The following is a 144,179-nucleotide window of genomic DNA, read 5'->3' as shown; positions in this document are numbered from 1 at the left end:
ACAGGGCTTTAGAGGCCACCACCCTATTGCGTTTATTGTCGACTGTGAGCAAACGCGGCACCCATCTTGCAGAAATATTTTTCATGCCCAATTTGTCATGTAAAATAGAAATGACGCTACCTTTTGAGATCCCTGTAACCTCAATTATCTCACTCATCTTTAATCTTCGGTCACTTAACACCATATCGTGGATTTTATTGATCATTTCTGGTGTAGTCACCTCTACAGGACGTCCTGAGCGTGGTTCATCCTTTGTTGATGTACGACCACGTTTAAATTCATTTAACCAGTTATAAATAGTTGCAAGTGAAGGAGCAGATATGCCGTGAACTAAATCCAACTCATTTTTTATTTCCTTTGCTGTTAACCCTTTTATATTAAAATGTTTAATAACAGCTCTAAACTCAATTTTCTCCATTTTCCATTTTCCACAAGCAATTTTTTTTTTAAATGTACGAGAAACACACAACAACCCGACCAATCTGATTGAAACTTCGCAGCATACTGAATCGGTAGTGCCGCTGCATGAAAACAAACCGCTTACAGTACTAGTCACGCCACCTGTCGGCTTTTCTAAGGACTTATTGACCCACCCTCGTACCTAAATTTTCCTGACACCGGTTAGTTTTTAAGGAAATTATTATATTATAACACTTTGATTTAAAATACAAAATACAAAAGCCAAGCAATAAGTTATAAAGCACTTCAGAAAGAATTATAAAAACTACTAGCTAATTTTGTCATAATGAGATTGGACATAATAGCTTATTTGGTTGAGCTCGTATACTGTTGGGTGTCGTATTTTTTCAATAATATTTTTATAGTGGTTATATTATTTTTTTTTTCTGAAGTGTTTTCATATTATGTACTTATGTAAGTACATGTTTAAGTATTTGTTATTTTTTATAATATGTATTGTGCCTGAGGTGCTTCAAATTATTTACATTGCTTATTCGTTTGCGGGTAGAAGTATTTTAGTCACCAGACAATATAACTGCGGCACTTGAACTTTCAACCAACAACTGTATTTATAAAAATAATGTCAATGGAAAATTTGACGCTACATGCGGTATTCTGAAAAATTATTTATGACATGATTGTTTTTGTTTGTTCTATTTTTGTGATACAAACATCATGACGGCTTTGTGTCAGCTTACGTACTTTATATAATGAACATCCAAAATCAGTAGTATTTTTTTCGATATTTATTTTTGGCGCGTTATGAGTGGGTCTGTCATTGATGGGCACATACGATACATTTATCGCACCTGAGATAATCGATACTATTTCTGTTTTCCGTTTAATTATTTTATGAAAAAAATATATATTGCACATACAAATATCAAAGTAATTCATATGATTATATTGTTTGCTTAGTTTATATTATAGTTCCGCAAGAATTAATACTTTGATTCAGATTACTTTTATGTCAATGCGATTTTCATTTTGAAATCGAAATTAGTATTTAGAAAAATACACCAGATAGGATATAAAAGTATCAAGCTTATTAAAAGACTAACTAAACACTGTTTTTACATAAAAAAAATACTGAAGACTTTGGTGCCAACTGAATGACTTGGAGAGACTGGTAGTTTTTGGCAGCCTTCAGTGAAGGCAAAACAGAGGAAAGCTTACCGGAGCAGTCTTCACTCTACCCTGAGAGAAACAGGGTAGGTACTTATTTCTTTCCTAGAATCACAGAAAATAAGTATTATTAATGATGACAGACGTGCCACATAAAAATATTTGTCGCTTATTTTGTAGATACAAGTACGTATCTGTTTGATTGTTATATGATTAATTTGATGTTAGTTACAAGGATTTTATTATACTTTGGGTATTTTTTAAAACGTTTTTCTTAGCTCGTATTCTTATTTGTCGGGTGGTTCTTTGTCCAGAACAATTCTTGCAATCGATTTCTAACTAACTTTCTGACTAGCTAGACATTTGAAACTTTTAGAATATATCAGAACACGATGCCTATGCATTTTTTATTACTTTTAGCCATCTTTAAGTAGAATTAAATTCATTTTCAGTTAATTCTGTTTTGTATGAAAAGTCATTTCGACACCATTATTGGTTGCTAGTCCTAGCAACCAAATTAATAATATATACGTGCATGACTATGGAAATCAAAATGAAATTTCAGTATTATTTCTATCAAATATAAATTTTTTTGATCGTTTAAGCTGGTCAAGTCAAGTTTATATGATTCAACAGAAAATTTAATAACGTTATATATTAAAAGTTTTTTTTATCTTGTAATTTATTGGTAGGTTCTCAATTTATGATACTCGTATATGCTATTCTTTTATAATTTTCATACTTCTGCTGAATCAATTGCGTCATCTGCATCAAAGAAAATTGCCGTGGTTTATGCCTAATATTGAATGATATCCCAAAAATATAGTGTAATATAAAATATCTCTTATAATCAAGCTGGAGTTACTGGTGAGTAAATATGTTGGTTATAAGAAGGTACCTTAGCCCGTGGCCTGAGCCATGATCGTCCTGAAAATCGACCCAACCATGTTTTTCTGTCGAGATTTTCTTTCTTGTAGCCAAAATCACAGTTTAATGGCAATTTTATTGTCGCTCACCTTTTGCCCCAAGCTGTTAGCTAACGCTACAATGGCGATGACCATTCTCACGTTACATGCAAAGAATTCTTGATAAAATCACGATCAGATGGGAAATACAATGAATTATTTTTTGAAATGCATACGTAAAAACGTTTTGTTTGAATGACCCCGTGTTTGAAACTTCTGGCATGCCTCCCAAATGATGGATGGAAATATCGTCTGAAAAAATCTGAGGAAAAAATAAGCGAATAGCGATGATAAAATGAACGATAAAACACTGTTTGTTTTTAATAGATTACACAAAATATTAGCATAATATAGTTACTGTTTACATCCAATGATCAGAAGTATATTTTTTGTGTCAGAAGAATTCTTGAAAGAGGAAACATGGCACAGATAGGACGACAAGTAAGAACAAATTGACAGCGATTCATTAAAATGCAGTCCGCCCCAATCGGAAATGGAAAACCCACATCCTGAAGCGGAAATGTGACAAATATTTTGCGCTTCCCCTTTTGGCCCCTTTTTTCCTTTTTCTATTTACATATCGAGACAGTCGGAGCAGAAAGGCGTAAATTTGTCAAGCCGCTTTTAATATTACATGACTTATTATTATTTTACTGGTGCATATTTCATCAAAAACATTTATTTTCTTTTACCATATAGATATAAACATACTATTACTGCAACTAGTCTAAATAAAATAATAAACAAAAAGCATCATCATCATCATCAGCCTAGATTATTTATCCACTGCTGGATAAAAACCTGCATAACCTAATTCTATTTTACTTAGTCCTTTGCGTTGCAATGCCAGCCACTTCCATAGAACATAATTTGACAAAATACTGGTAAATGTAAATACCATTGCTTTCCTGCTATCTGTATTGTATATGCGTTCGGCCATGATATATTTGTACAAATTACATGACATTTCCGAAGGAAAACCAAAACTCTCCTGCGCTCATTACTAACGGATTAGAATGTTGGGCACTATGTATATCTTCAAGACGAGTGTTTTTAGAATAATCTTTGGGGCTATTCTGTTATGTTTTCGGCAACGGAAATCCTTACCAATGGACCACGATCCTTCACGTGGTGCAGTGTAAGGTGTATGTCAGTAACAAGACTCGATGGATTTTAATCTTCAGAGCTGTTTATTCGTCATGTCTCAATTAATAGTTACATGGTGTAAAAATAAAAAGGAAATAACTCAGGAGAGTTTGATCCGTAGTAAAACAACTCGGTAAGCAGAGCTGAGTTAAGTTTGAACAAATTGAATGGTCCGAGTTGAATGATATTAAAATCATTTACAATAGTATAAAAATTATGAAATAGTAAGTAAGTAATATTAGTGACGCTTAGTAAAGTTTATGTACAAAGGTTTAGACGTGTAGTGACATAGTTAGATAGGGTGGATAAATTGGGGTTGATCAATAATATAATATTGAGTAGGTACATTGTAATAGTCAAAATGACACCCATAGAATATTCTTAACAATGGTACATAATTAGTCAGTTAGGGTGTCGATGAATTAAACATAAAACAATTTATTGTCATTGAGGAGATATCATAAAGAGGGTAGTTACGCATACATAACAATTCAATAAAGTGGCATTTGGAGGTCAATATATAATGAAGAGCTGTACACACTTAATGAGGGCGAAAATATCACGTGGCATATTATGAAAATGTAGAGACTCGATCGGCCACATAGATGGAATACCGGAGGATATACCAGCTAGGCAGGCTATATACACAACTCCTGATAGAAATAGAAGACCTGGAGTGTGTTACAGAGTATTTAAGAATGATCGGTCAAAGCAACTGGAGAGTGTCGGCGCTGGATTGTTCAGGATGGAGGAAGTTTTTGTAGGAGGCCGGGTCTGCTGAGGGTTGTAATGCCATTAATAATGATGGCAATTCTGTAACTTATAGGCTTTTTACTGGAGAAGTTTCAGGTATAAATAGGCCAAGTTAGGAATCTTTAGCTACATTATCAAATTATTTAAAACAAAAGTAAAAGATTTAGATTATTTTATTTCATACTTAGACTTTGGTTGCCCGCTATGAAAACACATAAATCTCAATATCATTTACAATTTTTACTTCTCACTATTAACATAATGACAAAGGGTAAGAGTTTTTTTTATTATTTTCTGTGACTCGACTTTCATGCGTTTGAGTGTGAATTTAAAAAAAGGACAAAAAAACGTTTGATAGCAAGAGGTTCTGTACTTGCAAAGCAGTAAAATGGAAGGTTTTAAGACGGATCGTTTGCTGAATATTTTAGTAGCAAACAAAAGTAGCTAACACTAAGACGTCAAGTATTATTGGGTGTGAATAATGACACCGGCTTACGAAAAAGTTTTAAAATAAAAGTATTTTAATTTTAAAAGTTTATTAGTATGATTATACCCCACTCTACTCAACGAAAAATGTATTATTTACTATGTAATAATTCAAGACTGTCATAGAGAACTTTTCCTGGTTCTGAGGCCAAATTATTATTGTATCAGGATCAACAATGATTTAAGTGCCGTAGTTCCATGATGCTATACCTAAACGTATCAGAACGAAAAGATTTTAGTGCCACAATTCCTTGTCCTGAAGCGATGCTGCACGAGACTGATATAGCAACTATGCACCTTAGTGCTTAAAGAAAGAGTTTTCGAAAATAAAATGAATCTTACCGTGCTCTGCCGTCATTTATCTTTAATGATATGAAGTATCTTCTGTACCTGTGTACTGAAACTCTGCCGAAACTGAGAAGTCAGGAGTTGAAAATGATGAATCTAAGGAGGGTTCAGAATTATTCCGTCCTCCATATGACGCAGAAAATTTTTCGAATGCCTCAAAGTTGGCCTTGAAAATTGGCGTAGCTAATCGGCCCCGTGTGTGACGAACCCTGACAAACAGCTACGCTTGGAGATTTTTGTTCAAGTGGCAGTGCCAGAGGACGTGTTTAACATCTTGATGGTCGTGCCCGTATGTGCATTCCGGCCCATGTCTCATCAAACGAAAACCATGCAGCTTGGCTACGAAGCCTTGTTAGTATATTGATTGACGTTATATAAATAGCTGACTGCAATTATTATAATCTCCGTAATATCCATTTTTTCATTTACCAGGATCCGTCCTCACACGGGCCCAATTGGACATGGAGATCTGATAGCAACCGAGGCCAACTTTGCGGCATTCGAGAAATTTGCAGCATCGTATGTGGAGCGGGATAGTCCCGACTCCTCTGTAGACTTATCCATTTCAATTCGTGACACTCACTATGCGGGTACACAGGGCGCTTAATATCAGCGGACAGCAAAGCCAGTCCAAAAAACAAAAAAAAACTTTCTTAACTTTCGTCTTTAAGTACTACGGTGCATGGTTGCAGCATCAGTCCTTTACGGCTCCGTCTCGGGGCGGAATGAGCACTTAAAATCACTTCTTTCAGACACGTTTAAAGCGTCATGGAAAGCGGCCGTGCATATCCACGGCTGTGCATATATGACGGGTGGTGGTGGAAACTTTAACGTAGTCAGCCATATACAAATATCGCAAACTCAATATTATAAAATAGCTGACTCAATAATAATAAGTATTTCCTAAATATTTTTTTTCAATATAGTATTATTTTGATTGTCAGTACGTCGATAAATGGCGGATCACTATAATAATTGATTGGGAATGCCATTAGATTATAACTTCCCAGTCTACCTGAATTGTCAGTCTATGTATCGCTCTGCAGAACATTTCATCTACCGAGCCTCGGACCTCAGAACATCATAAGTATTTTAATATAACTCTTGTACCGACTGTTTGTTTACGCCGTAATAAAATCTCGCTCCTCCATTCATCAGAGCAACCACCAAATTTCTATTCTTCATCTACAACTTCTGATCTCCTCCTATAGCGGCCTTGTCCCTCTACAACGAGACCGCCAAAATAGTATCTTCGTGTCAAGGGACAAACAAATTTATAAAATAAGGTAGGCACTCGCAAATCTTTCGTTGTTAGAATAGGCTCAATCTTGATTTAAGGCTATACTTCAGCTGAGGCATGGTCTAATAAGATCGTGACTAGGTGATGCGTGTTCTGTGCAAATGACGCCTGCCAAACGAAATAAAATTTATCATACAAATTCAACATGCGTCCATTTAACGTTATGTTTATTGTTATAGTAGTAATAATAATAATATATTCATCGACATATTTTCTTTTTCAAGTACATGGGTAACGTTTTTTAGTCATCTTTACACGATTTAAGAATATATTCCTCCAACGCCATCACAAAATAAATTTACGTGCTACCACCTCGACTGCCGGTCTCCAAATGGTGACGAGTGCGAAATTTTGTCCCACCTAAAAGGGATGGATGGATGTTTATCACACTTGAATGGTCAAAGACATAGCTTATAATTAGTATCTTTAGAATTATCTTCAAATGTGTTAATTTTGCCCATTTTTTGAATAATAAAATTCCTAATTCTTGTCAAATTTGGGATCACAGAGATTATCAATATAATTTTTTATCGTTAATATTTCACTATAATAATGTCGATATAATTATTATACTGATGGTTTAATAAATGCGTTTAAAAATTAATAAATGTAAAAAATCTTAACACCACTGCACATTTATGTACTGAAATATGACTATATTCTAAAACATTAGAGCGAGAGGTTTAAAAGAATACTATTTTATGTAATAAAAATACTTTATACAGTCATCAAATGTTTAAAATAAATATAAAGGATAATAAGGCTTTAAAATTATATAAATATATTATCTACAACGTTTAAGGAATGTCCAGGATCATGCTTTGAAAATAAAATAAAAGCTCCATTTTGACCTACGCTGAGCATGTCCCCCCTTAAGGCTAAACAGGTTTTATTCAAATAGTGACTCATAGGAAAAAGACAATATTAAATAAAATTTATCGAATTACTCCTTCTTAATTTATGTATTAGAATATAGTTAAGTATAACACATTTAAAATTAATATTCCAAGAATGTTTATAACAATAATATAATTACTAATAAAATATTATAAGTAGATAAGTAAATACGCTTTAAAAAAATAATGCAAGGATTGACGTTATACTTAGATTACGGGACTCGAGCATTCATAATAATTGTAGACAATTTTCAAGATATTAATAATAGTATGTGATCCTTGTTTTTGAAATATCGTGATTTATCATTTAGTTAAACTGTTTAGAATAACATTGTTATGTCTATAAAATTATATGAATTTTCATAATTATGTGTATGACAAAAAGGCTATTTTAAATATTAAAAATATTTTTTTGATTTAAGTAATTACTGTATTTTTTATTAGACAATCTTATTTAGGTATGGTCCCAATATTTAAGCTTGATTTCATATAAATAAAAAGGATTTCAAGTTATACACATTTTTTTTTTTTTTATAAAAATCGATGTTTTTAAAATAAATATAAAAAATATTAAAATTATGAATTAGTCAAAAATCTGTATTAGGAAAAATTAACAACTTAATAAACTAAATTTTAATAATAAATGTGACCATAAAATAATATAATGCATTAATAACGTAACTGTGTATGTAAAATATTGTGTAAGCTTGTAATTGTAAGTTTACTTAAGTTAGACTTAAAATAAAAAATATTTTTCTTTTTAATGTTTTCTTATACATAATATTTATTAATTACTACAGTTGAAATAATAAATTATCAAAAAAATGTCTCAAATTGCAAGCTTCGTATTTTTCCGCTAGGTGACTCTGGTAGGTAGAAGCTTACCCCTTACCACCATTTTTTTAAAATTATTATATTATTTACTATCAACAGGTGGAGATAAAAAATTATTATTTTCTTACGTAAATAATATTGTATTTTATAAATCAGAAAAACTGTATGGGATTCTTATTCTAATAAATTATATTGAATCTGAATATATTTTGTAATAAATATTGATTTCGAAAAATATATTATACTAATTATTACGTTAATTGATTTATAGTGTGAGAAATTTCACTTTTTTATAATATGAATAAGTTAAAAAAAATCGTCACATTATTGACATATTGTTGGTTATTTATTTATGGCTAATGATCCTGACTACCTTGAAAATCAATCTGAGCGAGTGAAACTCTCTACTCCTATCAGTCCTCTGCCTACATTGGAGTATAAATAACGAAGGCTACCACCAGTAAACTTCTTTACTTGGTCGATCTAGCAGGCTGACGCTCTTTCTCTGCCTTTCCTTCCCCGAAGTCTACCCAAAACTACTAGCCTCTCTACAGGTCATCCGATCCGCGCAAAATTATATGTTCAAAAAAATGAATAATGTTTCTCAGATATATCAGCCGCTCCTTTAGCTGTTGTCTCTGGATAATTGACTGGTTCATCTTGTACTCTATTCAAGGGAAACAAAGCGTTTAACTTGAAAACCACATTTTTAAGGCATCAATTACCTTCCGCTTGCTTGCCTTCAGGGTCCATAACTCGACAGCGTACAATAATATGGGAAACAATAAGTTTCCACTAGGATAATTTTCGTGGCCAATCCTTCTATAATGATAATATTATGTGCCTTCTTATTAAATTATTTATGCTTCAAATCCGTCTTTTGCACTAAGATAGTATACAGAAATAGATATACACATAATATGTGATCATATTATGAATACAATAAATTATACTTTTTACTCTGCTGGTTGCAATAACTTTTCATTATTATATTTAAAATTTTTGTTATCAACATGTAACTGTTTGTTTCCTTAATAAATAAAATTAAAATAAAAATTTTAACACAAAATTAAGAATACAGTAATGTCAGATAATATCGTTCATTTATACAATGTTATATTTAAATTAATTATATATATTTTCAAAGATTTGCAAACACAGAAAACTAGCACTACTATAATAAAAACATAGGCAATAATTTCATAGAGCAATACATAGTATAATATTGTCTACAAGAGTAGTGTCATGTTATATTATATTTTTTTCACAAGCAATCTTGTTGTGAATATCTAAAATCTGGAGTAATTTTCACATTCAAGAGAATACAAATAAAAGTTGGCAAATAAAAGGGGAGAGACAAAATGGGGAGAGGGTAGTTTTTTGTATTTATCCGAATCAGCGATTTTGCGTCGCGAAAAATTACCATGAACCCCTATGGGGGGATGTAAATGATTTTTCCACAGTTTTATGGCGAGGAAATTTTCCAGAAAAGCGAGAGGTTTTTTTTGGATTATTTAAATAGAAACTCCCAGTAGTTTGTAACTTTTTTTGCAGCGCAAGAAAAAGTAATTTTTCATTTGCAATTCAGAGTTGAAATTTAGAAACGAGATTTCTTTGTTTCTGCAGATCAACTTTATTAATAATATTATAATGTACAGGGTCTATATTTTTCATATTGCCAAAGTCACTGCGTTCTAAAGTTTAACCTTCTACAGAAGTCTGAACCACAGAGGTAAAGTGCCGTTTCTGACATACTTTCATTTTAAAAGTTTTATTAATTTTATCAACAGAGATGTACTGATTGTATTAATAATATTATGAAAGCTAGTTCAGGTATACTTTTTAACGCTGGCTTTGTTTATCTGTTATTGCTCTTAATATACACACATAATACTATTGTATAATACAGTATCAGTTACTCAATAATTCTAAGAAGATAAATTTATTATTTATTATTACATTACAAAAAAGTGATTGGGTAACTTTTACATGTAAACAAATTTTTAGGATGCCAGTTTCACATGCCTGTAATATTGTACTTAATTTGATACAATATTGCAGCAATTTTGTATTTTAACAAGTCCACTATACATCAATAACACGACTGATTTTCTTTTTAATATTGTTATAACGTTACGCCATTTACTCGTATTTATACCTTATTTATTGATTAAATGGGAGTCTGAATAATCTGAAATAATAACAATTGTTTAGTTAAGATGGCAATTTTTATATAAATACTAGCTGACCCGGCAAACGTTGTTCTGCCATATAATTATTTCTAGTGAATATTTTGGTTGTAAAATAAAAAACAACAAATGTATCGTAAGTGTGTGGGGATGGGATCTACGACAGAAAGAGGAATAGAGCGCTGTAGACGATGACCGCCGATAAAAACAAAAAAACATCAACCATTCATTTTCTCAATTCAAAATGAGTAATGATGTTCATAATGAATGAATTATCTGTGACAGGATCTCGTTGTTTACTGTTTATGCAATATCCGTCTTGTCCCTTCCAGAAAAATAGCGGATATTGGAGAGCGTCGTATGAACGATGTGTGTCAGCGATGAACTCCAGATTATTGTTTCTTCTTCGAATCACGATTTCTCGCGTCGATGTGCGGTCGCCAACCATGATTCCAGCAATGTCGTCAACAACAGTCGCATTGAATCGACGTACGTGCTCTCCAGCTGGTGTTCTATCAGGATTGATGACAATAGCGTGATTGTCACTTTGCAATTCGTGCATGTGTGCTTTGAAAAATTTCAATAATTCATTGTGCTCATACAACAGGGCGTCCAGTTTGCCGACGATGCGCCTGGCATTAGGCGAATTGAGGCTATTGTAGCCGCAACGTGCATCCACATGATTGATGTCCTCACCGCCGCGCCCATGAAGTAGATTTGTAAAAATGTATGTGGTTCGTTTGGCATTGGCAGCAATGAGCCTACTTTGTGGTATACTTGGCCTTTGATTTTGAACGTAGAATGGAATTGTTGACCATTTGCCGCAGTATTGTGAACTATTTCTGTTGCTCCGGACGAAGTCATTTGGAAGCATGAATTGAATGTGCGAATGGACTTCAGGAACAGGTTTGAATCTGGAACCGTGCCGATGAGCAAGCCGTTCAAAGGTTCTGCTGGTATCTCAATTTCTGGTAGTTGCACTTTTCCTGATGCGCAACACATCCTGGCTGACTCATGTTTGAATTTGAGCGCATGACAATGGGGACATTCTTTGTCCATATCACCAATCGGCACTTTGGGATGAGCGGAATATTCAATATCTGGCTCGTACTCGAATGCGAGACGAAGGAACGAAGCGGATGTAAGTGTTCGATGTACTTGTTGGCGTTGTCGGTCATTTGCTCTGCGTGTGTTAACTACGAACCGGCGCGCTTGGCTTCGTTCCAATTGTCGTTGTTGGTTTCATTCAGCTCGTGCCTCTTGTGATTGAAATGCATGCAATTGCGACATGCTTACACGCACGTTTCTGTTATTTTGTTGGATTTGTTCGTCTGTTCTTTCTGCTCTACTATTTCGCATGTTTGTTGCTTTATTCGTTCGACGGCCCAAATGGCCCCCCTTGCGTCTTGCTGGCATTGTGTACTGTAATACACGCACATAAAAATAGATAAATAAAATAAATCGTACAAAATTTTGAACGCACTGCGTTGTGATATGCTGAATGAAATGTCAAAATGACGCTACGCTTCTCTTGAATTCTTCTCGGACGTAGCGCCATCTGTCATTTAACAACATAAATATTTCGTTTTGTTTTAAATACGAACGACGGTTAAATTTGTTCATACAAAAATAATAAAATCGCGATTAAAAAATGGGACGGTAAGGGTAGGAGGGCGAAAATTAGGGGTTATAGGTATTTTTTTATTTCAAATAATAAAAAAAATACAAAAAAAAATTGTCAAAAAAATAAAAGAAAATTTTTCTGGATAGAGATACCCTAATCACCTAGCGGTATGAAATATACTTGTTGGCCTATTCTTATACCTAAAAAATATACATAAAAAAATTATAAAAATCGGTTGATCCATTTCGGAGGAGTTCGACCACAAACATCGTGCACAAGTGTCTTTTTGTCAAAGGTTACATTTTATTTATTTAAATTTTATGAAATGCATTCGCAAACTCTATTATTCTATGGGTACCGATTTATGAAAATTTTGAATATTATTAATTTAAAATGATTGAATTTTATTCATTGCAAATGATTTAAATATATACCTAATTAACTATTTCTTTTATTCAATGAATAATTCACAAGATTTAAGAATGTATCATTCTAATTATTGAACATACATAATTTTGAAAAACATTTTCTGAGAGTATATTATAACCAATAGATAAAATCTTTTTTGAAAAAAGTAAGCCACCCCGACGGGGAATCGAACATTGTATCTCCCGGGTTTACGCCTTATCCGTCGCATTTACCAATATGCTGAAATGTGCATGTTGGGCATAACGCGTAAACATCACAAAATAAACCAATGGAGAAGAAAAAATGATAATGGGTTTGACATGTCGCTCAGCAAGTAAACAACCGCTGGACAAAAATGCTGACATACAGTGGTACCTAAGGAGCACTAAGCGACCACAGGGATTCTCTAAAAGACGCTGGATAGACAAGGAGCTCACATTATGCGTATTTGCCATACTCAGGATTTGAACCTGGTTCCCACATTATAAGCCGACACGTGCGTCACTCAGCCATCATAGGCTTGAATGTTTAATGCATTATAAATTTATTAAAGATAGTAGCAGTGGATTGGTGAGGTGATGTGAGGGAGTATGGATACGCGCCTCATCGGCCTTATTCTGTATGTCTATTTCATGAAGTCAAATTAGGGATCTATTACCTCATCTCCACCCACCATGTATATGCAGCAATCTGTGAAAGACCACCTTCTATGACGCTATAAACGTGTCAGAATGAAAAGATTTTAGTGCCACACTTTCTTGTCCTCTTGACTGATAATAGCAACCGTGCATCTTGGTGCTTAAAGAAAGAGTAGTTGTAGAAAATAATAAAAGCTCTCCCATAATATATTTTAATGACATGAACTGTCCTCTGTACACTGGTAAAATAGCGAGCTATTGGTTAACTCATCTTAATTATTATAATAAGTATACGTTTTTTCACAATATAATGTAAATTAAATATTATTTTCTAAACGGTTTTTGGAAGCGATGTGAAAAAAACACAGTTTCATTAAAACAAAAGTCGGTAAACATGCAAATGATTAAATGGAAGTGAGTTTTGTTATAAAGCCGGACGGAAAAAGTTTGAAAATTTCAAATAGCCTAAAGATGAGAGAAAACAACATTTTGTTTCCTGCCAGTACTGAAAATGTTTGTTTCTACAAGTGTGACAGTTTATTTCTGGGGCTTAAAAGTTAAGCATAATAAATATATATATCTATATAATAATATATTTGTATAAACTCCACTATGTGATATATGGGATCATGGTTTACTTTTCATCCAAGTTTGTATAATATAAAAAAAGACATGGTAAAAAATTTAAAAATTAAATATTTTGTAGGTGCCTGCTTAGTTCATATTCTATGGGCGATTGATTTTCCATGGCATTTTATTTTCAGCAATTTTCTCAATGCATGTCAGTGCATATTCCTCTTCTTGGTAGATTCGCAAAAGGGGATCGTTGATAGTTCCGCCGATAAGGTATACATATTATTATCAGTGGTGGAGAATCTATACTTGGCGATTATTTAAAGCTTACTTTCTTAAGAAAAACAATTTTAACTGCATGTTGAAATAGGTATTTATATAATCACTTGATTATATTATATTTTATATGAAAATATTCACGACAAACTCGAAAAACTTGTTGAACAATTTTTCACAAATATTTATCATTCTATTCCTAATTCATATTTTTATGTTATTTATTATATTCCAAAAATAGTTGACCTACAAGTTTAGTGTCCACCTATTAAAAATTAAACTTTGAAAAATGTTTGAAAATGTTAATAATGCGTGTTAAATGTGGGAGTTATTGGAAACCATGTTTCTTGGTCGTGTTATTTCCTGTGTTGGCGACGTTAACTAGGCTCTGAGATCACGTAATTTAACACCTTTAAACTTATTCCTTCCTTTGAAGTTGTTTTCAAAATTAAAATCTACACTGATATTATTATATTATATTCGACCATGTCCGATCCTAATAAGTTCTTACGGGCCTCCACAGAGTAGAGGTTTGTATTAATAGATATTGTTTTTACGAGAAATGGATGTCAGCCACTTGCTCAACCTATTAGGTGCATACTGTAACTCATAAAAAAATTGAAAAAAAATATGTGTACTTGCCATACACAGGATTCCAACGTTAGACCCATGACGTCATAGGTCGACGCTTAAGCCGCATGGCCATCGTAGGACTGTCGCTGATAAGCCAGAAACAATTCCTTATCAAAGTATAATATGCAGCGATTTGTCGACAAAATATTGCATGATTTATGCGCAAAAGACTTGGAAAACTTATCCACGAAAATGATCATCCGTTAACAAAGTCGAGGCTAATAATTTCCATGTATTAGTGTTGCGATAGAATTAAAAAAATCAAAAATGCAATTGTTACTTTACTTTAGTTTATCTCATTTAGTGCTAACATCGCGACTGGCGCGTTTGGAGTCATTGGCCATTAGATATAATTAACGTGTTATTTAAATGTGGTAATTAAAAGGTTATCAGTGATTTCGAACAGTCAGTTTTGATCGAAACACTCATTTTTATATTATATTCTATGCATATTATATTTGAATATACGCAAACATATATATATTGTAGATACAACCACTAGAATGTCAGTAATAATCTTGTGAAAGCTTTTTTGGTATTAAAACCTCAAACGTAAGTACATAATACAAAACCGGAATGTCGTTTCTTTGATTTGGAAGGGTCTTTTTTACTGTTTTCCATTGGGGCGGTTGAATAAAATGACGAGTTAAATTGGCTTCGTTTATTTTTCCACAGTTTGTTTACATAACATTTTAGAAAAGGTGAAAAATGTTTTTTGACATTACATGTAATATTAAGCCTAGTCCAGACTTACATACACCTGTCTACAAAATGTAGTTTAAAAAGTGTAAAAAGTGTAGTTTAGAATAAGCAAGTGTGGCAATATTACATTTGTATGTACTGTTTTATTGATAGTAGCGATTCGTGGTCCCAATTATAATAATATATTTAAGTAAAAGAGAACCTTATTTAGTTCTTCACATAAAGCCTTTTTTTATTATTGTTTATTAAGTATTATTCTAGACTATACTATGTATTCCAGAGTGATCACCATATTCAACTAAGAAAAAGACGACGAAGAATAATCTTATTCATAATAGATTCACTATAATATTATGTTGAAACTTTGATACTCTTTTCAAAAGTATTCTCAACCATATAGTAAAACTTACACAGTGCTTGTGAAAACTAACTGGGAGAATAGACAGGAGAAATTAACAAATTTAATACTGATTCACTTGAGACCAAAATATTAACTGAGGAATCAAAATATCGTATTCACTACTACTAAATTCTACCCCATGAATGTTAATTTACTTAATTAAAATTATCAAAAATAAACATTTAATTAAAATAGTTAATTAAAATTATAACTTATTGAAGACAGATTCAAAAAGAGAAAAAAGACTTGATAAGACTTTACTAAAACTACTACAACTTTTGATTATAAAATGCATATTTTTAATATTTATCAAAAGCTTGTATAAAAAAATAAATAAAGTGGTACATATTGACGTCACACGACGTCAAATTGACGCCGATTGTCGCAAATGGTTTAAAAGACATGGAATATACCTACATATTATGTATACAAATATATAATATATATCATTATATTATATTACATAATAATGTCAGCTTTCAATATATCATAGGTATTTACTTAATGTTGTTTTATTATCATTTTAATATCAATCTCCTACACACACACCCATAAAATAGTATTAAAATAATATCATTATTAAATCTATGTACGGTTACAAAACAAATTTTTAATTAATCGACGTTATATAATATGGAAAACGTTTTCTATCTACATCGGAAGATAAAAATTAATTTGTCATTTATATGTATTTAAATGTTCGCATACAAGTTACGAATAGTTCGCGTACAATGTTTAACTTTCACCAAACCGATCTGGTCTGGTCTGGACTAAGCATTTTATTATGTAATCTAATACACATTATTATTATGAGATGTATTGTCATGACACATTCTTTGCGTTTACAGGTGATCGCTTATCCCAATTTCAGTTAACAATAATTTAATTAAGTTTGATGTAATTGATTGCAGACCATGCTTTCTAGAACATATTATGTTTTATAAATTGAAAACAAAAAAAGCATTTAGTAGTCTAACTTTCGTAACTTAATCCTGCCCCTCACAATGACACAAGTAAGGCAAATATAAGTGGTCACGTGATGGTCACCATTGTGAAGAGGGTTTTGTGGCCCATAGCTGGCAAATTCTTCAACACTGTATTGGTGTTCGGCACTTTTCCATCTTATTTTGTTACTTTCTACAATTTTTGCCTCTTCGTGCTCGTCTCTCCCAGGGTCTAGGACGATTTGGCACTGGAAAACTGGACGCCACGGAATTCGAAAATAAAAAGACATAAGGTACTTACAGGTACTTAAAAAAATATTCAATAATAATATTTATATTTCAATGATTATATTATGATTTAATAGTTGGCGAGAATGTAAATATGCAGACGTAAACAATGATTTAATCATGCATATGTTTAAGTTCCAACGAAAAAAGAGTTTTTTATTTTATATAAAGCCTTAGGTATGGTAATTTTCAATCCGCAATAAAGAATACATTATGTTAAGAGTAAAAAAAATTCAAACTACTAAGTAGTAGATAGAAACTGATTAAAATACCTCGTCTATACCTGTCTACGACAATGCGGCGTCCAATTATCCGGAGGCTAGTCGTCTCATTCCCCTCTCCCACAAGTAGTAGTAATTACTTAAATACATATAATATAAATTCAGTCAAAGCACATTTCAGTGCATGGCGACCTCAGTCTTGGGAAACTGCTCATGAGTTATTTCCAGTCATAAAAAAAATATCTAGGGTCCCGTTATACACACAATTAAGACCGGGTGTGGTTTGGTGGAGCCGTTAACATAAATGTATTGGTGTTTCAACACGCATTGCCTTGCTTCGGCCATTGTAATGTGAGCATCACATCAACAATTATTATGAATGTGTTACATGGTTGCGTTATTGCCGTTTGGGCGTCCAACCCCCTGATTCACGCCCCTTTGCAGTGAAGTCCCGTGGGGGTAGGCAGATTGAGCGTCGCTTGGGGGCAGCAGTCACTCGAAGGGCGGCAAATCGAGTCATTTAGTATATACAGAAATAAATTTAATAATAACGAAAATATCTTTCCATTAAACATTCAGACCACTGGCTGTAACAAAATATATTAATTAACATAAAAGATTTAACGGGACTATTGTATTTTTTCAGTTTTTATTTGCGATGTCTAGTTTACTTCCGTTGCTCTTCAACGTCCTTGGTGACCAGAAACGACACGTGCACGGATAAAAATACTGTATAAAAATGTGGCGGCATTTTGGCGCTGTCCAGGTGCGGTATTTTATCTAGGGGCGTCACTGTCCCTTTATATAAGAAATATACAACATGATATTATTATATTATCCAAAGAATAAAAAGCATTATGCACACTGCCTTGTTAAAGTGCTAAAATTCGAATATTTATCTCTCAGCCTGATTATTTTAGTCATTATGAAATTGTATAATGCTCGAGTATTATGTATAGGTACCTAATGTTTGATCATTTTATAAAATGCCCTAAGTACAAAAAGAAAAAGCCCTACAATTTATTAACAAATTGAGATATACCTACATACCCATATTTTCTGTCTATAAATAAATTAAACCTTCGTTATGAAAATATACTTTGGTTATGTTTATATTATATTTCATATTAGAACAACAGATATTATTTTGTCTGTAAAACAATTCTCGCTAACGAAATCATTATTTTCTGTGTCAGACGACCTAACAAGCTCCCGGCCCGTGTCAAACAGTTGAATGCGAAGGTCATTACATAATATATCCACTACATAATTATTACGTATATCTGTCTCAATACACATATTTTGACCTTGCTATTGTAATAATATATTATATGACACAGACCAGTAATTTCGTCGGTAAAACGAAACCTAATAAGATAACAAAAACACATTTTCAAAAATTTCTAAGCCATACGAGCGTAAGTGACAATTTGCAAATTTATACAATTTTGATGAAATATAAATTAAACTTTATTTGAGATAAGTCATCGTCAATAATGAGGATATTTTTTACTCATTGCATCAGTAGGTATCAAAAGATAATAATATGATATAAAGTTTTTTGTATTTTTTATTTAAGCATTCCGAGTGAAATAACATAAATTATATACATATAACTGAATAGGGTTGGGATATGTTTAATGTGATAATCGCGCAAAGTTTGGAGCAATTTTAAAATTTATACAAATATGTGTTTAATTTCATTCAGTACACAAGTTGTTTGAATGTAGTGTTATAAATTGGAATAGGTATTAGAGAAAAAAACCACAGACAAATAAATTCATCTGCTGGATTTCAATTAATGTGCCTTACCAATGAAGTTACCTGCACCGTACTTAATCACATCAAAATAAACAAGATACTAAATATGCGTCTGAGTTGGATATTTTGTCAATATTGGTGACCATATTTTGTAATGTTAAATAATTAACGTTTTACTAACAGGTTACCATAACTTCTAGAAAGACGAAATTGTCAGGTTCTCTCTACTGATATTGCATAAATTGATATAAATTTTTAATTATTTCATTTATTTAACAAATTAGACATATACCATAAGAATGTATCATTCGTTGTAGAATAAAGTCATCATTCGTCATAATTCAGAAACATACCATTAATTGGAAAAATTATTGGTTGAAAAATTACATCCATCTAATTTGGCTTTAGAACGGCTTTATAGAACGGATACAGAACTCATAGAAATGACGGCCGCTGGATAATTAACGTCCAGCGGAATTACGTGACAACTAAGAATATGTAACCGAAAAGTGTAGAGCGTGTTTGTGGAAGCCTTAATCCAGCAGTGAATTGAACCAGGCTGATAAAGATGATGATAATGACAAGAAAGGTATTTAAAATAATATTTATTTAATAATATATTTATAAATATCTCGTGCTAATACATTATTTGGATGTAAAGATCTTATTTAAAACAATAAAATCCGGCAAATAAGTTATTTTGGTCCATATATTACTTACGCCCTTTTAGCTTAGTGAACTCGAATTATTCTTTACCAAGAAGCAGAGATAAACAAATAAAAATACCAAAAAGATTATTTACATACAAGCAAAAATATTGTAATTGCGTTACACCTTCAGCGCGTCACCAATATTTGCTTCGATTTTCATCACGAGTGATTCGACATATCCGTTTATAATCAAATCCCAGACAAAGGCCACGAAGACGTAACTCAATTACAGCAAATAATATATCTGTGAGGCGTTTTCGCCATTGTATACTCCAATTACGCAATCAAACGTTAAGCTCAAGTGGAACATGAAACAATGTTTTACCCAAGATCACAACGTTGCATGTCGCAATTAAGATACTGGGATTGCTATGTAAATATACAATGTACACCAAAGAAATTTAATCAAAAAAGACGTAGGTAATTATACAACATTTTTACGACAATAATACTTCATCTTTTTTTTAAATTGACTTTTATTATTTGTCTTATTCATCATCATCGGAAAGGATCGATCTACTGCTAAATACAGGCTTCCCCTAGCCCTTTCCACATCTCTTCGTCTCAAATTCTTTGACGCCGTACCTAGGTCCATCGCATTTTATGAGATCGTCTATCCAGTGTGTTTCAGGACGTAAAGTTGTGATTATATTTAGATGCATGTCGCGTACTGTCACTTTGTCACGGCGACAAATTTAGTCAATGGATTCGTAATTTTGCAGAATATTTTGAACGGTACGATCTCAGTAAATTTAATGATGGAGTAACCTAGTAACGAGTATCTGTAAATTAAATAATATTTTGAACGGAACCCAACCGCAGACCATAGAAAATACATAGTGCTAACTGCTAAAAACAAAAAACACGTGATTTTGACATGATTCGAAAATAGGTATGTAGAAAATGATAAAAAACGTTCAACGTCATGCAGGTGGCGATGCAGTACAGTGCAACGTGTGGTGACCTCATTGTTATTCTGGTGATGTCGGCAGATTTTACTTACTGACATTGTTCGTTTAAACTGTTTAAAGGTTCAAAATGTGCTGCGGGATGGGAGCATCAGTCTGATTACAACCACCAAGAAAAACTATACTTTTTTGCCGTAGTGGCAGCTTACTATGACGTCACGTGATAGTAGGCGACATGTACCATGATATATTTTGCGCTTTACTGTCATTTCGCGATAGCATTATTTTGTGCAGCGGTTGTCTATTTGCCGAGCGATATTTTGTCTGCTTAGCGACATCTGCCACAAGACGTATCTGCCTCTTTATCGATTGGTTTATTTTGTAGTTTTTAATGAATTTTAATATTTCACTAATATTACCGTAATTGGAATCAGCATGGGCTTGGTGGAGCCTGCAATATGCCAGCTTACAGTCATGTGGAGGTGAACGTTGTATTTTTAAATACCGTTTATCCACCAAATGCTAGGGGTAATAATAAATTAATATAAGTCTATAAATAATTATATCACCCTAATATAGCCCTCAAACAATTAAAAAATGTATAATTTTGAAAAACTTCAGGGACATACCTCGTTTTCTCGATTTGGCACATTGACCAGAAACATATTATTATGTATCTACATATTCAGGTTCAAGCCCCGCTTGTCACTAATATGTTTGTGTTTTTTATAAACATTATAATTTTAATGAGATTGCCACGCCAGATATTGGTTAAAATAATTAAGTTAATAGATATTATCTATTATCTTAATTGAGTATAAAGACGATCGCATTTTGATTTATGGAATTTAAAGTATTTCTGATAAAACATAGTTACTAAAATAATTCACATGAATTATAGACGGATAAATAGCTCAGAGAATAAAGCACTCATCTGAAAAGTAAAAAAATTGAGCTGGAGTGAACTATGTCTTTTATACCTATGGGTCTCACACATGCCCCCACAAGGGGAAGGCTGAGAGGGCTTTAGTCTGGGGGCCCGGCTTGGCAAGTCGACCAAATAAATGAGATAAACACATATTATCACAAATTTGCTCTAATATTAAAATAACTCGCCTTTGGCGTTATTTCCCTTCGATATTGTTGTTATTTAAAATGATGTGGTTTGACGATGCTATTTTTAATTGTGTATCGATACCCAATAACTCCATAATTCAAATGGATAGGTATATTATTAAAATATACAAAAAAAAACTGTAGAAATGTTAATATTACCGCGTACACCATTTGCAAAACGCCAATGTAGAGCATCACACTGCCTTTATCCTTAGTGATAGGTAGGGGGGACTGCCAAAGATCCTAGCTTAGAGCCCTGCTTCAGGATGTGGGGGCCATGGTCTCACTATTCCGAATGTTAAATGAGGAGGCAAAAAAAGCGAATGGATAAATATGCAGCAAAAAAAATCACAGGACCGAGAAGATTGGAGAGAAGTGAGCTTGGCAAAGATGATGATGATTATAACATAATATTACTAATGAGAAATTAATATAATGTACCTACCTACAAAAAACGTACCCGACCTAATCTATAATTTCACGGATAACACGTTTAGCATAAAACGTCCCATAACTAATCTGCATAGATTATCCGGGGCGAAAAGTTTTGATTAACCGGTCATGTGAAAGTTGGACTTAGACGCGAGCCTCTCGCTGGAGAGCCACAAGCGGGTGTTTTATTGCCCTACATAACTTTGGGTAATTAAAAGGTCTCTCGGATATACCGAAAGTCCGAGTGAAACTTTAATAAACAATGCACGAGTGACAATGGACTTAAAATATTTACTAAATTCATTATATTCGTAGTTATTGTCGTATAATATTTTCAATTTAATTGTTTTATTATATATGCCTACCAGTGGTTTTCAAACTTTCTAGTCTCACTGCGCTTTACAATTCGTATATACTGGCAAATATTAATTTTCAGGTTCACACCAACATCACTCGTAACTCTACGGTCTTCAAGATACCTCGTCGCAGGACAAATGTTGATTTATTTTTTATTAACTATATAATATTTGTGGACGTGTTAAATAGGTTAAATTTATAATTGTATATATTATCATGTTTCTTTAATATGTACATATACACATACTGTCTTTTCTACTTTCTTGTTATATCATTTGTTATTTTTTGTAATTAACATATTTTTATAATTTTGTATTTATTATGTATTATGGCGCATTGGCCAATCGCTGTAATGACGTAATACTCTTTTTCTAAATAAATAAATAAATAAATAAAATAACCTTGCGATTTAGATTTTATAATTAAATTATATACATAAACAACGGATACCTTTTAGATTAAGTACTGATCAGTATGTATACGGCGGAGTTACGGGATGCTGGTTTGACCTGGAAGCATGAAGACTGGCGAGCAACAGGGATCATTGGAGGCGCCGCGTGGTGTCCATATGCTTCAATTAAGGGGCGGATATTATCAAAGAAGAAAAAGAAGAAGACTGATTAGACTAGAACACGGCGGCCAAGCGGCTTAGGTTCAAATCACGAGTCTGGAAAATGCACATATTCTTTTTCAATTTGTATTTGAGTCAGAGTATAGACCTGATAGGTTGAGTAAGTGGCTAACATCATTGTTTCGTAAAAACTATTTATTAATATAAACCTCCACTCTGTGGAGGCCCATAATATAATATTATGATCTAAATAGAATCGGATATGGTAAAAAAAAACGAGATGTATTGTGTAATTTTATTAATTAACTATGTTCCTACAATATTGTGGAGGGTTTAGTAACATGAATTGTAATTGATCACATCGTTAAATCGATAGTTTATGATGTTTTTGAGCAACATCTGCTATTCGTCTATACAGATTTTTATAACCCTAGGTATTCTTCCCACGGACAAAGGTCAATCCCTTATCCGTGGGAACATATCGCAAGTATGATAAATCTCTATACAGTATTTTACCTATAAAATAACCATCTAGTCCTAGTGAATGTAAACAGGAGTCTTATGTCAGAAGCCATACTAATATAACTGAATCCAATAAAGTATTTTAATATGCTTAAGTCGTTAATAATGACTAATTTTGGCTAATTATAGAAGCCTGGTTAAACTGTGCTATTACATCTTACGCGATATCTCAATCGGATGACTTCGGTATGTAGAACATATTATGCATCGTATTATATTATATCGTGACCGTTCAGGCAAAAGTCACCAACCCAAAAAACTTCATTTTGAGATATGGCAATTTGAAAGTTTGGAGATGAAGAAAAAATTGGATTTTTAAGGTTTTATTTACACTACATAATTTTCTCATATCTTTTTAATAAATTCTTTAAGTTACTTTTATTTTTTGATGCTAATTAATACAACTGGAAGTTTTTGAAGGAGGCAAGGTGGTTAAAATGAGAATAAGTCACCATACATGGTTTAGTAACTTTTGCTTATATATTAATAACAAAGGATTTATTTTTTATAATGTGAATAATGTATATCCGCATATAATGACTTATGTTTGTTAAGATTTTATCCAAAGTCAATTAAGTGAAAAACGAATAATTTAAGCGACATTTAAATAACTAATGTAACGTGTTGACTTTTTCATCTTAAAGAACATAATTTTATTCAAAAAAACTGCCTTTTTGATAATTAGTGACTTCTGCCTGAACGGTGACGAATTATAAAGGTTATTTTCTGAAAGGTGCTCGGCAGTAGAGTGGTGTCAGGCAGTGAAACTACGTATCCGGAAATTTGTACGTAAACAGTTCACCGTTCAGTTGAACATTTCACCATGGAGTATATTTGTACGTATGCTGCAACATGTAACGACAGTACTATTTACAAACTATCAATGGATTTTGTAAGATACGTACAAATGTATTCCACGGTGAAATGTTCAACGAAGAACTCGTCATTTGATAAAATGTTATACGAACTCATGTTTCATGTACTGCGGCACACGAATAAGTGTCCCACGATGAACTGCATACGTACAACTTACATGTAAGCCGTGAAACTAATGCTTGTAGTGGGAAGGACCTCCAGTGGTTTGTGGATCTAATGATGTTTGTGATGATAATACAAAGTTTTGCTAAGAGGAAAGTAAAACTATATGAAATGAAACAATTGATGTTATAAAAATTTCATATTTATTTTAAATACATAATATTTATCGTATTTAATTAAATGATTAACATCGATTTCACAACAAATTTGTACACTATTTTCATAATCAAACATTTCAAGCAATATATTTTTCAATTTCAACATAATTAAAATAATTTGACTAACAATATCAAAACAAATACTTTCGCAATTTTAGGGACAAATAACAATGCGAAATGAAGCAAATATTTACATTAAGTATTTTATTTTCGAACGTAAAACGAAATTTCAGGAATTTTATTATACACACATATTTAATTGAAACATCCTAAAATAATTATTTCCTGGAAATTCAAAATAACTCATAATAAATAAAACGGTCTGCAAGTGAATCAAATTTAATCAAAAATTATAATAAAATATATTTTTTTTATAATACATTATTAAATTCATAAAACATGCGTTATTATATTTTTGGATTTTTATAAGTAATGAATGTTTTATAAAAACTACTTAAAATTTTCGTTTACAACTGCATAGTTTCTGAAAACATAAAAATAAGAATATGCCAAACATTTATAGCTGAATCATCAAATGGAGGCAAAATACTAAGTTTGTGTATGTATTGGTAATTTTTATTTGTCTTCGTAAACTATGATCATTAAACCGTAATTAATGCAACGTTCATTATTATCATAAATTGGTTTGACAGGTAATAAGCGGGCGATCTTGCAATTCGATTTCATATTAATAAATGTACTTTTCCCAAATAAAGTATCTCATTTTTTACGTGGTTAACCATAACGGGTGTAGAGATGTATCGGATGGTAGAGGGAAAACCAAGTGTCATGATAGTTTGTATCAAGGTTCTTTTTTTAAATTTGAATAGGCACTTGTCTCACATTTTTATCCCTAAAAATATGATAGTTTTTGTGGTATTTTCTTCAAATGATATAATGCTTCCTTCTTAACTGAATTTTCCGCAAAAATGAAAATTCTATAAAAAAATCATACTTGACTGCATTTTTTGACGTTCTGTGTTTTAATTACAAATGCGATCTACACGCTGCAGATCTCACAATATGACGAGAAACGCAAGATGAAGGACTGAGCAAAGTAACGCGACCTTCTAATAATTGCCCTATGACACTGGGGTGTGACAGGGCAAAGTAAGTACTTAAGTGTTAATTTTTTGAGATTTGAAATGTTTCCATATGTGTAAATAACTATTTGATGTTTAATTGAATTACAAAGTTTCAAGAATACGTTTTTATTTGTGAAAGAAGTTTATGTAAAGCCTAGTAGATGATCAACCAATACAACTGCAAAGAACTTTTATCATATCATCGGTGCCACTATAAATAAATCCACTTATATCTTACTATTTGGTATCAAATAATTTAGAAATAAAATCAGCTGTATTTTTGTACTTTATAAAGGTTTTTATTTTCATAATATATTTTTTTATGCTTTCAGAAGATGGTTTATTTTATTTTATGTCAGCGAAAGTAAAAGATCAAATTTATTATAAATGAAAGTGTTTTTTTTTTACTTTTCAATAAGGGTAGTTGCAAAATCACTTACCTCCAATCTATTTTATTGTAATATAATCACAAAGAAACTGGCTGTCATATTTAGGGTTGAAAATAAGATATTTTATTAGCATTGTAATATGTAAGTATATATCATCAAATGTATTGGTAAAAATAATATTAATGATATAAGTTTAAAAAAAATGATAGTTCATAAATAAAGCAATAAATTATTTATTAAACATGTATTTATATTAATTATCTAAACAATTGGAGATAGGTGACGTTGGAACTAATCATCATAATATAATATATACATATAGTATTATCATGTCTTCAAACATGTATAATATAAATTATGATATAAAAAATAATTAATAAATATATGTAAAAACTAATTACTTAGTTAAAATAATATTATAATAATATTTAGACATAAAATGGCATGAAAAATACAAGAAATGATTAGCTTAAACACCCAAGATACAACCAATATAATATAATAATTTTAAATTTATTTCATTATCTTTAATGGTAAATAATAAATGTTTTATACATAGGTGATTATGTGTAGATATAAATCACGCCCTTTTGATTGGACAAGCACTAAAATATAAAATCACAAACTTGTAATGTCATTAAGTAAGATTTTCACCACTGATTTAATAAAGTCTTATTTTTAATGTAAAAGTTTATCACATTATATTGTCTTTTGATTACATCGTATATGATTAAATTAATAATTGTCTATTACTTTAGTAAAAATGTAATATATATATATGTATATTTTTAACGGGACGTCTAACACTGTTTAATATATGGAATTCTCCATAGAAAGATGTCAACTCAGAGACGAAAGGAGATAAGCGAGTATGATGGATGAAATAGTGTATCTTCTTCTGTGACATAGGATATCTCTGCACTCGGCGCCACTCTGCATAGCTGCTGGGTTTTCTCCTGTAAAATAAGATAATGATAAAAGTAAAGAAATTACCACATAATAATTATATTATGTGAAAGACAATTAGTTATCATACTAATATTTTATACTACACGTACATATAGTGAGTTAACTAGCATGTCTAACAGCGGCGTCTTATTAATTATTATTCTTAGGCCCGTTTTAGACGGGACACCGGTGTCACGCTCGATATAATATAGAAGGCCTTTGTATTCGAATAAAGGGGTATTTGTATTATGTTTATGAACGCCCCAGAGCTAATGAGTCAACGCATAATTTCGCGTTTTAAATTAGAACATAAACTGGCTGGGGTAATAAAAACAATAGTATCAGCGGCTTGAGAATGTAGCGGCTGACGTAAAAGTGTACCGGACACGCGTTGACTCATTAGGTCTGGTGCGTTCATAAACATAATACAAAGGCCTCCTATATTATATCGAGCGCGACACCGGTGTCCCGTCTGAAACAGGCCTTACTTTCAAATTTTCAACGGACATTATGTGACATTCCAGAACTTAGTAAATAAAATTATTAATATTTGGTTATCATATTGCTTAAAACTTGAAAACTTTTTTTAATAATTGCTGGCATGCCAAAGGGAAAATTCCTCTTAGGGAAAATTATTAATTAGGTACATCATTATATACATGTATATACCCCCCAAAAAGCACGTGCCCGGAAACTTGTACGTATACAGTTCGCCGTATCACACTTCACCGTGAAATACTGTATCGGAAATATCGGGTTGTATATTAAAAACCGTCCAACCTCTTTGGGATGTAAGTATAGTATATTACTGACATAAAATTCATGTCTAAATAAAACATGGGTTTTGTTTACAGAAAGCCAGCGGCAAACAAGTTTTGAAAATAGCCGATATAAAGGATTATTTGTTAAGTTAGGTTAGGTTAGGTTATGTTAGGTTAAATTCATAAATTTTGCCAAAATCGGCTATGAAGATTGAATGAATGTTCATATTGAATCTAATAAAATTGGAGACCTTAAACGGCCATCTCTTTCTGATATAAAGCTTACGGCAAACTGTGCTACGGTGAAAATTTTACGTACAATTTACATGTAACCATCATATTATTATTACCAAAAAGATTTCGCTATAATCTATACTAATAATAAAATTAAAATATCAATCGGTGGCTTGGTAAAAAGTGTGCCTTTCGATCAACGTTTTGATTATTTTTATGATAGAAAGAGCTTACTATAATTACTCTTCTCTGTAATAAATTAGTAAACACTAAAACAATATTTAGGTGTGGCATTAATTTAATAGTAAGATGTTGATATGTTACGCCGAATGTGCAAAATTAAGTATTACATGAAATGGGAAAAATTTTGCCTAAATCATGAAAAATGCAAGCCAGTTGCCTTATTCATGAATTAAGCAAAATATCTGCTAAATGTGTGAATTCGGCAGTAATTTTTCTGCCTAGTTCATGCATTGGGCAAATTAGATAGTAGCGCTACGGTGGTGTTTTTTGCAACTAAACCAAATGTGTCAAATGCTTATGCATTGGTCAAAATAGATGGTCGCGCTCCGGTGGTGTTTTTTGCAACTAATCAAACTAACCAAATGTGTCAAATATCATTGATTATATAAAAATATACCAATCAATAACTAGAATGACGTTAATATCCATTTAATATGCGCAAAAAAAATCTAGAACTATAATATGATAATGGAAATATTTTATTAAAATGTATTTTCGCGATATGATTCGTGCTTGGGTATCAATCGTGCAATGGTCGATTGTATGTTTGTGATAGTTTGTTGATATTTACTAGCTAACTTCAAAATGGACATTCAGTTGAATTCAGAATTACAAAACCTAATCTAACCTAACCTAACCTAACCTAATAATAATAATATTATATTATGTCCAATTATAACTAATAAACCCATCCGTATTAAATTTACTTTTTTACTGTCGGCGTTTTCGGCGAATTCGGCGTAACAGATCTATGAAAAGGTTCTGATATTAATAGATATAATAATATCTTCTCAGTAGAATAACGGACTTGCAATAATAATACATGCACAATGCGCAGGTAAGTAAGAAGATAGCTGAGTGGAGTAATGATCTGATTGGATAAAGGAGCATCCTATTATATCCAAACGTTGCCAATCACATATCATCAATAAAAGAGTTTGTCGAGTCTAATAATAGTGATGTAAGTTGAGTTTAGATGTGCACGTAGGTTTAATGTAAATCTCATTGTTCCGAAACAAAATCAAATTAAATCAGCATATTTATTTATTCTGTACATCGGCTTAGTTTTTTAGAATAATTTTACGCCGTCAAAGTTTTGGTCTATTACTACTTTAAAATAAAATAAAAGTACATAGCTTATGACGTATATAATACCGTTAAATATATGGACGTATATGCTGGCAGGATATGCGTTATTGGGTACGCAAGAGTAGTTCCCAGCATGTGAAGCGGATGTCGAAGGGATGAAAAGATCAGATGATCTGGTCGAGGAGTCAGTGCTGACGTTAACGCCACGGTCTACGTCAAAGTTTATCATTCTGCTATTGTGATACCTGGACAGATAATAAAAGAACAGCAATATTAGATGGTATTAAGTCCTGTAACATAAATTGAATATACCTACAGGTATGGAGAATGTCATTATTTTACGAAAGAAGTGTCTTTATTTGATTCTGCTGCATAATCTGTAAAAAATGAATCACTCAAAAAAGTATAACAACAAAAAACACAAGTCTTTCTCTGGTCGACATTTAATATGAACAAGGTCATTTTAAATGTAAATAATTTATGTGATTAACTGATGTTACCCTGATTTAGTTTGAGATTTTCTTTGACGTTTGTGTATTTTTACTGTTCTATATTATATTACAAAAAAAAACTAAATAATGATTGTATGTTAGATTTCTTGTTCAGAGATAATCTCTTGTGACTAATAGATACCTTTTAAATCAAATATTACACACTATATTTACCAGAATACAAATGCTGGTGCTTCAGTAGTCTTAAGAATGATGCACTGCAATCTCAAAGACGATCCAGGTTTTATGTATTTATCGGCTGGACCGGTGATTTGAGCTCTCGCTTCTATGTAAACATAAATCAATAAATGTGTTAGTGTTGAAACATAAATATTATAGTAATTTTTTAACATAAAAATGCAAATAAAATTGCTACCGAGTAAAAATATAATTTGATTATTTAAGTTGTTTTTATATGAATTTTCAGTTGAATAGTTTATTTATTTATAATCTGTCTGTACTAGATGAAACAAAGGTAAACGATCAATTTTGTTCCAAAGGAGGACATAGTTATAGGCCTCCATATGGTTATTTTTGTAGACTGTTTCCAATAAATAGTGGTTAGCCATTCACTTAACCCCTAGGTGCTTGCTGGAGAACACACGCCGTTTTCCAGATGCAGGATTTGGTCCACATCTACAGCATCAAAGACGAACACTTCTCTAGCATGAAACTTAACACTATCTCAGTATATTATTATAGATAGTTCAAAACTTGAATAATTAAATATGACATATTATGTTTTTTTAATAATTTATAATATCTATACATTTATGAAAAATGTACAAATGTTTCACCATTATGATTAGTTTTTACATACGAATTTAATGATAGTTTCATCAATTTCTATCACAATCATAATAATATAATAGTGTTAACCATTGATTTATACAGGACATATTATATTTACATAATATAAAATCTCAATATGAAAGTAAACGCGTTAGAAAAAAATATTACCAAAAGCATTAATACAAAATCATTTTAAAATTCACACGTATTACAATATAGGTAGAGTTCAACACAATTAAAATGTATTTAAACATACCTATTTAATTTTAAAACACCTCATACTATTATAGGTAAAATATCTACTAGAAAAAAATGAAAAAATGATGACGACTGGTTGGACTCGAATCCACATCTCTGGATTCAAATTAATGTGCTCTACGAATTCGCAACAGTATACTCTGCATTTAATTATGAATACATTAACTAATAGTATTAACATATTATTATTAAAGCACTTAGCAATCGGGTTTTGTGGTTTAATTATCAATAATTACGTCAATTACTAACCGACGTCAGGATCTTTGCTGGTTTGTTATAATGTACTTCCACTAGCTAATAATATAATAAAAAATATTTATATTCAACGAATAATTCACAGGATTTGAGAATGTAACATTCTTTATTGAACACACGTTGAAAATACTATCTACCAACAAACATTTTAAAATATTGTGAGTTTTATTGACCGTGTCCGATTGTAATAAGATCATAGGCCTCCACGGAGTGGGTAGACGTTTGTACAGAATATTATTTATATAGAAATGTATGTTAGCCACTTGCTCAACCAATTAGGTCCATATGCTGGCTCCAAAAACACATTGTAAAACAATATAAGTATTCTTATTGTGCATTTGCCACATCCAGAAGTCGAACCTGGGACTCATGAACGCTCGGCCATCGTGGGAATTTTGTGAATTATTCGTACAATATATTTTTTTTTATTAAAATATATTTTATTGTGTTTAGTAATATTATAACTATGTACCTACGTTTATAGTATATACGTTAGGAGAATACAAATTTGCAAACAGTAAATACAATTAATTCATCTTTATAATTAACTATTTCTTTTATTCAAAGAATAATTCATAAGATTTAAGAATGTAGGTACTATTTTAATTATTGAACATACATAATTTTGAAAAACACTTTCTGAGAAAATATATTATAACCAATAGAAAAAATCTTTTTGAAAAAAGTAAGCCACCTCGGCAGGGAATCGAACCCTGCATCTCCCGGGTTTACACCCCGTCCGTCGCATTTACCTCTATGCTACGCAATGACATACTGATCGCGACAAATTTTAACTATTGGCCTTTTTAATACCTACTCATCAGCGTTCTTCTAAATTAAGCTACTTTGGCAATCGGTTTTTGTTTTTATTAAATCAAAGTCGATACCTATTACTTCAATTACTAACCGACGTCGTGGATTTCTCCAATATTTTTTATGATGTAACTTACTTGAACTTGCTAATAATTTATAATTAACTATTTCTTTTATTCAACGAATATTTCACAAGATTTAAGAATGTAACATTCTGATTATTGAACATACATAATTTTGAAAATAATAGTATAAGTAATAGGTATCTTAGATGCTACGTTCATTAACAATTCAATGATATAAATATAAAATGCATGATACACTTACCAACAACGTTGAGTTGTAAGAAAATACTAGTAGGAGGATGTGACGAGACCTGGCATTCATAAATACCTGCATCTCTTTTCTGGACGAATTTTATCTGAAGAGTCCAGTCCTGAGAAAAAAGTGTAATAAATTATATTACATAATATAATTATCTTGAATTCACTAGGTATAGCGCATATGAACAAAAATTGGTGTGTATACTTATGTACGCGCGTTAGAATTTATTACTTCTTTGGCGTAACAAAACAAAAACAAAACTTGTTATAAACTAGATTTTTTGACTAGCTCTTAATTATCTTGTTAAATTACACACTCGAGATAAAGGACCGCTTATTGGAACGCCGTTGGTTTATTTCTATACACTTTAACTCATATTACTAAATTATTTATCGTTGTTTTATTTTTAAAGTAACAACCTGCCACTATGACGTTTAATAGTTTGTTTACGTAAGAAATTGCAAATGGCCGACAATAATAATTTTGCTGCCTAGCAACGGAAGAATTCTACACTATAATATTATTATACTAGATAATCTTTACTATTGCAGTATCATTCTGTAGCGTAATGGTTGTGCGTTCGGTAGATAACCGAAAAATCGTTGGTTCGAATCCAATCGAGATTGTTTTTTGTGTGAAAAAATAAATTATATGTGACATGTCACACGCCAAAAACACACTCTGATCTGATTTTCTAAACGCGCCAAAAGAAATTAGTACTTCAAAAATATGTATAACAATGTCCAAAGTAGAGTGAGACAGAGAAATAACGTGTCAAATAATATTATATGAGCGTGTTCTAAATTTGAAAAATCTGAGGATTTGTTTATTTTAATCAGGTCATGAAAGAAAACAAAAGATACTCTTATAATAATTTGACAGTTTGTTGTTTTCAGTGTGGTAATTGTATCGAATAACAATTTATGTATCGCAAAATTAGTGTGTTATCCAAAAGATTTAAGTGTGGTTATAATAGGGATAGGGTGTGGAAACCAATTGTAACCTAGGCACCATTTAACATCGATCAAAAATAGAAACATTATTATGTTTGAAGAAGAACTATTAGCTAAGCGTTACGGCTTGACAAATATACCTGTTTGGTGATGGTGTGCTCGGAAAAATCAAGAGACTACAAAGATTTTTTGTCCAAGCTGATGCAGCAGCTCACATAGAAATAATTGAGTCTAAAACCCAAGGACAAAGACAGTCCATACACGAACGTATGTTCGAGAGGAAGACAAAAAGAAGACGTATGATAATATTGACAGGTGTTTATACCTGGGAAAACATGTAAATGTTACCCATAGAATATTTTTATTATAGTAAAAATTGGCAGATAGTTATTGTTTTTTTAATACTGCAAAAGAGGGCGAGATTTTCAAAATCTAGAATGTTCCACAGATAAGTATTTACCCCGTGGACTTCCGCACTTTTCCGGGTACATACCACATACCCAGACACTTCGAATTTTGAATCTAGGATTGAATACCTGGCTTGCAGTTATAACTACTAACTCACCTATGAGTTATTGCGACCTGTCGCATCCATAAAAATGGTTATCTAATGCATGTAGCTTTTATTTATTTATTTATTTGTCTATTTAGAAAATAGTTTTATGGTATGACAACGATTCGCCAATGCGCCATAATAAATATTAAATACAAATTATAAAAATGAATTACTTACAAATAACAACCAATATAACAAGAAAGTAGAAAAGTAAGTATGTGCTTATGTAGATATTAAAGTAAAATGATAGATACAATTACAAATTTAACATATTAAATACGTCCACAAACATGATTTAGTTAACAAAAAATAAATCAACCTTTATGGTGCCATCAAATAGGTTAATCACACGATACACAGCGTCATGAAAAATCACATCCGTCCTGCAACGGGGTATCATGAACATCGTAGAGTTACCAGTGATATTGGTGGGAACATGAAAATTAATATTTGCCAGTAAGTATATACGGATTGTAAATGAACCCATGAATAAGTAAAAAGAAATACTTTAAAAGAGAAATCACTATTCAGGTGGACAGGTATTGCGCTGAAGGCATTAATAGGACCATTATTGTCCATTTGTGTCGTCCACGCTGACTTATCTGATGCTGATTATAATACTTTACAAATAAATTAATTAATTCACTCATTTAGACATAATTTATAAATGTATTTTGTCAGTTAAACCTTCCACATAAACAGGCAATAATGCGGATCTATATCACTTTGAGACAGCATTCAATTAAATACGCCTATCGAGTACCTAATGAAACAAACTAACCATTATTTAAGCTAATATGTCTCTTGTTATAGATGTATTTAGGAGACATAATATTATCCATTTATGTTATGACAGAATTATTTTTAACGGTATTAAGTGTTCGTAACGTTAATGCTATGCTTGTATGAATTTTACTTATAATGATATTGAAAGGTTCTTTGAAAATATATAATTTAGATTATTATTTATTTTTTGTAAAGAATAGAAGAATTTTGTACGAAATAAAGATTTTTAACAAGAAGTTTCACAAAGAAATCTGATATAAAATATTATTTTTTATATATAATTCAATATCTACAAGATAGAAAACATTGTTCATATTATTGCGTTTTTATTATATTTACATACTATAATAACACAGGTATTAAGAATATTATAGTTCCTACTAATTATTAGAATAATTTTTTGAATTTAATAGCAATACCTACTAATTTATTTATTCAGTCGTACGGTTGAGGGTTATTGATGACAAGATACACAAACAAAAAACTACGGCGACCAACAAAAAATACCATCAAAAGTCTCCTCCAGAACCCTACAGAGGCCGAAATCATTATCGATTGACTCATAGAAATATTAGCAGGGTTGACTACAAAACATAGCAATATCCAGCATCTATGTAATTCTATAGTTTTTTTTCTGATAACTAGTAACATAATAAGTTTAGTAAAATCGTTAAGGCAATAATGTATATAAGTTCTAATATTGTTTTCATACATAAATAAAATTCTAGAAGCAAACCAAATAAAACCTAGCATTATTATAAGCTATAATTAATTGAGAGGTGTATGTTGGGCATCACGCAAAAATACCGTAAGAGAAACGAATGGGTTAGTTAGCAGACAAGAGTACGCGATGTTTGTAATAGACGTTGCCAAATAGCTGAAATGGAGATGGGCGGGGCACATTGCTCGTCGAAAGGACGGCCGCTGGACAAATGCCGTCATCCAATGAACGAAACGGCCACAGGGTCACCCTAAAAGCCGCTGGATTGACGAACTGATAAAGTTCGGCGGAAATACGTGACAGCAAACGACACAGAACCGAGAGAGTTGGAGGAAACTTGGGGAGGCCTTCACCCAGTAGTGGATTGACCCCAGCTGATGCTGAATGATAATTAACTGTAAGTATTCACCAATAAACTCTATGATAGTTATAAAAATCAACAATTGTCAGTCGGTACTATTCAAAAACCGGTAAAAATAAACGATAGACCAAAAATATATTTTGTTTTAATATTTGACGAAAGAGAAATAATTCATATTGGCGAAAAATTGAAAATATTATTTCCATATTCCCTGGAAGAATAGTTTCTGGGTTAAAGTGGTTTTATTCAAATGGAACAAATGGCTACGAAATCTTTTGTTGGATGCATTTTATGCGCTCTGAAATGCCGCCGAAGGAGCAAAGCGTTTTATCCAAAGACTTTTCACTCTTTTTGGGGCCGAAATTTTTCGTGAGATATTCTCTCTACTATTTTAAATACATTTTTCCGCATGGAAAAATTCTTTCGAAATGATAAATCCAACGTTAATATTAAAAATATGTCGGAATGTTTTGAATTTAGCATTTGAATTATTCGAATGCAGATACCTACATGATCTAACTACATTTTAAAATAATATATGATTACTATGTTTGTTAGTTAGTACTAGACAGTATACCTCAGGTTTTAGGATCTTTAATTTATTGTTGACAGACGATCAAGCGAGATTTTTTGGAAGGGTTTGGTCTTATTATAAATTTAAATTACCACTTAGTGACAATATTTTTATAAAAGGCGACTAGCGGAAAATTCGGAGCTTGCAATTTGAGACATTTTTGTTGGAGAATTTACATTTTAAAGTGTTTTAATTAATATTATACGTATCAAAAAATATTGATTGTAAAAATATTTTCATTTAAAGTCAAAGATAAACTTACGATTCTTAAAAAAAATACAAAATGTGAATTGGTTTAACGGCCCACATGCCCAGCGTAGGTCAGAATGGAGCTTTTGTGGTATTTTCATATACAATTTCAATAACCTTGGACATTCCTTAAACGTTGTAGATAATCTATTTATATAATTTTGAAGCCTTATTATCATTTATATTTATTTTAAACAATTGATGAATGCGTAAAGTATTTTTATTACATAAAATAGTATTGAACCTCTCACTCTAATGTTTTAGAATATAGTCATATTTCAGTACGTCCATGTGCAGTGGTGTTAAGAGTTTTTAGATTTATTTATTTTTAAACGCATTTAATATACCATAAGTAAAATTAAAGTTAAAATTATGAAGTGACATATTTACGATAAAAAATTATATTTTATAATCTTTTTGATCCCAAATTTGATAAGAATTAGGCATTTTATTATTCAAAAATGGGCAAGATTAACACATTTGAAGATAATTCTAAAGATATTTATTATAAGCTATGTCTTTGATCATTCAAATGTGATAAACATCTTACGAATAATGTTTGCTTTATAATAATTATTGACCTAAGAATAAGATAGTATTTTTTTGAAATATGCCATTTATATTGGCATTTCCCAGTGGCTAAGCTACAACATATGGCCGTAGCTATACATTTAAAAACGATAAATGAAGTAGGGAGTAAGATCATGTTAACGCGCGTGTTTGAACATGTACCTAACCGAAAAAAAATGTTATTTAAAAAACGTAATTGCGTTTAAAAATAAAAAAATCTAAAAAATCTTAACACCACTGCACATGGATGTACTGAAATATGACTATATTCTAAAACATAAGAGCTAGAGGTTTAAAAGAATACTATTTTAAGTAATAAAAATACTTTATGCAGTCATTAAATGTTTAAATTAAATATAAAGGATAATAAGGCTTCAAAATTTTATAAATAGATTATCTACAACGTTTAAGGAATGTCCAGGGATATGCGCTGAAAATACCATAAAAACTCCATTTTGACCTGCGTTGAGCATGTGGGCCCTTTTATTATTTACCATAGTGTGGTATATTATTAAAATTTAGTCTATTAAGCTTACTGTAACGCATACAAAATATTTTTGATAAATTTATAGTGTTGGGTTTTTTATATTTACTTTATAAATATACTTTTTTATATAATGTAAAATTGTATATAACTTAAAATCTCTTTTATTCGTAATCGTAGGCAACGCTCTGTTTGCAATACGCATTTATAATTTATGAAAAGTAAATAATGAAATCTGATGGATAAATATCAATTATATGTATTTACTAGAGAATGCTATCGATTTTAAATATTGTATCATTTTAATTACATGTAATATTGTTGATTCTAGAAATAGCTTAAAATATAATGAAGATAAGAAGTGCATCTTCATCAGTCTAAATCTATCCATTGCTATATGAAGGCCTCTCCAAGTTTATTGAACTCCTCTCGTTCCTGTGCGTTGCGCTGCCACGAACTTCCGCAGAACTTAACCATTTCATTGATCCAGCGGTCTCTCGTTCTACTTTGCAGACGTTTTATACTTCTTGGGTACTACTGGGCGACTAGATTTGTCCAGCGATTATCCCTTTTTCAAGCTATGTGTCCAGCCCACTTCCATTTGATATTTTTACCGAACTAACGAAGTGCATTTTAATTGAAATATTTGTTTTCATAAGTGCTGGGTCACCTAAGGTGATAATTCTTATCGTCGATGTAGGATTGGTTTGTCGAATAGACCAAATGTCAAATTTTCACGAGACAAGAAACAAATTTCATTATCCTATATTTAAAAACATGGAAGTATTTAAATTGTTGTTTTTACAAAGAAAATGGTGGTTCTGGTCTATTTAGATACAAAAAATCATTCTGCATTAAAAGGTCGATTTCGACAAAAACGGATATTCGACAAACCAATCCTATAGCGACGCTATAGTAACAGGAGTGTTAAATATAAAAATTATTACAATTTATATTAATTTCTACATAGTGATACAAAATCTACATTCTGAATTTAATGCCGGAATTCCCGACTGAAAATGTAAATATAAACAGCCAAATTCAAAATATCTAGGAAACCAAATCGTAATGTATTTTGACTTTTTGCAATTACACGCGACTCCACCCGCAAGCTTTCCCCGCTATTAAATACAATATAATATAAGTTTGTTCAAAGAAGAAAGTAATATTAACCATTTTTACTAAAAATCCTAGAAGTGTCAAGAGATACTTTAACATTTTTTCTTCTAACCATTTTCCACCATTTTACGCAGAGATACGGACATATTTTATTTTTGGGAATTTAATGTTCTTAATAAATATAAAACAAGTGCAGTCACTGGTACTTAAGTTTCAGGGAGATTATTTATTTATTTACAGCGACTAAAAAATTGTAAAATAATTAAAAATTCACGACTACACCGCATTTTTTTCATTAAACGTAATTTAAACTTAAGCCCCGAACATCTTTTTAAGAGTTTAATACTCTGTTTGATAATAAACAAAGACGTTTGAGGGTGATTAAAAGGAGTAATTCGGGCCTTAATTAATTTGCGGAAATTTTTATAAAACACTTTATTTTCAAATGATGAAGCATTTATAATGCATAATAAAAAAAAGCCTAAATGGACTCCGTGAAAGCCTCTTTCTGTAATTTTTTCACGGTCTAAAGGTTTTGAAAGGCTTACTTTCAGATTTTTAGAATGTGAGAGTTCTACAGTAGGGTGTTCGGAAAATTGTGAATGCCATCATTACGACACTGATATGTGATATTATTATCAGTTAAAAAATCTGTTATGGGTATAGGTAGGAATTAATTATTGATAAAAATTAACATAATTAAAATACATCACGTAAACCTCGTAAATCCAAAAAATAAGTCCGTAAAATCAAATATTTTTATTTTTAGTAGACAATAATATTACAAAGCAGTGTATATTCAATTAGGTATATTAGTGTTAAAATTGAATTATTGACCAAAATTGGATTTACTAGTTGTAAAAAATAGACCGCCGATATAATATTATATAACATATAATATAATTTTATAGAATATTTACACAACATGGCTTGGGAAAATGCATGCTGGGTATTATAAAGAGAGATTAAAAATAAGTAAACGAGTTAGGGAGCGAACACAAGTGGGGAACATGATACAAAGTACGCAGGCTATATTGCTTAAATAACAGATCATCTCTGCATAAATGTCATAATCCAGTTATCCTAAAAGATTTTATAAAACCTAAAGGGTGATTAAATGTCTCTTGAATCTATGAGATATTCAATAATACAGTGGCACAAATGCATAAAGTGGACACACGCAGATGCGGGTTAAGTGACATAAATGCACGGTGCATTGAAGGACGCAAGGAGACTGGCTAGTGACAGAGATTCTTGGAGGCACCGCGAGTCCATATACTCCAGCCAAGAGGCGGATATATCCGAAGAAAAAGAAAAAGTAGGTATTTAACCTGGATAATAAAAATAAGTACTACTGTACATAATTATTCTTACTTGATTATTCAGAAATATTTTGTAAAACGAATTATATTGAATTACCACGCTTTTCTATTGTGAGAAAAATATTATTTATATTCCTTATTTTTAGACACGCTGTATAAATATAGGTATATAATCATTCCGTTAAAGCGTTTGAAAAAAATATAGGGCTTTTCTCTTTTTATTTTTAGTTGAGCGAATGCGGTAGGTACAGTTCATTGTTATGATCTCAAAAGAAGAAAAAAACAGCGAAAATATTTTTTTAAGCAGAAAAATGATAGAACTAATTTTTATTGTGGTCTGATTTTGATTTGAGATTTTTAAACCTTTGTTATAAGATCGTTCAGAAACCCCCAAAATGTGGTAGGTGTAAAAATACGATGATTTATTTAGCTTCAAAGAGGAATGTGGGATGAAGCATTCATCTCACATTCATATTTATCTTAACCTTCTAAGAAGTATGAAGCCTCAGTTGTGCTTTATTCTACTAATATAACCTACCATTTTGATGATGTCGATTGGAATACCATAAGCTGTGCTCACTAAATTAATTTACAAATTAATATAATTATTCCAATTACGTAAAGTGAGTTTAGATAGATATTATGAATAAAATGACAGTTCACTCGGAATACTTTCTTTTACTATAATATAATAATAATATTTTCATTTTGTATTTTTGTCATATTAACTACTTTTGGTTATACTATTGATTAACTGTTTCATGTATTAGTTTGAACGTCTCGATCTTCTAGTATTTTGTCATTCTAATTATTCATCGTAATAAACACCTACATAGTCAGAATTGAATTATTTGATTCGTTTCTATGTTAACAGGTTAATGCAGGTTTATATTCAACCTTTTTGAAAGGTTAGACATTAAAACTAATTTGGATTTAGCGACACCCCAAACTTGTCACATTAAAAGGTGATTATTGATGAAAACCCTTTAATTTACATATTATTTTTCTAATTGATCACAATAATGTGTAATATTATTATAAATTAATAGTGGTACCAGTGAATAAAAACTATAACTATTTTATGAACTGCAGATAAATGAAAATTTTAAATAAAACTTCAAACACACTAGGTACTAGATTCTAGAATATTCCAAGATGCTCAGGATGGCAGTCCAGACGGTCGTAAGACAATGGGTAGGCCTAATTTTTGGTGGTGGTACGGTCAATAAGGATACTTAAGTGGCCATATGACCATTTAAATTCCAGGAACTGTTATGGCGGTACCCACAAATAAAACAAAAATAACTATAAAGGCTTGTATTTCGGTAAAGTATTTCACCATGAATCCAACATAATATTATGTAAGTGTGTTTAAAACAATCAACTGGGGCTATTATAATCAGTGTAAAATACAGCGTGTATACACGCTCGTGTAATTGTAGAGCGCGTATATAGACGCAGGTAAGGAAGCTGAGATCTGCTTATGATTGTTTTTTTCTTTTCTCTATTATTTGTCCCATGATTGTTAATGATAACAATAAATTATGATAATTTAATCATCGTATATAATATATGAAGTAACAAAAATAATAATATAATATTGTATAAAATAATAAACTTACTTCAGAATGTAGAAAATGTATGGCCTGATATCTCTCATCCGAGGTATATGTGGTGAGACCAACGGTCAGCAGGTGTCTATCTTTTCGCCTTATCCACGAAACCTGTCAAAATAGAAAATAATTACAATTATAATGGTTTTGTTGAGACAGAATTTAGGAAATTAAATATATTATATCATTTAGAAAGGTCAAGATTATTTTATTCAGAAATTAATATAAGGAAAGTCTAGCAAAAGTGTTGCCTTGTCATTACAATGACTATCTCGAAAATAAAAGGAAGCATGTTTGTTTTTTTTGACTACGCTCTCTATCAAAAAAATTACGTAAGTATTTCATAAATTATATTCAGCTATTATTTGTGACGGCCAATACGTGACGCAATGGCTTTAAAAATAATATACTTAACATATTTTTTTCAGATCCGGTATCTCAACCAAACACATGACTTATACAACAGACAATACAAACATGAACTCTTCCAAATCAACCCACCCCGTACCATATTCGGTCTTAACCCATCGCGCCCTATCAGCGCCAATTTGACATGATGAAAATAAAAAAAAAAAATCATATTTTGATTTTTTTTAAAGTTGAAATTACTCAATAATAGATGTAGCTATCATTTTATGATGTTAGTCATATAAAGTCCAATATATTTTTTAAGAAATATTTGATTTATAAAATCTATTTTTATTTAAATTTGTCAAAATAATGATCAGTTCGCTAGGTATGAGGTGTTTGAGACAGTAATAACCATAAAATGGCCCTCTATCTTCTAAATATCTTGAATTATATTATATTAAGCTTCAGTTTTAGTATATCTTCCTTTTATTATTTACTTCTATCATGGACTCTTAATCTATGTCATTTTGTATAAAAAAAACTAAAAAAACCCAAAAAACTATAATTGACATGTTTTTTTTCATTCCACGTATACACAAAGTTTACTTTAAATGTAAATATTTAACAGAAAAATTTAAAACCTATAAATAATTAAAAGATTTATTTGAATTGAATGAATAATACATGAGTTATATCAATTTTAGTAATCAGTGTGCCTTTTCCATATTTTCCATTGACCATATCATAATGCCTTACATATTTTGGAATGAAACATCAGCAGTTATTTACTCCTGAGAATATCTCAGGAACTGACACCCAAGACAGAGTTCGCTACGCACTCAAGTGTACTTTGACTGAGTTTACTGAGACTTAATTTTACAAAAGGTTCCCATGGGAGAGTATGAAGAATTATTGAAAAACAAGTAGTTATTTTTAATAATATATATAATTTATTGTACAGAGAATAAAGTTAAACAATAATGATGAAAATTAATAATTGTGAAGATATCTTCACGTCCACAGTAAAACAGTAAAAACCTATAACTTCTACAACTAACAGACAATACAAGCATAAACTCCTTCAAATCAACCCGCCTCGTAATACACTATAATACGTCTTAATCGACTGTACCAATAGGCATTACGTTTGGAATGAAGCATCAGCAGTTATTTAAGCCTGGGAATGTCTCACGAGCTGATTCCCAAGACAGAAGTCGCTACAGAATCTAGTGTACTTTGACTGAGTTTACTGAGACTTATTTTAACAAAAATTTCCCATGCAAGAGAAGAGTATGGAAAACTAATGAAAAACAAATGGTTATTTTTAATAAAATATATATTATACAGCAAAAAGCTTAACCTGATCCGTGCCATGGGCGAATTCACTCGCCAAAGCGTGTATGTCGCATCAGGCCACGGACAAATATATTTGCGGGTTCTTGCAAACGTCATAACTTCTGAATAAACATTATGTGTATATTTTTTAAATAATATTCATCATTTTAGTGTGAAAATATTCGCGATAAATTTGATAAACAAGTTGTGTTGCTGAGTTTTCACAAATATTTATCATTCCGTTCCTATTTCATAATTTTTAAAGGATTTATGTTATTTTAAAAATAGCTGGCCAAGTAAGTATCCACCTAGTAAAAATTGGCTAGCAGTGATAAAGTTAAACAATAATGATGAACGTACATAATTGTGAAGATATCTTCACGTCCACAATAAAACGCCGTACTAAAAATAGTGTACTTATATCTAAAAATGGTATTTTACTTGCGGCCCGCCGCTCATTTTGAATTCTTGAATTTGGCCCTCCATCCAAAAAGTTTGCCCCCCCCTATTGTAATCCATTTCTCAGAGAAAACAAAATTAAATAAAATAAACAACGCAGCCAATTTCGCAATGAAACGTCATCATTTCTCTATTTACTCCGACGCTAGCGAACCTACTTCGCTCCAGCCATTTCCAGTGTCAAAATTCGATTTCATTGTGTTCCTACCGAACGAGTACCTACATAGCACCACCTCCTATCCTCTTGTATACTGAATTAGAAAATGTTTTCTTTTTTCGCAATTTTTCACGCCAAGCGCGAAGAAAAATATAATATCTCACACCGTGTCTGTCTCACACCGACGTTTCGGCATGTTGATGTATATATATGTTAGCGGCAATGTTTAAATGGAATCTTTCAAATAAAGGAAATTAGGAAATTCCAAAGAAATTATTTGTCTAACGTTCATCGAAGTATTTTAGTTAATTTAAACATAAACCCATAATCGTATTTGAATAGTGAACATCTAAAAAGTGCCATAAACAGATGTATTGTTTTAATAATTAAACGAATAAGTCACATTATTTAAGAATATTGCATTATTTTATTGAATAAAATATTATAATTTGAAATACTTTTTTGTGAATTTCTCCTTCTTGCGTCCCTCGTGAATTGCGCCCATGTGCACTAACCACTATGCTATAAGATTACACGTAAATTTCATTTGAACCCGATTTAAGCGTTAAAAATTTTGCAGTGGATATTAGTAAAAAAAAAAATAGTTTAAAAGAGATCTTTATTAAACATAAATTTTATTCCTACTTATACGTGACGTAAATGGAAACTCTACCGTTCTTGATTTATTATCCACCTATGTGTATCTGGTAATAAACTATTATTATTCTCCCAAAATCCAGAACTAATCTGCCATTAGTAATGCAAAATTAGGAGGCCAATAACTATGTTCAATTAAATCGCCTTCGGATATTGATATATTCCACTTACGTGAGAGTGGTTTACTTACTTAGTTTACTCGGAATTCTTCCACGTACTTTTATTTTTAATATTTAATCATAATATCATGACTGTATCTACATATTCTTATTCCAATATTGTTAACACGTATTTTTTATGTCATGTCATGACTGCTTTGAACTTATAATTTGTTATGTTAATTATTTGAAATATACATATTTAAATTATCATGAAACATGTGAATATCTTCAGGTTTCCCCGAAGCTGGCTCTCACCGAGAACCCGTATAAATACTATCCAATCGATGGTAAACAAAATGCAGACTAAGGCATCAGGCAAAATAAATGACGGAAGTATGTAATATGTATTTTTAAATACCTATTAATTTATGATAAACTTCTTTCTAAGTATTTTTTAACAAAGAGTTTTTATTATTTTTACGATAATATGATCAGTCAAACAATATAAGATGTAGGTAGGTACTATTAATTGTTAAGTTGAAGAATGACAATGTAAGAGAAGAGTATTTCACAACCTGTTTCATACTGGATATTAGATTATAGCATATCTACTTGAAATTGGATATACCTATTTTATTAACAGGGTTATAAATAAATAATTGTACGTAAATATGTATACGTATAATATTTTATAGCCGTAAACATCTATTCATACAACCGATGGCAGAATGGGATTGAGACCGGATGACTGGTTTTTATTTTCAAATTCCTTTTAATGATTCTTGTTGGTTATTTATTTCTTCCAATAATATTTTGATCCAAAATATAAATATTCATTAATGACACTTTACTATATTTGACATAAAAGACTAAATCGTATTTGCTCTTATCAGTAAGTATTATTGTAAAGTTTTAAAGAAATTTAAATTACGAACGCAATTGATTTATATTCGCAGAAATAAATGGCGAGTGTCATCGCTTAGTGGTTGATTTATCAACCACCGTAACTTTTTTAAACAATTCGGTCATTACGTTGCTGGTCATTTTATATACTAAAGTGCGTTCTTGAGAAAGTCTTGTATCACATGTATACAGTATGGGAACTGTATGTATTATCAACCATAATTTCAGTGGTCAATATTTATAAAAGGTAAAACAGTGATCCTTCCATCGCATCATCTTATACGTAAAAGTAGGGCGACTCCATTGGGCAGGCCATCTCTCAAAGATGAAAGATACCGAACTATCCAAGATGTTAGGTTTGATAGATGTTGTTGATGATTGTTAGATGAAGATTGCTAGGATCAGAAGTCGTAGACTACTGCAGTGGTATGACTGTTTGGATGGAGATACTGCATCAAGCTAAAGCGGTGAAGTTTTTGGCATTATAAATTAAAGAGTCTATGATAATTTAAATATAGTACCAAGGTTCCCACTAAAATAAAAATACTTTACATATCATAATGATTTATAAAAAAATAATAATTGAACAATCACTAAAACATGTTAATCATAATGCACGTACGAATGTATAATAGTAGGTATGAAAAAAGCTTGCTTTTGCCGTCATTTTTAATACTTATAGAAAAATATTTTATAACCACGAAATCAACCATACCAAAAACTTTAGGGGTGAAACTAAAAGTTTTATATAATATCTTCATAATAGGTATAGGTACCTTTTATAATAGTACAAGTCACAAATGTTAATACTTATATTAATATTTTTTACACTTTGGCAAACCTACCGGTCATTTACTTGCTGGATTGCAATCTAGATGACAGGATTAGAAATTTTTAAATCCCAGGAATCCCGGATTAAAAAAAACTAATTACAACGTTACTCTTTTTATTCCTTGAGTATACGATATATACTTTATATGAATTAATGATTACTGAAAAATTTGCAGATAAAATTTATAATAATAATACTTTGTACGAATAATTTATCATTAAATAGGTAACATTATAATATTTTAGTGCAATTACCTACTTAAAATATACTGGCTCTGACCAATGATAATATATAAATAAATTTGGGGATGACGAGGTGTGTGAAGGATAAAGTCGTTACTGTTATGAGGAGAGAGTTTATTTATCGAAACAAGAATAAAATAAATACAACGATAAAGATGGCAGAGTAATTTTATAATGACGGATAAGGATGTACTGATGAGATTGATTATATTATTAATGAATTGTCTGGCGATGTACCGAGATGTTAATATAACCAAGAGACTGGACTTGAGTGGAATGATGGTTGACTATGTCGAGTGACCGGACTCGATGTGAGAAGTAAGCCGAGTGATGGACTCGAGTGGAGTGAAGATTTATGGATTGTCCTTGCTATTTTTTATACAAATGCAGTTCGTACATTACAAGAGACATTGTTAATATGATAAACCCTATTGATCTAGATTATGATTGACGAAATGCTGACGATCGTTTCCGCTACGTTGTTTTTGTTTTGACAACAACATAATATACGTCTATATTAAAGTGTTTAACCTTTATAATGTTGCTATATAAGTATTAGACCGTACTACAATATTGATAAACTTAACTAACCAATTTTCTAAGATGGATTTTTTTTTATTCGATAAAAATCTATGCTAGGTTGGTACTTAAAATAAGCAAGTCTAGATTTTTAAAACAAATCTGTGGAATAAGTAAAAAAAATGTTGTTATTTAATTATAAAGCTTTTAAATAATATTATTATTTCTCTACCTTTCAGACTTTGCATGTAACGTATAAAATAACAGATTTAAAGGAAAAAAATATATCCGATACTTCTTGGAAAGGAAGTATTACTCTAATATGCTTCTAAGCAAACAACCTTTTTTTGAATTCGGTTTTTTACTTTGAACGGATTCTTTCAAGGAATACATTAATTCGGCAAATTTTCTCAAAAGATGTATTTGCTAACAGGGCTTAAGCCAGCCATTTTACTTTCATTACTTAATAGAATTTTAAAAGCTTCTATGGAATATTATAAATTCATAGTGTTGGTAATTATTTTAATGTACCATGCCTATAGCAAACTAGTTTTTGTGGCTGAAAAAAAATTATGTTTTACCTAACATAGTTAATGGTTATATTTTATAGACTTTAGCAAATAAAAAAATATATCTTTCATGTCGTAAAAATGTAATATTGTTGTTATTAAAAATAAAATATACCTATTACTCGCAGTAAGATGTTAGTCATTAGGTATTTTCAGAAAAGGGTATACAATTCTCAATAAAAATATTTATATTGATAAAAAATAACGTGATTACTGACACGTAGACATCGAACTCAGAAATAATGGGAACTGAAATACATAACGGGTAAGGCGATAGCAGGTAACCGACTCGAGTAAGGAAGAATCCGGGTTAAGCTTACACACGTGTCAATAATACGTTTTACGTCGAATACTGAAAACTGCTCTTGGTTTATGCATTTACGCTCATTTAATGTTGATGTATTACACACACTATTTCACGTGCATAATGTTTCGTAGGACACTCACACATTCAAAACCCTGCATCAAGATGCGGCATATTTAGTATAACCTATCGGTATTCTATGTATTATCTGTTCTGTGTTCATAGCCCTCATAAGAGGGAGGCTGACAGGGCTCTAGTCTGAAGGCCCGGCATGGTGGATCGACTGCCAAGGTGAGATACATCAAAAGTTTCCTCTAATAGCAAAAAAAATCGCTTTAGGAGATATTTTACTTCTAGAATAATAACATTTTAAAATATGTGATTGTGAGATGAATTTTTTGTTAATTGTGTGTCGGTACACGAAATCTCAATATATATTAAAATGAATTTATTTAAAATACACGGAATACCATTAATTTTACCTCACGTAACCCTGGTGTTCCATAGAACGCCATTTGGAAAACGATTAAATGCAATTAAATTCAATTTATTTATTTTTAAACATATTGTGGACATTACAAATTATAAGTTTAAGACGTTCACAACATGACATTTAGAAACAAAGAAATATAAAACAGTATTACATAAAAAAGAGAAAGATCAGTATAGAGATAGATAGTATGTTATTAAATAGCAGAAATATGTACATACAGAACATATAAATTAGATAGGTACAAGGAAGTACAACGGATGAGTTAAGCCGACCCTATTTTAATAATTCATAGTTTCGTCCAGTAGGTGGAATATATCAACACCCGAAGCAATTTCGTTGAACATAGTTATCGCCCTCCCAATTGGCATTACCAGTGGCAGGTTGGTTCTGCACCTTGGGAGAATAAACAACTGATGTTCTCTATTTCTAAGATAGTTATCAGGGACACACAGGTCAACACTGCCCAGAATGGCAGAGTTCTCATTTATACCTCGTATAAGTCGAAAAAAATACGTAGCTAAATAAAGATTTCTTCTAAGTTGCAGACTGCAGTATGTAAGCATGGCTAAGAGAAAGTCAGTTGGATAAACCACAAATAGTATCCATACAACCTCAAGTAAAAGAGTCTCAAGAATTTCTTCTGAACCCTCTCCACCACAAGGCCATACTTCAACTGATGCGGTAGATGATGTTGTAGACATATAAAGCACCATACTACCCTTAGATTTAGTGATATGTAGAGGGCTGCCTAATATCCTGACCTGGGGGCGCGCATAAAAATGTAGGGGCCATACGTAGAATAACAAATAGATAAAAAAAGTTTTATGTAAGATTGTCATAATAAAATACATAAGAGGAAAAATATATTAAATTCTTATTTATCAATAACATAATGAATTTTTGTTTGATAATATATGATGTATTAATAATCGAACAATGTAACATAATATTAAAAGCGAGGAAATAACTGGCAATATAATATAACTGGCATCGCTTCATAGATAATTCAATACATAATTTAAAATTAATATATTCTCAAATATTATCTACATTCAGTTTTTAAAAGCACAGGGAATCATGGGTTTCAATGTCACTGAGTTAAACAATTCCTCTAGGATGTTTTCATATATTTATATATATATACATATATATTATTTAAACTATTATATTTAATCTTATATACATTCAGTACATATTTTAAAATAACTATTTATATTAAGTTCTGCATAATATGATTATAACTGTGATAGAATGTATGTTGATAATAGTATAATGGCTACATAACTTGAACTCAAAAGATCTTTAAAGTATTGAACTAAGAATACAATTTATTGAAGTTGTTAGTTTCAAAGCCAGTAGCCTCTATTTTTCGCCATTTTAAAATAATCACAAAAAATGTTAAACACTGCAAATAAAATAAATTTATTTTTGTATACGTACATATTAGTAAACAATTAGAAAAGGCGAATAAGAATTTCATAAAAATAATTAAAAAAAAATCATGTTTTTAAGTTAGTCGTGAAGTATAAAAAATACTAAAGTAAATAGTAAAGCATATAAATTAACTAATAAAGGAGACTGGATTTAATATATTTTTTAAATTAAATATAATGATGAAAAAATAATTATCTACTACCTATCTACTAACAAAATCAGAATCAACCAAGAATGTCAAAATAGAGGTTACCGACTTTGTAACTTGCAGTCTCAATTAAGCGATATTGATGGATATAGTTTGAGTATAATGCGTAAAAATAAAAATAAAAAGAGAATAAGTAAATAAGTTAATAAGGTAGGGAAAAAAAGTATTGGACAATAAAAAACATACTTAAATACATTGCAGTGGAGAGTGTTGTATATCCAGTGAACAATCAAGACTCACTGAACAACTGAATGTCTGTCCCAAAACTCGTTGGATTAACAGAGAACGACTGAGAAGTAAGTAAAGAGTTAGAAGATGCCTTCATCTCGTAGTAATAATTAAATAATTATTACTGTGTGCAAAAGGATAAGAAAGAAAGCGAGAGATACGATTTAACTTTCAATACTTTCATATATCTGGGATGGCAAACCTATATCGCCTGTGCCATATTTCGATGGAAAATTCTGTTAGCACGCTAATAAAATTTATTATAGGGCTTACCACTATCTCTGAAAATAAGATTTGCCCAAGATGCCAGGTGAATTTCAACCGGGGTACGTAATGTTCAGAAATTTTAGACGCTTTTGATCAAATTTTTATACCACTATGAAAAAATTAAAAACAAAACTAAATTTGACCATTTTAACTAAAAATAGCCTTCGGTATGGATTTTCAATTGATTTATTGGAAAAGAAAAACGCTTGGTTGACGTTAAAAGTACTTTTCTACTTTTAAAAGAAATACCTTTGCACACTACATAATATTTGTAAATAATTACAAGATTAAAAGAACTTTTTATATACCACGTTTTTAAATTCTATTGAATCATATAAACTTGACAATTCTATGTATTAATAATTTAGGACATATAAGGCAATTGTCAACAAATCATTTTTTTACTATTTTGCAATAAACAAACAAATATAGAATACTGAAATATCATTTTGATTTCCATAGTAACGCACGTATATATTAATAATTTAGTTGCTAGGACCACCATCTTAGCAACAAATAATAGTGTATTGGATTACGGATTTCTTCCGAAATAACTTTTTATACAAAACAGAATTAACTGAAAATTAATTCAATTCTACTTAAAGATGGCTAAAAGTATTAAAAGAATGCATTGGCAGCGTGTTCTGATATTATATTCTAAAAGTTTCAAATGTCTAGCTAGTCGGTAAGTTAGTTAAAAATCGATTGCAAGATTTGTACTGGATAAACAATCACCGGACAAACAAGAATACGAACTAATAAAAACGTTGTAACATTGTAAAAAATATAAATGATACCTGAGAATAAAAAGGTTAACCAAGATTTCAGTAAATATATTGATATGTTTTGATGTAAAATTTACTGTTTCAGACGCGTTGATTCGAATCGTTAACTTTTTCATTTCCTCAAATATTTACACATTACAGTTACATTGGTACATTCAACTGTTTTTTTTTTTTTATTTGTATCTATCACCTCTTTCCTTTCACACACAATATGTATATAAATACCTACTATTATAATATGGAAGCTTCCAAGCTCGTGAAAAATATTTGTGCGCAAAGTATCCAGTAATTGAAATACTTTCAGGTAACGAAAGGTATAAAAAATCCTTTTTCCCTTTTTAAATCCTCTGTAATCCCGCTCAATGATCGCCCAAACAGATTTTCCGTACGCGCGTGGTAGAAAGTTTTAAAAAATATACGGCTTGCTACACAGATAGTGCACATTGTGTGGAATACAATATATGTACGCGTGTCTGATAAAAAATAACAATCTGTTTTTTTTTTCCAAAAAATTCGCTAAAATAATATAATCCTTGTGAGGTTTTTTTGTGAAACAATATGATACAAAAATTGGATTAGTCTTACTGACAAACTAATATATAATTTACAATACTCGGATCAATAATAATAAATTTATAAATAGTGTTATAATACCGTTATAACTGATTATAAAGTTATATGAGATTGCATACGAAGAAAAACATATATTTGTAAACTATTAGTTAGACACTCATAGATGATTTTTTTACTGATGTCAACAAAATATCTAGATAGAAACAGAGTCAAATCTCTTTGATGCATATAACGCAATTAATTATTCAGAATATTGAAAAAGGTACCTTGCAACAATTCAAACCAGTCAGACATTTTTTTTTAAATTAGACCAACAATTTATATATTTCTATATAATATTTCTCATTAATTAAGTACCTATACAATATTTGGGTATAATGAGTGTGGCAAGATAAATAGTCGTGGTCGCTTGAAGGTTTCAAGGAGACAGTTTATTTTTCGTTACAAACATAAACAAATACAATGATAATGATGTTATAATCACGGGTACGGATGTATTGATGAGGTTGACTATATTATTAAACTGACAGACGATGTACCGAGGTGTTAATATAACTGAGAGACTGGACTCGAGATGAGTAGTGCTCCAAGTGATGGACTCGAGTGGAAAGTGGCGAGTTATGGATTGTCCTTGCTATTTATATAAATGCAGTTAATGCATTACAAGAGACATTATCGAAAATAAACAAATCATATTGGACCCTACTGATCTAATTATGATTGAGAAAATGCCGACAATCGCTTCCGCTCCATTGTTTTGTTTTGACAATAAAACACACATATTAAAGTGTGTCACCCTTGTAATGCTGAGTGGTATGATTGCTACAGATATTTTAAAAAAGTAGGTATAACAAAATTCTTTCAAATAATATCAAACTGGCCCGTAACATAACCACTAAACAAGACGTAGGTACTAGGTACGTATACACAAAAAAAATAATTCACTCATATTTTAATCAGTCAACACTATGATAGTAAATTATAATTAGTTTTTGTTAAAGGGTGTTGTGATTTGTGGTTTTTATTGTATTTTTATGGTGGGGGTATTAAATTCAATCAGTGCGTCGCGCATCCACGAATCTCAAACTACCACAGACAAGGTTTTACTGGATCATTAAAGGTCCTTTAAAACGTTAAGTTTAGTTGTCCGTTCAGTCTCAGTTACAGTCGAGCTGTCAGTTAAACTCAAGAGGTCGGCTGAAACTGAAACGGAGACGTAGCCAGATGGGTTGATCATCAGTAAGTTATCGAATCAGTTTTTAGAGGTGCCAGGTAGATGTGACAAAGTTTATTGAGATTTATCAGAACTATTGATGATTATGTAAAAGAGTGACCACTAGATCATCAATAAATGAGAAGCTTGTCACGATGTGTGGTTACTAAAATAATCAATCTATGAATAATAGAAGTAATATTTTTAACTTAGAAAATTGGTACCTAATTAACTTGGGTACCTATTTAATGAAATTAACCGGAGCCTTAAGGCATTACCGTCCTATTTAGTTGGTACGGCGACTCACTGTGTTGTCTTATTTCTCATACTTTATTTCTAATTTTGATTGAAATATTATTATTTATTTAAATATAGATACTGCAATATACCAATCAATATGTTTAAAAAGTTTTTATAAAAATAATATTCTTTTTTTTTTACTATATTCGTTTCTAAAAATATCATATTATCATGTTTCTTTACTGAATAGAGGTTTGTTTATATTAACAGAAACATTGTTTTTCAATGAGAAATGGATGTTAGCCACATGTTCAACGTATTAGTTCTATAATCTGACTTCAAACATATATTGGAAAACAATAAGTATGTGTATTTGTCAGAAACAGGATTCGAACCTGGGACAACAACATTATAAACGAACGCGTAATCTCATGAGTTCCGTCGTCATGACCTTTATAGCGGTGATATACAGCTATATATGAACTATAGGTCTAACATGGAGGGAGATTCAAGACCTGGCGATGAACCGAGGAAAATGGGATGATCTTGTGCTTGCCCTATACCCCAATCCTGGGGCGAAAAAGGGTGAAGTAAGTAAGTAGATTGCCAAAGCTTGCAAGTTTCTGTGATTGTTTCACTGCTACAACTATGCTACTGTTTATTATTAAGTACATTTCGTCAATTCGACCTCATGCCCTATTGTAGTATTTTAAAGAAAAAAAAACTAAAATTTGCAATTAATCTGGAGAAAAATAGATACGTAGTTCTGCGGTATTCTAGAATGCTAACTATACTTAGTCATAAGAAAAAAATAAGAAAAAGATCAGATATATAAATACTTAAAGCATGGATAAATGATCACTGAATATAAAAATAATATAAACATATAACTGTTTAGGAGAAGTAATCCGATCCCATCCAGAAAATAAAACAAAAAAACTCCTGCGTGGTTAGTGTTGGTGTATGCAAAATCGAGATGGAACGGTTGCATTTTTTGGGCCTTAAATGCTGTAATCTTTCGAACGACAGTGTTTTTATAAGGCCTTCTTAAACAAAGTGAGCTGTGGATTAGTTTTATTTATTATTATTTATAATGCTCCAAGAGTTTTTGTGATAATATCAAAGATAAATTATTATTCAAAAATTTCAAATGATTTTATTTTGGGCATTTGTTACACAATTCTCATTTTTTCAGTTATTTGATATTCTCTCGATTTCGATTATTGTCATGTTTGGGATTCAACAGAAAAATGTATTGTTTCTATATAACCTCTATAAACACAAAGCCGTGTAAAAATGATACATTACTATAGTCACATAATATACTTTAGACGTAGAATTAATAAAAATTAATAATCAAGGAAATGGAATAAATCGATGGGTGTTGCCAACTGGATGATGCCGACAGGACGCCAAAATAACTGGGCAATGGGAAAACTTAATGATGGACATCAAGATATTGCTCAAATTAATGATCGCCACAGTTCAGTGCAATATTGAAATGTTTAATACACCATACACTAGTGACACGAGTCATTGCAAAAATATATTTACGTATATTTTGTATGCATGTATTATTTGATAGGGTCAAAAACCATAGGTGACGCAATATTATTTATGTTGTTTTGTAATATTTCTATTATGTAATTAAATACGGCACACTTTTAATGCTATTAAGTTTCAGTCTCAGATTAGATTAAATAAACAGATGATGTGTTACTAACCGAAATACTACTGTTTGCCAAAGAATTTAAGCAACTTCCAAGAACCGACACTGCTGAACACATCATACGTACAACGTAATATTTTTATTTTTTAAAAAGGGACAAACCATATTACAACCATGCTACTGGCATAGTAAAAGTAACGCTGTGTTTATTCGATTTATACTTCAAACTAATTGTCAACAGTGATACAGATAACAAATAAATTATGATTTTGTTGGATAGGTCTGTTGGTAATTGATTTTTTATTTATATTTACAGTATTTGATCTTCATTTACTTTATACTGATAATGAAGTTATATTTTAGCTAAATTTTAAAACACAAATGTTTAGCTTAGTTTTAATATATTAATTCTCTTTAAATAAAAAGTGTTTATAACTTTCTACACAAGTTTCTACACAAAAATCTAATACGTCATAACGTTAGAAAAATGTAGGTAGAATCGTTTACTACAACACATCATGCGTAACAAGAGAACTGTTTCAATATTTTTAAAACAATTGAGGTGTAACATGCCTATGTATGTTACAACATTGAAACAGCGTCAATTTAATACTATATCATATTGTGTACCAAAATATATTATATTGAACATCGTAGTGAGAATACTGAGTCATGTTCATAATATAAACGCAATTTATACAGTTTTATAGTTTTAAAATTACGTGAGTTCAGCTATTAATTTATATCACTCTATTACAAAAATAATTTCAAAATAAAAACAACTTTTTATATACAACGTTTTTAAATTTTTTGTTAAATTATTATGCTCAATATGCTCAAACTTGTACTTGATATGAAGTAAATGAAAAACAAACAAACAAATATAGAACACTGAAATGTCATTTTGACATTTCATTTTGATTTCCATAGTAACGCACGTTTAAATAAATAATTTAGTTGCTAGGACTATCCCCTTAGCAACCAAGATTAGTCTTTTAGTTTTTACGGATTTTTCTGAAATAACTTTCCATACAAAATAGAATTAACTAACTTAAAAGTACGTGGACGCAATAATACTGGCTTCTTAAAAAATAGTCCTAATGGTACGACGGTAACTAGAATATTAATTAAACTGTTGTATATTATGAAATACGATACAGTACAAAAATTCTTTTTTATAGTTGTATGTCTTCTTTGTTGATTTATTGTAATAATTTACATACATTTTCTGATATATTATTTTGCACGAATCGAGATGGGTGCAAAGTTAACAATAATAAAAAATGTCTGTTTTATTTAAAACGATATTTTGCTATACATATTTTTCGAGCTTTGATTATTTAAAAATTACACGATCTATATGTATCTGAAACGATCTTTAAAATATATGGAAATAGATAATAAAATACGAATTAGCAAAGCGTATCAAAAAACAATAATGACATCTATCACTCTAGCATAGGTACCTTAAAAACAGAACGTACTCGTTTGTTACGTCTAAATAAGAGAGCTGTAAGTTGCATCGTACGTAAAAACCGTAAGCATCGTGTTAAAAGTGGTGATAGGATCAGATAGGGAAAACTTTGAAAAAAACCTAGGAGGTATACGTATAAAGTATAGGTTCTAAAGAATACGAATATAAATCAACCTGGTGGTTAACAATAAGTTTATGGAAAAACACAATAATCTAGCGTGTATCCGTAATTTTAATCTAGTGCCTACGTTAAGACTAAAATTTGGTCCTGTCGCAGGATATTAATCGAGATAATTAGTAGGTACATAATATGTTTGTACCTTAATTATTCAAACCACAATAGTTGTTAATATAATATTTACAATTTTAGAAATGCTATATCCTTTATCTTGGTACATAATAAGTTTTTTTAACATAATTTATTGTATTAAATTGGTATATAAACAATAAATAACTACTGTATTTTGGTACAATCTGAATTGTGTGACAAAATAATATAAGTAGCTCTCAATGAAAAATGTATACAGTTATATATAACTACACCGCTTTACTTGTTAATTTACAATGTTTTTATTAGGTCGTATTCTTATTTGTCCGGTGGTTGTTTATCCAGTACAATCAATCTTGCAATCGATTTTTACTAATTTCCCGACTAGCTAGACATTTGAAAATTTTAGAATATATCAGAACACGATGCCAATGCATTTTTTTAATACTTTTAGCCATCTTTAAGTAGAATTGAATTCATTTTCAGTTTATTCTGTTTCGTATGAAAAGTTATTTCAGAAGAAATCCGTAATCCAATTCACTATTATTGGTTGCTAAGGAGGTGGTCCTAGAAGTAAATTATTAATACAGACGTGCGTTACTATAGAAATCTAAATAACATTTCAGTATTCTATATTTATTTGTTTGTTGCAAAATAGCAAAAAAATGATTTGTTGACAATTGCCTTATTTGTCCAAAATTATTAATACATAGAATTGTCAAGTTTATATGATTCAACAGAAAATTTAAAAACGTTGTATTTAAAAAGTTCTTTTTATCTTGTAATTATTTAATATTTAACGTTAATGTTTTAAATATTGGCTGTGGTACCCCACACTTAAAAGAAAATTACACTTTTACTTGAAATAATTATTAACGCAGGCGTTTAAGAAACGTCTCTTCAGCTATGAAATAAAATCGGAAATGCCCCGAAGGATGCCGACTACTCTTTGGTCTTTTGTTATGAGTGGCGGAATTTTTCTTCCCGTACTATTATGCGGACTCCAAATTTCCGGCCCGTTGTCGCCTCAGGAATTTGTTTGCCTTTTATTACTTCGCCGATCTTCAAATTGCTTTTTTATTAGTTGTATTTTTCACCGCACAATACAATTTACACCAATAGCAAAGACACTTCTGGAGAGTGGATTGATTGAAAACGAGGTAACTTTTGGTTTTGCCATTTGCATTGACCAATTTTATTATAGTCGTACGAAGAGTTATTATTAATTTTATTGTCTGTTATGAAAAATAGAATAATAGGCCTAAATGTTGGGTCTCATATTAGATACTTCCATTTCGAGTGTAACTGTATTAACGGCCCACATGCTCAGCGAACGTCAAAATGGAGCTTTTATGCTATTTTCAAAGCATGTTTTCTGGACATTCCTTAAACGTTGTAGATAATATATTTATATAATTTTGAAGCCTTATTATCCTTTATATTTATTTTAAACATTTGATGACTGTATTTTAAAAAAATCGGTTAGGTACATATTCAAACACGCGTTTATCGTTTATCAATTTATGGCTACGGCCGTATGTTCTAGCTTAACCACTGAGAAAATAAATGTTAATAGAAATGGCGTATTTATTGTAAATATTTAACTATAATAACGCCGACATAAATTTTACTAATGGTTTATAAATGCTTTTAAAAATTAATAAATATAAAAAAATCTTACCACCACTTCACATGGACGTACTGAAATATGACTATATTCTAAAACATTAGAGCAAGAGGTTTAAAAGAAAACTATTTTATGTAATAAAAATACTTTATGCAGTCATTAAATGTTTAAAATAAATATAAAGGATAATAAGGCTTCAAAATTATGTAAATAGATTATCTACAACATTTAAGGAATTCCTGGATCATGCTTTGAAAATAGCATAAAAGCTCAATTTTGACGTACGCTGAGCATGTCCCCCCTTAATAATACAGTTACATTCTATTATTAATAATTCATTATTATGAAACCAGCTTGAGAGTGGGTCGATTATTTGGGCCTCACATGAGTTAAAATACCAACTTATGATAAAACGAGTTCAAATTAAATTTTTGAGATTCCTTTTCGTAATGTTGTATTGATACTATCCGTGGCTTTATCCAGTTGATGTTGTCTTAGGTATACTTACATTCTTTCGACCATGTCCGATCCTAATACGATCATATGGGCCTCCACAGAGTAGAGGTTTGTATTAACAGATTTTGTTTTTTACGAGAAATGGATGTCAGTCACTTGCTCAACCTACTAGGTCCATACCCTGACAGGTACAAATTGAAAAACAATATGTGTACTTGCCAGACCCAGAATTTGAACCTGGGACCCACAGAGTTATAGTCCAATGCTTAAGCCGCGGCCACCGTGGGTGTACTAACATAGTCTAAACTAAACGCTAGATGATATCGATATTTGGCCAAGTAGTTTTGGTCGACTATTACTCGGTGGAAATGAGTACTCTACCATTCTTGGTACCTATGTATCCTTGATTACTATCATAGAAATTGGGAATATTTTTTATCTGTTCTTCCAAGGTGCAGAATTAACCTGCCATTGGTGATGACAGTTATGAAGGCAATAACTTTGTTCAACCAAATCGCTTCAGATGTTGATATATTACACCTACCTAACGATGATTATAGGTGGACTTTGTTTAATGAATTTAATTCTAAAAATACTCACTCGGTATAATAACATGTAGTTTATAATTTTTGTATTTCGATGGCGTAGTGCAATGATGTTGTATGTCCAGTTTTAAAGTTTCCAGTCGAAATTGAGTTATCATACACAACACGTTTATCTGCGTCGTATTTTTATGCTGTAAAAATAGTGTGTATCCATATAGGATATCTGAGAAGATATTGTATGATTTAAATACATCATCATGCAATCATGCATCTCAAATCTTAAAATTCGATTTTCTTTAAACATACAAATCTGGACATAAAATAATATCTTTGCACTAAAACATCGACTTACTGTTTTATTAATAATATTAGTTATATTTCTTTGTTTTTTCCATGTCATATTGTAAACGTAATGGTTTTGTAATTTGTTTTGTAGTTCACTAAATGTAAGTAAATAAATTTTAATGGATTCAAAATTATATGTTTAAATACTGCCAAAAGATGCCTTGAATATTTACACAAATGCATAAAATTGGACAGGTTTTAATTTAATTCGACTAGTTAAAAATGTCACGCATTTCAAAAAATGTCATATCAAAGCAAGCATTTGAATATTAAATTTAGCTCTGATATGTGAAAGGATACTCCAGTATGAATGATATAACATATAACAACAGCCAAAAGCACTACATTAACCATTGTTTTTAATAGCTGTTAAATAAAGCTATTTGTGTTTGTTCTACTTTAAGTAAACTTACAAACAGCTACGCTACTAACAGCTATAAAGCAATCTTCGGACTATAACTGATTATTTAATTGTTATTTATTCGTCACACAAGAAAAAATATATACATTTAGGTTATGCAGACTTCAAAGCAGAACGCGAGCCCTCATTTTATTTTTAAGACTACCAATAGAAATTTATGCTAATGAATTTGTTACTTATACAACCACGTGATACGTGCAATTTCTCGATTTAACAATCAAATATACCTTAAAAACCAATTCAATTCCATTTTTCATCACTGTTTTTATCATCATATAAAATTGATGATCATGATAGTAAGCACCAAATAATTAAAATTTATTTAAATTACATAATATAATGAACATGACAAATTAGAAATTTAAAGCATTCACGACCATATGACATACAAAATAAGTGTTGACAACATTGAAATAAATAATTACAAGATATAAAGAACTTTATCTATTCCACGTTTTTAAATTTTCTGTTGAATCATATAAACTTGACAATTCTGTGTATTAATAATTTAGGACAAAATAAGGCAATTGTCAACAAATCATTTTTTTGCTATTTTGCAACAAACAAACAAATATGGAATAATGAAATGTCATTTTGATTTCCATAGTAACGCAGGTATATATAAATAATTTAGTTGCTAGGACCACCCCCTTAGTAACCAATAATAGTGGATTAGATTACATATTTCTTCCAAAATAACCTTTCATACAAAACAGTATCAACTGAAAATGAATTCAATTCTACTTAAAGATGGCTAAAAGTATTCAAAGAATGCATTGGCATCGTGTTCTGATATATTCTAAAAGTTTAAAATGTCTAGTTAGTCGGGAAATCGATTGCAAGATTTGTACTGGACAAACAACCACCGGACAAACAAGAATACGAGCTAATAAAAACGTTGTGAAATAATAATAAAAAAAAACATGGAGTGAACTATGTTTCTAGGCCTATCTTAAAATCTTATAAAACAACGTCCACCTAAACTCACCCTTACGTAAGTGGGATATATCAATGTAAGAAGCGATTTGATTAAATTTTGTTATTTCCCTCCCAATTGGCATTACTGACAGTAGTATTGGCGATTTCTAAGATTATTATCAAAAACATTTAAGTCAATGCTACTAAGAATGACAGAGTATTTATTTACGTCACGCATACGTCGGAATAAATATTATGTAACTAAATAAAGATCCCTTCTGAGCTTTAAGCTATAGTAATGTATGCATACCTAAAATAAAGTCAATCGGATATAGCCACGGATAATATTCATACAGCCAAAAGCCAAGGAGTCTCAAAAATTTCTTCTAGACGCATTTCCACCAAACGGCCGTACTTCAACTAATGCAGGACTCATAAGTATACGTTAAAGTGCCCACCACCACCCGTCATATATGCACAGCCGCTTTCTATGACGCTTTAAACGTGTCTGGAGGAAGTGATTTTAAGTGCTCATTTCGTCCCGAGACGGAGCCGCACGGGACTAATGCTGCAACCATGCACCGTAGTGCTTAAAGAAGAAAGTTAAGGAAGATTTTTTTTTGTTTTTTGGACTGGCTCTGCTGTCCGCTGACGTTAATTGATCCGCTCTCAAGTCTGCTTCTAACTAAGGAGTTATAAAGCATTTTTAATACCATTACTTCTGAAAAACCCGGAAAAGTACACAAGACAAGAGGCCAACAATTGTAGCGCCTTTTCACAAATAATCGTATCCATAATATGCCCAATAAAATCGTGATCTGCATACTAAAGGATCTATTTTTGGTATTTTAATTCTAAATTATTCATATTATTGTAATACAGACGAACTCGGTTATTAAGATCACGGAAACAGCGAGATCTTGGATATAATGAGAAATTATGATTTTCTCCATACATTTATTCATTTTTATAACGAGCTACTTCTCGGGTATACCGAGCAAAACTGTTAATGTATCTATTGTTTAAAAACAATATTTTCGGCCCTTAGCAATAAAATCTGACCGGGCAGTTAACTAGACCGATTTCGCCGGGATCGGATTACGTTTATCACACTAGTTAAGTGTCTAAGTACACAATTGGTGTTTTCATCGACAACATTGAAAAAGTATCCACGCATATGGTTGAAATTGCATATAAAAAATCCAAGCTTTGTGAAGTCAGTAGGCACCTACCAGCACCGGCGGCTCAACACTTCATGTTATATGCTTAAATAGAACGTGGCGCAAAAATGTTATATAACAATATAACGAGCAAATTCAGTCGGTCCCATCTTCCTCGTAATAACCAAATTCGACTGTATTTGAATGTTATATACTTGTTATTTAGTGATGTTGTATGGAGTTGGTGTTCAATATTATATGGAGAGGTGCACGTTGGGCATAACGCAAAAGGACAAAAAGCGGAATGAGTGGATAAGGAAGCAGACAAGGGTTTGCGATGTAATAGAGTTTATTAAACGCCTTAAATGTATGGCTGGACACATAGCTCGAAGAAGAGACAATCGTTGAACAAATCTAGTCATCCAGTGGTATCCAAGAAGTACAAAACGTCCACAAGGTAGACCTAGAGGCAGCTGGATTGATGAAATGATAAAGTTCTGTGGAAGTACGTGGCAACGCAATGCACAGGACCGAGAGAAGTGAAAGAAGCTTGAAGAGGCCTTCATCCAGCAGTGGATAGATTCAGGCTGACAATGATGATAATAGTGATGTTCATGCATGGACATAATCAAACAAATTGAAATGATTTTTCTCTGCGCATTCATACTCATCTGGTCGCTTAGAAAAATGCCTCTATTATTTAAAGACCTAATCATATTATCTCGGGAAAAATCTGGCCAAACCAGAGAAGTAAAGCGGAGGCTGTGCATAAAACTATCGCATAGGCGGACCTGAGTAACGGCTTGCCCGCCCATAGCGTTTGCCAAACCGCCCACCCCGGAGCACTCCACAAATAACGCCGCTCACTGCCATCCGTTACTTGCCGTTACTGTCCGTCGTTAGGGACTTAGGCGAATTTCGGGCTGATTTGTAACGCTGATTTTTTTTCGATGAGAAGAAATCTTTTTTCTCTACTTTTCACATCTATTGCTATACGGATAACTAAGATTATATAACGCAGTATTAGGGAATAATATAACCATATAATTAGCGACTTTTAATATAGACGATAACGACACTCAATTTAAAACTAATTAATAGGTTAATAATCAAAACATATTAAAGTTACTTTTTTCGAAAACGATTTTTCTATTGGCTCTAATATTTTCTCATGAGTGTTTTAAGAATAATGTATGTTCAATAATTAAAATTGTACATTCTTAAGTCTTGTAAATTATTCGTTGGACAAAAGAAATTCTTCTTTCGTCCTGTTACGACCCAACATTGAGGCATAGAGAAGCACAAGTTGGCGCTACTTCCCTCGGTCTATCGCCAATTCTTGCACCTCCCGCCATGTTAGACCTGCAGCAAGTAGGTCGCTCCTATAGCACTCCTATCGCAGTGAGGGAGGGCCGGCCATGGCGATGGAACTCTTGGGCTATGCCACAAGGGTACGAAGTGCCGCACTCTTTGGCGGCATCCGGAATACGTGTACTAGCCACGTAAAACGTCTCTTCATGATAACTTCAATCACCGAAGGCTGTTGTGTCTGCTCATGAACTCGGGTGTTTGTAACGCGGTCGTACCAATATACCCCTAAGATTCGGCGGAGACATCGATTCTCGAACTCGAAACGTGTGTGTCTTCATCTGAATGCGGCTAAGACCAAATCCATGTGCAGTGCTGCATGCATCGACGCCGACACTCCTCTGCGAGTTTCCGGTCTGCCCGTCGAGATGGTGTCCAGGTTCAAATACTTGGGTGCCGGTTGAAGTCTTTGGCGGCATCCGGAATACGGAATATTCCGAAGAAATAGTTAATTAAAAATTATTAGCAAGTTCAATTAATTTTCAACAGAAAAATATTGGAGTAATCCGTGACGTCGGTTAGTAATTAAAGTAATAAGTACTTTAATTTAAAATACTAAAATCGATTAAATACCGTAGCTCAATTTAGAAAACACTTATGAGCAAGTCCAATAATTAAAATTAGTTAAAGAAATAAATTAAAAAAAGAGTTAAAAAAATAGTTAAAGTCGCAATTAAGCATGGCAGTCGTAGCATTGTTGTAATGCACAGGGCGCGGAACCTAAGAGGCGCAGGTTCGATTCCTGCCGGGTGTCTTACTTTTTTCGAAAAAGATTTTTTCTATTGGCTATATTTTCTCATGAGTGTTTTCAGAATTTCGAAATCTTTCCAAATTGAGTTACTATGAACGATCGGCTTTTGTTTGAATATTTTTTTTGTTGTAACTTACTTGAACTTGCTAATAATTTTAATTAACTATTTTTTTATTCAACGAATAATTTACAAGATTTAAGAGTGTAATATTCTTAAATCTTTCGAATTATTCTTTGAATGGAAAAAATAGTTTATTCTAATTATGTATTTCTAAAAACAAACTCACTGATTCAGATTACAATATTATATAAAAATTATCGCAAGAAGCTTACAAAGTTAAAATAATTAGTTCCGTAGTTCTGAGCATTTTGACATAGATTACAGTATGCACCATTTACTTGGATATTGTCTTTTCATCAAAGATTAGTAGTGTATAAACAATACTCATGAACGCGTCATAGAATTAAGCCAGTCTACTAAAATCACAAAGCATTAAATTCTATAGCAGTTGAAATTCCTGGTGCGGTTTAAAATGAGAAATCCTATAAATAAACTTTTCGGAAATATTGATTTTTAACGCGCCAGTTTCAAACTAAAAACACTCAGTAAAATTCCCATTTCAATATATTATGCGTGTTTGCTCTAACTGTGGTGTGAAATCCATCTATACGGATTGTAACCGAATTTTTTTCACTAGGTAAACATTTGAGGTTTTGATTTGGTCTGTATGTATAATTGATTGGTTTTTAGCCAATGCTTTATTTTAAATTCGATATGCCCAGCTTTATTAACACACCAAGTGACAGTTACAGATATAATAAATCTATTTCTTTTGTTCAACGAATAAGACACAAAATTTGAAAATCTAACAGTCTATAATATCGTCATCGGAGAACTGTAGTGGGACATCTACAAACATAATATTGAGATATTGAGGTTTAAAAAAATTCATTATGTTATATTCTTAGTAAAATTAAAACTTGTTTTAAAATATTTAAAGAAAATTCGAATGCATACAAATATTTCATCAGTAACATATTCGTATTAAACTATTTGAGTGCTATAGTAAGACATATACTTTACCCCAGTTTAACATTTAATATTGAATATTGTATTCAATGTTACAGTGGTATATATTTTCTCATACAAAGAAATTTTACCAGTAAGACCAAATATCTCAGTAAGTACAGCCTCTCACATTCTGAAAACACCCATGAGAAAATTTGATGAAAAATGAAGAAATACTATAATTTAGAATACAAAAATCGATCGCCTACCGTAACTTAACTTGGAGAGCACTAATAAGCAGGTATTAATAAAAACAAATAGTTAAAGTTTGTCGCAATTAAGCATGGCAGTCGTAGCATAGTGGTAATTCACAGGGCGCGAACCCAAGAGACGCAGGTTTGATTCCTGCCGGGTGTCTTACTTTTTTCGAAAAAGATTTTTTCTATTGACTATATTTTACCATGAGTGTTTTTAGAATGATGTATGTTCAATTAAGCATACTTATTCAAATTTTGATGTTAAATGAAATATGTGTATAGAGTTTCACTAAACTGCGCGATATAGGTACTTTGTCATATTTCCAGACCATATCCGATCCCAATAAGATCATATTATTATTATGGGCCTCCACAGAGTGGATATTATGTTTTTACGAGAAATGGGTGTCAGCCACTTGCTCAACCTATTAGGTCTATACTATGACTCATACACAAATTAAAAACAATATGTCTACTTGCCAGATCCAGGATTCGAGCCTGGGACCCACGACGCTATAGACCGACGTTTAATCTGCGCGGTTATCGTGGGTGTAACTATGTAATATAATAAAAATAAAAATGACAATATTGTCACATGTATAAGGATGTAATAGTTTGGTAAGAATATTTGTAGGCCTATGGTATGTCATTGTAGGAAATTCGTCAGCGATGACTAGTGAAGAAGATTTAAAATACGTTTTAAGAAATATCAGATATTATCTTTGCTTTGCAGTAGGTCTTGGTTAGAGAATCCAATCCCGAGCCAAAATTCTGATCCCGGGATTTCGGGATTACAATTTGACAATCCCAGGATTGGCATTTTTTTCCATTGATAAAATTGGTCAAAAATAAATCTAGTATAATTATTTATACTATTTAAGACATTCATAATACAGTTAAATGGAGTAAACAATATTGTTTTATAAATAATATTGTGAATTTAATATGAGATTGCTGTTTCTGATAGTAAAGACTTAATGAACGGATTAGCGAGATTTAAAATAGTAAAGCAAATAATCATGGTGTACTTATGGCCTTTCTGCTTCATAAATCTAATTAGTCAGGCAAATAAATATGACACTGCCGTAAAACGTATGAGATCATGGTAGAATTAGTTTGTTAAAAGTGCGAAGTATTGTTTTTTCCAATCTTTCTCATTTTTAATAAATTATGTGAAAAAATATAATGAATCGGCAACTTATAAATCAAAATTTATTCAAACTCAGTTTATTTCTAATGTAGTGATTTGTTATTAAAAGTATTTTTTTTGTTATATTTTCGTTTTTATTTTATTTTCCATGAAAATTGATTGTTTTGGGTTTATGTTTATCAATCCCGGGATTTACAGGTATCGAAAATAGCTCGGAATCCCGGGATTGGAATCCTTACTCTTGTTGAATCAAAATGATATATTTTCAGACTGTAAAAACTGAATGTTAACAGTTAACAATATAATTAATGAGAAAACGCAAAAGGCGGCAAGCGTTGGTAAATTTTTAGATGAGATTGCAATGGGGGTGATGGTGACCGCTTCAACGGATGTTACACTGTGATACTAAAGACAAAGAAACCACTGCACTATATTTCCAAGATAGTCACAATATAATGGAAATAATGCTCGTGCCAACTACTACAGATCTAGTCTCAGAATTGGTTAAATGTACAGATAGAGAATTTCTATACAGAACTTCCAAGAAATATTTTCTTATACAATTTTAGTTTATTCTGAGAATCTTATATACTGAACCCGACGTCGTGGTGCTATTTCTCAATAATGGATAATTTTATTCATAATAATAATAATAATAATAAATGACAGTTAGCTAGAAAATGAATTGATCCGCAATACAATATTCGTAATTAATTACATTCTTACAACGTTTTTATTAGCTCGTATTCTTGTTTGTCCGGTGGTTGTTTGTCCAGTACAAATCTTGCAATCGATTTTTAACTAACTTCCCGACTAGCTAAATATTTGAAACTTTTAGAATATATCAGAACACGATGCCAATGCATTCTTTTAATACTTTTAGCCATCTTTAAGCAGAATTGAATTTATTTTCAGTTAATTCTGTTTTGTATGGAAAGTTATTTCAGAAAAATCCGTAAAAAGTATAAGACTATTATTGGTTACTAAGGGGGTGGTCCTATCAACTAAATTAATAATATATACGTGCGTTACTATGGAAATCAAAATGACATTTCAGTATTCTATATATTTGTTTGTTTTTTATTTACATCATATCAAGTAAAAGTAAACATAATAATTCAACAGAAAATTTAAAAACGTTATATATAAAAAGTTCTTTTTATCTTGTATATATTTGTAACTAACACCTATTATAAAGTTATTTTTGCTACTGGGTTGAATGCCTATTAGGTTTTTCTATACAAAAGAAACACTTCAAATTCTGGCATTCATAACTAATTTTCGTCAAGTAGTGGAATACGTTCAGTTTGAAAATACACTCCTCAATATTTTGCTGTTGTATTAATTGCACCTGATTAAAATATATAATTATTATTGTGTGTTGATACTCTGTTTTCTTATATTGTATTTTATTTAGGTGCGCACTGCTTATAAAACAAATATATATTTAATGCATAATCTGTAGATGTTCAAAAAAACCAAATTTAACAATTTGTATGTAGAATTCTGTTACTAAATTCTTAATAATATGTTTTGATTGCAGAAATATCACGATTTAAATAAGGAAGCTTTTATAAAAAGCTTATTTATAATCCGGAAGTATTCAAAAGTGATCACAATTATCAGACTGTTATGTTTTTGGCAACCGAAATCCTTACCGATGGGCCTCAATCCTTCACGTGGTCCAGTGGCAGGTGTATGTCAGTAAAAAAACTCGATGGATTTTAATTTGCAATGATGTTTATTTGTCATGGTCTCAAAGTACAGTTACCTACATATTGTAAATAAAAGGGAAAGAACTCAAAAGAGTTCGATCCACAATGAAGCAACTTGGAGAGTAGAGCTGAGTTATGCTTGAACAAGTTCAATGGTATTATAGTTATTTACAATGTTGTAATAATATGAAAAGGTAATTAAGTAATATTTTGTGACGATTAGTTCATATACAAGGGTTTATGACGTGTGTTGTAGTAACACAGCTAGATAGGGTGGATAAATTGGGGTTGATCAATAATATAATATTGAGTAGGTACATTGCAATAGTCAAAATCATACCGATCGAATATTCTTAATAATGGTCTCTACTTATTTGGTACCTGACTAAGAGTGTCGATGAATCAAACAAAAGACAATTTATTTGAATTGGGGAGATATCATATACAGGAAAGTTATGGATACATAGCTAGACAAGAGGGTGACGACAAAAAATGAAGATACCTAATAAAATTGCATCTCGCACTGAGCTTAACTAGACAACATAAACTTAACCATATTAATTGTAGTGTTAAAATTCTGATTTCAAACATTTCATAATTTACCTCAAAACATATGGATTAACAATGTATTGTAAGAGGCTTAGCCACTTATCAGCCAGATGAGACATTGTCAGATGTACTACCAATAAGCCGCATGATTTGATTGGCTTATACCACTCAGTGTAACATGTTTATTAAATGACTGAGCTTATCGTATTAACCTCGTCGAAACAACACAATTACACTACGTTACAGCTATGTGCGACAGGTAAATGACGATAAATCTAAATTAGTTAGTGAACATGGCGTATAATAAATAATCAAACTTAATTTATTACGGGATAAATAATATAAATATTGTACCTGTTTATCAGCTGAGATAACTACCTAACAGTGACAAAGAGTGGAGTTAGGCTGTTACAATCCGACATAAATGGTGCACACTAAACTTTGTCAGTCAGTTGGTTAGATATTTTTAAAAATCAATTTTATTAAATTCCGCATTACCAAACCATAATAGTTTAGGTATGCTATAGGCAATCTGACAAAATAGTGCACACTTTTCAGTCATACTTATTTGTTTTCGTTGAATTAAGAATACATATTATTACAGATGGTGTTGGTTAGTTTTAAAAATTTATCGCACCTTGTCTAAACTAAACCGTAATACTTATATAAAAATATTCGGTTCTGTTCAGTTATCAGGAATACAGCGGAAAACACATTTTGAAAATAGCCCATAAACTGGATTATTTGTTAAGTTAACATAACCAAAACTAACCTAACCTAACCTAACTCAACTTTACCTGACCTGAACTAACCCAAGCTAACAAATAATCCAGTATATCGGGTATTTTCAAAATGTGTTTTCCGCTGTATTCCTGACAACCGAACAGTACCAAATATTCTTTTATCAGTAACTATGTATGATGTATGATATAACTATGTATGATTACATGGCATAATTTTGAATATTTTATAGATACAACTATTTTTTGACTATTATCTAGGTATTATGAATTACTTGGCTTATTCAGGGTTTATTTAATTTTTGAAAACTAACCAAAGCTATCTGCATTTTGTAGTCTTGGTTCAATGAAAACAAATACGTATAACTGACAAAGTTTAGTGTGCGCTATTTATGTTGGATCTAAATAACCTACCCCCACCCTTCGCCAGTGCTACTTACTCAATAAACCTAAATGTCTGTTAAATTAAAATTTGATTTTAGAACATACGTCAAAGGTTTATTTAATGTCATACAAATTTAGTTACTTATCGATTGATGATATTGAGAATGATTTTATAGTAAAATCCGGTTATCTGTGAGTCCGCCTACTATTATATTATTATTGTGATTTTTAGAATACATAATTCGTCGAAACTATCGATATTAGATAGAGCGTAATGATTAAATGTGTTGTGTAGAGTAAAATAATGATCAATGACTAGTAGAATGAATTCTCCGGATAACCCATAATACATACTACAAAACAAGGGGAAATATTAATTTAAACTTAGAACATTTACGATGAAGGTTTATTAATTTCATACAATCTGTATTAATTTAGTTATTAACTTACTGTATTAAATTATTGATCGATCATTATTAGGATCGGTTAATAGATTATAACAGCTGTCAATGTCAACTCTGAAATTTAGGTTAGTATCTAAAAAATACATTATTTTAATACCAATTGAAAAAAATTTGGTTAAAATTCCAAGTTATAATTTAACGGCTTTGCTTAAATTTGGTAATTAAAGTATTAATTGTTTCAGTAGTATACGAATAAAAAAATTACCGAATATTTTTACGCCTCTTTCTTTACAGTAATTAATTTATTTTCACTTGTTACGTTTTCATTGTAATGTTAATTGTGTTTTAATTAATATTTTGGTTCCGGTATAAATCAAATAACTCTGATACCAGTTGTGTCAAAACGGTCACATAAGAAGTACAAACTATTGACTGATGAATCAAAAATTGTGTATAAATGGTTGAAGTTTTTGACAGATGAGGCTGTAGCGGCTCTGATTTATCCAGTCTATGGCAGGCCTCGGGAATGATTTAATTGAAGTGGCTACAAAACTATAGATAAAAAAAATTGGTGTGTGTACTTATGTACGTGCGTTAGAAGTTATACTTATTTGGCGTAACAAAACAAAGTAAGCCGTTACCTGAGTCTATTAATATAACAGTGGATTAGCATGATGAAAACGTACGCGATTCATCTGTGTCTCATATAGCACATGCTAATTGTGTTATACCAAAACTCATCTTTTTCATACATTGATTATAATCGATTCAGAAATGCCCATGATGAATTAATAAAAAATCAAATTTTAAAATATTTTTTGAAATATTTACCATCTCAACATTCATAAAATTTATTTATTTATTGATATACAATTTTACTCATATATAATACTAACACAAATATAGCCTTAAATCTTGATACACAATCTCTACAATGTAAAATAAATATACACTCCAATATAATGCATGCGCATGTACCCTTGAGACCGAAATGAATATAATCATAATAATAAATTATGTGGTACATCGGCGCGCGCAACTTCCGTCACACGCCAAACGTGTTACATCTGTGCGCGCAACTTCGTCACACGCCAAAAATACACTCTGATGTGTTTTCCTAAACGCGGCAAAAGAAGTATAACTACAAAAAAAAATACTATACATTATTTCGCAATATTAAATATCGTAATCATCTTGGTGGGTTTTGTCCTCCTTCAAAAACATCCTCCATCTTATACGATCCAGCGCCGACATTCTCCAGTTAATTTGATCGAGCATTTTTAAATCTCCCGTGGCGCAGTCTAGCCATCTCAATTTCGGCCGTCCACAAGACTCTTGCCATCGTGGATTGCATACATAGCCCACCTCGCTGGTATATCCTCCCGTATTCTATGCACATGGCCAATTCAGCACAGTCTCTGCATTTACATATTATGCCGCATAATGTTTTCGCCCCCATAAAGTATGTATAGCTTGTTGACCTCCAAATGCCACCTTCTTGAACAGTCTCAAAGATTTTTCTCACAATTCTACTATCAAAGATATCCATATTATTTCTGTCATCCTGTTTATTGAGTACGCGTCATTCTGAATAATATGTGATTACCAGGCGCAGGAGAGTTTTATATATTTTTTGAGAGTGCTTTGTTGTCTTCATAGTAAACATTAATAATATTTAAGAAGGTACTTTCAGATTTACTATAATATTAACGCTTCATATGGTAGAGAAGTTTTTTTAACGTTTTAAAATTAATTCAGTATCATTAGAAAACTTTGAAGGTTACCTACCACAATAGACTTTAGTTTTAATGTAAACCCTTCACTCTTCTTAAACGACACAAGTATAATATGATAACATGTTAAAACTCCAAAACGAAACCATGAAATGAAAGATATTCCGGTCGAAAATTTTTGTTACTAAGTTCTCCATCTTAAAAAAAACTTTCGCCAAACTTCTATGTCGAAGGAAATACGCTAAGAAACTGGATAAAGGAAGTATAATACTTGGAAAGTTTAGCGGCAGGCTTCTCGAGTCGGAATGTTAAGCACTCATTTACAAGTCGGGGATATTTCAGGATTATGTGAACGCTTTACAGGGATACAACTTTCACTTTATTGTCTCATAGTTGCCTTTTGAATTTTGCTTCCAATATCGATTAGATTAGATTAGACTAGATTTGTTTTTCATACATGAAATAGCAAGACGTAAACCATTATTTTTGTGTCATTCAATAATGTATTTTTACACGTCATTTGGATGCAAAAATCATATTAAAACTGATCAACGATGTTACATGAGGCGTCTAATTCTAAAAAGCGATAAGTCCACATTTGCTCAAAATCGAGAAAAAAATATTTTAAGAAGTCTTGATTTATTACAAAAAGCGCTAAGTCCGTGTTTCATATTATTTAAAGCTTGGTTGATTTCGCGCGTATTTAAGTCAACCAATGAGGGAACGTTCAATATTGTAAATGGCGTCTCCCATGCTGTAGCATATGGTAAACTCATGACAGTGCCACGGAAATATGTGCGTTATGCGGAATAAATTAAAATGTTAGGTACAAGTAGCGCTACGTCTAATTTTATTTTGCCTATATTTATTACATTTAAGAGTTTATCGACTGAAACAAATTGCTATTTGTTTCTAATTTTGACATAGAATACAACGGAAATAATCTTATGTAAAAAAAATTATTGAAGCTTGAAACATAAAAACGTTGTTTCCCGCAAATATCGAATTATGGAGTTGTCTGTTTTTGTAATTAGACGTCTCACATAACAAACCCTAAAAATTAAGCTATCAGAAAAATCATTATGGCTTTTCCACTGGCTGTGGCTGGGAAAACTTTGATTCAAGACAGAATATAATGATGGGCTAATAAAATCTCTAAACCTGAAACAGAGATATTCAAATTGTCAAAATCCTTGTTTGTGTTTAATGATTATTTCAAGGTTGACTTAATTACGGACAGCAAGCTTTCACGTTAAGGGTTCGATATGGTAATAATTAATATTATGCACAGAGTAGGCACTGCAAAAATACCAAAATAGGGCATACGGAAAGGTGGTGCCATATCAAAATGGACCAAAGTTTGACTAGTCAAGACCTTGACAATAAAAAAAACTGAAAGGCGTGAATTTATTTCTTCGAGGTTGAGATGGATGTGCATTTTTGTAGCTAGTATTAATAGACAATTTGGAAAGTTTTTAAATAACAACTGTCAGAATTTTAAATGAATGGTAAGTATTTATTTCATAGTATCGGTATAAGCCCGCCAGTTTTAATGTTGAATGTAAAATATTGGTACAGCAAGAAATAATATTCAAAAATCAGTAGTAAAAATAAATAATCATTATTTAAATGACATGGGCCAATAGATAAAATCAATATCCATTATTATTTTGATAGTATGAAAAGTAAAAAACATTCAATGGGGCGCACGGCATTTAAGGGTTACCATTATTGCATATAAAGTATATTAGTGTATGCATTCATGAATATTGGTAAGAACAAACTATTTATTATTATTAAAAGAAGATCAAATAAGAAGTCGCAGAGGGGCAGAAAAAAGAGCTAGATGGACATTTCACAAAATAAATGCGAATAACCTCAAAGATTAAATTATAATTGATCAAAAATATAGGTTCTCTAGGTAGGTACTACAAATATTACAGAAATCATTTTTTTAAACTAATAACCTATTATTGTCTAATTTTATAAAAAAATGAATCTCAGTTTGGGTACAACAATAATTAATAGTATGATATTGAATTTATCTTAATTAAAATTGTATGCTAAATTAATTAGTTAAGGTTCGTGGATTTTTTATATTTTACATGTTTTTTACTCATCACTACAAAAAATGTTTTTTTCAACGTCTTTTAAAATTACTAATTTAAGTATGTACCTATCTTAATTATTTATATAATATGTATATTATTATTTTTACTATTAGTGTAAATGCCGAATCAGATAATAATTTAATATTGTTAATTTATTACAGTATGTAATGTAAACAAGGCCGTAGAAGTATTACCATTGGCGAGCCAAAAGTCTGAGGACAATTAATAAGTCGTCCGATTTGTCTATGCTCTGATACTGATCAACGAACGAATAAAAAAATCGAGCTGTCAAAAATTGCGATTATTGGAATGTTTTCCGATAATCCTAAATAAAATGTTGTGTTATTTATATGTAGACTTGCATAAAATAATATAACAGTAAAAACAATACAAATTTTATGTTTTATTTTATGAATTTCATTAACGTTTTTAGTAGGTAATAGGTTGTACGTAATTGAAGGAAAATATTTTTATGTTATCGTTTGACTGGGTGTATATTCTAGATTATCATTTTCAATCATTGACATTGATTGACATCGGTCGTCTTTAGTAATAGGTTGTATGTAATTGATATATCATTGAAGAAAACGTCTTATTCTGTCATATGTTTGTTACCATTGATTATTATTGTGAATTTTTGAACACAAGAAATACATTTATTGTAAACAACTGAAGTCTGTCTTATTATTTAATTCTGATACTGAAAATAATATTTAATAAGCATTATACAAGTCTGAAGTATGTCTTGTTATTATTGCAAAGTTGAAAATGTATATAATAGACACTACAATTTATTTAACTCCGCAATGAAGTAGAGATTAAGGGTTTGAATCTCATAAGGTAAGGTTACATATATCTTTGAAGTGCGCTTAGATCAAGAGTGTATGCCTAACAGCTACCTACAATTGGTGGTTTGGAAAGCGCAGTTAAGTTAAGTTACAGCTGATAGTTAAAATGAAATAGTATCTTAAAGGCACTAGAAGCTTGCTCAGGAGACTCGCATTGCATCATTGAGCCATTTTATAGATACACAAATGCTGCTACACTAAATGGGCGTAAGGGATGAAATAATAGAGAAATACCATTCTAATAGTACAATCTGTTCTAAAGAGCCATATAGAAAGAACAATACTATCCTACTAAATTTAAAATAATAAGGAAGCTACTAAATAAGTTATTTCTGTAAAAGAAAAAATTTGTCCAAAATAGATTTTATACTAACAAATTGATATTTATACTTACCCTTAAATATTTAAATAATTCCCGACAATTATTTTAATTATTCCCTATCATAATTTAAATACTTCCATTGTTATATTATAATACTTACCAATAATTATTTTTACTTGCTGATCATATTAAATAGTTCCCACCTTTTTAATAAAATACTTGCTCGATTTTTTATTAAAATACTTGCTGTGAATGTATATATATACTTACCCAATAATTTGAAGCCTTTCAATAATATATTTTTCATAACCCTAACGTTGTAATACAGAAATAAAAATTTATTTAATTTATATGGGAATATATAAAAACGTCTGATCACGGTTGGTTTTGTCGTGTAAAACCATTTATCTGTTTTAAAAATAAAAACACAACGTATAAACATTTCCAGGTGCACGAGGTTTGATGATTGTAATCAATTTTTTAGCATATGTATTTGGACCCCAAAAATTCGCAGACCACCAGTTAATTTTCTGCGGACCACCGGTTGAGAAACACTTGGCAACGGCACAATATAAAATTAATTAATGGTTAATTTATCGTTGACTAACTTATTCAATTATTAACGCATTATTAAGGATCCATTTAAGAGCATAAAATAGAATCGTACTTAGTCTTTTTTATTAGGATGGCAATAAAGATCATTTATTTAAAAAAATCATCCATTGGTTGTTTATGAAGTGATGTCGTAGAGAAAATAACATTAAAATATAGGACGTATTTCATACTGTCAGTGTATTGTATTTGGGTATTTTTTATTTTTTTTACAATTATTAATAACCATGTTCATGCTTTTTCGTACAAGATGGTTGTTGGTAATTTTAAACAATCACAAACACCCAGGCTTTGAGAAAAACACATAAATGTTTTTGTCATGACCAAGAATCGAGCCCAGAGCTCTCGAGTGGAAGGCCAGCGCCTTACTCACTGCACCATGAGAGCCGCCTAGTGTATTTGTGTGTTGAATCAATACTCAATATAATTTTCTTTTATCGGATACGGGTAAACGATTTAAAACTATGTATGTATACCCAATGCTTACGGGGCGCACAAATTTGTGTTTTTGCTAATCGCTTTTCAAATGCAAATAACATGTTAATTACAAAATAAATTAAAAGTGCCCGTAGAATTGCTTATTCAAAAGATCTACAGGCTTTTCGGATAACCAGGCGTACGCAAACGTCAGTAATGCGGAAAAAATTTTCGTACATTTTTGGCATTCACTAAACGACTGATATATAAGTTATAATAATAGCTGATCGCGATTTATGACATTTCATGCATCGGACTCTTAAACACTATCGGTGCTGATTTTTTCTATCGACTATGCATCTGGCTTGCTATTTAGAATTATTTTGTAATTTTAAATAAAGTACTATCCGATAGCAACAGATATTAAGTTAAAAAAGCTACTCGGTAAATTAAAATTTCTACAAAAATTTCCTTACACATACAGAAGATAAACTAATTTTCAAGCAACTAGATTTCAAAAATAGAAACATATTATACTAATAATTAAGAAAGACAACTGTAAAATTCTATGAAAAAATCAAATTGAAATATTGTTGAAAAAGACATAAAAATAAATATTACATCTATAAATTTTATCGTGACACCCATAAAAATAAATAAATTTTACTCCATAGAGTAGTAATAATTATTATGTCAGTATATTAGTATTTATTTTTAAAGGCATATTATTAATATAGTATAAATAATAAATTACTGTATGTGTATCATTGAAGACTAAAAACAATATGAGGGGTTTATAAGGGCCCCACAAGCATGGACGATCCTTAAATATCGTATAAAATTTATTATATAATTTTGAAGCCTTATTATTTCTATGTATTTATTATAAACATTTTATGACTGTAAAAAGATTTTTTATTACATAAACTAGTATTCTTTAAAACCTGTCGATCTTATGATTTAAAATATAGTCATATTTCAGTACAACCATGTACCGTGGTTTTATATATTTTTTTTGAAATTATTAATTTTTTAACGCATTCATAAAACCATTAGAAAGTTCTAACAAGAATTAGGCATTTTGCTGTTCAGAAAATGGACACGATTTACATATTTTGAGATCATTTTAAAGATACTGATTATAAGCTATGTCTTTAACCATAAAAATGTCATCATTCATCAAAATATAATACAGATTGTGATTGATTTGTAATAATTACCGAACTTAGAAGTTATATTTTTTTTAAATATGCCGTGTCTTTTGGTGGATTTCTGCATCATATCCAGCGGTCGATCCGCTTCAAACAGATGTGAGACTTGTGCTCGTCTGAAATGTATTTTTTTTGTCAAAACGTAACTTAAACATATCGGAATTGTATTCATATATGTTTATAAAGGCGTGTATTATGAATTCAACTAGAAACATATCAACAAAACAATGGCATGTATATATTATTCCAATTTATAAAAATATAACCTCACATCTCGACATCTAAATGAATTGTCAATGAAATTTATCAATAAAATTAAGACTTTATATATTTACTTCCTTAAATATTAAAACGGCTTTAATCAAAAAAAAATCATTTAACTATTACAACATGGTTTTAAATACGCGTAAACGATTATGCTTTTATCATGTAAGCAAGTATAAGGGAGATGTAAAATAATATAATTTTAATTTTATAATGCAGTTCACTAATAATTTTCGTAGTTGCTACTTTGAAGGAAAACACAAAAAATCTTGTACACACTTGGCCCCTTAATTAAGAACGATCGATTGATTTTTAGTGCGCCTTATAGAAATATTTACACGCAAAAAGCGCAACGAGATAAAAATAAAAACCACTACCCTTATATAATGTACCTTCATATAGAGTACCTTTATATAGAGTACCTTCATATAATGGTACTTTTAAAAACTTTGAATTAAAATTAATAATTATATTTTAAATAAAATTTGATCAAAGTTAAACAATAATAATTAATACGCACATTTAATAAAAACTTTCATAAAAATACAGCTGCCAGGGTTCTCATCAAATTGATTAACACAATTTCCTTTGATGGAAAAGTTTGTCGGAGCGGGTTCATAATACAACAGGCGGGTTTCCGGCCAATTGGACGTTTTTGATAAATTTATGCGTGGAAACTTGGCGTGGCAAATTTTAGAGGCCTCAAACAATATACGCTCACAGTGGAGTGCTAATCAAATCGAATTTATTTATTTTATTACCACAATAATTAGATACACCCCCCCCGCATATGCTTTGTTTCTAGAAAGCTGTCTCTTTTTTGTGTTCCCTCATTGGATATATTTTAACTTTTGGAGCATCTAGGATTAATACTAAGCCATTATCAATGTCATCTTGGAAGTTGAAGTCGATAAGTTGATGACATGTTTAACTTAATAATGTATTTAAAATACATATTTTATTGTGACAATAATTTTTCATTAAAACCATCCGTTTCTCACGCAGCTTATTATATTATTACTACGCGATATAAAATTGCATTATATTGTGACGTGCGAAAAAAGTCGCTGCGTGTGAAACGTCAGTAAAAAAAAAATATTGCTTGTTGTAAGCATTTGTATGATTATGAACACAGAAATAATGTTATTATAAGACACATTTTAAATGAAAAAATATTTAATTACCACTACTTAACTTGCGTACAAAATCCATCATTTTCTTCATTTCAACTCAATAACTAGTGCAGTATATATTGCACAATTATATTGAATCCGTCACAGGAATCAAAATAAAATGTCAACGTCATGATGAGTATCATCTAATATAATTTTACCAATCTCCGCACCCCATTGTCATGCAGCACCAAATAAAACCCCAGTTCTGTACTGTTCACCTGATTCCGTTATCTTTCATTAGTGCAATAACCAGTATCGATTGAAGATAATAATATTAGATTGAATATTTTTTTATGAATTTGAATTTATCAAACATACATAGCATAACAATGGCGAATATATTAGTGAAGTAACAGTTCTTTCAGTTCGATAGCAATAATAGTAACATTTTTTTTTGTAGAATAATATTAAGTGGAGATCCCACATTTAACCTGATTACTATCAGAGCTGAATTATCTCGTCAAAGTAAGTATATCGCGTCAGGCCATGGACGAGTAAACTCTTGCGCTCTTGTAAACGCCATAACTTCTGAATAAACTGTTTGTGTATATTTTTAAACAATATTTATCATTGTAGTGTGAAAATATTCACGATAAATTTGAAAAACATATTGATTTGGTAAGTTTTCACAAATATTTATCATTCTGTTTCTATATTATATTATTTAAGGGATTTATTTTATTCCAAAAATAGTTGACCTACGTAGTGTCCACCTAGTAAAAATTGGCTGGCAGTGATAAGGTTGGACCTGTACCTTCCCTAATTTCTAATAGAATGTATTGTTATCATGACATTCAATTCTTTCCACCAAACGAAGTAAGTAAGAAAAGACGGTTTTTAAAATATCATAGCCAAAATATCGTAAGGCAAATTTAACAAAAAATGTGACATTTGTTTAAAGAAAAAAATTACTTTTAGGTTTTTCAATAAAGGAGAAGGGTTTATTGCAAGACAATGATTTGCCACATAATTATGAATTTTTTGATGTTGAATAAAATTAATTCCCAGGGCACACACTCACATTTTACTTAAGACACTTTAAAAAAAATACACAGATGTCTCAATAATTATGATCAATGTGTAGTTCTTACAAATTCAAATTTTGCTATAAAAATGGTTATAACAATAATATGATATGCCATGCCAGTCAAAATTGATATGGGTCAGTCATCCACTCATTTTGCTCTAAACAGAATAATTATATGTGAGATATATCGAACATTTTAATGAAAATAGTAATTTTTCCTGTTACAATAGTGAACGAACAAGAACATTGTATTGCTCATATCGTCAAACTATGTTGGTGTGGCATATCATTGTCTTGCAATAACCCCTTCCAATGTGAAAATTTTGAAACCATAAAGCTGTTAGTATATTAAAATCAATGGCATGAAACATCCCTATTGTGTTTGTCCGAAAGTGTTATTTTTGGACATAAGCTACACTGGATCTATATTACCGATTTTAATATGAGGATTGGTTAGTAAAAAATACCTTTGCACGTCCCTGTATAAAGGACTCGTGGCAAGTTTTCATCGGTTCTTGTGTACGGATACTGTAATTGGTTGGAGGATCGTAAATTATTGTGTTATATTCAAGTAAACCTTAGAATTATTTATTACGCTTGAAAACAATTTCAACGGACCTACTTAATCGACTATAAGAAAACATCTATTTATATTCAAGCAAAAAAAAATATACATAATTTGTGTCAAGGCTATCGTCATCGGTAGACACTACAACCCAATGTGGATCCTTATAGACTTCTGGAAACATTTTCACTCCTGCTTACCACTATCGACATTCTTGACTGTAGACTCAACGACTCTTTTAAATCTCTTTTCGAGTTGCGACACATTTTATAATAACCAAGTGACCTGTAACCGTCTTTTACGTATAGGTAAATATGCTTCGGGCTCGTCTTAGGTAAGCGCGTTCAGCGGCGCGTTGAGCAGCGCGCGAAACTTAAACGTATAACCAAAAAAAGACTTTGTCTACGAACATTTTCACACACGATAATACGTTTGAGTTGCGTGCGCCGCTCAACGCTTCGCCGACTTTGCCCACGTAAGACGCCCAGCCACGTTTATAAGGAGAGTAGTTGTTATTTGTTTAGTCAACTACCCCGTTATAATTTTATATTCAGACGGTTGATTTTGTATTTTTGACATGTGATATTGTGTAAACAGTGTGGAAAGAAAACACGCATGGATATTTATATCGTTAATATAGCACACATACTAGTTGCGAAGAGCGGAGGCAAGCTGTTAAAATCCGCCATAAATGGTGCATATTAAACTTTGTCAGTCATACGTATTTATTTTCATTGAAATAAGACTATTACAAAATGGTGTATGTTAATTTTTTAAATTCAAATAAACACTACAAAAATCAAGCCATCATATAATAACAGCCTACCTCCACCCTTTGCACTGACAAATATATTAGTGTTATTACACGGCAGATAGCATGGAGTTATATTAAACTATGTTTTTTAGTGTAAAGGTTTATCCTGCTTCTTTTAACTTGATAATTTGGAAAAGGGCTGAGTGCCTTTGTTACCTCTACATAATATATTGATGGTATCTAGACAACTGTCATTTCCGAGTCGCCATTGTCTATGCTCTAAATATGAGCATATTATATAATAACGTGGCAGTTGTAGAGTTAGATAAAACCTCAACACGTTATGTGAATTCAAAATCGTTACATTTTTTATTAACTATTACAAGTCTTGTCTATTGTCTAATAAATACATAAGTTATAGTCTCTTGTAAGTAGTTCTACTTTAATTAATTTTATAGCGTAGCTTTTTATACAGCTTTTAACAGAATTCTCTAATTTTTAGTTGTCGAGAATGATCGACCGTCACAAACCCCATACAAAAAAAAAACTTGTGACACTCTGTACGAGGTCACAAACTTTGGGTGTTGGAATCTTCTTATTTTTTGATGAGGACCGTCTTTGGTCATTTGAAGTCTTCTATTTTTCATGTACACATCTCAGACAAAAGGTGATAACTGAACATCGCTTAAATTATTAGACATAAAAAATTGTCACTACCTTTTCTTTAGCCGAAAGGAATAAAGAAACGAATCAAAATCATTTCAGAAAATTTCAGTTTATCGTAAATGGCATTTTTATATTTAAAAACAAAGCTCTCCACCGTTTAGATTTTGTTTTAAAATTATTAAATAATTGATTGGATTGATTGAAAGGCTTCTCTCCATCATTTATAAAATATTGAAGTACAATCTTAAAAACATGACACAATATCCTAATAGAGTGTACTAAGCTTCTTTGACGTGTGTTCATTGTTTTATTTAAAAATAATAAAGTTATTTTTGGTCTTATTAATGTAAGCATTTCGAGTGAATTTTTTCAATTCAAAAATGCACAGGTTCAGTTTTGCATGTGGTTCTTTTTTTACGCTACAATCGCATAATATTATATTTCGACTGTATCTTTTAAAGACAATAGATTTATTTAACTAAAAGCTTCAAATAGACGAATTATCCGTAGGTCAACATGGAGCTTTTACGTTTGTAAATTTATGGCTACGGCCGTATGTTGTAGCTTACCACTGGGAAATCCCAATAGAAATGGCGTATTTAAAAAAATGTTAAACAAGGAAATTTATCACATTTCAATGGTCAAAGACAGCTTATAATCAGTATCTTTAGAATTATCTTCAAATGTGTTAATCGTGCCCATTTTTAAATAATACAATGCCTAATTCTTGTCGTATTTGGGATCACAGAGATTATAAAATATAATTTTTTATCGTAAATATGTCACTATATAATATTAACATTAATTTTACTAATGCTTTTTTAAATGCGTTTAAAATTAATAAATCTAAAAAATCTTAACACCACTGCACATGAAAGTACTGAAATATGACTATATCCTAAAATATTAGACCGATAGGTTTAAAAGAATACTATTTTATGTAATAAAAATATTTTATATAGTCATCAAATGTTTAAAATAAATATAAAGGATAATAAGGCTTTAAAATTATATAAATAGATTATCTACAACGTTTACGTGTAATAATATCCAGGGTTATGCTCTGAAAATACCATAAAAGCTCCATTTTGACCTACGCTGAGCATGTGGGCCCTTAAGTTAAATATTAACGCCAGCGAGAATATTATTCTAATACGTTTATTTTTTATGTCTTTCAAATTATGTAACAAATGCAATTATATTGTTATTTAATAATGAGTATAATTTATTAAATTAAAATAAAATATATTATGCACAGTTTCATAAAAATATATTTATTCTTTTGTATTCGTAAAATACTATACTATATTTTAGTAATGGCACATTTTCCATAAGGGACCATCATTCAATCAGTTATATGACTCAATTGCATTATGACGTGTTCGATAGTTTGGAAACTGCTATGGAAATGAGTCGTCATTATACACACTGAAGATCTTCAAATAATATATCAGGATTTTATTATACCGCATGTATTTATGTCTGTTTTAAATTAATTATAGGTTTAAATGTCAACTTTACTTGGTTAACTCTGAGAGTGTTGAAAGTAAACATTTTTCTAATGGAATCAATAATAGCTTTTACAACCTTGTGTTCTACATAATAAGTATGTTATTAAGTATAACAAGTCATTTGCTTCCTTTTAGAATTGCATATTACAATAATATGGAAGCTTGTATAGAACAATAATTGAGCGTAGTTATGCACAAAGCAGCCAAGCCACAATTTTGAAAAAATGAGTTATTGATATTTCCATAATCTCACACGTTTGTTTTACGTTCTGTACAAATCAGCCAAACTGTTGTCGTACAAAAATCTCATATAAATGCGTTTTAAAGATTTTGCAAATCACAGAATATGACATTTTCGATTTGCATAAAGAAACCAAGCTGCTGTCATTTGTTCTGCAAAAAGCAGCAAAATGATAATATTATGACCTTACCTTATTTTTAAAATCGTGACTGTAATGTGTGTTTTTCTACATTCAATTAATAAACATTATTTTTGCAATTACATTATTTGTTTTTCATTTTATTATATATAATATAATATACAGATTTTTCATATAAAAAATAGTGCCAGGCAGCTAAATATTGATGTATAATTTACAAATAATTTAATAACTAAGAAGGCTATTTTTAAAGAAAATAATCAAAAATAAAGACTTTTCTTACAAAAATAAGAGATGGCTGCATTCTGCAGAATGAACATTCTAAAAAAATCGTTTTACACAAAACACCCTGGACTGCTAAAACACCAAAATTTCATAGATTATATGCTTTTATCTCTTCAAAAGTTATACAAAATCATATATATATATAATATCTATCATTCAAAAAGTATAAACAGTATACAGAGGCTTTGTTGATTTAAAAAAACACAATTTACATAAAAGTGCTTCTATCTATGTTTGAAGTTTGTGTGGCTCGGCTGCTTTAAGAAGCTTAAAGAATTCCAAGTGATAACTGTGTTATATTTCGTGCCCGCAGTATAACATATTTTATAATATACATTTTCACATTTAATAAAAAAAATAATGGTAAATGCGCACGGTTCTTCTGAACAATTAAAATACTATTTTAAAGTAACTCACAAATGAACAAATAAATGAAAATAAAGTTAATAATATTATTATCATTTCCGTTACACACTGAGAAAATAGTTAATAATTGAATTATATAAGTATATTACAATATATTATTAGTATGTTGATGGAACATTTTGCTAAACATGAAAACGTTTCATTGAAAAGGTTCGAAAAACAATCTGGCCATATAATAGGTAATTTCATATAAACAAGACACTTTATTTATATGGAAGAGGTAAAAAATCTATGATAGGATTAGGTATCAACTTTATAGAGGGACACACGGATATTTGGAAGTTTACTGTAGTAATATATATCTAGAGTCTGTATTATATAAGCTGGCGTTCACGTGACGTCGTTCGCGGATGGAGAGCATTGTGCCATCGCGTTCGACTGTTGCAAGTTTTCAATGAGAGGGAACGAGAGGGAATGCAGTGCTGAATGCTAAAGCAGGAAGAAACCGCACGCCAGCTTATAAAAGACATACTCTACATTCTTATATCTTATAATCTTATAAGAGTTCATTTAATGTATTTTCACTGCCATTATACTTAGATTATATTATCTCTATCCATAGTAACTGTTTGATTATTTTTTACTGTGTTATAGAGTATACGTTTGACTACTAACACTAATACACGCCTCTTTGCCTGATCACCTCGCATAAAATTAAATGATATTCATTAATTGAGTTAGCATTTACTTGGTAGAATTCCATTTTACAAGAAATAAAAATAAAATAAATATTAAATTCTACAGGTTTTTAAGAAGGTTATGTCGATATGTATTTCGGTTGTAACACTATTATCAAGACTATTCAGATAGGCCATTTGCCTTTGCTTAAATATTATACGTATATATAGAAACATAATACGTTTTCTTATTCGTTCTAACAATATTATGAATTTGTGTTTATGAATTTATTATTAATTGTAAATAAGACCATACTTTGAAAATCCTATGCGGGTTTTTTAATGGATATCAAAATTTACAACAAAATTTTAAAATTACAATATTCCAATGCTTTGGTTATTTCATGACATTAATAATCAATTAAAATATTTTTAGCATAATTAATAGTTAATCATGTGCTTAAATTATATTTAATAGTGGCGACGAATACATTACCAACTTTTCATTAATTATGTGATTACTTTTGGATAATTCGCGATTAATTTCCAAATGTTCGAGTAAATTTAATGTTAGACCTTTGTTACATGTATGCGAACATTCTGGCGTTATGTTATAACTGATGCTATGAGAATTTGATATCAAATGTTTAGCGAACTGAGAATCAGTTTTACCATTCCTGAAAGACCGGAGGTGTTCTTCGAACCGAGTTTTTATAGGCCTGCCTGATTGTTGACTGACTAATGTTGATGTAGAACAATGACTACATGTGCCACATGTTATTTTATAAACTCCGCTTTTCTCCAGTTCGTTAACTTTATTTTTACTATTTTTTAAGATTAATCCTAGATTATTATTAGCTTTGAATGCTACGTTGACGCAATGTTTATTTTCTTGATGCATTTTATCTGAAATAATGCTGTGATAAGCAATGGACTTGTAATAACGATTAAAGATTCAAATCGTTATTACAATAATAGGCAGATGGTCTATCTGAATAGTCTTGATAATGGTGTTACAACAGAAATAGCTATCGACAAACCTTTTTAAATACCTGTAGAATTTAATATTATTATCTTTTCATTTTTTGCAAATAATATTCATTTGTATTAATATAATATGTAGTAATAAATAAATAAAATACATAATGTATGTAAAAAAAATATATTTTTAGAATACATTACATTATTTTCATCCTTCAGCCGGAGTGCAAAGTTATGAATCATATTATTATAGTCAACAAGCCTTTCAGTTTGTTTTTATTTAAAAATTGCTTTTAAAAAAATCCGACTCTAATTACACATCCCTCACTGGTACCTAGATTCTCACAATATTTTTTTACTTTCTAGCCAAGAATCGAAACTGATCGATTTAATGTGTCAACTATATAATAGTAAGCAGATGACATATCGGACGTAACATTTGAATGGACTTACCATGCCGTCATCCATATTCCTTATGACACACGGAAGCAAGGCGCTGGAGCCGGTCTGCGAGGTGACAGCCGTATTGTTGTCCGTCGAGAAGTACATACCAGGTGGGGCGGATGCGGAAGACAGGGGTGGCAGAAGGTGGGTGGGCGGAAACGTGGCCGAGAGACTGTTGGGCGCTTGTGACAGCGGACGCTTGCTCAATACTGATGCCTGCAAAGCAGACGCTGAAGGCCCACTCGTATCCAGTGTTGGGAGACCTGTAACAATCAATTACAATCATATTATATTTATCAGTTAAATGAGCGGCATAAAAAATACGATATAAGTCTCAAAAAAGGATAGTTTAAAAAAAACACATTTTTGAAGTTATACTTCTTTTGGCGCGTTTGGGAAATCAGATCAAAGTGTATTTTTGGCGTGTGACATATTATAACACATAAAATATTTTTTCACACGAAAAAAAACGCACTTAATTGGATTCGAGCCATCGATTGTTCGGCTATCAGCTGAACGCACTACCTTTACGCCACAGTATGATACTGCAATCGTGACGATTATACAGTAGCTATAATATTATAGTTTAGAATTGTTCCGTTGCCTAGGCAGCGAATTTTTTATTGACGGCCATTTGCAATTCCTTATGTAAGCAAGTTAAAGTGTATTGAAATAAACCAACGGCGTTCCAATAAGCGGTCCTTTTTCTTGAGTGTGTAATTTAACAAGATATTTAAGAGCTAGTCAAAGAATCTAGTTTATCACAAGTTTTGTTTTTGTTTTATTACGCCAAAGAAGTATAACTTCTAACGAGCGTACATAAGTACACACACCGATTTTTTTTAGTAGATCGGAAATTTTTTTTAGTAACTACTTATTACACTTTCATTATTAAATGAATTTGGACCGGTTTCATCCGCCTCAAAGGGACATTTTCAACTGAATAATATTCATAAAACAGGTATTTACCAATACAAAATTATAAAGGCTACACAAATAATCTACCAATCTCGCAAATATCATCTGTAAGAGATTTTGGAATTACGTTTGACGGTAAACTGACGTTTAGTGGTCATATAGATACCATTTGTAAAAAGGCGCTAAAGATGTTGGGCTTTATCTTGCGTACTTCCCGGGTCTTTTCGGATGTTCTTTCTAATTCTTTATAACTCCTAATTCTAACTTCTAATTCTCTATAACTCCTTAGTTAGAAGCAAACTTGAGAGTGAGTCTATCGTTTGGGCCCCGCATCAGTTGAAGTACGGCCTTATGGTGGAGAGAGTCCAAAAGAAATTTTTAAGACTCCTTTACTTTCGGCTGTATGGATATTATGGCTCTATCCAACTGATTTTCTTTTAGGTATGCTTAAATACTGTAGCTTAAAATTTAGAAGAGATCTTTATTTAGCTACATATTTTTTCAGACTTATACGCGGCGTAAATGTGAACTCTGCCATTATTGGTGGTGTCTCTGATAATTACCTTAGGAATCGAGGGCATCCGTTGTTTGTTCTCCCACGGTGCAGTACTAACCTGCCATTAGTAATGCCAATTGGGAGGGCAGTAACCATGTTTAATGAAATCGCTTCGGATATTGATATATTCCACTTACGTGAGGGTGAATTTATGTGGACGTTGTTTAATAAGTTTTTAAGGTAGGGTCTATCAAAGTTCACTATGTGTGCTTCCATCCACTTTTATTTTGTTAGTTATTTTGTTTATTTTATTACTTATTCTCTGTATTTTTATTTTTAAAAAATATTAACAATTATTTTATGTCATGTCGTGAACGCTTTGAATTTATAATTTGTTATCTTCATTATATGTAAAATAAATACATTTGATTTGATTTGACCATTACATAGCATTAGCCATCCAATAGTAGGTATTTTGTCAGTAACAATAATTAAATTTAAATTAATGAGATTGGATATTAATATTTCTTACTAGGTACATTATTAAGGACGACACTACACAACATATTCTAAAATTATTAACATAACACAATTTTTATTATTGTTTTGTTAGTATCGTTAATAATGTAACTAGTAAGAAATATTAATACTATCCAATCTCATTAATTTTTATTTAATAATTGTAGCTACAAAATACTATTGGCCGGATAATGCTATGTATTGGTAGATTATTTGTGTCGCTTTTATGATTTTGTTTTGTTAAATATCTGTTTTATGAATATTAGTCAGTTGAAAATGACGCTTTGAGGCGGATGAAACTGGTTCAAATGCAATAAATAATAAAAGTCTAATAAGTAGGTACTAAACAAAATTTTGCGTTTTATTAAATTAATCAATAATACAATGCAGTTATACCATGAATAATTGACAGTTAACACAATAAAAGAAATAGTTTCAAAGCCGACGTTAAAAGTTATAATAATATATTGAATTGATAATCGAAAAGGGCGTAATACAAATTTATTGAGTAATATATTTATAGAGTTGAAATACCTATATAGATTAATGTTAGCATCACAAAATCCAATCAGCACGAGTGATATAAAATAAATATGCGAAACCAATAAAATTAATACCGACATGTATTCCGTTCTTCTATAAAGTAAAAATATTATTTACGCCCGTCTGGCTTAGAAAACTTGATATATTACATTTTTACATTAGTCCGCCTCGGCAGATCTCTAACTTTGTCCTTTACAAATTAACAATATTTGGTGGTAGATGAAGTTGAGGAGAGTCGTTGTTGCGTGGACGTTGTGAGGGGACAGTATATTATTTTATCATTACAAGAATAAAAAAAACAGTAATAAAGATGACAGCGTGAGGTTATAATCACGGGTACGGATGTACTGGTGAGATCAATGTGATCGTTAGATTGATTATAATATTAATGAGATGAGAGACTGGACTCGAGTGGAATGACGGTTGACTATGTCGAGTCACCGGACTCAATGTGAGAGTGGTGTGTTTAATGACGGACTCGATGAAAGAGTGAGGATTTATGCATTGTTCTTCTTATCTATACTAATGCAGTCCATATAATATAACAAGGGACATTGTCGCAATTAACAAATCATATTATACTCTAGTTATGATTGAGGAAATGCTAACAATCGTTTTCGCTACATTGTTTTGTTTTAACAACAAAACATACATATTTAAGCATGTCTCCCATGTTATGCTGATTAGTATGATTGCAATTATTAGTATAAACCATTAGAATTCATAAAAAGCAATCTATTCGACTTGTAAAGAGCCATCTTAAACAAATGATTTTGCTTTTGTTGCATTGTGTATGTATAATAAATGTTCCAATGTAAGTATCGTTTTCAATGATTTATAATGTTTTTTTTATAAACGTTCCTTTATTAATAATTATTATGATTTTGTTTATCATTTGTGTTGTATGTAAGCGTCATGAAGTGTGATACTAGCTTTTGGCTTGGCCTGGAATTTGCTTATATATTTCTGAGAACTCACCGTATGTTATTCCGTTTTATTGTAATTTGGCATCGTTATTAATTATGTTTGATTGATTTTTGGTAAATTGAACTTGATGAAAATGTATGATTAAACAATATGAACAATAAAAAAACATAGCAGATAATAAATACAAATAATGTAATTAAACGAAAACTAACTTAATAGAACTAACTTAGAAGGGTAAAAGTGATTTTTTCACACTTTTACTTGCACATCATAATATGTTTACGTTAAATTAAAATTAATCTCTAATACAATAAAATTCATTTTTATAATTCTGGTTTTTCTCAGAATATTTTTAATATAATATCATATTAAATTATGGTCCTGACTTTCATAAAGCTCTCAATTTTGTGTTAGATTGTTTTAAATATAATATACTAAAAATAGTTTTGAACGAATGATTATTTTTTATTACAACGTTTTTCTTAGCTCGTATTCTTATTTGTCCGGTATAAATCATACAATCGATTTTTAACTAACTTTACAACTAGCTAGACATTGAAAACTTTTAGAATATATCAGAACACGATGCCAATGCATTTTTTTAAAACTTTTAGCCATCTTTAACTAGAATTGATTTCATTTTCAGTTAATTCTGTTTTATATGAAAAGTAATTTCGGAAAAAACCCATAAAAAGTAAAACTAATATTGGTTGCTAAGTGGGTCCTAGCAACTAAATTATTAATATAAACATATACGTTTTTTTACTATGGAAATCAATATGATATTTCAGTATTATTTCTATCAAGTACATTTTTTTTGATTGTTTAAGCTATTCAAGTCAAGTTTATATGATTCAACAGAAAATTTAAAAACGTTGTATATAAAAAGTTCTTTTTATTTTCTAATTATTTTATTGACTAACAGTAAGTTGTTTTAGAAATTAAAGCTTATTTCCATAAAACTTTATGTTTCAATTTTAAGGGTTAATTAAAAATTCAAGTGTTTAAAAACATAATTTCTGGAAAATAATGTGATAAAATTATTTTGCAACTCATGTTTTACTTCTGAGCTTTTGCATATTATCAAAAAAATATCCTAAACAATACACGTAACGAAGTACCAGGTACCTATACTTTTTGATTGACAAGAAAAAAGGGGTTGATTTTAGCCAGACTTTATTAAAAGAGGCTTTCTGTGTTTTTTATCCAAAATCTGGTAAAAATAATATTACAGGCTGCCAGAAAAAATGTGCGAAATAATATTATATTGCCAAACTTTATTCTGTTTTAACACGTAACTCATTTGACTATAGTATTTTTTACCGAGTATAGAATTTATGCATGAATCAAAATTACAGTTGAATACTTGTGGGGAAGGTAGAGATTATTATGTTATTCTGTCAAAAAGAGCATAGTTTTCTAAACCTTTTTGGCTTACTGCTACTTTATTGGACATAATATTAGTGTTCAGCGCCCTATGCCTCCCCAATTTGAAAAATTCTATCTCTTTATCAATAATTATTAATAAAAAATATTGTGTAAGTGTAATTTTTGAATTTAAAAAAATATAAATGAAACAACTTGAAAGTGAAATTATAACATATCATTTTATTTAAATAAAATTGCAAATAAAAACTTGAGATATCTCACTATTATAAGGTAGGTAGTAGTAATTAAAACACCAGAATGAATCTGATGATGTGTACCCAATTTGCTTATATTATGGCGTTTGGTTCGTATGTAGCCCACTTGCTTCCAAACGCTACCCTTTGCCCCTAGGGCCAACAATGTCCTCCAAATCCTTCTAACGCCCACAAAGGCACAGCAGAGGCAGAGCCTACTTTAGTAGTATAACTATAGAATAACAGAAAGTGAGGCAATATGCTACAACTCATGATTTATTAAATTTGACAATGTCAATGAAATTGCAAATTTCATTAATGTACATACAACTTAGTAATTTAGTGGTAGATATTGATTCTCTTACGAATATTTCAGATCTATAAAATTTATAATAAAATACTTATTTTAATAATATTATGTAGTTATTAATAGTTATTTTCTATTTACGTGTTTTATTTATATCAATATTATCATCATCATCAGCCTGAATCTATCAACTGCTGGATGTAGGCCTCTCCAAGCTGTTTCCACTTCTCTCGGTCCTGTGAACTGCGTCGCTACGTACTTCCGCAGAACCTAACCATTTCATTGATCCGGCGGCCTCTAGGTCTACCTTGCGGACGTTTTGTAACTCTGTATAGGTATATCAATATATAAAATACATAAAGTATTCAGTACGTACCTACTAGTACCCATTCGCTTAATATAATATTGTCTAATGATAGGTATATTATAATACACAATAATACAAATAACTTTAGAATACATAACAATTATGAATTTATTCTAACAGTTGAATATCATAAGTATAAAAAAATTAGCTTGCAGAACTTTGTCATTTTGTAAGTTGGATTCAACTTTAGAAAGGAAAAAAAGCGTAACCTTTGGCTTTTTCAAAATAGGTTTTATTACATAATAACGTTATACACGACTAAATACACGTTATGTCCAAAGGATGTAAGCTGCAAATTCCGATGTATTATCTAAATTTAGATAGCAGTTTAAAAAATAAAGAAAAGAGTAGTGTTGAGTAGGAAAAATTACTTAACCATCATTTTTGTTGATTTTTTAACCGGTTCTATGTCGTCAGCGAGTATTCTCGCTCTATGACACCGTGATCGACAAGCCGCACATACAAATTTCGCGAGCTATCTCGTCCGACTTTAAACTCAAATTAGTAGCCTCTATCGATTGATTTGCATAAACTGTAAAAAATAACACACAATAAAATAATTATGAAATACTAAGCCACAAATAATCGGTATTAAAGCGATTGTAATAAAAGCTTCACTCTTTATAGAACGTGTGTCGTAAAAATCTACGGCCTGTCAGATACTGCTATTGTAAAATTGTGAGGCATAGAAAAGATTTATTAAGTAAGTAATGAGGGATTTAAAAATCAAATTTTATTATATTACATGTACTTTAAAGTCATGTATATTTTTTTATTTTAACTTTGACCGAAAACAAAACAAAAACGTTTTTGTGCGTCCTGTAAAATTTTATTTGTGTGGATTACGCCCTTTTTCCTTTCCAAATTCGAATTATGTAGCCACTGTCTTGGAAAATATTCTGCAGTTAAGTGTACGTTTCAATGTAAATTTTAAAATAAATGTATTCAATTTTTTGAATTAAAATTATATGACTGTTATTATGTAATACGTAACTCTTGTAAAGAAATCGCAATACTTCGCTATCTACCATATAATCAAAGTAACCTCTAAGGTTACGGTGTCGCTACATATTTAATTTATTCGGAAGAGGACTGAATGTAAATAATAAATAAATTAATACTCATTTCAGAGGACAGCGATAAATAATTCGTTATCATTTTATTATTACTGGCCTACATAGGTATTTACCCGCTTAGGGTAAAAATGCGTAAGCAGCAATGAGTAATACTTTGACCTTTTAATAAGGAAGTAAAGACCTGTTTTGACCTAATTAATCCCAAACAAAATACGTACCGTAAAGCTGTCGTGAGAATTGCTTTATTTGCCACAGGTAAGCATATCTTGCCTTTCCATATATAGTAAAGTCGCCGAATAACGTTCATCGACAAAACTATTTACCGAACACAAATTTCACCGAATGCGCACTTTAACGAAAGAAATTGCTAAAAAGTTAAGGGGAGACTCATGCTCAGCGTAGGTCAAAATGAAACTTTTGTTCTATTTTCAAAGCATGATCCTGGACATACCTTAAACGTTGTAGATAATCTATTTCTATAATTTTGAAGCCTTATTATCTTTTATATTTATTTTAAACATTTGATGACTGCAAAAAGTATTTTTATTACATAAAATAGTATTCTTTTAAACCTCTCGCTCTAATGTTTTAGAATAGAGTCATATTTCAGTACATAACTGTGAAGTGGTGTTAAGATTTTGTATATTTATTAATTTTTAATCGCATTTTAAAACCATCAGTATAATTTATATCAACATTATTATAGTGAAATATTTACGATAAAAAAATATATTGATAATCTCTGTGATCCCAAATTTGACAAGAAATAGGCATTTTATTATTCAAAAAACGGACAAGATTAACACATTTTTGTTTAAAAGAATACTCTTTTATGTAATAAAATACTTAATGAAGTCATCAAATGCTTAAAATAAATATAAAGGATAATAAGGATTCAAAATTATATAAATAGATTATCTACAACGTTTAAGGTATGTCCAGGATCATGCTTTGAAAAAAGAAAAAAAGGTCCATTTTGACTCACGCTGAGCACGTCCGCCCTTAAGTGGAGCTAATGCAAAGTGAAAAGAAATCATTTATTTTTTTCTCGATACAATTTAATAAAGGCAACACTATATTATTGCAACACACTAAACTTTTTTGAAAAATGTCTATAGTCATTGGAAAATAGACAACATTATTTTTCTAATTTTATTAATCTAGCCATGTGAACACTTTTGATCTATCAAAGCAGCAGAGTCACCGCGACACATCCGGTACATCCATGTGCAGCACTATATAATCTAATATAATTGGTTTATGAAGAAGTGTAACCAATCAATGTCACATATATTGATCGAGATGTTCAAATCTAGCACAAATACAAATTGTGGGGTTGCTGCCAAAAGTTGGTAAGTATCGAAATCATGTCATGGAGTAATTGCAATTTTAAAGTTTAACATGCCATCTAAAATTAGGCGTAATACTAGTTTATTTATGCTTTATGTGCATGTTCTATACATCGGATGACTTAAAAATAGACACATACTCTGTTGGTTAATCTAAATACATACCTAAATTTCCGACTTACAAACTCTGCGCAGCAACCTCACGATATATTAATATAAAATAAATACCCTTTCAGCAGGATAAATAGAAAGCTTGTTATTTTTAATTTGAATGAAGGATTTAAATTGTGTAGAATTTTAGGTAAACGACTCGTAATTAAATCTTGTAAAATGTACCCAGTATGAAAACATCTTAACTTAATAGTTTATGAATGAATCAAAGATGTAGCAAGTAATGTATTATTTTAATGCTATATTCGGTGAGTTGTATTCTTTAAAAAAGATATTCGATGAATTTACCGGTAGTCATATTGGGCATCGTAGGGTTTCCCTAAATAGGGGCACAAAAAGCCACAAGGGAATTTAGCTTGCGCGTTTACCTGGCTAAAATACCGTAGGTGTTATTTCGGTCCGCAATTTACAATGTTTTTGTTTTAAATTTGAATTAGGAGAGATACAATTTAAATTTTATTTTCCGGCCCATTTTATGTGCACGCTTTAAATAATTTAACACTTTAATATATTATGTTTTAGATTGAAAATATAAAACCTTATTTAACTCAACGTTCCAAGTTTGAATATTATATTATGTAAACGTATATTCTTTTTATTCATTAATAGAAATAGTATTAGTTGGTAAAAAAACACAATAGTATCATCGGCTGAAAGCTTGTTGCTACTCCATTGTTCTATTAAAATTGATAAATAATAAATTATAACGCGACATACCTATTTACTTTTCTAGAGGGGTGCATTCATACTGGAGGGTTTATAAATTAGCTTTAAATTAAGACCTGGGAATTGGAGCAATAAAATATTAAGTATATATTATTCCATATTTTAAACATTTAAGGAAGCGACAAAAGCATATGTAAACAATTATATAATTAATATCAAGACGCCATGGGTAGGTACTCTGTTTTTTAGGGATGAAGCACTATTAATTTACTTTATGCACTTGCTTTAAGAAATTTACGTTTTGGTTACTGATACGATTAATTATTAAATTAATATCAGCGGGTAGGTACTGATACCAAATATTATAATGCCTCAATTCCAAATCAAAAATCCTCCAATATACAGAGTTGGGAATATAATGATAATATTATTGTAACTGTAAATGAGTCAAGGCTAGACCAGGATTCACAGCGAAATAAACAAAAATAAAGTTACCGTTATCGGTTTCTGGACGGATGAAGGATCAAGTGTAGGTACAGTTAGTCGGTAACCTACCCTTGAGCCTCGAACGTCGCCTTTAAATACGATTTGCCACCTTTTTGCGCCAAAACGGGCGTTTATAAATGTTATTAATCCTTTCTATGCCGCAATTAGTTAATTGATAGAAATTAACATAAGAATTGGTGTAATTAGGGCGTCCAAAGACGCTTTAGGCACTTAACCAGTTAATAATTAATTGTTACTTGTCAAGCGAAATATACATACAATGTCCCAGAATCAGTGTTTTTAATAAGTGAAAGTATAAATCAACACCCTACGTAAACCCATACCTATCAGTACATACGTGGACTTGGCTGATGGGTGGTATACCCAGGTTTTGGATGCATCTTTGAGGCGATTCAGAGATGGTTGACGAACTGACTATTTTCTTTCTCTTCAAGCCACGTGGGGGTGAAATATCTATATTTTTACCGTTATGCTCAGATTTGTATTTCTTTTTTTTTTATTTTTGTCGGGTAAAGATATAGGGTAAGTTGCATATGGTTGCGAGTCATGAACGCTAAATATGAAAGCAGCTGAAATGGTGGGCTGCTTTGAGAGAAAGGTCCTGAGGCGGATATACGGACCCATGAATGATGGTGGATAGTAGAGAATTAGCTACAACACGGAACTATACCGCTTATACCAAGATTCAAAACTCTCCCCCTTCATAAAACTCCAGAGGCTAAACTGGGCAGGCCATGTCCAGCGCATGCCTGAGTCACGGATACCGAAGAAGATCCTCGAAATAAACCCAAGCCGAACACGATGAGGTGATAATTTTACAAAAGATGCCAACCAGCTGCTAAAAATCAGGAACTGAAAAAGACGTGCGGAGGACCGTTCCGGCTGGAGGACGGTGGTGGAGGAGGCCAGAGCTCGATTTGAGCTGTAGCGCCATCGAAGAAGAAGAAAGATATAACAACTGGTCAAGTATTATCCGATCGTCTGGTTTTAAAGTCACACATATAATTAGGGGTTATTTATTTTTTACCCTAACTGTGTTAGTTTGATGAATTTTTAATGGGGGGCTTAGGCATCACTCCTGATAATTTATAATGTGCGTCCTATATATTTTACATTTTTAGTTCACTGACGTTCATTGACATATTTAATCATACGATCAGTCAATTTTGCGTACTAAATCTATATTTTTGTAATGTGACAACTGGGCGCCAGGATACTTTTGCGCTGCACTGTCGAATGAAATAAATGGACGTTTGTAACGATTAACTACAGAAAGTAGACAAGGTATTTTAACCAGTTTCACCCTACTACTTAGTAGTACTTATTTATTTTGCTAACATAATACTTTTTATTGCGGATTAAGAATCATCATGCCTTAGGATTTATATTAATAATTATTACAAGATAAGAAGAACTTTTTATATACAACGTTTTTAAATTTTCTGTTGAAGCATATAAATTTGACTTTACTAGCTTAAACGATCAAAAAAATTTTTACTTGATAGAAATAATACTGAAATGTCATTTTGACATTCATATTGATTTCCATAGTAACGCACGTATATATTAATAATTTAGTTGCTAAGACCCCAGACTCTTAGCAACCAAAAATGGTGTCGAAATAACTTTTCATACAAAACAGAATTAACTGAAAATGAAATTAATTCTTCTTAAATATGGCTAAAAGTATTAAAAAATTGCATTGTCATCGTGTTCTGATATATTATAAAAGTTTCAAATGTCTAGATAGTCGGGAAGTTAGTTAAAAATTGATTGCAAGATTTGTACCAGACAAAGAACCACCGGACAAATAAGAATACGAGCTTAGAAAAACGTTGTAAAATACAAGAACCCTTTTCTCATTGAAATTTTAACATATGCGCAAATAAATCACTATTTACGTGCGCATATTTAAATTCTCACCAAGTATTAAATAATAATTTAAATACATGTAAATAATAATATTAAATATATATTTTTATTAATTAAAATAAAAACAGTTAATTAGAGATAAAGTAAATTAAACAGAGTGATGGAAATATAAAGGAACTTTTGCACAGAAACTGAAACTATACGTCAATAGTTATTATGCAGACGTATATAAATGTTAATTTTATCTTTTGACAAAATAAAAATATAAAAGTGATGTTAGTGTGATAGTGAATTCTACAAAGTATTTTATTATACTCATAAAAATTTTACTAGCTACGAAGATGTAATAACTTTACTGATCTTTTGTAAATTAAATTAAAACTAGAATTTTAATGTTATTAGGTTTTATGAAGTTGGATTTATGATGAACTTTTTTCTTTGGATTCACTTCACCGTGGAGTTTTCATATACTAAATTCAGGCAAAACATTCCGCGCTCACACTGTGTAGTAAAGAATTATTGTCTAACTTTCAAGACGAGACATTGTTGATTTTTGTTTCCTTTTTACTATTTTACCACTTCCGACTTCAGTTACATTTTGAAAACCTATGTAACCTACAACAATCTTTGAAAGACGAACGATGACGAGGAGAAATTAAAAATCGCATGTAATTTATTGGTTAAACTAAAACTTAACTATATTTTTTTTTCTTCTTTGGCCATATCCGCCCCTTAATTGGAACATATGAACAACACGCGGCACCTCCAAGAATCCCTGATGCTCGCCAGTCTTCTTGCTTCGTTCCAGGCCAAATTAGCATCCCGCTCCGTAGCTCTGCCGTATACACTCTGTAGATAGTATTTAGCGACCTTCCAGGACGCAGTAATCCGGTTGGCTTGAAGAACAGGCAAGCCAGGTTAAGGTTCTCTCTGGTGTCTTTATAAGGTTTCCTACAAGATTATTTTAGAGTGCGTCCAGAAGAAATCTTTTCGATGTCTTTATTTTGAGACATAATAATAATAATATATTACTATTTTCCTTTCAATAATTCGTCGAATTATTATTTTCCGACTGACTTTTTACAAGGCATGCTTACTTTTTACTCTTTTACCTAGGTCACTTCTGTTCTTGAGACATTTTTTCCTCTTATCGCGAAGGATAGTTTTCAATCCTAGTGTCTTAAGGAAGTTAAATGTACATGCACCTGTCAATTACCTACGTGGTTGCAGCCATAATCTATTTTTGGTTAAAACCACTTCATAAAGTCATGCCTACAGGCACCATAAGCGATGGGTGCAAGACTAGTCAATGCGCACCCCAAAGGCATAGACATTTTCAGTGACCTGCTATGTATTTTGTTTTCGAAATTTTATTTTTCTATATACAATTGTACCTTTTTTATATTTTTATCCTCTCTCTTGTGATGGTAATATTTTTTAATATAATGTAACTCAATCATGTTAATCATTTAAATTTGTTATGTTCACAATGTTTTGTTTTGTTAAGTAAATAAACAAATAAACTTAAATTATCTTGTTCTGATAATGCGTTTGAAAATTTTGCACAAATCTCATTCCAATGTTGTAGTCTCGATTTTTTAAATATATGTATTCATATCTCTGGTTTAGAGTATATTGTATATTTTGTGACTACAGTTTTTTATGTGAAAACTGATAATATATCAGCATGCTGTTTGGTTCATACAAATTCTGCAAATAAAATTACGGATAATCGATACCCGCAGAAACATTTTTTTATGTTCCACTAGAGACTAGAGTAGGTATATTAATTCACTCGTATGATTGTAGGTAGTGTGTGAAATAAACAAACACTTGATACGATAATTCTAAGATACATAAAACTCTACCAGTGAACCGAGATGTGATATGTTATGCTCAATTATTGTTGATATATCATATTAGTATATTTTTAACTGTATATATCGAGTATTGATTGGATATATGATTGATACTTTGGTCATGTTAATTCAATTAGAATTTGATGGTTAAAATAATAATCGTCGATTTTATTTATATTCTATTTTCAGTATATATTATTAGTTTAAAAAGGAAATACTCTAAATTGTTTATGTACGATGAAATAACTCAGTTATGACGTTGATTTTAAATAAAGAATAAAAAACACACTTGCATCTATGATGGACTTTAAATTATCGGAGACGAAACATAAACTGGCCGTGTGTATTACGTATTTCTCTAAATATCATTAAGTTTTAATGGCGTCGGGGTCATGTTGTTTTTTTTGTAAAATTTATTATCGTTTAAATGTATTCGTATCATATCTCATAAACGCTATATATAATATTTATGTATATATATATATATATATATAACAAACATCACTGGTTTCAATATTATATATTTTATCATTATAACTCAATGTGAATCTAAGCCATTTCCAGGAAATTTATTCATTTCCATCTGTTTTAAGCTTTCTTTCCCACCTTAGCCTCGCGGATTACGTGTTACTTTGCGGGTGACACTTCAACTACCTCAGTTATGGGATTTATTTTAAATATTCTGGACAAAAAGTGAATTATTAATTTATAAATGCATTTTTTATTTCATATTCATAAATGTTCCTATACACTAGTGAAAATAATCAGTGTAAAATGTTATGAATAAAAAAAAATAGTATACACATTGACTACCGATTAGATAATAACTTTTTAATAACCACATTTAAAAAGCATGCTAATTATATCGAATTTCCACCAAATCGTTACGCGCTGGGTGCGTCTTTAGCGTCAAATGTATTAATAAACCAAGGTTAACACATGAATGGATAATAATATTAAACAAGTGGGAGATTAATTACTAACATGACAAATATTTTTTTTATGAATGAATTGTTAATTACATATTGGAAGTTTTTTTTTTATCTACGTACTACAGCGAGATTTTAGTTAATTAAGTTGATAGCTAGGAACATTTTTCATGCTATAATTCGGTATCAACCGGGAAGAGGTAGTAAGTCTTGTTCTTAAATTACGTAAGTCATGTAACTTCGAAATTAAATATTTTATCGATTTAATTATTTAAAAAAAATGTCAAATTTAGTTGATTTATAAAACTGTACAATATATTTATTTGTTTAGTTAATTAAATAAACAAATTATTGCATAATTGATTAAAAATAATAACGTTTCAAATCGTTTCCTTGACAGGTTTCTTCTCGTGTAGTTACCAATTTGTTCTGGGTTAATACAGAATTCTCTTCCTTGAAATGCTTTACAATACAACATACATTCAAAGCTCAAAATAGTTATCAAAAGAGCTAACTCAAATACCATAGAATTAACACTGAAAGTATATATAGGTATAGAGTATACTGCATAAATGCCAGTCCAAATAATAAAATCAAAGAAAGATTTATTTCAACATAAAATTAAAAAAAAAAAATTAGGTGAACATGAATGTAAAAAGTTCATAAGTAACCAATCATATTATCATAATTTAAACAATAGGCCACTATTTTTATTATATTTTGTTATATTTAAGTGTAATTAGTAATCAGTTCGAACATGTTGAAACCTTTCTATTGTTATAAGTCAAAGTGTCAAAGCTTCACGATTCTAGATCATTTTTTCAAAACTTAATTTTTACAATATTATTTAATTGAATGCTATATTTCTCTTTAAACGAATCAATAATCTTCATTTTAAACACAGTTTAGTTTGTAAAATGGTAATCCATTACTAAAGTTTTTTAAGAATTAAATAAATTTTATCTTATTTTACAAAGATGTTCAAAGAATGCGAAGAATATAAAAAAGTCGATTCCCATAACAAATCTTCCATAGTTTACGTCACAAATCCAAATTTTATACAATCTAACGAAATAAAACGGGTGCATCATAAAAACAGCGACAAACAGTCGGAGCGATAAAAAACAGAAGCCAGCTCACCTTGTCCAGCGCCGCTGACGGCGAAAAGTAGAAGCGTCGTCGCCCATATTCCGGCGCCGCTCGCCGACGCCCCCCTCCCGCTTCCGGCGTCCACCCCAGGAAGTAGCATTTTCACTCACTTGTCGTTAGCATTTTAACGAATTCCACTGTTTGGCCGTTGCTAACGACTTTAACCATCTGAGTTCGGGAACTTTACAGCCCCTCACTTTGCACCATAATAAAATTCGGATAAAACAAATTAAAAAGACCCTAAATTTTATCTATTTTTAATCATTAAATTTTATTATTATATAACTTACACTAAAGATATAAAAACCACTAATATATTTTTAAATACACTTGAATCTTAGCATACTAAAAATATTATTTTCGTTTATTCACTACACCATATCATTTTAGATTGTCAAATATTTAAACATTTCGGACTGCAAATAAATGTAATACTTTTTTTAATTATTTATGGAATTAATTCTTGTTATTCAGCTCTTTGTATTGGTTAACCTGAAACAAGAAAAAGAAAACATTTAAATAAATTTAATAATAAATAAACATATCAACTTGGACATCATATAAGAGAAATTAAAATACCCTTACAACATAGAAAATATAAATCTTTATTACATAAAATTATATGACGAAATAAATGACAATGAAATTAAAACCTTACTAAGGCAAATGATTAAATTATTTTAGACATTTTTAACTGTAGATTCATGATAATATTCAGATACAGCACACTTGTAATCTATAATTTAATATTTAGTACCATATTGAGATAAAAATACTTTATATTAACTGTTAAAAGCGTAAAACAATCGATTTAAATTTACAAAAAAGGCATATGGTGTCAGAGTTTAGGACACTCATAATAACAGAACGACAAAACTGAGCGGTATGCCAACATGTTTCATTAAGGCTATACTTCAGCTGATGCATGGTCTAAAAAGATCGTGACTACGCAACGCACAGATTGTGCAAACGACGCGTGCGGAACAAAACCTAATTTGTCATAAAAATTCAACATGCGTCCATTTAATGTGATGTTTATTGTTATATTAGTAATAATAATAAAATTCATTGACATGTTTTCTTTTTCGAGTATATGCGTGACTTTTTTTAGTCATCTTTACACGACTTAATAATATATTCCTCCGATGCCATCACAAAACAAATTGACGCGCTAACATCTCTAATACACTCTCTCCGATTGGCAACGATTTGACTTGACGGCACCAAAAGCATTTTAAATTTACTAATGTTAAAATAACGTAATAAAATTCTTTCTAAGAAGAGTCCAAAGACTATCGGCATAATATTATTTTATGTTCTGAGTTTGAGTATGTTAAAAATAATTAGTAAATTGTACCTTTTATATGAACATACATCGCATTTGAATAGTTTTTAATTAATTCACGCAAATTTTTGGGTATTTTTAAATAGGGATAGAATCTGATTGTATCAGATAATAATATAATTACAAAATATATATGTATGTATCCTGTAATGTATAATGGAGTGGTGATACCTCATGTTTGTATAAGGACGCTATATCATGTTTTTTATATTTTTTTAATATTAAAATTACAATGTATTATTTATGATTAAGATTATAATGAGACTGATAAAAAATTACAAACGAGACTGGTTTTTCAAAAAGTCCAATAAGTGTTTTACGTAACTGGGTTTCCAAATGCCTCACAAAAGGGCAACATTATGCTTTTGTAGTGCACAGTACAGATTTTCTCTCATACCCTTCGGTAATACTACAAAAGCGATCTACATAATACATGTATCACTACAAGACCGATAGATATGATTTAATGCTTATTTTTTGCTGTATGCTGGATCGTAATAGAGTAAAGTCAGTAGGAACTAGTCCATTTACAACAACTGTTTAAACGTAAAAGTGCTGACTGTCTCTTCAATATCATTCTTCAAGAGTAAGCGAGACGTGATGTTGTCATTTTATGGTACTATTTGAGAGGTAGTAAAAATCAACCGCGGTGTAGTTCGTTTTTTTGCCGGCAGATTCGCCACTATCGTTCTACTGCGCGAAAAATCCCAACTGTCGAATTAAATTCAGAAGCTTCCAAACTGTTTTGATTCATACATGCAATCTTGCATCTGCTTGATAACGTTTACGATAATTGTTACGGCCACGATAATTATACACGTGCACGTGTAAACGGAGTATTAGGATTTATTCTTCATAAAGTAAATAAATAATATACTGCACAAATGGTGTATATTATGTTTAGGTGTTTTTATCTAAGAATTAATATGGTGAAAAAAACTGTATAACATTTTACACAGGTAACAGAATGCGAGTAGTGTTTTTTGCAAGCACGTTTATGGTATTTACAATGTCAAGCTTGTGCAATTACACTCGCACGTTGGGAAAATATAAATCCCAGTGTGTATTTAAATAATTGCCATTAAGGAGGGTCATCATATTATCATTCACAGTTTAGTCTGCCGCTATAATTAGGCGCGGTACAAATTTCTTGTATTTTTTATTTTATTTCTCTCTCGATCCCTTTTATTGTCCACTCTGGGCCGAAAATTTTACGCAAGAGTCGAGGTTAATTTATAAATACGATTTTTTTTGAATAATTAAACGTTTTTTTTTGTTTATTTTCGACGCTTAAATTCTTTGTTTCGGTCGTAAAATTAAAATCTCTTTAATTTTTCGTTGCGTAGGTGAAGGTTTTTTTTCAGTTATAATTGCCAAAATAACAAAAATGATAATAATAATAATATATTACTAAACACGAGACATTAGTATTTTATTATTATTGTTACCATTTTTGTTATTTTGGCAATTATAACTGAAAATAAACCTTTGAGATTTTAATTTTACGACCGAAGCAAAGAATTTAATTTAATACTAAACGCAAGACATTCCAGAGGCTAAACTGAGCAAGCCATATCCAGCGCATGCCTGAGTCACGGATACCGAAGAAAATCCTCGAAGGAAACCCAGGGGGGAAAAAGCCAATGGGAAAGCCACGCTCACGATGGGGTGATAACATTACAAAAGATGCCAACCAGCTGCTAAAAATCAGAAAATGGAAAAGACGTGCGGAGGACCGTTCCGGCTGGAGGACGGTGGTGGAGGAGGCCAGGGCTCGATTTGAGCTGTAGCGCCATCAAAGAAAAAGAAGAATCACGAGATATTAAAGTATTTTTTTAATAAAACAGTTTTCAAAATATTAAACACGTACACTAGGGCTTATAATTGTGGCATTCTGAATCTCTGGATTCCAGTGGCGAAGGGTGTAAGTAGGTTGTTTCGCCATAAATAGAGCACAGTAAACTTTTTCAGTCAAACGTATTCGTTTTATTAGACTACAATGTGTAAATATTGTTTGTTAGTTTTTTTTAATTCAATTAAACCCTGCTTAAACCAAGCCATAATAGATAATGATCAAAAAATACTCGTCTGTCTATAAAATATCTAAAAGTATCTAATTAAATCATACATTATAGATAGAATAATATTTATCTATTATAGTTTGTAATTAACTATTTTTTTTATTAAACGAATAATTCACTAGAATTAAGAATGTACTATTCTAATTATTGATCATACATAATTTTGAAAAACAAGTAGCTTGATTTAGAAGAGCGCTGATGAGTAGGCATTAAAAAGGCCAATAGTTAAAATTTTGTCGCAATTAGTATGTCACCTTGTAGCATAAAGGATAATGCACGGACGGGGCGTAAACCCAGGAGATGCAGGGGGTGTCTTACTTTTTTCAAAAAGATATTTTTTATTGGTTAACGCTTTCGCTGCTGAATAGATAATGAGATTTTAATTGCCCCCTTTAAAATGCACGTTAATTACATCGATCGACCGCCTGGTCATTACGCACCGTGTGCGTCTTCCGCGTCCAAAGTATTAAAATATATTTTCTCAGAAGTGTTTTCAAAATTATGTATATTATAGTTTGGTTTAGTCAGGGTTTTATGAAAAAAAATTAACCCACAATATGTGTAATACATTAATGTGTTCGAAAACGAAATCAATTAAATACATATGAATTAAAAAGTGTGCAAAATTTTGTTTTATCGCCCAAAATATACCAAAACTATTATGGTTTGGTATGGTACAGTTTAATTGATTGTTAAAAACTAGCCGACACCATCTGTAAATAAATTGTAGTATTAGTTTAATAAAAACAAATACGTATGACTTCTAAAGTTTAATGTGTACACCTCACCTCCACCCTTTACTATTGCAGTGGATCCTAGGATTCCTCTATAAATATTGTTTTGTTCGTGAAATCCCGCGATTTTGAGATTAATTTTATGTATTTTTAGTGGCATATTTTAATCAACGCAAGACGTGTAATCTAAAAAAACTGGTTTAAAGATTTAAAATATATCCATATCCGCCCCTTAGTTGGAGCATATGGACACCACGTGGCGCCTCCAAGAATCCATATCGCTTGCCAGTTTTCTTGCTTCGTTCCAGTTCATACCTCAAATAATATCATTACACTCATAACTGTTTCGCTATTATGGAATCGGAAAAATAATGTTAAACTATAATATATATTTTTTAAATTATTAATGGAACATAGCACTGACCTACGTTACTAGAAATTACAGTTAAGACAAGAGTACGATTTTATAAAGTATGCAAATGATATAAATTTCCTTATTATGTTACAGTAGTTATCATCAAAATATTTATTAATCTTTCTAATATTATTATGCAAAAAAAGATCTTATATATTTTGATATTCTGATCTTGTCAAATAAATAATATTATATGATAACAGAAGTATTTCACTTCGGAAATGTATTTTTTGATGTAAATGTATCTGGCATCGCTTTTACTATCAATTTAAATGGTAATCCGTAGTCATATTATTTCTTTTTATTTAAGTCTACGCAACATTTCATATAAAATTTGCATGACAACAATAGAATTACACAAATAAACTGATATTTTTGACATTTTTTTTGAGGAAAACATGAATGTCTAACCTTTGAATGTCATAACAATATTATTTTTCAATTTAACCGTATTTGCAGGTCACATTGAAATACAAAGAAAAAATAATATGTGCCTATATTATATTTTATAATCATCATAAAAATTTCAATATGTTTTAAGGTTTCAGAGATTCCTTAATAGTTTCGGTCTGATTAAGAATTATTATTTTATGTTGATTTCATTTTAATTTTATAAATATAACTAATTTGTCAAACAAAGAATTTGAACTAGAGGTATCTACATAGAAGAAGCCATAATATACGATATTTTTGTTATGACCTAATATTATTAAGCAAACGTAAGAAAATTCAAGATGTTAACGACAAAACATTTAAAAAAGACATAGCCATATGCAGTATTAGAAAAAACTGTAAAAACAAATATTATAAAGTAGATACATGGAAGTACACCGAATGAGTTAAGTAGACCCTTTTTTAGGAATTTATAAAACAAGTAAGTTAAACTTTACATTAGCATTGCTCAGGTGGTATTTTGATTTTGCAACACACACAAAAGTTACCGTGGTTTTATGTTCACTGTGATTACTTACTCAACTGCAGTTATAAACTAATTTCTACAAGTTCTAAAAAGTTTATCATCTAAATCAATACCCAAGTGTAGTAATAATTATTATCTGCTTATCTATTATATATTGAGGTACCGCTAAAAGTCAGTAAGTCGATAATTTAGGTAAGTATTTAGAGTTAACAACAGATAAAAAATCAATGTTATCCGATATATATATAACTTCGAGATAAGCATAAAGAAATTAGCATTATGCTTGATTTTAGAGGGCATGTCAAACTTCAAATTGTAATTACTCCATAACATGATTTCGAGACATACCAACTTTTGCTAGTAACTTTACGATATAAATTATAGAATCAACAAAAAATGAAGATAGTTGTATTATCGTCGGTGTTTTGTAAAAAGGGCTAATCAACCATTTTGGCGAAATCGAGATTTTAATGAAAAAACAATATGTACCTCACTAGCTTTGTTGTGTAAAAACGGCAAATTTTTATCTCCACAGAACAGTACTTAAAAATAATAATCGTAAGGGCAAATATCTACTTAGTATTACGAATAAAAAGCGAATGTGACATATTAGGCCTTTTAAAATATCATATATTAATGCTTATTAATATGAGGACAGTGTTCTTTCTAAGCTTTAATATAAATTTGTTAGGCATTTATAATCATCCACAGGTAATTAACAAATAAATGTCAAAAGTTAAAAATCCTCCTCCTGTAAAATAACATTTTGGTTAATTCGCCCTTTGTACAAAACACGACGTTATAACGGTGTCGAAAAAATTAAAATCCAATTGATTTTTACTATAATATTATGTACTTAATGTAATTTTAGATTATTCAAAAGTAACCCGACACATTTTGAACTCAATCATAATAATATTATCCACTCTCCAATTGGTAATATTCAAACACGTCTTTACTTACTGTGAAGCGTTTTCAAATTTGCCGAAATAATTAATAATTTTTTTAACATCTCAGGCAATACTCACTTTAAGCTAAAGGGTAAAGACCTTATATTGTAATAATATTTAATAAACATCGAGCATTTATGCGATCATAACACTAAAGCTCAAATCGGTATAAATAACATACCAATGATTTTTTTTAGATAGTGTTTTCATCTTACAACTTATCAAACTACATTTTATAATATAAATATGTTAGATTGAATAAATATAATTTTATTAAGTTAGGTGTATTGTTTAGTCTCAACAGTTTCTCACAACTGCATTAGATGGCGTTATACTGCGCGTCCTAGTAATATTTTTTCCTCTACTGCAACATTTTTTTATACAATACATAAAAAGTGTTTTTTTAATTCGCGTCAGATTTTACGAGCCCGACATAAACTTTACTGACTAAGGAATGAGTGAAATTTTAAATTACATTACATTACATTAATTTTTGTTACATTTACTTTTATCATATTTGATTTTTTTTTTACAATAATTATAATTATCATATCAATATTCCTCAGTGGCGAAGCATGGAAGTAGGTTGTTTAGATCCGTCATAAATAGTGCACATTACACTTGGCAGCAAAACGTATTTATTTGCATTGAACTAAGACTGCGATGTGTAGCTAGTGTTTTTTAGTTGTTAAACTTCAATTAAACCCTGCCTTATCCGAGCCAAAGTAGATAATAGTAAAAAATATTCATTAATCTATAAAATATCTAAACTTTGCCATTAACCATACATCATTTATAATATTGTATAGATAGAAGAATATATTTTATAGATTATGGTTTGATGAAGCAGGCTTTAATAAATCTTAAAAAAACAACAAACACCATATCTAATTATATTTATTCCTAATTCAACGAAAGCAAATAAGTATGACTGAAAAAGTGTCTAAAAGTGCACAATAAACATACTTTGTCAGTTATTGTTTCCATTTAACTAAGACTACAATGTGTAGAAAGTGTTTTTTTTTAAATTCAATTAAACTCTGCTTAATCCAAGCCATAGTAGATAATGGTCAGAAAATATTCGTTTATCTATAAAATAATATTTAAAACTGTGTCATTAAAGCATAATATATAATTCACAAGAGTGACCTACCATTATGTCTTAAGCGTAGGGTGTTCAACCAATGTGTGCTACCCGTGCTCACGTATGGCTGCGAGACGTGGACCCTCAACACGAGAGATGTCCAAAGGCTAAGAGTCACACAGCGAGGCATGGAAAGGTGCATGTTGGGCATCACGCGAAAGGACCGTAAGAGGAACGAATGGGTTAGGAAGCAGACAAGAGTACGCGATGTAATAGACGTTGCCAAACAGCTGAAATGGAGATGGGCGGGGCACATTGCTCGCCAAAAGGACGGCCGCTGGACAAATGCTGTCATCCAGTGGTACCCAAGGGGTGCGAAACGGCCACAGGGTCGCCCTAAAAGCCGCTGGATTGACGAACTGGTAAAGTTCGGCGGAAATACGTGGCAGCGAACGACACAGGACCGAGAGAGTTGGAGAAAGCTTGGGGAGGCCTTCATCCAGCAGTGGATTGACCCCGGCTGATGATGATATAATTTTACATATTTTATAAATAAAGAATATTTTGGTACAATTCGGTTATGACGAATACAGCGGAAAACACATTTTGAAAATACCCGATATACTGGATTATTTGTTAGTTTGGGTTAGGTTAGGTTTGGTTTGGTTAGGTTAACTTAATAAAAAAATCCAGTATATCGGGTATTTTCAAAATGTGTTATCCGCTGTATTTCTCATAACCGAACTATACCATTTTGATTCAGTTTATATTTTTATAGATTATATTATATTATAATATTTTTTATAGATTATAGTTTGGCTTAGACGAAGCTTAAAGAAACTTTAAAAAACCAACCAACACCATCTCTAATAATATATGTATTTTAATTCAACTAAAGCAATTAATAAATATGTCTGAAAAAATGTGCACTATTTTGTCGGATCGCCCAAAGCATATCTAAACTATTATGGTTTGGTTGAAGCAGGATTTTATTGATTTTAAAATTCTAACCAGTGCTATTTAAAATTGTATTAAGTAGTTTATGAAAAAAATACGTATGACTAATAAAGTTAAGCGTGCACTATTTATGTCGAATTTTAAGAGCCTGCCTCCACCTTTCGTCACTAATATTCTTCTATAAATAACCTGCCCATTGGATTCTACCAAATTTTACGAACATTGCGGTGCATTATTCCTAGATACCAGACCAACTGGCAGATCCAGTCTCAAGGACGTTAAAGCGGCCGGTGTAGATCCTCAAGGTCACTGGTCCAGGATTGCGTGAAATGAACGAAGTTTTTAGAGGGATTCAGGACCTGCCCTAAATTGTCAAGAAACTGATAATAGTTGTTATCAAAACTAACTTTGGCAATTGTGCCGCAGAGGTGGACACGAGCTTTTATATTTTTGTTTTTACGAAAACAGTTTATTCAATGTAGACAATTATAATAGATACCTTTTTCTGTCGGCGCATCGGCTTTTCGATCCAATAATCGTTAATTAAAAATATGAAATTTTCATACATTTTGATACACCATTATCACAAACTAAGATTATATGAAGTAATATTAGGTTCGGGTAGGTTAGATTAGGTTAGGTTAAGTTAGGTTAGGATAGGTTAAGTGAGGTTAGGTTAGGTTTGGTTTGGTCTAAAAAGAAAGTTGTAAAATCTCATGTCCACCTCTGCGGCACATTTACCCTAACTTTATCTACATGATAATGGTTAAGGCACATTGTAAATCGCTTCACAACAGTGGCGAAGCTGTTAAAATCCAAAATAAATAGTGCACACTAAAACTTGTCAGTCATACATATTTGTTTTCATTGTACTTATACTACAATTTGCATATTATAGTGTAAGTTGGTTTTTAAAATTCCGTTTTTAAATTTATTTTAATTTATTTAACACCGTTTTATTTTAATGAGTAATTCAAATAAAATACGTACTATCATTTTCGTACCATAATTTAACAGCATATTGGTACGATGTAATATCAATGACAATATTTACCTAACCATAAAATGTATCCTAATAATATTGGTGAGTCTATCGTTTCTTTGGATTTTCCCGCAGTAAAGTCATTTATGCGACCAAATATAATAATATCGTAAAGGCATTTGCGCCGAACCAATTTCCCTCACGAGCCGAACATAACAATATAATAATGGTGTAATTGCGCAAAATAAATACGTTCGTTTTCGGTCTACGTTATTAGGTCTTGCCACTTCGTTCGTTAAATTTTCCCCAACTGATTTATAAGCTACGCAAAAAATGAATTAGGGGGAATGTGTGTGTTTGAAAACGGGTAAACGTTGGCATGTCGGGAATTAAATGAACTGAAAGGGAACGTTGGATGAAATATTACAATTTGTATATTTTGTTCAGCAATATTCCCTATATCAATACAGTACGTGCGCAGTTATTATCATCTGCACGTCATAAAAATTATTGTCTTGGACCTTATAGAATAATTATTATGAAGACCTATGCATATTTTTACCACTATTTCTGATTATTGGTCTTTTAAGCGCGAACCTCAGCCTCATTATGAGAGGACAAAAGTACAGCATTCCCCAAGTTGTTATTCAAGGAAAGATCAACGGTAAGCGTAGCAGAGAACGAAGTTGCATTTTGTGGCTTAAGAACATCCGTGATTGGTACGAGTGCAGCTCCACTGAACTGCTCCGGGTAGCAGACGACAAAGATAAGATAGCCTTGATGGTGGCCGACCTCCGCTAGGGGATGGCACAATAAGAAGAAGAAGCGCGAACCAAATTGAGGTGCATGTTGCGGACTATCACGTGACGTCACAGTAAGCTGCCGCTAGTATATAATATCGTTGTAATTAGTGTTTAAAATGTTATCGGACTGATACTCTCATCCCGTAGCACATTTTGAACCTTTAAAGGAACTTTGTCAGTTGGCAAATCTGCCGAAATCACCAGAACAATTATAATGAGGTCACCTCACGTTGAACTGCACTGCATCAACACTTGCATGACGTTTTGAACGTTTTTATCATATTCCACATGCCTACACTTTTCGAATGTTATGTCAAAATCACGTTTTTTTTGTTTTTAGCGGTTGGCATTATGTATTTTCTATAAGAATATTATCTATTATCTATTGTATGTAGGTTGGGTTTTATTCAAAATATTATCTATGGATGTCATGCCGCAAGTACTTCACCGTACGCACACGTATAAACTGTTAAATTTAATTGAAATTAGCATGTATAATTTCCTTGAATTAAGAATACATAATATTACAGATGGTGTTAGTTAGTTTTTTTTAAATTCGTTCAGCTCTGCCTATGTCAAACTATAATATAGATAAAAAATATTTTTCCATCTATAAAATATCGTAAATTATGTATGGTTTAATTTTAGATATTTTATAGATGAGCGAATATTTTTAACTATCATCTATTACGGCTTGGATTCGCCAGGGTTTAATTGAATTTTATAAATTAACAAACACTATCTATTTATTGTAGCCTTAGTTCAATGAAAACAAATACGTTTGACAGACAAGTTTTAGTGTGCACTATTTATATCGAATTTTAAAAGCCCAGCTTTACTTTTTGCTACTGCTATGTATGGATCTACAACTAGAAATAATTAATAAAACATTAAAATAATTAAAAATATATTGAAAAAAAATAATTAAAAAAGTTGTAAAAAGTAATAAGTATTATATTCAAATTCCAGAAAAGTACACACCCCTAACAGATAGAGATCTATCAAAAAGCTTTACCCCTTAAATTTAGGAAAAAGTCACTTCAATTTAATTTACTAAATATAAATTAAGAGAAACTAGTGATATTGAGATACCAACCGATGAAGAAAATTTACCTAAAATGCACTGAGGAAACTAACCAAAAAAATTACGGAATACTGTTAGTGAAAGCTAAGTTATTTTAACATGACACTTGGAAAATATTTTAAAATAAATTTCATTTTTTCCCGCCGGAAAGGTGGGTTGGATTTTTCCGAGCCAATAGTAGCGATCTTCGCTATCCCAGTTTTGTTTGCAAAGTAAAAATAGTCTTACTTACTAAATAACGTGCAAGTAGTGATGATACATATATATCGTATAACAACAATAAGCTTACAATAAAATTATCACAGTGAGTAAAAAAGACCAATGTATGAAGAAAACGAAATGTTAATGCCATTTTAGCCTACGGCCCTAATAATGATGACACACATAGTATACATTCTATACCACGTATATAGTAATACCTCAAAAGAGGAAAGCCTCACATGTAGGCTGGTAAGATTCTTCATTGGGCATTACTTGTGTTTGGGAAGTGAGGACATCAGGGCACATTTAGTATTGATAACACACATTTTTGATCTGACAGCCTGCGCAGGGATGGATTTATTTATACTAAATTATACAAGCATGGGAAAACATCGGTAATATAACATCATTAGTTACAACAGAGAAGACACATAACCAAGACGTAGCCATAGTTTCACTATGTTTAATTTATTCGACACTGACACTGACGTAATTTTTTTGGGCTGATTTAACTGGGCACCTAGTGGTATTCATTATTTATTAAATTTTACGGGCACTTGTTATTTATTAATTAGGAGATTTTATTTTCACTGCGACGCAATGACTTGAACGCAGGAATAAGCACTTTTATAAGGGCAATAATAATTGTCCGAGGCAGTCCGCCTTACGCGTCGGAGGTGTTGTCGAGCCTTCTATCAATCGACTCGACTTCCTGCTTTAGGGGTGAAACTATCACTGGTGAATTATTTCCGTCTACCCCCTCGTAAGATGTAGGTGGGGCAGAGGGAAGGTTTGGTTGGCTAACGGCATTTTTTACTTAGGGTTTGTAAATGTCCTCGGTATCAACCGTTTTAGGTATAATACCTACCCTGCCCTTGATTGCGCGCCGTTCAGTCGACGAAATGCGTTTTGCTATTATATTATTTTGTAAGGCAGGGCTGGTCGACTTTTGTCAGGGGTATTCTCATAATGTTTTTGGTTAGATTACTGATTTTGAATTTGAAACGTTTTCATGCTAGGGGTTTCGTTTGATACAATAGCCATAATGAATTGAAAACCATTTATAATTTATTTAAATATACAATGTTTTGTGTAAAAAATACCAATTAAATATCTAAGTAACACCTCTTAAAGATACGAGAATATCAGACCCCTTGTTTTCTTCTTTGTACCACAAAATAACCGGATGAATCAAATATACTCCCTTTACACAATTCCTATAATGAATGACTCATGTGTATTCTTACCCTGGATCTTTCGAAGAAGAGTATCAGTGTGTACTAACACCGCCAAAAGGTGTCAGCTGCTAAGGATCTAATTCTATGGAACCCGCAATGTGTAAATATGGCGCGGATATGCCACATATTCTAACTCGTTGCTGATTGGCTGCAGCGAAACACTCAGTGTCTATTTTAAGATGAGTGCATTTTTACACTCGACAGACGAGCCGTTGTCGACGCTTGTTAAAAAAATCCACAGAGCCTTTCGGAGATCGAATCACACGGTACTATCATTATACCACCACTTGTTCATCTTATATCTTTATAACACTGTACAATTTCATAATGTTGCCATAATAATATTCTATATTCTGTAAATAAAAATTCTTCTTATCACCCAAAGTCAGACGACGCCATTCATCCTACACAAACCAATCGAGTGGGATGCCTAAAGCTCTCTCCCCACTCCCTTCGGAGGTGATACTATCTATACATAACATCAAGTTAAATGTGTTACATGATAAATAAACAAGGGGCTTTATTTTCTTTAGTCTAGCTTTATGCTTTGAATAATTCTTCAAATACAAATAATATTACAGTTTCAAAACATTCCTAGTTACACAAAGCTCGAATCCCACAAAGGTTAATAGATTCATTGCAAAGCTTCCTACAATAACACTGTGTACGCAATCCTGCAGATTTCCATTTGACAATGTTAATTCCACTCTCGGAGCTAAGACAAAGTTCCAAGTCGCAGCGGGGGACTAACGAGAGAATCTGTTGCACCCTTGAGGGATGTTTGCAAGGGGTTTGTGGAAATGACAATTCGGCTCAGTGGTGTACGAATAACATGCCAAGTTGAAACGAAGATATTATATTATCACCCGTCAAATCATTATGACTGCTGTCATAAATAAGTTCATATTCTAATTGACGAAAGTTTTGTATGACGTCTATAATAATATGAATCGTTCATAGTGACTTTGTCTTTTGGCATCTTCAAGCTATAATATATTAATTTTTTTAATGGTAAACATACAAATGATAAAAATATGAGTTAAGTATACTATGATAATAATTATAATTATTGTATTTGGTATAGTTTATCGAGAGCCGCATTATAATAATGTTAGCGAAACAAATTGATCAATATTACGTTTTAGTTAAGTAGTGTTATAAAAATGTCAAAATTAGCTGTATAATCTATAAAAATTGAATTCCAAGAAGTCAGGCTGTAGATACAAAGCCATGTTAACATATGGCGCAATGGGAGTGATAAACGATCGCTTAATTATAATTTTCGATCGTTACTACATTCATATTACATTTTATAGAATAATAATTATTGTTGTAATATGTCGATATCGTCTTGTTGAAATATATGTTTTTTCGTCTGACGTATAATTTTAGCTTTGGCACTTATTATACTTAGGCCTTGTTCACATGGCGCGTTTTGACTCGCGCTCGTTCTAGGCACATGTGACCTCATTGACACTTCCACATACACTTGCGCCGTGATGACTGTCGCGCGCGGTCGTGGTACAGGTGACCTCATTGAGGTGTTCATATGCACTTGCAGCAAATTGTAGTGGGGCGCGCGCCATATGGACAAGACATTAGTAATAAAATAATCACCAACCAAAACTATTTATACCTAGTATGTTTACTATTTAAAATTATTTCCAAATAACCTCAGTTGACATTATTATTTTCAAAGATAGGTTTATGAAAACTTTTATTTAACCCATTGGACAAGAGGGTGAATTTTTCAGGATCACTTAAAAAGGCGCACTTAATTTATTATTCATAATTAAATATATTATCAATTGAATTCAAATAATATCTTTAAATTTTATAGATATTAAATTATTCTATTATTTATTTATATTTTAAATTAATTTTGTGTATAGTGGAATCAAAAAATCATATCAAATATAAGTTTTTATATTTTTTTAGCCTTTTTTTATACAAAATGACAAAGGTAAAAACTCTATTTTAAATAGAAATAAATAATAAAATTAAGATATACTAAAACTGGAGCTAAATATAATACTTTTCAAGATATTTAGAGGATGAATTGCCATTATAATGTCTTTAAATAACAAAAAAAATAGATTTTAAAAATCAAATAATTTTAATTTTTAACACCTTGAAATTCTAGCTACATGTATTATTAAGTTAAAATAAAAATATGATCAAAAATATTTGATTTTTACCATGTCCTGCATCCTGTAACAGTAGCGCCAAATTAATTAAGAAAATACAATATTTAGTTTCTATTTATTTAAATCACACCACTGATGTTATTACATACTCGTACATCACTCTTCTTTTGTAACAATTGCGGACTTGTTGCTAAAATTTGTTAACTGCATTGTTTATCTGTGCTGGCAACATGGGTCAACAACCACAAAGGCCCTGTGTTGTTTATTGAAATTCTGAATAATTACTTACCTTCTTACCAATAGGTCAAATATAAAATCAAGATACTTCCGAGTAGGGTTCAGGTTTATCGATGCAAGTGGTTATTATTTAATAATATAACCTGCATAATTTTGATGCAGAATAAATTTCTCCAGCAGTTTTATTTCAAAAATTTTTAAGCAAAAATAGTACATAATATTAATTGAAGCGCATAGTTTCAAAATCCTCTAAATTTAATGATTCTAGGTAGTTTTGAGAAAAATGAGAAAAACCCATATCTATTAAATATGCAAACTTTATGTATTTGTTATTCAATTCGTACATTCTAAAGAGTATTTTGTCTTATCCATTTTAAGGGTATTTGAAAAGCACAGCCAACGATTTTATCGGGTTTTGAAATTTACACAAATTTCTGATCATACGTATTGATGGTTTTTGACGTTTTTTAAAGTTCAATCTTTAGCCATCACATAAGTAACAAAAATATCCATCTAAATACATATTATTATCCTAACTCAAAATTTTTCAAAAACCGTTTTAGGAGGATTTGAAACTTGGCGCTTAAATTATTATTATTGTTAATTTTTTTAATGGCAATAACAATGAATCATTCTACGGAAAAGAGCGTTATCACGATAACGATAGTTTTCGTTTAACAAGTTTAAATGGTGTGTGGTACATGACGTGTACATATATCAACCAAAAATCATTTTTAGTCTACTTCAGATCCAAGTATTGAGTCATTTTTTTCTGAAAATTCAAATTGAGAGTTCAAAAATTCAAGCCGTTGATAAGTTTTGGTCGGATTCATGTATGTTACATTAGGATTTATAATAACGAGACAAGAAACTAGGCAAAATATTTGTAAATCTAGATTTGAAAAATAATAATAGCTGAAAATGCCTGACGGTACTAAAAAGTACCTACCATCAATATTTTTATCGCTATTTGTATATTATCATAAAAAATATAAATATCGTAATATAACATACGTTCCTAAATAAATTTTCAACAATAAATAATTTTCACGATTAAAAGAACTTTTTATATACCACGTTTTTAAATTTTCTGTTGAACCATATAAACTTGACAAATTCTATGTTAATACTTTTTTGTACTTCGACGGCCCCAGGAAAAACCGGTGTAAGTCTAAAATCACAAATGTTCAGGAGAGCGAAAAAACTAAAATATTTACGCTATTAAATTCATCATATAAAATGAGTTAGTTTTTTCTTATCTTATTTAAGTAAATCAGATAAACCAATTTATGGTCTATATTCCTATCAAAATTTAATGTTGATTAATTAATAAACAGCTGAGATAATGTCAAAAAATCGTTTTTATTTGGAATAATATTACGCGCTTGGTGCTTTGACTTGATTCAACATGCTTTTGCGCGGACGAAATAGATTACAGACTCCGCGTAACAGACTCATACTCTGAGATGTAACCTTGTTTTACGTCACGTTTTTCTTTCTCTATACGATTTTATTTAGTACACCTATATTTATAATGCTCTTTTACGGAAGAACCATCATTGCGCAATGTTTAACTCGAAATAATACAGCGTGTCTATAAAGTTTTAACAAAGAGTATGAGGATATATTGACATATATATATTTTTATACGGAGTTTTTATAATTTAAAAGTATTTAAGTATGATTTTTTTATTTTTTTTGTAAATTATTATTGATATTTTTATAAATAATGAGAATATGTACATTACGAAACAATAAACATTCAGGAAAAATGTTAATAATGGAATAATAAAGAAGTTGTATAAGAAATTAGTACATAACATTGGTAACTATTAGATTTAAAAAATAGCTGAAAGAAATGTTTTTTTATTCTTTACAACACAATTTTCATTAAAACTGTTGAAAAAACATAATGTCAATCGTCATGTAAATCACTAAGCCAATTTTAATTTATTAATAGTAATTGACTTAATTATGAAAACTAGGGAAATAATTACTTATATACTTTATTAACTGCATCATTGTATTTCTGAGGGAATGAATTTTATTTAAATAAGTAATTACCATTTTAGAAAAAACATATGTACGGTTTAATACAATAATATAAATTACTAACCGCTTTGCTTATTTGAACATAAGAATGTAGGTAGTAAACAACTACTGAAATATATTCTTGAACATTTGGCACAGATATACCTATCTAAACATCATACTATTTGCAAAAATATAGATTTTCTAGTTTGAAAATTATAACTACGTATTAACAAAATAACTAATGTTATGTTTACCTAACAATTATGAATGAAAGAGAGGTTTATTACTTTCGTTCTCAGATGAGACCGCAGTCAACTGTGCATCATCAGAAATCTTTATATAAAAATATATACTTAATATAATTATTAGGCTTGTATTACAAGTCCATTCGATAATTATGATTATGTACCTATCTAAAATGATATTCATACAGTATCTGTATAAACAAGAGAAATTGCTTTGTCAGTACCTACCTTCTATTTTTTTAAGAGTATCCTTATTTGTGCATATAATTTTATAATACCTTTCTATAATTCTCTCTTCTTCTCTTTCACCCTGTCACGTCCCAACATTGGGGCATAGGGCAAGCACAAGTTGGCGCCACTTCCCTCGGTCCATCGCCAACTCCTGTGCCTCCCGCCATGTCAGACCTGCAGCACGTAGGTCGCTTTTGTAGCATCGCTGCAGGGTGAGGGAGGGCCGGCCACGGCGACGGAACCCTTGAGGCTGTGCCACAAGGGTACGAAGTGCCGCACTCTTTGGCGGCATCCGGAATACATGTCCCAGCCACGTGAATCGTCTCTTCGTGATAACTTCAATCACCGAAGGCTGTTGTGTCTGCTCACGAACTCGGATATTTGTAACGCGGTCGTACCAATGTACCCCTAAGATTCTGCGGAGACATCGATTCTCAAAGCTCAAAAGCCGTGACTCTTGAAGCTTAGTAAGATGCCATGTCTCACAGCCATACAGGAGCACAGGTAGCACGCACGCGTTAAACAAACGACATTTGGTCCTCACAGAATACAGCCTTGACCTCCATGCGACTCCAAGTTGGTTGAACGCAGAGCCCGCCACACCCATGCGGATTCCAAGCTCACTAGAAATACCACCATCATCGGCAACCGTGGCACCCAAGTACTTGAATCTGGACACCAGCTCGACGGGCAGACCAGAAACCCGCAGAGGAGTGTCGGCGTCGATGCAAGCAGCACTGCACATGGATTTGGTCTTAGCGGCATTCAGATGAAGACCCACACGCATCGAGTTCACGGCTAGCCTGTTCACGGTCACCTCCAACCTCTCGATCGTCGAGTCAAACACGACTGCGTCGTCTGCATACTCCAAGTCGCACAGTCTTTCTTCGCATAGATCGCTTGTGTCATCATGATGTAGGCGTATCCCACTGTCGGGGCAAACCGTCTTACGCATTATGAAATCCATCATGATGATAAAAAGAAAGGGCGCAAGTACACATCCTTGCTTGACTCCTGACGTGATTTCAAAGAGGTCAGAGGATGTTCCGGCTGCTCTCACGCGACACTCTGTATTGGTGTAGAGAGCACTTATCACGGCGACCAGTTTCCGTGGGACACCATATCCTAGCAGAATTTGCCACAGAGATTCACGATGAGGACTGTCAAATGCCTTTTCATAGTCCACGAAGCAGCAGGCGACAGGTGTATTCATCTCTTGGTACTGTTGCAGAAGGCTTCGGAGAGTTGAAATATGCTCTGAGCAGGACTTCCCCGGGACAAATCCACTCTGCTGCGCACGCAAAACGTCCAGCATGGGACTTCTAATCCTGTACAGGAGAATCTGCGCCAACACCTTCCCGGGAACGCTGAGGAGAGTGATTCCTCTGTAATTATTACAGTCTTGTGGGTTACCCTTTTTGTGCAGAGTAACAACGGTACCATCCCTCCAGGCTTTGGGGCACTGCTCTCTTTCCCACACCTCGTGCAGAAGGTCACACAAGGACGGCAATACAGCGCTCAGTCCGCAGAGCAGAAATTCTGCATGGATGCCATCATCTCCAGGAGCTTTCCTGCGCTTCAGTATTTTGACAGCCTCTTTAACTTCAGCAGTTGTCGGAGGATCTTCGCAGAATCCCGATGCAATAGTGATTCCAAGGGCGGTGATCTCCGACGGAATATCGAAGGGATGCAATGGAGGTGGGCGATTCAGGACATCACTGAAATGTTGGCGCCATAGCTCCTGGACCTTTGCAGGTTTGGTGACTGTCACTCCGTCAGAGTTGCGTAATGCAGTGACCACTGGACGTTTCTTACCGCAAATTGCTCTGGTGATGCGGAAGAGAGCACTTGGATTATTCTTGCAGGCAGCAGATTCCGCATCCCGAATGAGGTCATCCAGGCGTCGGCGCTTATCGCGGCGGGCAGAACGCTTTACCACGCGGTCCATTGTCTGGTATTCCGCGCTGCGCTGTGGGTCGTATGTACCATTGTCTCGCAATTCTTTCAGGAGCTTCCTCTTCTCAATCATCTCCCATGTATGAGGTGACATCCAGTCCGGTCTGTGCGTATGCCGCTCTCCAAATGCAGTAGTTGCGGAGCTCATTATAGCATCCCGGAATAATATCCATTTTCCTTCCAAGGGATCCGAGTCGATGGAAGACGTGATAGTTCTAGCATCATATAAGCGCTTCTGCAGCTCCAGCTCATAGGTTGCACGCACACGGGTACTTTTCAGTTTTTCCACATCGAGTCTGACCGTCCTTTTGGGTTTTGGGACTCGTTTGAGGTCTATACGGGATTTCCTGACCAAGAGTTCGTGGTCACTGTGGATGTCTGCACCTCTATATGTCCGCACGTCTAGCAGTTCATGCCGGTATTTCGCTTTGACCAAAATGTGGTCGATCTGGTTTCTTGTATTACCGTCTGGCGATGTCCATGTATATTTGTGGATGGTCTTATGAGGGAAAAGACTACCACCAATCACAAGACCATTCATTTAGGCAAAATCTACCAGACGGGAACCATTATCGTTCATTTGGCCAAGGCCATGTTTTCCCAGCACAAAGGGTCCACGCGAGGGGTCAGATCCTACTTTGGCATTAAGATCACCAAGGATAACTGCATGATCACAGCTGGGGATATTTCCAGCGGCTTCCGCCAAACTTTTGTAGAATGTATCCTTATCTGCATCGCTAGCAGCCTCTGTGGGAGCATAGCACTGCAGAAAAGTGATGGAGCCCGACTTGGTCTTGAAAGTAGCGCGGAGTAGACGTTCGGAGATAGGTTCCCAGCTGGTGAGGCACTTGCAAGCTTCCTTGGACATCAGCAATCCGACTCCACTACGTCGCAATGTGGCGTGTCCGGAGTACAATAGACGAAACCCACGAATAAACTTCTCGCCAATGCCAGTGAGTCGACACTCACTGATCCCGAGAACATCTAACTTGTATTGAGAAAGTATTTCTGTTAGATGCTCGGCCTTTCCAGGGACATTTAGAGTACGGATATTGTAGGTTCCAAAACAAAATCGTTTACCGAATTCAGGCGAGGTCGTCAAGATGGAAACGGGGGTCCGAGGCTTCCCTGTGCTTGGATTAATCTGTTGTTTTAGGGTGTGCAGGTGATCATCCCACAGCACCCGAGTTCACTGGTGGGGCTGCCACCTTAGGGCCCGTGAACATGCCCTGGTTTTCTGTAGGGGTTTTCCTTCCCGTAGCCAGAATGTACCAGTTTTTAGGCGCTGGTGATTCGCCTTGCACCCTCCTCTATCTGCTACAGCATGCTGCATTGCCTAGGGACCCCCACGGAGAGGTTAGAGGTAGGATTTGTTGGCAGAGCTATCATGGATAGTCGACATACTCAGCATTTCAAATGGAAGCACACCTGATCTGGCATCAAGGCATACCCCACTGAAGTCATACCAACCTTTGGTCCACCACTAATTAACCGTCTAATTAAGATTATAAAATTTCATATAAATTATGACCATATTAATTATCGTTTGTATTTTTTAATCTCAATCGTTAATATGAATGTTATTGCCAATTATAATTAAATATAGATTGATTATATTATATTGTCAACATAAACTTCAGTAAGTATATTTCTTAATTGAGCTCTGTTACGTTTATTAATACGATGTTTTATGATTTTTATTATTTATTTAAAAGGTTGAAATAAATGTGTACTAATGCTCTCAAATTTAAATAATCAAATTTATTTTGTTGGTGTGGATTTGCATTTTTTTTATAAACTGAAAAAAAAAATAATTTGCATTCAAGTAGGTAGTATGTTCTTAAAATGTTATATTGTTATTTAATCGATTGCGTAGAGTTTTAATACAAATTTTCTCAAAGAAACACAGTTTACTATATCATTTGTCCATTCATAACTATTTATTTTGATACTTTTACAAAATGTATAATTCAGACCGATTTAAATTGGATGAAATAATAATTAGGTAGTTACTATTTAAAGTGGTTTCCATAATTTATAAAAATCATAGTCAATAGGTGAATAGGAGGTAAGTATATGGATTTAAGTACATACTTACCATTACAGACTTTTCAAATCCAATTGATATTTTAATTAAAATCTACGAGATACCGTGTACGATATCACCATTTGACATGGTTTATTTGAGTTTTTCACAAACTATAGATACATAATATTTATGTACTTATCTATAGTGTTAAAAGTCAAATAAGCTATGTCAAATTGTGATGAAAATATTATAGAAATGTTATTGTTTGTTAAAAGCAACACTGTATATTTATTTTGAACAAATTTAACTAACATCGAAAATTATGTCACCACTCACCAATGCTAAGATTATAATATATGTCTTTAATTAGTAGGTAATATTAAAAATTCCCAATCACCAGCGATGGGTTTGTTTTCAGAATACCTACACATCATTTTGTTTACTTTACTTCATCCTTTTTCCAAAATATATCTACTTAGATAAGCATAAAATGCTTTAACAATTATTGACCATTAAAATTTTATTGTTACTTTCAAATTGTATTGTAAACAATGTCACGTCAAAACACGTTTTCAAAAATCCCAGCCGCTTAATCCCTTTCGGCGAATGGCATGTAATAAAATAATATAATCCTTTGGGTAATTTCTATCTTTGAGGAATATTCAAAATCAGGGAACTCAGAAACTTTTCTGTGTTCAAAATACAAAATTATGCATTATTTACTTAATGTGTACCCTTTTATATTTTCAAAAATACTAAGAACTGACGCACGTTTTAATGATATTTAGACGAAGTTCATTACTATTATACTATTTCCAAAGCAAGCCATTCATAAATAATTCCATTTCAAAATGCAATGAAAAGGATTATTTAACTTGGTTGGATCATAAAAAATTAGTCAGCAATTAGTAATGTTTTCAAACTGAACCATGATAATAGTGATTTTTTATTATCTTTGTGCAAGATTAATTTAACCAAAATAATATGTAATGTCATTTTCTACTAATGATAAAATAACATTTTGAAGTTAAAACATAATATTTTAGGTAGTTACCTTTTTACGTCCAAAATATTTGATTTTATAGTGATAGTAATATTTAATTAAAATATGTATTTTTCTACTGGGTATTTATGTAAATTAAATGTATATATTAGAATATTACAAACTCATTTTAAGTTAAGTAGGTAACTGCAAAGTAATTAAATATAATTATATATAAATAACGTTTTATATACTTATGATATTATTTTTCTATTAAATAATATAACATTTTCAAATTGAAACTTTACTTCATTATTTTGTTGAGTATCTATATGGGAGAGTAATCAACCGAAAAGAATAAGAGAGAGATTGAAGAGGTCTTTATCAGGCAGTGAATTAATTTAAATAAGCGAATCAAAATTAATATAATTACTTCAAATTTTAAGATAATATTAATAACTGAGAAGTTTTTTAAAGTAGCTATGCAAGTGAAAATTAATTCCGTTTCTTTTCGGTATTTGTTTTATATTAAATAATATAATAACTTAACTTTCTGACACAATAATATTGACTAACTTTTAAACTAATAATGCAAATACTCACTGCAAATACCAATATTTTTCGGAGATAAACCAATATGTTTTTTTAAATTATTGTGATACGTCAATATAAATCATGCTGTTTCTTTAGATCTCCGTAAAAGAATGTTATAACAAGTATAACAACCTTCTTATTTGTAAAATAAAGCGCAGTGCACTTTTGTTATCGAGGTATGACTATACTCCTCGGATATTTCTGTGAACACAAATTTGGTCGATGCGATATGTAGATATAGAGCACCATTGTCAAAAACCTAACTTCGTCAATTTTTATGCTAGAGACCTGATTTTTTTACAGGACATGCATAAAAAATTAAATATTATAAAAAGCTAATAAAACCGGAAACGCTATTTTCAGACTTACAATGGTTTTTCCTGGGGTCGTCGACTTGATAGAAATACTGAATAAATATAGAATACAGAAATTTCATTTTGACATTTCATATCGATTTCCATGGTAACGCACGTATATATTAATAAATTAGTTGCTAGTACCCCCTTAGCAACCAATAAAAGTGTTTTACTTTTTACGGATTTTTTCCGAAATAACTTTACATACAAAACAGAATTAACTGAAAATGAATTTAATTCTGCTTCAAGATGGCTAAACGTATTAAACGAATGCATTGTTGTCGTGTTCTGATATATTCTAAAAGTTTCAAATGTCTAGTTAGTCGGGAAGTTAGTTAAATAACAAGATTTGTATTGGACAAACAAGAATACGAGCTAATAAAAACGTGGTAAAAAATAAAAAAAACCTAGGTCCCTTAGGATAAAGCAAGAAGAATAATACGAAATTAGCTGAAAAAACGCTGTCAACTTTATTTTACAGATGATTTTTGCAAAATCAATAATGCCAGTCTACAAAATAACATTAGTTTATGGTTGAAAAAATAGTTTTTTTTATCGTTAAGTTAAGAAAAAAATATTCTCTATCACATAAGAATATTATAATATGCGTTTTTTTAATATGCCGGTACTTCTAAATACCGTCAGACAACAAAAGGTGTTAAGCACATTAAATTATTCATACGTTGAGTCTATTCATAACATAAACCATGAATTATTAAAACTGTTAAGTCCTAATTAGATTTTCCTGTGGCTCTATTCTATGCTTATCGACCGCTAAAGTGATAAAGTGAAAAATATTATCAAACTTAGGGTAGGTTTGTATCAAAATATTAGCACTTATTGTAACAATTACACGAAGCCGGTTTTTATTGTTGCAATAAGTGCTATATTTTAACAGCACCTATCTTGCTGCTGTTAAAATATCGCATTTATTGCAACAATAAAAACCGGCTTCGTGTAATTGTTACAATAAGTGCTAATATTTTGATACAAACCTACCCTAAGTTTGATACTATTTATCAATTTAGTGTTCGATAAGTATAGAATAGACCCACTGAAAGGGTTATTTTTAGAGATCAGATATAAATTTAACCTTGATATCTGACCTTGAAGCGCTGACGGGCAACACGTGGTATAATATTATTATACTGTCTTGTTTAATTAATGCGGCGTGCTTATTATTTACTAATCGATTAATATTATCATCATTATCAAAGTGGTAATTTCAGAAAAATAAATTATTTTATTTTTCTACAAATACAAGTGCATCAGTGACCATATTGAGTACTAAAATAAATCAATAACAATGTTAAATATGCGACTCTAAATTTTGTTTAAATCTTTTTTTTTATTTATTTGTTTAGGTCAACGAACAGGATCAATCACCGAGGATAAAATAAATATAAATAGAATATAGAAAGAAAAAAATAATATTTGATGGTTACACTAACAGGCAGATACAAAAAGCATAATAAATCAAATTAAATTAGATCATTAGTATATACAGCTGTAATGAATATAATTGGAGAGTTATTGAAAATCGTTAAAGTACAGAGAAAACAAACAGAAAAACATAAAAAAGTATATACATAGATAAGACAGGCAATACAAAAAAAGAAAAATACAATTTGATATAAGGTTGATTTAAGAAGATATTATTAACAGTTGGTTATTTCAGTTATCTCATTCTTGGTTTGCAGTTACAGGACATTATTTTAATAAATGCAACTTTGTCATTTTTCTTATAAATCGGGTATTACTATTTTACCACGTTTTTCTTAGCTCGTATTCTTGTTTGTCCGGTGGTTGTTCATCCAGTACAAATCTTGCAATCGATTTTTAACTAACTTCCTGACTAGCTAGATGTTTGAAACTTTTAGAATATATCAGAACACGATGCCAATGGATTCTTTTAATACTTTTAGCCATCTTTAAGAAGAATTGAATTCATTTTCAGTTAATTCTGTTTTGTATGAAAAGTTATTTCGGAAGAATCCGTAAAAAGTAAAAGACTATTATTGGTTTCTAAGAAGGTGGTCCTAGCAACTAAATTATTAATATATACGTGCGTTACTATGGAAATCAATATGAAATGTCAAAATGACGTTTAAGTTTTCTATATTTGTTTGTTTGTTTGTTTTTTATTTACTATCAAGTACAAGTTTGAGCATATTGAACATAATAATTCAACAGGAAATTTAAAAACGTTGTATATAAAAAGTTTTTTTTTATCTCTTAATTATTTCACTTTATCTCACTGTTGCATTCAGGTATCGATATCTGGATAATGCTCCCTTAAATTAATTTGACCGAATGATCCTATGTCCAATTATACTACATAGTTAAATCATATTTGACAATTACAACTTTCCATGATGCGTATGCCAATCTATTGAATATGAGTATCTTCATCCCTATGACGTAAATTCACTCTCACATTGCTCCTTATGCGAAAGTAATAACGTAATGTATTTTAAATGAATTAATAATGCTCGCTTATCTTATTCCATGCGAAAATTACTTTCCGGTTATAATGTTATAGCATAAATTCTAAGCCACCAACATATTGGATAGACTTTTACTAAGAAGGCTGTGACAAAACATTTTAATTGGGAGAACATTTGAATTACACTTTCAAGGGCTTTCATAAACCGCAACTCAGAGTCAGATGTTTCCAAGCTATGTTGGGTGCATTATTAGTATTGTAAATTTAAATCTACAACAATATTATATAATATGAGAATATAATAAACAATTATCATAACAATATTAGTATTAGGTAACATTACTACAGTTGAGATAAACTGTTCTGTTTTGTCCGGTTACCGTTTGGATATCCACAAACTTTTCAGTATCCGCCTTCAACACCACATATAAAAATCATTTAGCCTGGAAAAATTTCCTGGCGTTTATCTCAACTGTAGTAATGTTACCTAATACTAATATTGTTATGATAATTGTTATATTATATTCTCATATTATATAATATTGTTGTAGATTTAAATTAACAATACTAATAATGCACCCAACGGTAACCGGACAAAACAGAACAGTGACAAAACAGAATATCCAGGGGAAAAATAAAATATTAATTTTTGTGGAATCTATTTAGGTTGGGTTAAGTTAGGTTAGATTAGGTCAATATTTAGTTGTACCTAGTCACCCAATCATTTTGAACATATTATTTTGATTAATATGAGATATCCTAAGCTTGCCGGCAACACCGAGCTAAGTCCCGTTTATTGGAGGCTTTCTAGCGATTATGAATGCAGAAATTAGGTATATAATTTAATTTATTAAGGCGTATTGAAAATCTGTGCTATTAAAAATCTAACAACATAATAGAGATATCTAGGACAATTTCAATATTAAATTTGTATTTTTCTTGAAAGGTCGTAGTTATATTTATCATTGTTCTGTATTGTCATGTTTTGTTTTGTAGTTTTTTGTTTTGTCATGTTCTGTTTTGTCATGGAACCGAATTTTTCCATCTGAAAGTCTTCTCCAGGGCTTTTGTCAATTTGAAAACTGTGGAAATCTTGATTTGGCTTTTTGTCATCCCATCTGAGCTTCGACTTAAAAACTGAAGAATCCAACAAGAGCATTCCAATGAGAGTCTACCTTGAATATGGAGTTAGTTATTGGTACGTTTGGATGGTTCAGTTTTTAAGTCGAAGCTCAGGTGGGATGACAAAAAGCCAAATCAAGATTTCCACAGTTTTCAAATTGACGAAAGCCCTGGAGAAGACTTTCAGATGAAAAAATTCTCAGTCCTGCAAATGCGAGGCTGGAAAACCGCGGAACTATTAACAACAATAACGTAGACATATTGGCCTAGGCGTGGACTAGAAAAGTTACACATATCTAACACTACATACAGAGGCGCCACATCTATAATGTTGTGTTATAGTTTTTTTTAAATTTATTTAATTTTGTGAAATGATACTTGATAATAATATGATATCTAAATTATATACGACGTCAATAAATAAAATCTAATTTATATTATTAAGGCAATACCTTAGCAGAGACATGGCCTAAAAAGATCGTGACTAGGCGATGCCCGGATTGTGCAAATGACGCGAGCCGAACGAAATATAATCTGTCATAAAAATTCAACATGCGTCCATTTAATGTTATGTTTATTGTTATAATATTACTAATAGTAATAGTATATTCATTGACATGTTTTCTTTTGCACCATTTAATAATATATTCCTCCGACGCTATCACAAAACAAATTGACGTGCTCACAAGTCGACTATCGCTCTCCGAATCGCAACGCAGCCGAAATTACGTCCCACATAGTGTATTGAAAATTATTTACCGGTTCACTTATTTACGCTCTTAAGGTGTGCAACATTAATGCTTTGTAATTTACAACAATTATTATTAATATTATATTATAATATGAAGAAGGTATTTTTTCTACTGAAATGAAAAGACGTTCCTAATTTATTGCAATATTAATTCTTTCCCATATAAATGTTTGTATTATTTGCAGTCCTGACCATTTAGTAGAAGATTATAATAATATACCTACCTATAAAGTTTGGAATAGAATCAATGATTCGTAGGTATTAATAATATTGTACTTCTAAATAGATCGCCGTATGATTTAAATTTAAAAAAAAAATGATCAGGTTTGTACTTCAGGTAAAATGATTCAGTCACTACTACACCAATAAAAGCTAAAATATTATTCCGTTTCAATTATTTATATAATTTATTGCCATATCTGAAACAATTTTGAGAGCAACTGGTCTAAAAGGGTTGAAAGCAATAATGAAACAGAATTATTTCCATCCCTAGAAATTGCTTCATTTGAAGTATATTACAGTAGAAAGTCTTGATTTAATTCTTGAAATTTGCTCTTCATCAAAATTTACTTTGCGAAATTGAACGTAATTAAGGGAGGAAATAAAATATTTACCGTTGCAAAAAGTTAGATAGAATTTTATTTGAACAGACGAGGTTGCCTTAAGAAAATGTTCAACTTTATCGTCAATCATAACTAGAACGCCTTTCATTTGCAATGCTTTTTCTCACGCAAGTTGTCACTTCAAATGAATCAAAAGAAAATAGTTTTTGTATTTTTTGTCAATTCAGAAATAGTAAAATATTATTATAAATTTGTAGGGTGAATACTCTTTCATTCTTTTCCCAAATTATAATTTAGATCGCAATATTATATTGTTTAAAATTGCAAAACAATACTTATGGTAAAACAAGCTATTTTATGTAGGTGAATTAAATTTCAAAAGACAGCAGGTTTAGGAAAAGTGATATTAATATTTATTTACAATTTACAAAACAAAAACACACACCTGACCAAGCAACTAAGAATCAAACACATTTCATTGTCATTTCAAAATAGTTCAATTCAATTCAAATTCAATTCAAATTTATTTATTTTACATATAATGAACATAACAAATTATAAATTTAAAGCGTTCACGATATGACATAAAATAAGTGTTAAAAATTTTTAAAATAAAAATACAGAGAAATGTGAGTTAATATTAATAAGTAATAAAATAAGAAAATAAATTGAAAAAAAATAACAAAAATAGAAGTAGATGGAAGCACATAGGGTGAACTTTGATATACCCTATCTTAAACACTTATAAAACAACTTCCACCTAAATTCACACTCACGTTAGTGGAATAAATCGAAATCTGAAGCGATTTCATTAAACATGGTTATTGGCCTCCCAATTGGCACTACTAATGGCGGGTTAGTTCTGCACCTTAGGAGAACAAACAACGGATACCCTCGATCACTAAGGTAATTATCAGAGACACACAAGCCAACACCACCAAGAATAGCAGAATTCACATTTACGCCGCGTATAAGTCTGAAAAAATATGTAGCTAAATAAAGATCTCTTCTAAATTTTAAGCTACAGTGTGTAAGCATCCCTAGGAGAAAGTCAGTCGGATAGAGCCACGGATAAAACCCATACAGCCGAAAGTAAAGGAGTCTCAAAAATTTTTTTTGGACTCTCTCCACCATAAGGCCGTACTTCAACTGATGCGGGTCCCAAACGATAGACCCGCTCTCAAGTCTGCTTCTAACTAAGGAGTTTTAGAGAATTTTTAGTACCGTAGCATCCGAAAAGACACAATGCTGATTTTAATCCATAAAATTCTATAAAAACATTTACTTTTATACACTCTCTCATCCACTTTCTTATGAGCATTTGTATTAACAACATCGCATCATATCTGTTACATCACTCATCGTCATTTCATATTAAAATAGAATCTGCTTGTTTGACTACGACTATCATATTTCTATGTATTGTTTTCGATTCGCAATAATTCTAGTTTATAGTGGATTCCATTTTTGTAATAATATTTATATTTATGAGGGAATAAACTGGGTATTTTCTCAATCACACGCATCTTATCTGATCATCTCATGTCAATCTCACCACACCTCCATAAATGTAATATATCTGTAGGTGTCAGTATATTATTGATCAAATATCTATTTTTAACGTATCAAATTATTCGACCGCAATAATATATTCCCAGCGAATTATATACCGGTAAAAGACTGTTTACCTGTATCAGCAGATTGATTGGCGATATTAAATACGGTATCGCAATGGAAAATTACTCTTATATACATTCCCATAGTATTATATTACGACTGTAATAATAAATAAAATTCACAGCTACTCGTATTTACACCGCTGACTTGTTCAATATAATTATTTACTAGAATATAATGTTTAAGTATTACTTTCGACTGTATAAATTATAAATAATGATTTATCAAAATGTCACTCGAATATACGTTTTCAGTCTGTTACCATCGCAGTCTCTATGTCGCTTCGCCCAACATCTGATTGTACCGAGATGCAGAGCTCGGATCCGTACCTATCATAAGTTTAGTATTGTAACATAACTGCTGTAACATACTACTGTACCAACCATTATGCCTAATAAAACTCGCTCCTGCATACATATTCGACTTCTTCATCGTCATCGTCAACACCATAACCTACGACACATCGACGACTCCCAAAGTGATAACCCACACATCGAACACTACAGTAGTGACGCCAACATTGGTGGCCTCTCCATCATCAAAAGGACCACACCTACATTGGTGACCCCGACGTGATCAGAAGGACAACACCTACATATCTACCAATTATTTATCTAACATAGTATATGATAGGTATTCAAATCATGTTTTTCTACGTATAATACAATTATAATAAAAATTCTGATTTAAAATAGAAATATACTATACGGAAAAGATACCATAAGAAAGTAAAATCCTTCTTAGCATAGTACCACGTAGGCTGTAAAATAATTGCCAGCTCGTCATTTAATTTATGAGCAAATGAAAAATAATTGTTAGGGGCCTATTTTGCATAACAACATTAAACAAATTAACATCGCAAACTAAGCCGAGGTAGTAAAGTGGAAGTGTTTTTTAGCAAAGACGTTTTCGGGTCCTGGCAAAACCTATCTCAGTTAGGTACCATAAAAGGATATGACCCCTGTGATGAGAATGCAATTTGCGGACAGTTCGACTTCCATCTCAAGTTACAATTTACTTAAGACTTATACCTCAGTTGAGGCATGGTCTAAAAATATCATGGCTAGGCGATGCGTGGATTGCGGGTCGCGGGTGCAAATGACACATGCCGACCGAAATATAATGTGTCATATAAATCTAACATGCGTCCATTTAATGTTCTGTTTATTTTCTTCTTTAAGCACTACGGTGCATGGTTGCAGCATCATCCCGTGCGACTCCGTCTTGGGATGGAATGAGCACTTAAAATCACTCCTTTCAGACACGTTTAAAGCGTCATGGAAAGTGGCCGTGCATATCGACCGTGTTTAGGAAAAAGGACGTAACCCTCACTGACCAAATTTTACAGGAGAGGCAAAAAACGTGTTTTTAGATTAATATTTAAAAAAAAAAAAAAAAAAAACACAGACATTGGGTGCATAATGATTGATGATTTGGTGTTATATATTTTCGATCTAATTATAATTAAAGAAGTTATTACAGAAATGATTCAAATTGCGGATAAATGCTTTTTTGCATAAATTAAAAATTAATTAATCTCAATTAAAACCTGAATTTAGATATTAATTCGGCATTTGCGGCTTACTTCCTTTTTATAGAACATGTATTTAGTTGTATACATTGTTAATATCTAATAAAAGCACGAAAAATTGAGGGTTACGCCCTTTTTCCTAAATACAGTCGATATAATATGATGGATGGTGTTGGCCGGTGGGAACTTTAATGTATGTTCTATTAGTAGCAATAATAATATATTCATTGACATGTTTTCTTTTTCAACTAAATGGGTAACGTTTTTAGTCATCTTTACACGATTTAAGAATTAATACCCCCGTCGCCATCACGAAACAAATTGACGTATTCACACCTCGACATTCGTTCTCCGAATGCCAGCGAGTCCAAAATTTCGTCGCGCTTATAGTAGAAAATTATTTGCCGTTTCACTGATGTATCGTCTTAACCTACTCAACGTTGACTTTAGATGCAATAATAATTACCTTTTTGTAGATTTTGCTTGCTGGATAAAATTCATTGGTCTGATCCATAATCTTTGCTTTCAAGTTCGATACCCAAGTATAAGTTATTGGTAGCGATATCTACCCGGATATTTTGAACTGATTCTTTTTCTACATCCCATTGATTTTATTATTTATCAATCTTTCTGTCTGTAACGGTGGTGGAGTACATACTACAGGATGAAAACCACAATCTCTCGGAATATCTGAGAATGTGCTCAGAGAAGGAAGAGATGCTCCAGTCGGTCTAAACAGCTGTTTGGCTCGCCACAAGTAACTGCGCTTAAAACATTTTCGGTATTTTATTGCGGACGTGAAGATCTCTCCACATTGTTTTATATGTCCGTTTAAACTTTGTTTTTTTTGTATTATGTTATAATATTTATTATTTAGAATCATTTATTGTTTTTGTGCGTTCACTATTCTCCTCTTTTTCATAGGCACTTTTGTTATAAAGTCTCTGTAAACAGTAAGAGAGGTTGACGGAAAGACTACGTATTAATGTATTAGTTGAAAGAAAGTGTACACTTGAACGCAAATTCTAAAATTGAAAAGTAAACTGTCACGCAAATAAGTAAATCGTTTATTTTAATCGGGTCGTGAAAGAAACCAATAGATGATAAAATGATATAATAATAGTTTACAGTGCAATAATAACTAGAATAAATATCAACTACATAAAAAGTATCTATTGGTTGGTTCATTATAATTGAATGATCTCGGGCAGGCCTTAATCCAGCAGTTGGTTGATTCAGGCTGATGATGGTGAATGGTAATATCATCATGAAGTACGTCAGTATGATATTTGACTTCTTTGATTAAGATTGCTAAGCCTCCTTCTTCTGTGGCGATGCTACTAGAGTAATATACACGCTGCAAATTCGATACACATGGAATGCTTATGCCGAGGCTGGGACGTTACTGACTGCATTCATAAATAATTGGTACTTTAGCAAAGGTGAACGTATATGTTTTTTATTCAATGAATACACAATAATAAATAATGAAGAATTCGTTATTGAATAATATAATCCGCGTCATGTTACTGCCAAAAGTTGGTAAGTCCCGAAATCATGTTATGGAGTAATTGTTGCAGTCTAAAGTATGACATGCCCTCTAAAATCAGGCATAACTATTTCTTTGTGCTTTATGTGCATGTTCTATATTTCGGAAGACCTTGAATTCTTCTTTATCGAATTTTCTAGCATACATATTTACGTATAGACACATAATCCGCTTTTAATTCTTACTACCTAAATTATCGACTGACTAACTTTTGGCAGCAACCTCACGTCGTGGGGTTACTGTCAAAATTTGCTAAGTCTCTAGTTATGGAGTAATAGTTATTGCAATATGAAATTTGACATGTTCTCTAAAATCAGGTAGGTATAAAACTAATTTCCTTGTGCTTTATGTGCACACATAATTCATTGATAACTCTAAATATCTAAATTATCGACTTACCAACTTTTGGCAGTAACCCCACTATATAATATACTTATAATACAATTTAAAAGACGGCAGAAACACATATTTATTTTAGAAAAAAATATTGGTTCAGAGTGCGTCTCGAACCTGCAAACATCAGTAAGTGTGACGTATTGTTGTATGTTTAAAATTCGGTGGAAAGTTGTCGGAAAGTCACACTACCTAATAGAAGTGGCGCAGAGAGCAGCTTTTTAAGTTTTATGCGAGGCAGTCCTTCAATCGCCTGTACTTACTTTAACGACAGTTCAACTCGTCAAATTAAATCGAGACCAGTTGCCTTACTTCAAACAGAGTCTACAATATATTATATTGTTTTATGTAAAAAAAATAACATAAAAAATTTCTACCTGCCTAATTAAAAAAATTATTTTATATTACACAAAAAGTCAAAAGACTACAACATTACATATTGACAATAATATTATATTAAACCATTTATTTATTCATTAAATAATTCACGAGGTTTGGGAATGTAACGTTCCATATTTATCTTGAAAACACCTCAGACATATTATTTCCACTAGAAAAAATCACATTTGAAAAAAATACGATGCTCGACTGGATTGTACCCCGTATATCCACCGGTATCGCGCCAATATGTTTTAATCAATTAAGTTACGAACCTCACACCTAATTGCGATAGTTTAAACTAATAGGTCCTTCATGAAATGCTTATCAAATTGCGTTATTACTGACTATCGGTTTTTGTGTTTTAAATCAAGGAATATAAATTACTTAAATTGCTAACCGACGTCCGACTCTCGCCAATTATTTAGTTATAACGTCTATTTGAACTTGCTAGCATTTATTTTATTCAATGTATAATTCACAAGTTTTGAGAATGTCACAATCCATAAATTGAACATACATAACTTGAAAATACCTCAGAAATATTTCCAATAGAAAAAATCATATTTGAAAAAAAATACGACGCCCGACGGGTTTGAACACGTATATCCACTGGTATACACGTATAGCCACCGCCAATATGCTTTAACCAATTAAGATAAGAACCTCATACCTAATTGCGGTAATTTAAATTAGTAGGTCATACATGAAATTTAATGCTTATAAAATTGCGTTGTTATTGACTATCGGTTTTTGTGTTTTAAATCAAGAATCGTACCAATCGTATTTTTTTTCAAATGTGATTTTTTTCTAGTGGGAATATATATGAGGTGTTTTTAAGTTATGTATGGATAATATATTAATTAAGTCACTAGAAAAGTATTTTTTTATTAATACATGTATTGTATTGCAATAATTAATAAAATATATTTTTCTGTATAAACTTGGAGTTCGAAATATGTGATATTATGAACCTCCTAAATTTATTATGGGAGCGAGTAAAGATATTTTAAAATAATACCTTCGCATTTTTCAAATTGGTTCAACCTTTGAGGCCATTATAAAAAGTAAAGCTATTTAACAGTTATTTTTTCATTAATTTAATAAACACATAAAACAATTTTCAATTATTTCTTATAAACAAAAAATAATATTATATTTTTTAATAAAAAAGTATTATACAAATTTAGTTAGCTATTTATAAAATATAGTATATTATAACCTTGTAAATGTTTACTGCCAGGTGGCAGTACTGCCTGTCAATATTATCATATCTCTTCTCACTGTCTCCATCTCACTCATACGTTTACGAGTATGTTTTGTCTTCCTATCGTTCTTCTGTTCTTTTAGACTCAACTATTTGCTTATGAGCTACTGCATAAACTCGTGTCCGGATACTTGTACGTATACAGTTCACCGTATCACACTTTACCGTAAAATGTTGTATCGTAGATATATGGCCGTATATGAAAGACCGTCCAACCTCTTTTAGTACTGACATAAAATTCACGTCTGAATAAAACACGGTTCTTGCCATTTACACTTTACACTTAAACTATTTTTGAAAATAGCCAATAAACTGGATTATTTGTTAGGTTAGGTTAAGTTAGGCTAAGGTTTCATTCCTGAATTCATGAATTTTGCCAAAATCAGCTATGAAAATTGAATTAATGTTCATATTGAATCTAATAAAATTGGAGACCGTATAGAATACGGTCATCTCGTTCCGATAGAAATCTCACGGTGAACTGTGCCACTGTGAAATGTTTTACGTACAATTTACAATATTTACATGTAACTGCATTAACTTGTCCAAGTCTTTGTAGATACTTCTGACTATGCCGAGTACACCAAGGCAGAGCTCGTTCATTTGTCAAGCGGCGACGTTTAACTGATGGCTCTTCGTTTATAGCGTCATGGAAGGCGGCCGTGCACAGATCCCGGCTGCATATACATGGCGAGTGGAGATGGAGTTACTCAATTCATGGTTCTTCCTCATGCATAATGTTTCTATTATTCGATTTATTGAGTATGTTGCCAATAAAAGTTATATTGTACCCTTAAATCTCTTGGCTATTACACATTGTTTTATCTAACGCCACTTTGTTGATTTTTTAATGCTTAAATATATATAGACATAATATTTTCTTGACATTTTCAGAGATAAGTTTATCAATTTCAAAATCGTGTTTCCTATCTGATACAACACACTTGCTTATACTTTTCCATCAAACTATCACAACTTAATTGTAACGTACTTTCACTATTACCGTAATGTAGGAATCTGTCAACTATTATGAGAGTAAGTATCATTTTTACCACATTTTTATTAGCTCGTATTCTTGTTTGTCCAGTACAATTTTTTTCTTGTTTGTCCAAGATTTGTATTGGACGATTGAAGATTTTTAACTAACTTCCCGACTAACTGGACATTTGAAACTTTTAGAATTTATCAAAACACGACGTCAATGCATTCTTTTAATACTTTTAGCCATCTTTAAGCAGAATTCATTTTCAGTTAAATTTGTTTTGTATGGAAAGTTATTTCGGAAAAAACCCGTAAAAAGTAAAACACTATTATTGGTAGCTAAGGGGATCCTAGCAACTAATTTATTAATATATACGTAAGTTACTATGGAAATCAATATGAAATGTCAAAATGACATTTCAGTATTCTATATTTATTCAGTATTTCTATCAAGTACAAAAAAAGTATTTATTTATACATAGAATTGTCAAGTTTATATAATTCAACAGAAAATTTAAAAATATGGCATTAAAAAAGTTCTTTTTATCTTGTAATTTATAATTTTATCTTTCATTACCGATTAAAATAAATGTTTCCTTTATTTCTTTGTTATTTTTTATATTCAAACTTACGTTTACGTCTATGTTTAATTCGTATTTTCCTTGTCATTCTCTCTCTACCAGATTTTCGTACATTTTCTCTCAAACGATACAGATAACTATTAAAGACATAATAATATATAAGGTACTAATATAAATATGTTCACATTCTCAACAAAAAAGTAATACATTTTTTTCAATGTTGAATAGATAATAATACTATTATAATGGCGGTAAATTCATTTTATTAATAATGACATTGTTTTAAAAGATAATTTAAATACTTATTTGTTTCTGATTTACTAAATTATATCTGCATACCATAATACTATTTTTATGATATTCAATTTTAATACAAACCACAAAATGTTTCGTTGAAAATTTAGAATCTAATATTTCGTAAAACTAATCATGCTTATTTTTAGCTCTTAATCTAACTTGAGTGGAATTATAAAATAACAATATGAAGTCTATTATATCAAGGGTAGAGGGTAAAATAATAAAGACCATCTCTATTGAGATTAAAATTGTAAATTTCATAAAATTCATAACATACATCCTGTTACGAATAATTTATTGTATAGACGGGCATTATAATGATAACATTATGATGATCTTATATATAACAACGGGTGTCCAATAACATATTGAGTAGCTAGACCAAAAGGGCGTAAGAGATTTTTATTCGAAATGTATTTAGATATTTATGGAGTTAGATTGAATATTAGACACTCTCAACAACAGAATTTGAGAAGTGTGTCAGCAATGGATATTTCGTGACAAAATTACACATACTATATTTTAGTATTGTAGCACCTAAGTTTTGACAAAACCAAATAACAAAATATTAAAAAAAAAAAATCTAGCATTCTCGGTATACTGACATCACAAAATCGGTCATTGACATTTTACTTTAATTTTTTTTAATACGCTCGCCTTAGAACAAAACTTAGTAGCTTAGTCGAAAGTAGTAAATCGACAGCTAATTAATATAAAAAATGATCCGAGATTCGATTGGTGAAAGTTTCAGATCGTTTGGATCAATAAAAAAATATAGGCGAGAAACATGAGAGGCGCTTATCGTTCAATATAAACTCTAGCGGCGATCAAATGGGCCGATGTCACGCTGGAATCTCCAGTCACTCATAATGCCCTTAGAGCTTAGACACACAGCCGTGCAGTTACAATGCGTCGATTCAGATCTTATATGATTCCAAATGCATCCGAATAGAATGTCCAGTTGAATAAAAAAAGGGCTTACACATAGCCGAAAGAGTAGCGATCCTTTTCGGGTCTCACGCGTATGCAGGTACTAATAGCATTTCTGAAAACCTCTAATGTATAATTATACTTGGTGCGCTCTGTGATATTAACAGCGCTCATGGTGCAGTGCGTATTGCACTGGTCTTTTAATCGGGAGCTCCGGGTGATTTTTTCTAAAGTCTGGGTGTTTGTGATTGTTTCTATTACTAAATACAATACTGTTGAACTACATGACTGCCATTGGGCCTCTATGGCTGTTGTAGTGTTAAAAAGAATATAGGATATACCTATTATACGTATTATTAAATTGGTTTTTTTTTGTTTGGGTCATCCGGCTGTCTGTAAAACAAATAATGTACGCCGTACTGCATTCTATGAATGTTGGTGGTTTAGTTTATACATTGTTAGGAACAATATTATGTTGACCATTATGCTTACAAAAAAAAATAGTTAAATAATATGTTTCATTTTCTTCCATTTGTAATAATTCATTATTATAATAATAAAATAAATATTTTACCCTATTTTTTAAATAACTTATTAACTTATTGTATGTTGAAATTTCTACCAATTTCAGATTCGTGTTAGAATACAATACCATAATATCTATAGTGGTATGAAAATCTCTTTTTAGTATTTAAGGGTTATCGCTTTTATTTGGAATGAGAAGGGTCGTCTTCGTTATGAGATTAAAAATATAATATTGTAAACCGAGAGAAATAGATAATTTAAAACAAAAGCTTTCAAATAATTTATTCGAATCATATATTATCTTTAATTTAAATTCACGACTCTCTTTCTCCACATATCACAATATATTATTCAGAAATATTTCAAAATGGTTTTTTACATTATATGACATTAATAATTAAACATACCAGCATAAAGGTCTATATCTAAGGCCCGTTTCAGACGAAACACCGGTGTCGCGCTCCATATAATATAGGAAGCCTTTGTATTCGAATAAACGGGCCTTTGTATTATGTTTATGAATGCCCCAGAGCTAATGAGTCAACGCATAATTTTGCGTTGTAAATTAGAACATAAATTGGCTGCGGTAATAACAACAAGTGTATCGGCGGCTTGAGAATGTAGCGGCCGACGAAAATGTGTACCGAACACGCGGTGACTCATTAGCTCTGGGGCGTTCATAAACATAATACATAGTCCCCTTTATTCGAAAACAAAGGCCTCCTTATTATATACGAGCGCGACACCGGTGTCCCGTCTGAAACGGGCCTAATACTCTCATCTCATACTCAATCGTAAGAAACATTAGTTAAAATCCGTTGCAATTAGATAGGATACCTATAGCACAGAGGCCAGTGCACGTGAATGCGATTCACGAAAAACGCATTTTCGAATCCTGCTGGATGTCGTATTTTTTTCAAAAAGATTTTTTCTATTGATTATAATATATTTCCCAGAAGTGTTTTTAAATTATGTTAGAACCTTATTATACTTAATCATTATATTATCAGCATTAGAGTATATTCTATAGATATAATATATATATATAATATATATATTGTTATTATTTTGATAGCAACCGTATATAGTTAGACTATTTTGGGTTTTGACAGAATTCCTTCACAAGAGTCTTCCACACAACATAAACAATAATAATCATAAATAATTACAAGAGAAAAAGAATTTTTTATATACCTACTACGTTTTTAAATTTTCTGTTGAATCAATTGTAAACTTGACAATTCTATGTATTAATAAATACTTTTTTTTGTACTTGATAGATATACTGAATAAATATAGAATACTGAAATGTCATTTTGACATTTCATATTGATGTCCATAGTAACGCACGTATATATTAATAATTTATTTGCTAGGACTGGATACATAAGAAAAAATGTGTACTGGACAAAGAAGAATACGATCTAATAAAAACGTGGTAAAACATAAATATTATATTGAAAAAAATATAAGTAGGATGTATTACTACAACACTCAGCATCTAAACTGGTGATGCATGGCCAAACATACCTACATAGAGAATGATGGAAACTTTTGAACTGGAATACTCTGATATCTTTAAACCCCATAATAACGGTCAGTTGGAGTGGAGGACGAGACACAATGGCAAACGTGTATGCTATATGATATGAGGGCTGCCATATCGGCCAAACTGCCACGATGGGACGTCTCAGATAATTAACTCATGCATACAGAATGAATGAATCACGCATGACAAAACAACTGAGTTTTTGGGATTTTTGGGGATTTATGAAAAATATTGGCTGACCACATACAATATTTTTTACTTATTTACTAAGGTATGTTATGTTTCAGTATACATAACTAATTTATTTTTATGGTCAGTTAATGACTTCACGAACAGGTGGTAATGGATAGGACGAATTATAACATGAAGTGGAAGGGTGGGGTGAAATTTAAATTTTGCGCGCGAACAAAACTCTCGTAGCGTTGGTACATGGAAGGAAGTGAACGTTCTTCGGATCGCCGGGTCTTCGGACGCCTGGACACGAAGGACTGATATCTTCATCAATGAAATAGAAAGTTGTATCATTCCCGCCAGTGGCGGACTCAGGATTGAATATTGGGGGGAGCCCAAGGAGGAGAATGTAAATTAGTCCCATAGGCTCTTTTTCTTCTTCATATAATTATTTATAAATATTTTCACAATACACGACGGCATATTTGTACAGTTTCTCCTAGTTTTTATTAAATTGGAGGCACAGTGGCGGTAACCGTTGAACTGTCCAACGACCATGCTGGAAATGTGCACCTAGTAACTATGCTAAAACGTTACTCAAATAATATCGTTTGTGCTACCCACTTGGTCTAGACGAGAGCTACAATATTTATGCTGAATTCCACTGAAAAAAATTCTTTTGATTTACACCACCACCGACTGTAGTGGGTGTAGTCGTTCTTTTTGCCGAATGTTTATCGTCGATTTTTTGGTTTTTTAATATTGAGGTTCCAAAATATTAATTGAAAATGGAATAAAAAAGTATTATTTCATTTAACTTATACACAAACCTACTCAACACAACACAGCCTAATTTCTCGTTAATCGGTCTTTTTTCTATTGCACTCGGTATACCTACATCATGGCCCCCACATCCTAAAACGGGCCCTCAGGCTAGGATATTTGGCGGGCCCACTACCTACCGCTAAGATTAAAGGCAGTGTGAAACACTACATGAACGTTTTTTAAATTCTGTTTTAGTTCAAATTAAGGGTAGGTACAGTGAATTATGAGCGATTTTAAATACATCTACTTTAATAATGCAGCTGTCGAGTATCGACACATATTAATTAGAAAATATAATGCACAATTATATAATTTAAAATGTTCATGTTCATTTAGTATAATAGCAATTTTTTTATTATTAAAGCTAATTTATGATGTGTGTTTATTTCACTTATTTGGTCAAACCGACACGCCGGGCCCCCCACAGCCTGGGCCCCCAGGCTAGAATCCTGTCAGCCCTCCCCAGCCATGACCTACACCACTCCGGAATTCGGACACCGAGAATTCTTTGATATTTCCATTAGGGATTGGGTTATAAAAAAACCGACGTTAGTGTTTCGAA

The 144,179-nt window shown here is 31.3% G+C and overlaps 1 protein-coding gene across 1 annotated transcript; it reads right to left on the bottom strand.

Annotated features, from left to right (window-relative positions):
• Positions 1 to 26,980: 26,980 nt before the first annotated feature.
• LOC147075248 (uncharacterized) lies at positions 26,981 to 102,646 on the bottom strand. Its single transcript, XM_085942904.1, has 7 exons — positions 102,469 to 102,646; positions 87,210 to 87,463; positions 41,781 to 41,882; positions 32,467 to 32,575; positions 30,196 to 30,307; positions 29,597 to 29,775; positions 26,981 to 27,211 (listed from the first exon to the last, which is right to left on the bottom strand). The coding sequence occupies exons 1-7, from the start codon at positions 102,575 to 102,577 to the stop codon at positions 27,096 to 27,098; spliced, it is 981 nt and encodes a 326-aa protein (XP_085799030.1). The 5' UTR covers positions 102,578 to 102,646; the 3' UTR covers positions 26,981 to 27,095.
• Positions 102,647 to 144,179: the final 41,533 nt, after the last annotated feature.

This window comes from Rhyacophila brunnea, unplaced genomic scaffold, assembly GCF_057557595.1.
Source record: "Rhyacophila brunnea isolate RB1 unplaced genomic scaffold, BYU_Rbru_1.0 scaffold_15, whole genome shotgun sequence".
NCBI classification, from domain to species: Eukaryota; Metazoa; Arthropoda; class Insecta; order Trichoptera; family Rhyacophilidae; genus Rhyacophila; species Rhyacophila brunnea.
Note: the sequence above shows the minus strand (reverse complement) of the source record. Positions and strands in the feature narration are given on the sequence as shown.

Bases quoted from the DNA above. Each gene is read 5' to 3' on its own strand.
- LOC147075248 (XM_085942904.1), bottom strand. From the start codon at position 102,577: ATGCTACTTCCTGGGGTGGACGCCGGAAGCGGGAGGGGGGCGTCGGCG. The intron at 87,464-102,468 runs GTGAGCTGGCTT...TGATTGTTACAG, and splicing joins CGTCAGCGGCGCTGGACAAG to GTCTCCCAACACTGGATACG. The intron at 30,308-32,466 runs GTAAGTGTATCA...ATGTTTACATAG, and splicing joins CTTACAACTCAACGTTGTTG to AAGCGAGAGCTCAAATCACC.